General features: G+C 43.3%; 2 protein-coding genes and 2 long non-coding RNA genes across 4 annotated transcripts; 3 read left to right on the plus strand and 1 right to left on the minus strand.

The window, feature by feature from the left end:
- The first annotated feature begins 17,425 nt into the window (after positions 1-17,425).
- Positions 17,426-18,286, plus strand: LOC111947513. Its single transcript, XR_002873378.1, has 2 exons — positions 17,426-17,868; positions 17,945-18,286. It is a non-coding gene; the product is annotated as an uncharacterized LOC111947513 (long non-coding RNA).
- A 3,876-nt stretch (positions 18,287-22,162) lies between these two features.
- LOC105353631 lies at positions 22,163-23,379 on the plus strand. Its single transcript, XM_023955403.1, has 3 exons — positions 22,163-22,277; positions 22,399-22,815; positions 22,892-23,379. Exons 1-3 carry the CDS (start codon positions 22,163-22,165, stop codon positions 23,299-23,301), a joined length of 942 nt encoding a protein of 313 aa, XP_023811171.1. The 3' UTR covers positions 23,302-23,379.
- A 6,237-nt stretch (positions 23,380-29,616) lies between these two features.
- Positions 29,617-90,304, plus strand: smpd3 (sphingomyelin phosphodiesterase 3). Its single transcript, XM_011472858.3, has 10 exons — positions 29,617-30,058; positions 60,749-61,397; positions 64,709-64,954; positions 65,028-65,967; positions 73,633-73,708; positions 74,832-74,993; positions 79,142-79,231; positions 86,265-86,328; positions 86,467-86,635; positions 88,413-90,304. The coding sequence occupies exons 2-10, from the start codon at positions 61,096-61,098 to the stop codon at positions 88,512-88,514; spliced, it is 2,151 nt and encodes a 716-aa protein (XP_011471160.1). The 5' UTR covers positions 29,617-30,058; positions 60,749-61,095; the 3' UTR covers positions 88,515-90,304.
- Positions 51,203-58,000, minus strand: LOC110014683. The gene is made up of 3 exons (XR_002289673.2): positions 57,818-58,000; positions 51,466-51,577; positions 51,203-51,377 (listed from the first exon to the last, which is right to left on the minus strand). It is a non-coding gene; the product is annotated as an uncharacterized LOC110014683 (long non-coding RNA).
- Positions 90,305-108,766: the final 18,462 nt, after the last annotated feature.

The raw sequence follows: 108,766 nt of genomic DNA on the forward strand, positions 1-108,766 counted from the left end.
GTTCTTCTTAAATTATCCCCGCTTTTATTTTCAGAAATAAAAGGAGACAGAACAGCATCAGGGTGACATCAGCTGGGTTGCCTTCAGCTCTGAGAGGGCCGTGGGGGGTGGGGTGGGGATGGGGGCATTGGAGGCCGACTTCCTCTTTGAAATGGTTTAAATTAAGAGCAGAACTCAACACTCTGTGGTTTCCAAGACAGTTTCAGGTCAGTTTGAGGCACAAAGAAGAACTGCATCCTGACTTTCCTGTGAGAAGGATTACAGAAAGACATACAGTCCTGTAGCAGGAATGCTGGTTTCCGCTCATCACCTCTTCCTTTATGTGGTTTGCACTTAGCAAAGAACCAAAGACTGAAATAGACTAAAGCAAAAGTTTTTACCTTCTTTTAAATTGGAGATTTAAAGCTCAAATGGTTCTGTTCAAGTTCACATTTCTTTCAAAGGGTTCTGGCCATGATCCTGACAGCCTTCTCAAATGCTTCTATAAAGGATTTCCCAACAGTGTTCTGGGTTTAATCTGTCAGATTGAGAGTTTATAAAGATGCAGAGAGAAAATCTGGTCAAACCTTTTTTTCCAAGGAATTTCTGGTACTTTTGAAATGAACAGGTTTCGGGAGTCTCTTCTGTTTCTGACAGGCTGTTTAAGTAATGCAAAAAGAACAATCAGTTTTTGTTTCAAATACTGTAAAATAACAGAAAATTAAAGACTTTCATGAATCTAAAACTGAGGGAAACTGATGGCCTCAGTTTATTTCAAACACAGACATGGATCTTTATATTGTTTTTGGACTTTTGGTGCAAATTAATTGGACTTCAGCAGATAAGTACAGGTGAGTCAACTTACCTTTCTTGAAGGTACTTTTCTTACCTCAACTTATTTTTGCAACACTGCAATGACAATAAATGGCTTTAAAGTTGACGTCTCTCTCCTCCTGTCCTTTCAATGCTCCTGTAACCTTTTCTTTCGCCCCAGCTCTTTGTGGACTTTTGAGGAAAGTTTCGTCTTGATCTCACAGCTTTGCTTCATTTGGAGGATCATCAAAAATCTTATTTGTTTCCAGGAAATTTTTTACAATCAGAAACCCTCTTCGACCAAAAAATAAGACAAAATAGGTAACCTTAAGGGCAAATTTACATTTGAAATCTGCAACGAAACTTTGTGTTTGTTATTAGTGGGGTGGGGGCTGATAGTGGTCCCCAGAAATAGAGTCTGAGAATCCTGCATCCAAAGGGAGTCACTTTAAATTTCTTATTTTTATTCATTCATATTCACTTGTTTAAAAGATCAGGAAAAACAGATTTAAGAAGCCAGTACTGGAGAATGAAATACTGAGCTGTAGTTAGCGGAAAAAGAAGCACCCCCCCCCACCCGGATCCCCCGTCCAGATGTGACTGGGGTGTGTGTTGGCCGCAGCACTAACCAGCATCCGTGCTCCTGTTTCAGTATGCAGATTGTAGAGGATCAAAGGCTTTCAGTACTAACAAGGAAACGGGGCCCACCAGGACACAGCTTCAACTTCTGCTGTTCTTTATTTTAATGACAAAAAATGACACCTGAATTTAAAACGAACAACTGATATATTCTAAATAGAACCACTGAGGAGGCTCCAGCTTCCTTTCACGTCAAAATAGCTCTGACAGAAATTTGCAGGTTGCAAGAACGTCCTAAAAACACCTGGGAGGTAATTAGAAATAATTGTTGAAATGATCAGAAAGTTTTAAGAAAATAACTAGAAAATCTCTATGAATAATAAAGAAGCAACTGTGGCCACTCGACTGATGCAACAGTGAGCCTACAGAGCATAACTCACAAGATGTCACTAATGGAACCCTACAAAGCCAGAAATGATCAATAAAAACAAAAATATCACTTCTGCTTAGGTGCTTTACCGAATGTAATGTGAATGTTTTGAACAAAGCTGAAAATAGAAATACGCCCATCATCAGGGGCTGTAAGAAGGGGTGGGATCATACAAGATTTGTATGTATTTTCATTTGTGTTTGAAATAAAGAAATTTAAATGAAAAAAAAACATCAGAGCAAAGTTCCATGAAAAATAACACTAAAAATGTCACAACGATGAAGGAATTTCCATTCATGACTAACACATTGAGCACCTATCCAGAACTTTGCAGCTTTTTTCACTAAAACACTCAAAGTATTGTTGGTTGAACCCGTTGACAGTATATGAAAACTGGACTGAGTAACCCCTCCCCCTTGGCGTTCCAAATAGGAAGTACCTCTTGGTTCTAGAAGCCAGAATCCCATAGACATCTATAGAGAAATAAACAGCTGCTACTCAGTCATTTTATTGGTCACAGTAACCATTCTTGATCTTTTTTGACATGCTCTTGCTAATCTTATTTTTTTATGATATTTTTCTGTATTACAAGCTATTTAAGTTGTAAACTGACCAATCAGATGCCTCAATAAAACTAGCCTCACATCCAAATTTGATTGACAAATTTCACATAGTCTTTTTTTTGAGTGGTAGGGGTGTGGACTTTGGAAGGCGTGGTGCAGCGGTAGGGCCTTGCACACCCATGAGTCGAAGTGTCCTTGGGCAAGACACTGAACCCCACCTTGCCTCTGGTGGTAGGCAGGCTCCTGTGTTTGGCAGCGGAGCCGCCACCAGTGTGTGAATGGGTCTGTGACTGTAAAGCGCTTTGGGCCTTGTAGGTAGAAAAGTGCGTTATAAGTATATGCCATTTACCATTACTAACAAGCTCACTCCTTTGACTAAGACCTACAGGCAGTGGTTGAAATCCACTATATACGCATGTTAGTGTTTTGTCACATAGTCATTAGTCTCTTATTTAAATCTGAGGTACTGATCTTTTACCTCACACATGTTCTGTCCACAACATTCAGTGCTAACTGTCACTACCGGATATGTGTGCGAAACTCTATCAGTTTCACATGCGTGAACCAGGCATCACTTCCTTTCTTCGTCGATCTGTCAATTGCCCGGACATCACAATTCCAATCTTTCCTCTCGACGCACAAAAGCATGAAAATCCTTGAATATCACTAAATTAATCCAAATATGCACACAAAACCAATTTGTAATGCTGCACAAACATTTTACAGTAGAGCTAATATGTTTAATTGGCAGATGTTAAGCAACAGTTAAATGAAACAAAAGCGGAAGAAAACGTTTGCACATGTGCAATACAAAATTTGCAAGAGAAACATTTTTTGAACATCGTCGTCAGTTTTCAGTACCATGCAACAAACATTAATGAATCATAACTACTGTTATGTTTTAGCGGCAGTGACGTATGGTTCACACATGTGGGATGAGCGGCGAAACTGCTAGAGTTCCGCATTCCGATTGGGTCGTGACACTAACATTTTGTTTCTGCTCTTCTTCAGTGACATTTTCACTCATATGTGACCCTCCTCTTATTCCTAATTGGTGTTGCCCTCTAGTGGAGTTACTCAAACTACAAATGTGGATATGTTGATGCTACACCAGACTGTGAGTGTCATGCTTGTCTTTCTCTCACACTTTTGATCCTCCAGTGACTGTCTTCTCCTCTTCTGCAGTCAAGCTTGTTCTCCCTTTGTTTCCTCCAGTTCCTACTCTACTAGGGACTTCAAGCTGATCTTCTCAGTTTCTTCCTCCCTCCATCACCACCTGAAGGAACATTAACGCTGCTGTCAGAGTCACAGGGTGGTCCTTAGGCTAACCAACAGTCTGAGGGCTTAACTCCTTAATGTAACAGTGATCCAGTTTGTAGTCTCTTTTTTTATTTGATTTGAAATGGTTTATTTCAAGCAATCAAGGAATAATGCACAAAACAATACAATAAGCATTCATACATTCATTCAAAGATGTATCAAACTTAGGATAATTAGATATTAAATCAAAGATTGCTTGAAAGGGAGTGGAAGGAAGCGCACTTATCTAATCCCACCCCTGTTCTACCGTAACCATTTTGTTACATGATTTATCATTATCTGGTTCATAACTGTTCATCTGATATCAAAGCCTTGTCCGTTCGTTAACCCGAAACCGGAAGTCCCCACTCAAGTCTTATTGTTGAAAATACTACACATCGATTCAACTTAAGGATAACTTTTCTCAGAACAGCTTTCTTAAAATCTCTAGCCATTGTGGTGTTTTTCTAGAGCTTTCATGACATCTACAGGGATGTAAACTGCATGCTAAATGAACAAAAATTGCTTCTGAGTCTGATTTCAGGGTCTCCTCTCTGCACTAACTCCTCTCATGTCAAAGCTCTAAACTTACACTTTATTACAATCTGACTTTTCTTTTGATTGGCATGAGTGAGCTCTTTAAAAAGGAAAGATTGTTTTACAAGACTAGAATTTTTAACTAAAGGTTAAAAGTTTTCTATGTGGATAAATAAACAAGAGGATGTAGATAAAGCCTCCTAGGCGTCAGTGGATGAAGGGAATCACCTGCTTAGAGAGGAGGAAGCAGGAAGTGGGCTAAACTGGCATTAATGGTTTAAAGTGAGGCATTAAGGACCACTTAATATCTACACCAACCCTCATGTCGATCCATCCATAGGACAATGACCGGCTGAAAGCTCCTCACATCTTCATGCCATCTTTTCTCATAAATATGTAATATCACCATCAGGGTCCATCTAAAACACACTCATTATCACTAGCTGCTGCTTGCGCATAAGCAGAACCGATAAAAATTGGTTGACCTGCCGGTCCATCTTCCCAATCGTCTGCATCCAAAAACTGGACTGAGTGAGTGTGACACCACCCACAGAAAATGACTTACTTCGAGCTCCAATGAAAGGAATTCAGTCACCATTTTTCTCTGATATGGACACCACCATGTTGGATCCAGATTTCGTCAGTAAGCAGTAATTGCTCCAAATCGGTCTAGTTCATCGTTTCTATTGCAGCCGTTCTTACCAATAAGGAGTAAGCTTGTTGTAAGGCCTCACCCCCTACCACTTGATAGGGAGAAACTGTCACTCAAATGCTTTCAACGCTGGACATGTGGGGCACGGACATGACCTTCTTTTATTGAGGCATCTTGGTGGTCAATTATAACTTGAAGAACTTGCACTAAAAAATGTAAAAATTAAGATTATGAAGACAGCAAGATGGCATGTTAAAAAAGGTATCAGAGGAAGAATGGTTATTCTGACCAATAGCATGACTAAGTATCTGTTAGTATCTAATAATATCTGTTTATTTCTCTATGGAAGTCTATGGGATTTTGGCTTCTTGGAACCAGCGGATACTTCCTGTTTGATACGCCGGGGGGGTCTATTCCTCATTTACAGTCAATAATCTTCACTTAACATGTCTTCACTCTAAGGCTCACTTGTTCAGCTGATGGTCATCTGTTTCCTCTTGATGATTGACCTAAGCATCACTCCAATTTCAGCAGTTAACATTCAACTCAGAACACAAAACTTCTGAGGTTAACAAAAGAGGGTTGTGGCTCCTTTAAGAGAAAACAATCAGCTTCTGCCTCACGAATTGCAGAAATTTTAGCTGAACAGCATGAATGAAACATGCAGTTCTATTATTGACCACTGGAGACTTCAAATTAAGTTTTTCTTACATCATCAATTTTTGCATTTGGCGGATTTGCCAAGAAGACACAAAAGTTTCCTTCTTTCTTTTTTTCATCCTTTGTCATTTCCTTTTTTAATTATTTCATCTTTTGCTATTTCCTTCCTCTTGTCATTCCCTCACATTTTATCCATTCAATCATTTCCTTATGCCTTAGTCACAACTGAATACAGGCTGCCTGTGCATAACAAATAAGCAAATCTGTATGGGGCACGAAGGTGGCAACTACAGTATCAAGGTCCTAGACCGCTCAGTGAACCTGTAGAAAGAAATATTTTGTTCACGTTTCTTTCTACAAGGAAGGTGTGGGCAAAGTGATCACTTACTGTATGTAAGGTTAAGTAAGGGGTGAGGTGCAACACAGGCAAGTTGTACAGATGTATATTTTTTTACCTCCCGCTAAAACCCTGTGGACTATGCAAGTAGCCTGTTAGGGCTGTTTAAGTGATAAGTACTCTTTCAACGCAGTCTAACTGTTAGAAATGAGGAGATCAGAGTGTCATTTATGTGGTAATACGGACACTTACGTATCAAGTGCACATGCATACAGTATTTGTGTCGTATGGAGGCCATGCTATAGCATCACCTGTATGTCATAAGTACGTGCAACTTACCAATACTTCACAATACACTTACGACCAACATGTTCCATTTTCATGATGTCCCTTAAGGTGGCCCATGAGTCTCAAGGGAACCGCAAGAAACACCTTAAGATGTGGCCCTCTCTCTAGAACCCTCTTGGGACAAGAGAAGAACCCCTTAGGTCATTCAATATATGAGTGCATGTGTTTAAGACTTTAAGTTATGTGTCTGTTCTATCAAACCCTTTCTATGTTCTTTCCTCTTTGGTGTTCTTCCTTTTGTTTATTTTCAGTCCACCCCTACTTTTTAACGTTAACTATCTTCTTCAGTCCCTCCTTCCTTTTTCTTTCCTTCTAATATTCATTTCTTTCTGACATTTTCTATCCTTTGTTATTTCTTTCTGTTGTTGACATTTTCTTTTTTTATGACTTACTTTCTGTCATTTTCTACCTGTACTGTTGCATTCTTTCTATTGCTTTCCTCTTTCTATTTTTCAGGAAGGAGAATAATAAAGATTTGTCTGCGATACAAAAAATGTGTATAAGATAAGTCTATAGTCTTTGGCAAGTAGTCTCTTAGCAGATGATGTCCTGCATGCTGTTGGGATAAGGGATAGAGTATAGAGAGATAAATGTCAGAGAGCTTAAAAGCATTCTCCATCACCTGGACCCAGCCATGCAAGTTATCGTGGAGGATTCCTGGTTAGGGCGTAATATGCCCAGAATTCACTAAAAAAGGCGACCATGGGGCCTGCCCTTTCAGTGTGTGCTGGGGGTTCAACAGCCATTGTTTCCCTGGTCAGGAGAGCCCACAGGGTTTCAAGTGAACGAGTGGTTCCACCGCTGTCAAGGGACATGGGAGGTGGCTCATGTTCAGCTACGGCAAGTGCAGGCCCATCGGCGTAGATGAGAGGGTCCCAATCTGGTTCCCGGTCCTTCGACTGCGACTCCACTGCGAGAAACTCAGTCCACGGTATTTGAGTCCATTCCGGAAAATCAAACAGACCACCCCTGTGTCCTAACGCCTTCAGATTCCTCCTGAGCACAGTGTCTAGTCCACCTTCCACGTCTCACTGCTGAAGCCCGCCAGTTGACCTCCGGATGGGGGGTTGTGATCTGAGCCCTCTGACGTTGGCATGACCCCCTTGATGGTGGATGGCGAAGTTGCCTAACTTGTCAGGGAGATCATAAATTCCCGGCGCCGGGGGTTGGCTTCAATGTCTGTTGGATCGGGAGGGGTACGGCCCAGAGGAATGCTCCTGGGTTGCTGCTGATAACATCCTTGACCCCTCTCTAAACAGCAACTTCCACCGATGCCACCCGGACAGACCAGTACCCCGAACACTGGGTCGACCTTGGTGTCAGAGGGGCCCTCGCTTCTGGAGCCGCTCGCAGGAAGGGGGTTCTATCAGAAGTCAGAGCTCTGTCACCAGAGTACTGAATGTACCCCAGCACACAATTCCCACCTGACTTTTATTTGCAATCACTCACATTACACTTGAGCACTGTACTGAGCCTCACTTAGTGCAAAGTATTGTTTCTGCCACTCTGCCTGCATTACTTAGCGTTATATCTGGACCTGATCTTCTGATTTCCCGACCCTGATTTGTCTCTATTGTGTTTGCCTGCCGCCTGCCCCGAAACTTGCCTGGATCCCGACTATTCTAGTTTCCTCTCTGATGCTCTCATGCTCGTAATTGACCCCTGCCTGCCTGACCCCTATTTCGCTTTGTGGACTTTAAGCAGTGCTAATAAAACCTGCTCCAATTGGAACCAGCCGTCTGTCTGTTCTTGTGACACACGTCTGGCAATTCCTTCTTTTTTTTTTATACTTCCTGTTTTTTAGTTTGTCCTTCCTCTGCTTTTTCCATTTTTATATTTTTCCCATAAAACATAATTCCCTTCTCTCATTGTTTTACTTTTGTCTTGCTTGTTTCCTTCACCCTTGATTTCATTTTTACCTTTACCTTTTTTAACTCTCCATTTTCTCGTCTTGTCATTTTCTTTTTCTTTTTTGCCATGTTCTTTCTTTTTTTTTGCTATATTGTTTCCTTCTTTTTTTGCTCATTTCCTTCTCATAATTTTCTTCCTCCTGTCTATTTTTCCTCCATCCTCTTAATTTTATTCTGTCCTTTCCTACTGAAAGCTACAGAAACTGTTAGAACCGGACAAGCATGGTCATAGCAGATTTTTTCCAAATGAAGTCAGCTAAAAAAGGTTGAGGAAAGGTTAATTGAGAATGAAAGTACAAATTCTGCATTTGTTTGCAGTCTAGTGTGTTTGTGGACAGGCTCAGACCAGAGCCCCATCCAACTATAGCTCTCAATCACACACTTTTCTCATTTTTCACACTTTCTGTGGACCCAGCAGGCAAGCGAGGAGGAGCGTCGTTCCTGTGGCTCCATGAAAGACTTAAATTAACTAACATGATATTTGTTTTTCCTCCGCAGAGACTCATGTCGAGAAAAATATCCAGTCTTGGCAGAAGACAGAACGCCGCGTTTGGTCCTTCATTATCTGATTACACCCTATCTTCATTTTTCCATGTTTATTTTTATAAAGAGAGGATCTCTTTTAGCATAATGACTCTTTAGATGAGAAGGGTGGGCAGAACCCCCATGGCATAATGATAGGCTCACAGACAGAGGGGTGGAGGGGGGCGTTAGCTCTGTCCTCTCTTTAATTTAAGAGACTAATTACACTCCTCTAGTTCTGCCTGAACCTCCTCTGTCCCTCCCCACCACAACCTGCAATGCTCTTTGAGGCAGAGTCCCCACACCCCTCCACAAGTTTAGCTATTCTGGGATTGTACAGGCAACTCTCAGTCATACCTGATTTTTTTTAAAGTAATAGACTGAAGGTACATTTGTAACTTAAAAGGAAAAAAAACAATTTAACAAGACTGAACTCTAAAAAACAAAAACCCAGAATGTGACAGTGAGCAGAGAGCTAAACAGCTGAGTCCTTGAAGAACTGTGGTGATGAAACAATCAGAAAACAGAACAAAGTTTGATCTGAACAGTCAGGAGGAACTCATCGAAAACAGGAGGAAAGGATCATAATGTTGGAAAGCTCAACATTCCCATGGGAAGAGTCGAGGAGTTTTTAAAATCTAGAAATAAAATATAAAAAAATTTCACATGAACCTATGTTGTTTAGGGTAAAAAAACACACAAAAAAAGCAAAAATCCTGTCTAGACAGCTAAAAAAACATGGTAAACAAGATATCTGGACTTCAAGCTAAATTTGCATCCCCCTCTGCAACACCCGTTCAAGCAACCAAGTTCAATGAAAAGTCTACGTAAATGCACATATATGCACGGTTCGGGCTTTCATGTTGAAAACTCTCACGCATTGCTATGCAAGTTTCAACGCAAGTTTCCACAACCAGTTATGGTAACACGAAGACGTTAATGGATCTATTTGTCTGCAAGTGGAAGCATCAGAATGGAGCAGAGCAGTGAGACTGTGGCCCGCCCATTGTAGCTTTTACGTAAAAACTACATTTTCCAAAAGGGACTTTTCCCTGCTCCTGATTCACAACTATTTGAACAAAGAAATACTAGGAAAAAGTTTTAATCTGAATTTCTTTATACATGTCCTCCATTATGAGAAAAATACTACAAGAATATGAACAGTCAACGGGTTCAACACAAAAAACTATGTTTATTGGAGTGGGTTTCCTTAAACGACGTCAGATCGGGCAGTCCCTTTTTCTATGGTTCAGTTCACTGTAACCAGAACAGCATGTCTTTATGTTGACATGATAGACTGACAGTAGAAATTACATGAGCTCACACAGAGATATAAAGAACACCTACTTTTGCATGATTACCTGTAAGATTATGAAATCTGATTATGTGGGTGGGGTGGGTAAGTGGGGGGGGGGGGGACTTTAATGTGTTGCTGATAGGAGAAAAGTGCTAAATGATTCATGAGTTTAAATCGTAGACTGTATAATGGTACTGGACTGAGTAACTCCTCCCTCATGGTGTTCCAAACAGGAAGTACCTGCTGGTTCCAAGAAGCCAAAATCCCATAGACTTCTACAGAGAAATAAACATTTCGTCATTTCCGAGTGAGCGTAATCCAGTGCCTGATCATTGCTTGACTGTTTGCTCTTGTTTGGCATTAGCCTGATTACTATTGTATAACTTAAGTGTTATCTGGTTTAATATTGACATTCACATTCAGCATCTTTTAGTATACTAGCGAATACACTACTTTGTTAACCACTTGCTGTCCACTTTATTCTAAGTTTGCTAAGTAAACCGCTTCTCTGTAGCTAAACACCACTAGCCTTAGCTTAGCTTAGCACGGCTTCTACCTCCTCTGCCTTTACCCCCCTTTCCTGGCCCATGTGTCATATGTTTAGTAGGATTTTGCCTTCTTTAGTAAGGATTCGTGGTAGGTGTGTTAAGTGTAGTCTTGTCTTAGACTTGGAGGCCAGGCTAGAGCAGTTAGAAACGTGGTTCAGCGGGCTACCAGGGCTAACCCAGTTAGCACTCCAGTGCCTTCCCGGCAGCTGGGGAAAACACAGGGAGGGTTTGTACTGGTGGGGATGAAGCATAGTGCTAAACGCAATAACTTATACCACCCAAGCGCCGAGGACCAGAGTTGGTGACATCGATAGAAGCCTTAGGATGTTAGCCCAAAGTATGTCCAGGTTCCGTCGAGTCGTGATTCATGCAGGCGGTAACGACCCCAACGAAGGAAATCAGAGGTTCTCAAATTAAACGTAGCTTCGGTGTGTAAACTGGCTAAGTCAATGTCAGACACTGTTCCCCTGCCGAACTTAGTCAGTGATGAAATGTACAGCCGCTTTTCATCATTTAACCGCTGGCTTGCTAGATGATGCCCAGAAAACGGCGTTAGTTTTTTGAACAATTGGAGTGTGTTTTGGGGTAAGTCCGGTCTCATGCGGAGAGATGGCATCCATCCTACTCTGGATGGTGCCGCTCTTCTTTCTAGAAACATTCCTGCTAACCTTAGTCGGTCAACCCGACAACCCAGAGACGAGACCCAGCCGCAGAGCAGCAGTGTAAAACGCTCCTCTGAGCCTCCCTTAGGGTTAGTGCTGGTGCAAAACCCATGCAGGGAAAGTCAAGCAGGTCCTAGCTTTAGCCTATGTTCTGAAAAACAAGTGAAAGGAGCGCGTCGTAGAAACCTTAAAGTGACAGACAGCAGTACTCACAATAACAACAAGCAGAACTAACCATTAAATGTGGTTTATTAAACATTAGATCCATTTCCTCTAAGTCCCTCTTAGTCAATGAGTTAATTAATGATAAACTTAGTCTACTAGCCTTAACAGAAACTTGGCTCCAACAGGATGTTAGACTGAATAACAATCAGAAATCCAGGATTTCAGGGAAAGGAGGTGGTTTGGCAGTAATATCACAGTCTAGCTCACTTCTCAGCACAAAAGTCAAGCATGTTTGTAACTCGTTTGAAAGCATCATATTGTCTATTGTCCAAACATCAAGTTATAATAATAGAGGATTGTAATATTCATGTTCTGTGTCTGAGTTTAAACACACAGTTCAGCCAGTACTTAGTGATATTCTGAGAAAATACTCTGAGTCCAGCTCCCATAGCATCAGTCCTAGTATAAATGACCAGTTTGTTAATGATGCCTTACAAGCCCTCAGGAGTACACTTGATGTTGTTGCCCCCCTGAAACCTAAGTTCGTCAGACAAAACCGAGTAGCACCGTGGTTTAACGCTGAAACACGTTCTCTTAAACAGGTAACCCGTTAGCTGGAAAGAGAATGGCGCCGCTCCGGTTCAGAGCAGTCTCTGAATACCTGGAAACATAGCCTATTAAATTATAAAAAAGCTCTGCGTAGAGCTAGAACCCAGTACTATTCAACCTTAATATCAGAGAATGGAAATAATCCAAGATTTCTTTTTAGGACGAGTGCCAGATTAATTTGCAGTCAGTAGAACCACATGTTCCTGTTTCTCTCAGCTCTGATGATTTTCTTACATTTTTCGATAGTAAAATCTCAAATATTAGACACAAGTTTAATCAAGTTACTCCTACTATCAGCCCAGAGCAGGCTAAAGCGGTAGAAGTGGAGGCATCCATAGAAACCTCTGTAACATTAGACTGCTTCACTATTGTGGATCAAGCGGAAATAACATCAATTATTACGTCCTCCAAATCCTCAACTTGTCTGTTAGACCCAATTCCCACTAGACTTTTTAAAGAAACCTTTTCCCTAATTAATGATTCCATATTAATGATAATAAATATCTCTCTGGCAATGGGTTACGTGCCATAGTCTTGTAACCCTTGTGCTATCCTTGGCACTTTAACGTTGGGAGTTGGGTCATCTAGACCCACTACACAGTGCTCTGAACCTTTTTTCTTCAATGATTTGTGATCTTCACTGGTGTCCATTGATTACATGAAATCTTTCCACCTTTATCCACCTTTGTCATGGCAGGAATAACACGTCAAAGTAAGGGTGGGGTCATCTAAGATAGCACAAGGGTTGAATATGCGGTTGTTAAACCTCTTCTGAAAAACCCCAGTTTAGATCTTAGCGACTTGGCCAACTATAGACCAATATCAAACCTCCCCTTTATTTCAAAAATCCGACAAAGAGTTGTAGTGAGCCAGCTTTACCGCCACCTACAGGACAATAGTCACTTTGAAGACTTTCAGTCGGGGTTTAGACCTCACCACAGTACGGAAACTGCACTAGTTAGAGTCTCTAATGACTTGTTATTGGCCTCAGAAAAGGGACTACTTTCTATTCTGGTCCTGTTAGACCTCAGTGCAGCCTTTGACACTATCGACCACAGTATTTTACTCCAAAGATTAAAGCATGACATAGGGGTCAGAGGATCTGCCCTTTGAATCCTATTTATTGGTTTTTTAATGTAAATGGACATTCCTCTCAGTGCACTCAAGTTAGCTCCGGAGACCCACAGGGCTAAGTTTTAGGAACCATCCTGTTTATGATTTACATGCTACACTTAGGAAACATAATCAGGAAACACAACATTAATTTTCACTGTTATGCAGATGATACACAGTTGTATTTATCCATTTAATCTGACCAGAATGACCATATAGAGAAACTGAATGCCTGCAGCAGAGACATCAAGACCTGGATGACAATTAATTACCTCTTCCTTAACCCAGAAAAAACTGAGCTCATGATACTACGTCCCAAAAACCTCAGAGAGGCTCTCTCTGCTCAGATAGTCTCCCTGGATGGTGTAAGTATAGCCTCCAAATCCAGAGTTAGAAACCTTGGGGTTTTATTTGACCAGGATTTATCATTTAAGGCTCACATCTCTCAGGCGTGTAAAACTGCATTTTTTCACCTAACTCTTTGTTAGCACTGTGTCCTAAAAGTTCCTTAGGAAGTCTTCAGCTTGTACAGAATGTAGCAGCTAGATTGTTAGCAGGAACTAGCAGAAGAGATCACATCACTCCTGTGTTAGTTTCACTTCACTGGCTCCTAGTAGAAGTTCAAAATCCTCCTGTTAACCTATAAGGCCTTTCATGGTATGGCCCCATCCTATATCAAAGACCTCATACTGTCATGATCCTTGATACAGGATTCCTTGTATTGGTTTTTGCTTTCAGTTTTGTTGTTTGTCATGTTTGAGTTCTGTTTCCTGTTTTATTTTGAAAGGTTCCCTGCATGTCATGTTTTTGAGTTTTACTTCCCTGGTTCCAATCTCTCCTGATCATTGTCACCTGTGTCTCGTCTGTCCTGTCTGTATTTAAGTTTTGTCTCTGCCTTCCTCTTGTGCTGGTCCATTACCGTCTCTTCCCTGACCGTCTTCTGCCATGTTTTCATGTTTTGCCCACAGTGAGTTTTGTTTAGGTTTCCCTGCTCTGCAGCGCCTTTTGTTTGAGAATAAACCCCTTGCCCTGGAACCGTGTGCCTCCCATCTCTGCATTTTTAGGTCCTTCATGCTCACCAGCCGTCCCTACCTGACATATAGTTCCTTACCACCCAAACAGAACAATTTGCTCGCAAAATGCAGGACTGCTTGTGGTTCCTAGAATTAGTAAACGTACAGTTGGAGGTAGAGCGTTTAGCCACCAAGCCCCTGTTTTATGGAATAAACTCCCAGCTCATGGAAGAGAGGCCGACTCAGTTTCTACATTCAAAGTTAGGCTTAAATTATTCCTTTTTGAACAGGCTTACTGGCAGACCAGCTAGAAATCAGAAAATATTTAACTTATTGTCAATATGTTTAATTTAAACTTAACAATAACAATTAGTTGTCATTACGCTGTTACAAGTTTAAAACTGGGGAGACTACGCTGCACTGGGGTTCTGTCCTCTTTTCTCATCTACTTCTACCCTCCTTCTCTTCTCCATTCTTGATCATTATTCATCATTTAGTTCTCCATGCCTCTGTTTGGTGCAGTGCGATTCATGTATTGTCCCTCTTTCCCTCTCCACTCTGGGGTAGGGGGAGTGCTTCCAGATTCCAGTTGGCTCATCTCTGCTCCTGTACCTTGTCTCTGGCTCGCCTCTACTACTGCTTCTACACCTGGCTGTGGATCCTGTCTCTGGCTCGTCTGGCGCCCCCAGCCAGCCCCCAACTCCATCTGGATGAAGCTCATCTACTGGGATATTTAAACATGTAGTTGTAGTGTTAGATAAGTTAATTCTTCTCCATGAGTTCTGGTAAATCGCCTGTCGGTCCTGGGGGAGGATCCCTCCTTCATGTGGACACCCCTGAGGTTTCTTCGTTTTTTCCAAATTCCGTTTTATTTGGAGTTTTTCCTTACCGCGAAGGGGGGTCTAGGGGCAGAGATGTCCAGTTTGGTTTAGTCTCTTTAGTTAGTTCTATTTAGTATTTTCCTACTGAATTCTATGTATTCATGATCCTTTTGATTTAAAGTTTACTTTACAATTAACGATAAGAAGCCCATTGAGACGACTGTTGTTGTGAATTTGAGCTTTACATATGATATTGAATTGAAACAACTGTTACTCAGTAATTCTATTGATCAGAAAAACCAGTCTTGATCTGATAACTTTTTTAACATCTTCTTGATAATGCAGATTTTTTTAAAGATATTATTTCTGTAGGGCAAGTTATTCAAGTTTTATAAAACCCTCTTTATAAGTGAAAGGGGTTTGGACTTCCAACAAGCTCAGTTCTGATTGGTGAGAGTAGTTGCCAAAGAAACAATGACTCAGACCCACTTATATCAATAATTGTTTACTCACATCATCTGACTCCAACATGGGGCCGTCCATCTTAACCCTTGTGCTGTCTTAGATGACCCCCCCCCCCCCTCCATTGACGTGTTCTCCCTACCATGACAAAGGTGGATAAAGGTGGAAAGATTTCATGTAATCTATGGACACCAGTGAAGATCACAAATCATTGAAGAAAAAAGGTTCAGAGCACTGTCTAGTGGGTCTAGATGACCCAACTCCCAACGTTAAAGGGCCTAGGATAGCTCAAGGGTTAAGAAAATAATGGTGACTGAATTAACATTATTTTGGTGGAATGGAAGTAATGCGATTTCTCCAGGTGACCTCACACTCATTCAGTTCTGTTCTCTTATACATCCAATGGTTTAGACGGAATATTTGTGTCAAAAGTCAAAGGTTTTAGCTCAGACTGTAGATCTGTGTGTTTTAAAAAAAAACATTTCTGCATGTGAATGTGCTGTCATGAGGACTTGAAAAATTATTTCTAAAAGCCAAACTTATTTTTGCCGGAGTTCAAAATGCTTTTGCAGCTTTTTGTTTTTTCAATATGGGCACACATTTTTACAGCCACAAATCTGTTTTTTCAAGAATTAATTTACAAATGAAAAAGGACAAGTTATTCTGCATTTGCAACTGGTTTTCACTGATGCACACATTTTGTATCCAGGTGCGCACATCATTTTAAAGCCACAAAATACTTATGAAGGAAAATAACTGCAAAGTTTTCATTTCTGGAAGTTCATGTTTTGCAGAGGTAACATTCCCAATGAAGGGTGATGGGAAGTGCAGGGTGGGGCCGTTCCTGCATGACTAATGACAAGTCTTCAAAGGTTGGAGCTAAAAATACGTTCTTTGACTCGCGTGTGCCAGAAAATCTGGACAAAATTCAGCTTGTATATGTTAAATGACAGGGTGGGCAGCAGAGTGGGCGGTGCTTGTGCGTGCAGTGGTTAGCTCACACAGTCAGAAACACCGACCCCACCCTGCAGTTTGCTTTACATCTGTAATGTTTGAGTTTTCAAGGCTGCAACGTGCTGTTGCTGATGTTGAACAAGCTGCTACTGAATGCTGCTGCTGAAACCTGCTGCTGCTGATGATGATTTTGCTGCTGCTGTAAATGCTGAAAGCAGTTGCTGCTGCTGATGCTGTTGTTGCTGCTTAAAGCTGTTGATGCTGCTGAAAGCTGTTGTTGCTTCTGTTACTGCTGGAAGAGATTGCTGTTACTGCTTAAAGCTGCTGATACTACTGAAAGCTGTGGCTGGTTAATCTGCTGGTGCTGCTTAAAGCTGCTGCTGCTGCTGAAAGCTGCGGATGCTAAAAGCTGTGGCTGCTGAAAGCTGTTGCTGCTGGTGAAAGCTGTGGCTGCTAAAAGCTGTTGCTCCTGCTGAAAGCTGCGGATGCTAAAAGCTGTTGCTCCTGCTGAAAGCTGTTGCTTCAAAAAGCTGTTGTTGCTGCTGAAATCTGCAGATGCCAAAAGCTGCTGGTGCTGCTGAATGTTGTGGCTGCTGCTGAAAACTGCGACTGCTGGAAGCTGTGGCTGCTAAAAGCCTGTGCTTCTGCTGAAAGTGGTTGTTTCTGCTGTGTGATGCTGCTAAAAGCTGTTGCTGAAAGTGGTTGCTCCTGCTGTTGCTGCTGAAAGATGCTGATGCTAAAAGCTGCTGCTGCTTCAGCTGCATGGCCTTCATCAGTTGGTGTAACCAGCAGCAATTTTAGTCCATGTTTCATCAGGAGTAGACAAGCTTCGCTACAAATATAATCCCTGCCCCCACCCCTCAATGACAGGACAGATGGTTTTGTCTCTCTGCTGTAAAAATCATTTCCATGTGGCTGTCAGACTCTTTTTGCTGCTTTCTTTGCCAAGTTTGTCTAATTAAAAAAATGTTTTTATTTCTGTTCCAAAACATGTTTCCTTTTTTTTTTCCAAAGCTGAAGCTACTTTGATAAAAGGAAATTTAATGAAAAAAAATGGGTTTTGTGTTAAAAGATATTTTCAACAAGCACACACTTCAGCAGAGACAGGAACAGAGATAACACACAAATGCAGAAAAAAATAATAATGTGCAGATACAATGATGGAACCATGTCAAGTTCTGCAGGGAGGCTTGTCATGCTGAGAGGATAATAGTGTAGGACACGCAGACCAAACCCTTAAGGCCTCTTGGATACAGAAAACTAGCATAAAAATGATGATTGTGAACCAAAATGGCCTTGAATGAATTGCCTTGAAAGAACTACAGCAAATTTGTTAGTGGAATTGGCATAGTGCAAGAAAAACAAACACAATTTCTGACAATATGTGCAACAAAGAAAATACAAAGATATCTTAAAGGTTATTCAACCAAAGTCTGTTTTTTTACGGAAAGAATTGTCATGGTGCCTGCCAGTCTCCTCCCCCTTCCAGCCCTGCTCTGCTCCTGACTCCAGCTGTGACCAATCAACTCATCAACTCACCTGCTTCTTAAGGAGACCCAACTCCAAGAGTCTTCGCCAGTTCGTTAACCCTGATGGTGCCTAGTCATTCAGTGCTCCACGTCTGGCTCCCTTGTCTAGAACCACACTAACCTCGTTTGTCTTGTGCCTCAGGTTTTGTCATGCCACGATTGTCACCTGGAACCTACACCACCTTGAGCTGCAGCTACCTCCCAGACGCCGACGCTCTTCGGCCACAGCACGCATTGGTTCCGGCTACACTGGTCCTCCAGCCTCGCCACTCACAAGAACTCCAGCAACACCCCTCCTCAAGACCTTCAGTCACACCACTCTCAAGATCTCCAGTAGCGCTGCAGCTGCACCTATGTCAGCAAGAGCTACAGCTCGCTCAGGCTTCTCCACCACGCTCAAAGCCACGCCTTCTAGTCTCGACCTAGCCACGCTCCTCCAAGCCTTCGCCATATTCAGTGACATTAAATTACATTTATCCACTTACCTGTCTCCTCGTACTGGGTTCCAGCATCTGGGTCCGTCTCGTGTTCTGACCATGACACAACGAACTGGCCATCATCCGGACCCAGCTGACCCGGAAGGACTCCGCCTGGCAGTCAAACAACAGGGCGTCATGTTGGGGCATCAAGCCAAGACACAGATGGCCTCCGCGCACCAAGACTTATTTTGCCGGCTGGAAAGTGTGACACAAACCTTGCTAGAACTAACTGGGCAACAATCCGTCTCTGCTGTTCCAGCGTCACTTCCACCTTCCAGCGATCCGCCTGTCTCTAGTTCCGCCTCACTTCCGGAAAACTTCCGTCTCCAGCCAGAGCAGTTCCATGGCGACGTCGAAGTTTGCAGGGGTTTCCTACTGCAGTGTCAACTCCTGTTTCTACAAGCGCCTCGTTTCTACCACTCGGATCACAGCAAGATAACTTTATTAGTCAACTCACTCAGAGGTAAAGCGCTACAGTGGGCCCAAGCTTTTCTCGCCGCCAATCCCGTCACTCATCTGTCCTTCGAAAGCTTCATTGGTGAGTTCCGACTCGTATTTGATCAGCCGAAAAAACAGGAAGAAGCCACCAGACGATTACTGAGGCTCAACCAACGTAATCGATCTGTCAGCGATCACGTGATTGACTTTCGTATTCTAGCGGTAGAAGCAGGCTGGTCTGATCCGGCACTTCGTGGTATCTTCTATCAATCATTAAATGACGCCATCAAGGATCATTTATGCACTCAGCCCGAAGCTCAGTCTTTTGAAGATCTTGTGGCTGCTGCGCTACGCTCTGATACCCGCCTCAGAGAACGTCAACACGAACGTAACTCACAACCCCGCAAGCCGCCATTAGCTAAACCACATGCACCCCCGGGTGATCCAGTTGGTTTTTCCCCGGCCATGTCACGTAGCAGCTCCGAGGAACCCATACAGATTGGGCACTCAAAACTGTCAGCTGAAGAACGTCAGAAGCGTAGAGACGAAGGTCTTTGTTTCTACTGCGGTGATCCGAATCATAAGGTTTCTCAATGCAGGCTCCGTTTAAACTCCAGGAGCCCCCGCTAGACGACAGGCCGCGGGCGGGTCAGACTGCTTTTCCCACGTCCAAGAACTTTTTCTATGTTCCTGTCAAGCTATGTTTCAAGTCCGCTGTCACTGAAATCCATGCTTTAGTTGATTCTGGGGCCGAACAAAGTCTTATTGATTCTGATTTAGTGAAATCACTGTCGCTGCCCATGGAACCTTTAGAAAACCCAGTTAAAACCACAGGGTTGGGGGGTCAGCACCTCGCTGTTATCACTCACCGCACTAGACCTATTCAGTTCGTTTCCTCTGGCAAACACCACGAGTTTATACAATTCTATGTCACGCATGCGCCTCAAAACCCAGTGGTTTTAGGTTATTCTTGGCTTAAGCTGCACAACCCACGTTTGGACTGAGCCTCTCACCGAGTGGTTACCTGGAGTGCCTTTTGTCTAGCTAATTGCCTTCGTTCAGCTATGCCTACTGTACCTTCCGACGTCAACGTAACTACTGAACTTATTGATCTTTCGTCAGTACCCCCGTGCTATCATGAGTTTAAAACCGTTTTCAGTAAACTCAAGGCTAATTCTTTACCTCCGCACAGACCTTATGACTGTGCCATTGAACTCCTGCCTGGGGCTACTCTACCCAAAGGACATTTATTTAACCTGTCTGGTCCTGAAAAGGCAGCCATGGAGTCGTATATCCATGAAGCTCTATCCTCCGGTCACATTCGACCCTCCTCGTCCCCGGTGGGTGCTGGGTTCTTTTTCGTCTCTAAGAAGGACAAAACGCTACGACCCTGCATCGATTACCGGGAACTTAATCAAATTACAGTTAAGGACAAATACTCTCTTCCACTTATCAGCTCCGTGTTCGATTCAGTGCAGGGGGCCCACATATTTACCAAACTCGACCTACGTAATGCCTATCATTTAGTCCGCATTAAAGAAGGCGACGAGTGGAAGACCGCATTCAATACGCCTCTGGGTCATTATGAATACCTCGTCATGCCTTTCGGTCTTACAACGCCCCTGCAGTATTCCAGAGACTTGTTAATGATATCCTCCGGGACTTCATTAATCGTTTTGTTTTCGTCTATCTCGATGACATCTTGATATTCTCACCTGATCCTGTGCTGCATGAAAACCATGTCAGTTTGGTTCTCTCCAGACTGCTCGAGAACCAACTTTTTGTTAAAGCGGAGAAATGCCAGTTCCATGCTTCCTCTGTCCAGTTCCTCGGCTATATTCTTGAGGCTGGCAGCATCCGTCCTGATCCCGCTAAAATAGAAGCCGTCACTCAGTGGGAACCACCGGAGTCACGTAAAAAGCTGCAGCAGTTTCTGGGGTTCGCTAATTTTTATCGGCGGTTCATACGCAACTACAGCAGTATTGCTTCACCCCTCACTCAGTTAACTTCCATCTCCAAACCTTTTATTTGGAACCCAAAGGCACAGGCTGCTTTTGACAAACTCAAGTCATTGTTTATTTTGGCTCCTATTCTCATCCAACCTGACCCGAATAGACAGTTTGTGGTCGAAGTTGACGCCTCTGATACTGGGGTTGGCGCTGTTCTCTCCCAACGTGAAGCATCCTCTGGCAAACTCAAACCGTGTGCTTTCTTTTCTAAGAAGCTTTCACCTGCAGAGCGAAATTATGACGTGGGTAACCGAGAGTTGCTTGCCATCAAGTTGGCTTTGGAGGAGTGGCGGCACTGGCTGGAGGGGGCAAAACAACCATTCATAGTTTGGACTGACCATAAAAATCTGGAATATTTAAGATCCGCAAAAAGACTGAATTCTCGCCAAGCCAGGTGGTTATTTTTTGATCGCTTCGACTTCACCATTACTTACAGGCCAGGCAGTAGAAATGTCAAACCTGACGCCCTTTCCAGGAAATTCAGCACTGACGGACCAAATGATACTGCTTCCATCATCCCTGCCACTTGCATCGTGGGAAGTCTGACCTGGGATATTGAGAACCGGGTCATTAATGCCCAAGGTGAGGAACCCGACCATGATCCCTGTCCTAACGGCATCCTTTACGTTCCCACCTCTCTCCGGTCAGACGTGCTAGTTTGGGGCCACAATTCCCGTATAGCCTGTCATGGAGGCATCTACCGCACCCTCAACCTCATCAGGAAGAGGTTCTTCTGGCCGAATATGGAGAAGGATGTGCGTGAGTACGTGGCCGCCTGCGCTACTTGCGCACGGTCCAAATCTTCCAACTCTCCACCTTCAGGACTGTTGCGGCCCCTGCCTACGCCGCACAGACCATGGTCTCACATCAGCATTGATTTTGTTACGGGGTTACCCCCTTCCCAAGGTCATTCAGTTATACTCACTGTTGTTGACCGTTTCTCCAAGGCTGCTCAGTTCATTCCACTTCCCCAACTACCTACCGCCACCAGTACTGCTGATATCTTAGTCCAACATGTCTTTCGACTTCATGGGATCCCTAGCGATATCGTTTCCAACAGGGGTCCACAGTTTGTTTCCCAAGTTTGGAAGGCCTTCTGTTCCGCTCTGGGTGCCACCACCAGTCTATCCTCCGGGTACCATCCCCAAACCAACGGGCAAGCGGAACGGGCCAATCAGGAGCTGGAAGCATCCCTTCGCTGTCTGGCTGCCCAAAACCCAACTGATTGGGCGAAGTTTCTTGTATGGATTGAATACGCCCATAATTCCCATATCTACTCTGCCACAGGGGTCTCACCGTTTGAAGCCTCGCTCGGATATTCTCCTCCATTGTTTCCTTCTCAGGAACTGGATCTGGCGGTTCCGTCGATCCAACACCATTTACAGCGTTGCCAGCGGGTGTGGAATCAGACCAGAGAAGCCCTGCTCCGAACCAATGAACGCAACTGCAGATCAGCCAATCGTCGCAGGGTGGTGGGACCCGCTTATCAGGTCGGTCAAAAGGTGTGGCTGTCTGCCAAGAACATCCCTTTGCAGTCCACTTCCAGGAAGTTGGCTCCCCGCTTTATTGGCCCCTACATTATTGACAAAATCATCAACCCTGCCTGCGTTTGCCTCAAGTTGCCGGCAGCCCTTAAGGTACACCCGTCATTCCACGTCTCACAAATTAAGAACCTTTGATAGTCCCTTGTGCCCGCCTTCTGTCTCCCCTCCGCCCGCCCGTATCATTGACGGCGCTCCGGCTTTCACGGTCTCCAAGATTTTGGACGTTCGCCGCCGTGGCCGTGGCTTCCAGTATTTGGTGGACTGGGAAGGGTACGGGCCTGAGGAACGCTCGTGGGTCTCCCGTTCTCTCATCCTCGACCCTTCCCTCATCACTGCCTTCTTCCGTGCCCACCCGGATCGGCGTCCGGGACCGCCTGGAGGCGGTCGTTGACGGGGGGGTACTGTCATGGTGCCTGCCAGTCTCCTCCCCCTTCCAGCCCTGCTCTGCTCCTGACTCCAGCTGTGACCAATCAACTCATCAACTCACCTGCTTCTTAAGGAGACCCAACTCCAAGAGTCTTCGCCAGTTCGTTAACCCTGATGGTGCCTAGTCATCCAGTGCTCCACGTCTGGCTCCCTTGTCTAGAACCACGCTAACCTCGTTTGTCTTGTGCCTCAGGTTTTGTCATGCCACGATTGTCACCTGGAACCTACACCACCTTGAGCTGCAGCTACCTCCCAGACGCCGACGCTCTTCGGCCACAGCACGCACTGGTTCCGGCTACACTGGTCCTCCAGCCTCGCCACTCACAAGAACTCCAGCAACACCCCTCCAAGACCTTCAGTCACACCACTCTCAAGATCTCCAGTAGCGCTGCAGCTGCACCTCTGTCAGCAAAAGCTACAGCTCGCTCAGGCTTCTCCACCACGCTCAAAGCCACGCCTTCTAGTCTCGACCTAGCCACGCTCCTCCAAGCCTTCGCCATATTCAGTGACATTAAATTACATTTATCCACTTACCTGTCTCCTCGTACTGGGTTCCAGCATCTGGGTCCGTCTCGTGTTCTGACCATGACAAGAATCCTGTAAAAACAGAGATTTTGCTGAAAGTGTATTCAAATCTTCGTGGAACCTGAGCTGGGATCTTGCATGCAGATTACAAACACAATACGACACTCATGCACTTCTTCACAGTCATTAGGAAACTTGCCTGTGTTTGGTATGAACTGCTTCAGTTTCAGTTCATTCTACAAGTCTTTAAACTCAGCTCAAAGTCATGAGGAGTTCTGCGCCACGTTGGGAAATAAAATATGACCTATGCGTATTAGTGCAAAATTCTCACTTTAGACATCTTCAGATTCAGCACAAATTGAATAAATATTAAGTCATTTAGCATAAATCAATTGTAAAATAATTTTTTTATTGTACTTTTGAATTTCAGAATCCGTTTGAATATAGGTGCATACTTACATGTTCAATGTTAAATTCCCTCTCCAATCATCTTTTGATGTATTTTAAGAGTTCCCAGTGGTCATTTCATTATTATGCCATTTTTAAACCTGACCTCTGACCTCATCAGAAATCCACCTTGAGTTGCAGGCGGGACTGTTGGTGCAAAGCAACCCCGCCCACCTTCCCTGCCCTGTTGCTGAGAGCTCACTACACACACTCTCCCGCCAGCTTAGAGCTCCCCACAACCCCAACCTAATATTACTGGTGCAACAAAAATGATGAGCGATATCAGAGCTATTCAGCCGTTCAGTTTAGATCCAAACTCCAGCTCAGACGAGGAAAACGAAGACGTTCATGGATCTATTGGTCTATGAGTGGATGCATAAGAATGGAGCAGAGCATGGAGCTTGTGGCCCGCCCAGAGTATATGTCCTTTTAAACTGTATTTTTTTGCCCTCTGCTGAGTCACAACAATTTGAATATTGAAATACTTAGAAATGCAATTTTAAGCTTAATTTTTCGTGATATATTGTATGTCCTCCATCATCAGAAAAATTCCCACAAGAATATGTTAAAAACATCATTTTCATCAGAGTGGGTCTTAGTGTGTATGTTCAATTAAACAAAGGTGGAAATAATTAGGAATTCCTGCATGTTAGCATGCTTTTCTCCTTAAGAAAACAAGTAATTATTTTAAAAGTAAATGTGTTTATGAATGTGATCAATGGTTTGTTGGGAGGACATTCAGTTTCCTGAGGGAAGGATGATGTTGCCTGATTAAGAGAATTGACAGAATTCCTGAATGTGGGGCCGTTCAGATTAATAAATGGTGTTTTTGTATTCTCCCGGGGGTTAGGGTGGACACCCATGTACGGCGGGGGCCCCCCTGACAGGGGCCAGGGACGGTAAACAAAAGGACATGGCTCCAGTTGCTGTAAGCAACGATGGAAAAGTTTTGGGGTAGCCCGATGGCCTGATGAAGGGAACCCCATCCACCCCCCTGAGAACACAGGCTCCCCCGCTCAGATGTTATAAACTCCCCCACCCCCCAGAAAGTGAGTCGCTAGATCTGGAGTACAGGAACCCCGCCATACACCCCAGCCGCTAGCCCTTCCGACCCAGGTTGGGGCGGGAGACAGGGTCCGCCTGATGTGGGTTCATATGCTAAGGGGGGGCAGTTAAAATTGGTGGAGTGGGGCATAATGGACCCCTACGCCCTCCAACAGTGGCATTCAATCACCCAAACACTCCTGTCAAAGGGCCCTGCTTGTGTAAAATGTGCGTGATGGTGATTCTTCTGTAGTGTATGTGCTAAAAAGAGGTGCGTTTAGAATTGGTTAATAGTTTCAGTTTTTCATTTGTTATAAATATAAGCTGAACTTTCCAGATCCTACTTCCTCTGATGACCACACAGAGGAAGTAGCATCTATATTTATGTATGGATGCTATGTATATTTCATTTCAGTCACTCAGTGACTGAAATGAAATAAACGCAGACTCCATGGAGCATCACCTGCATTGACAGGGCAAATTACATTCATGATTATTAGTCTCAAAGGACAGAAGCCATTTCTGCGGTCAATGGTATTGTTCATCTGGAGGACCTCAAGAAGAGCTCTTTATCATTCATTCATGTTGAGGGGCTGGGTGATGCACGTGATGTGCGTGCGCCACAGCCTCTTCAGAGGAGGTTTACACTTGGAAAGCCATTAAAGCACCTCTGAGCTCTCCACAGGAAGCTAAGGTTTGACTCACAGCCAGACTGATCCTTCAGACCATCAGGAGCGTCCACTTGTGCAGTAAATGCTCTTTGATCAATCATCCTTGTCACTCGCAGGTGAGCAGGATTGATGCAACTGCGACTCATAATTCATGGGAATAAAAGTCATCGGTCATCCCTTTGCAGTTTTCTACTATGGCCAGAAAAAATCTGCTTCTTTTGTAGACTCTTCATCTCTTTGTTGTTGATCTCTGTGATAAAAATTGGATTCAAAATCAAGCCCCCCCACCCCCCACCACTCGCTATCACTGAAGCTTACCTTATTTATGTGAAAGCATTTGTTTCTCATTATTCAAAATAAAAGTCAATACCGGAACTTCTTGAATATGAAATGACAAATTTCACTGACAGACCAAAGGGTGGTGAGGATGGTAAAGAAGGTCTCTGCAGAGCTGACAGCACCGGAGCACCGCAGGGGTGCTGCCTCAGTCCAAATCTCTTCTCACTTTACACTTACGACTGCACCTCCCCAGACTCAGACACCATCATCATTAAGTATGCAGACGACACAACCGTCCTTGGTCTCATCAGAGGAGGGGACGAGTCTGCATACAGAGACCAGATCACCATCTACGGCGAGGACAACCACCGTGTTCTCAACATGGAAAAACCAAAGACATAATCGTGGACTACAGAAGGAAAGCACCGCCACATCAGCCGCTGATCATCAACAGGACTGTGGTGGAGCGGACCAACTGTCACCGGTTCCTGGGTCTGCAGATCACTAACAGCCTCAGCTGGGAAAGAAACACCGTTGCCACAGTGAAGAAAGCCCAGCAGAGGCTGTACTTCATCAGACTGCTGAAGAAGGCTGGTCTCAAGTGCAGGACCCTCACCCAAGCCTACAGGGGTCTTGTGGAAAGCATCCTCACCAGAGGAATAACAGCCTGGTTTGGAAACATAACGGCAATAAACCTTGAGACTTGGAACTGCTTTTCAATTTTTACAATGAAGCAGCGCTCGTAAAATACACGCAGTAGTGACACAAGAAGAAGAAGAATGAGCACTGACGTCATTGCCCCTCCCCCTCCCCCGAACTGCTGAATGGAAATGGATCATGCCAGTTTTTACACTTGGAAAAAATGAAAAAGCATTTTGGAGGATTAATTTTTTATACTTTGTGTTTTGAATTATGCAACACAAATGCTTCCATATATTTATGATGGACTGATAACTAAGATGAGATGCAAAACACTCAAAATGAACCCCATAGGGTGAAAGATGGAAAGGAACAGGAGAAGTGATCCAAAGAAACTCCTTTGAGTTTCCTGCTGGACCTCAGTTCCTCCAGGAGAAGCTGATCAGCTGGCCTCAGGCTTCAGGCTGGACTTAGAGAAGCTCAAGAGGTACGGCTGTTCAAGGTTGAGTTAAGGCTTAAAAAAAATAAAAGAATCTTTAAAGAACTCCAGAATGCACAAGTAGAAGTGCAGTGGGGGTAAGAAGGACTGGTGTGATGTGGCCTTTCTGTTGCTCCAACCAGAACACCACCAACTGGAGACGTCAGGGGGACGCCTGTCTGACTCTGAATTCAGTTAGAATAATTTAGCAGAGACGTGATGATGGAGTCAATCACTATCTCGGAAAAAAAAGGCTTCTTTCTGAATGGGTAGATGGACGGACAGACGGATGGATGGATGGATGGATGGATGGATGGATGAAAGAACTTGTTTTCTAATACAATCCCTTTCTTTTTCTGGCCATCACACAATCAGAATAGATGCAGATGTAGTTGTTGTAGATGTTACAGTCCTAAGACTTCCCTGTATCACCCTGGCATCTTTTTCTATCTGGATTGATTTGTCTGTACTTCATTTAAGTAAAAAAATCACGTGAGTAAATTTTGTTGATCTATCTATGCCACCTCTTGCCTGAGCAAAGTAACACTGGTCAAAAGGCAAGAAAGACTGTTTGTATATACATCTGTAATGTGGCTTCACACTTGATTATCTTGAAGAAATCCAAGGAATCGGGAAAACTTCAGCTGCACTGTTCAGCAACAGGTATTTTTCTATGAGTCACACTGGTTGAGGTTTTAGATAAAGATTTTCTGGATCCATTTTAGGTCAGTCATTCAGATTGTTCAGAATGAACCAAAATTGAAAGTGAATCAAATAGGCAACCACAAATAAGTCAATTTAATCGTTTTGAAAGCGCTTATATCATGCTTTTCTTAAGCCTTTTATAATAAACAATATGCATGTATTTGACAATATATTACCTTTGTCACCATTGGCGGATCATGCATGACACACCTGGGCCTTCAGTCGTGCTTCACCTGAATCACTCAACCCCTCATTAACCATTTTACGATGCAGAAACGAGCTTTGCATTGCAGATTGAAAATTGCTGTAGCCACAATAAATGCCTCTAAATAAACTGAATAAACAAAACAGTAAACAAATTTAGTTATTCAACTGCAGCCAGCAAAAAACATAGAAAATAACCAGATACATTTGGAATATTATTTATTATGATATTTATCATTACACTCATCAAAAAATCTGATTATTTGAAGACAAAATCCATCCTCCTCTCTTTCCTCAAAAACAATTCGATCACCCTGTCATGTAGATTATCGTCTTCAGTTCCATCCAGAGGTCCTTTTCTACCATCAAGGTCAGTGCTGAGAGTCCAGTCTGTCCAGATGTGTTTCTGCGTAGGTTTGAATTTGCTTTAGAGACGAAAATTTCCGCTCAACAGACGCAGTGGACACGGGGACGGTCAGCTCCAAACACACAAATCTGTAAACATCTTTATGATCTCACTGATTTTTCTGATGAAGGAAGTCAAGGAGATCAGTGGGAGATTTTCCTGCTAAATCCTCCATCAGCTCTGTTTTTAACCGACACAGATCAAAAAGTTCTCCGTGGCTCTGTGTCAAACTGGACAAGGTTGCAAGTGGGAAATGTTTTCTGTATTCCTGAAATTTCTGTCCAATCAGAAGGTCTGAATACTGTGAAGTTGCCTAAGCCTTCTAGAAGGCCCTGCAGACATCAACTCAAAATCTGATTTGTTGAAGTAAATGGATGTCCGACACTGATTTTGCATTACAGGGCCTGCAGAATGGATGGTGAAGGGCTCATTAGCTCTGATCCTGCCTGTCAACAAAGGACAGCTGAAATGTGATTGGTTAATCCAATATGAAATTACATGTCTGTCTGGAATCAGCAGAACCATCATAAACACAATAAAAGGGAACGGCTGGACCATTTGGAATGATTTAATGAGTATTCATGGACAAAATATAATTAACACATGATTCAGATCTTTTTTGGCCCTGACGACCCACACATAAGAACAAATGTTTCATCCCACTCTTTTCTCTCCTCCTTTTCTTTTCCAACAAAAAAAACTGTTATAAATTTAATTAGGATGAATAAAGTTTAGGCTAAATTACAAAAGAGGTTTATTCAAATATACATCTGGTGTGTCAGAAGATTCATAACCCATGTTGTAAAAGTAAAATATGTCCAACACAAGAGGCATTCAGCTCTCATCTGTCTGCTCAGCTGTTGGACAGGATAAGTATAAAGAAAAAAAGAACAATTGTTTTATTAAACGTTATTTTTTCCCGCCTTTCTCTCCTTGTGGGTGTTGCCCATTTTGTGACGTCAACTCTGCAGTGTGCCTGCATTTCTTCAACGAAAACAAACAACATCAAAACTTAAACAGAGGTGGATGTGCATATTGTGCAAAGCGTTTAGCCGATCACCGCTATGTCAGTGGAGAAAGTGGGTGTGTTAGATTGGGGGCGGTGCTGGCAGCACAAACTGTTCCTGGAAGGGGCTGTTCTCATTGGTCTTTGACACAATGTGAGAACCCACTCATGGATTGGGAGGGGCTGGTGCTCAGAAAGCAGGCTTCTAAGGGAATATTCAGAAATGCTTGAACGGATCAAAATACCGATTTGGGGTTGATTTTGGTGAGGAATTAATATTACAAAACACTTAAAAGCTCAAAAGTTAATTTTGCATGGTTTAGGCTCTGTAACAGGAATCATTAAACCTCTACTATTTTGCACAACTATGTATGTTTGAACTCTTGACAGTTTCTGAAATTAGTTTTTTTTTATCAAAGAGGGAATCTTGTAGCAGCAAGAGAAACTTCTGCAGAGCTGCTGATGTCCTGGGTTTGTGGGTGGGGCTGTTTTAGTTAAACCTTTCAGAAAGCGTGAAGTTTCTGTCAGCATACCAGTTGGAATCAGAGTAAGGGCGGGACATATGGGCGGGGACTATGTTTAGTGGGCCGGGGGACAGTCCACAGCCCCCCGGGAGACGGAAGCCGCCCTCAGTAATCAGACATTGGTGTAGGGATTTTTTTTTTTTTTTTTTTTTTTGTCGTCCTGAATGGTTCCACCTCATAACACCCCCCTCCCCTTCCAGGGGTGGTCGTCAGTGAGGGTAGGCGTGGCGCCGTTTCCATGCAGTGACGTCAGTGGGAGCTGTTCAAAGTGCTATGGTGCTGAAGAGCGCTCTGCGCGCCGCTCAGTCTCTCTCAGCCGTTCGCTAGCTCGGTCGCTCCACTCCGGTGGGGCTGGATTTCACCGCGCTAAACCCTTTAAAGGCTGGGCTTGGGGGACAAGAGAACCCCCCCATGAAGACGGACTCCCGGCAGGTCAGTGGCTGTTTTCTGTGTCTGTGACGGAAAGTGCGAGCTGCTGTCATCGGCCGCGCCTGGGGCAGGAAAGAGGGTGAAGGGGGGTGGAATTTGACTCATATTTGCATGATTCAATCGTTACTCGTTCATTCTGGGCTAGCGCGCGCGAGCCTTCACGCGCTCCTGTTTTCGCTGTGGCCGCTCGCAGCCCGGTCTGCCCCGTGCACGCGCGGCGGAACTGGGAGCGCTGGTCTGCTGCTGATACAGCGCTAAAGCTGGAGGGGGGTAAAGAAAAATCCGTAGACCCTGCTGGGGAGTGAACATTGAGGTGTGGCTCAGTTTCCCTGCTTGTTAATCTGCTTCAGTCTTTCAGCAACAAACAGTGAGAAATCAGTGATTTCTGCTCTCGACCCCCCACCCCCCACCCCCCTGAGCAGTGATGGGATTCCATTTGACTTCAGTCTCTGCTCTGATGATTCAAGCTCAGAAAAGTTTCTCCTGCAGCTTCCTTTCAGTGTCATCAGCTTCTTGTGGAGCCCTGAGGATCTCAGCTGCAGATTTCATGTTTGCTGCTGACTTCCTGTCAGCTGTGGAGCATGCAAAGGAGGACTGACATGCAGACCTTCTGCATATCCAGATGTTTGCATCTCTGTGGTTGAGGGCGATGCTGACCCTCCCCAGCCTGAAGTCCACGTCTTCTCTGTGACACTTCCTCGTTTGTTAGTTCTGTTTTCAAAAGCATCTCCTGGCAACAGTGTGAGTCATGCTGAGTTGATGTTGGGGTATTTGAAGTCTTTGCGGCTGTTGGAGGCTTTACATCTCAGGAAGAACCTGAAGGTGAAGTGTGAGCTTTTGATTGGCTGCTGTAGCTTTGAATGCGAATAGAAGGACATTTCTCTGCTTAGCTGCCGTCTTTCTGTCCATCCCTTCAGGACAGTCCAGCAGATTGGACCCTGTCAGAGCTGGCAGACGGGTCCCCACTGCAGTGAAACCTGATAGTGAGGAATCCAATTTCAGCGACAGACAACTTGATTCTGACCATCTTTACTGGAGAAGCTACAGAGAGCAGTGTTTGAATCATCTCATCTGTCAGGATGTCATGAATCTGAAGACTTAGTAAAGTTTGGTTCTGGTGTTTCACTCAGATTAAAAGTAAATCCACCAGAGGTCAACCTGATCCAGTTCAGAAGATAATAGTCTATAGGGAGTGTTCACCTGATTTACTGAAGGATCTGCATGTGTGCATGAGATTTACGAACTGGATTGTTAAACAGAGAAAAGAGTATGTGTAACATATTCATCAGCTTTGATTGTGATGAGTAAAGAATCGTGGACGTTTTGGCAAATGAACTGTTGTCATTTAGGAATTGTAATATGACTTCTGAAATGAAGCAGGAGATACTGTTTTGAGATTATTATTTGCACAATTGAAGTGAAGGTCAGTGGTGTAGTGGTTAGCACTCTTGCCTCACAAGACTTTGGTTTAAATCCCAGCTTTCTGTGTGAAGTTTGCATGTTCTCCGTAAACATGTGTGGGTTTCCTCCAGGTTCCTCCCACAGTCCAAAGAGGTAAATTAGTAACTCTAACATTTCCTCTTTGTGTGCATGTGTGTAAGTGGTTGTGTGTCCCTGCAGCACAGTGGAGACCTATTCAGGATGTACTCCGCCTTTGTCCAACAATTGCTTGCCTCCGAAAGGGATTCGGTGGGTTCAGCAGAAGATGGATGAATGGATGGATGGTTGGATGGATGGATGGATGGATGGATGGATGATGGACGGATGGATGGATGGATGGATGGTGGATGGTGGATGATGGATGGATGGATGGATGGATGGATGGATGGATGGATGGATGGATGGATGGATGGATGGATGGATGGATGGATGGTTGGATAGATAGATGGAGGGAGGGAAAAGGGAGGGAGGGAGGGAGGGATGGATGGATGGATGGATAAATGGTTTGATGGATGGATGGTTGGATGGATGGATGGATGGATGGTTGATGGACGGATGGATGGATGGTTAGATGGTTGGATGGATGGATGGATGGTGGATGATGGATGGATGGATGGATGGATGGATGGATGGATAGATGGATGGAGGGAGGGAGGGACGGAGGGAGGGAGGGATGGATGGATGGATAGATGGTTGGATTGATGGATGGATGGATGGATGGGTGGACGGACGAATGATGGACGGATGGATGGATGGATGGATGGATGGATGGATGGATGGATGGATGGATGGATGGATGGATGGATGGATGGATGGTTGGACGGATGGATGGTTGGATGGATGGATCGATGGATGGTTGGACGGATGGATGGTTGGATGGATGGATTGATGGATGCATGGATGGTTGGACGGATGGAGGGAGGGATTGAGGGAGGGATTGATGGATGGATGGATGGATGGAAGGATAGATGGTTGGATGGATGGAGGGATGGATGGATGGATGGATGAATGGATTGATGGATGGATGGATGATAGATGGATGGATGGATGGATGGATGGATGGATGGATGATGGATGTATGGTTGGATGGTTGGATGGTTGGATGGATGGATGGATGGACGGACGGATGAATGATGGACGGATTGATGGATGGATGGATGGATGGATGGATGGATTGATGGATGGAGGGAGGGAGGGAAGGAGGGAGGGAGGGATGGATGGATGGATGGTTGGATGGATGAATTGATGGATGGATGGATGGATGGATGATGGATGGATGGATGGATGATGGATGGATGGTTGGATGGATGGATGGATGGAGGGAGGGAGGGAGGGACGGATGGACGGACGGACGAATGATGGACGGATGGATGGATGGATCGATGGATGGTTGGACGGATGGATTGATGGATACATGGATGGTTGGACGGATGGATGGATGGATGGATGGATGCATGGATGCATGGATGGATGGATGGATGATGGATGGATGGATGGATGGATGGATGGATGGATGGATGGATGGATGGATGGATGGAGGGATGGATGGACGGACGGACGAATGATGGACGGATGGATGGATGGATCGATGGATGGTTGGACGGATGGATGGTTGGATGGATGGATTGATGGATAGATGGTTGGATGGATGGAGGGAGGGATGGATGGATGGATGGATGGTTGGTTGGTTGGATGGATGGATGGATGGATAGATGGTTGGATGGATGAATAGATGGATGGATGGATGGATGGATGGATGGATGGATGGATGGATGGATGGATGGATGATGGATGGATGGATGGATGGATGAATGGATGGATGGATGGATGATGGACGGAGGGAGGGAGGGAGGGAGGGAGGGACGGATGGACGGACGGATGAATGATGGACGGATTGATGGATGGATGGATGGTTGGGCGGATGGATGGATTGATGGATGGATGGATTGATGGATGGATGATGGATGGATGATGGATGGATGGATGGATGGATGTACGGATGGATGGATGGATGGATGGTTGGATGGATGGATGGAGGGAGGGAGGGACGGATGGACGGACGGATGAATGATGGACGGATTGATGGATGGATGGATGGATGGATGGATGGATGGATGGATGGATGGATGGATGGATGGATGGATGGATGGATGGATGGATGATGGATTGATGGATGGATGGATGGATGGATGGAGTGAAGGTGCTAACAGACACAGCTTTCCACACAAATGTCCACAGTCATTATTTCAATGAGAAGATGCTGATGAAACTAAAGGTGACAAATGGGACACATCCTTTCAGCTCATGTCAACATTATGTACTGTTAAAAGCAAAGATAACTGAGACAGTTTTGCATATTCAGTGTGTGAGTTTTGGTGGAGGATCTAATGTGGTCGTTGTAGAAGTCTTTTTAACGTCAAATGCAAAATCCTTTTAGGTGTTGTTTTTGTTGACGCCATAATCTACAGCTGGACAAGTTCCAGATCCCTGGTCAGCTGAAGCAGAGAACCTGCAGAGCACAGAGGAGGTGAACTTAGGGATGAATATTTTTATAAATATTTTTAAAACCTTCCTATCAAGTTAAAATGTCCTCTCACATGGTTATTCAGACACAAGTGGTTGATGGGATTGTGTTTTAGGAAGACTGTGACCACACTCCCACTCACCCAGCCCACACTGGTGTTGTCAAACTCCAACAACACAAATGAAAAAGACAAAATGAAATACCCTTATCAAAAAACCCAACCATAAGTGGAACCAGTAAAGAACAGAAGAAAAGTCTACTGTCACCATGCACTTGGCCCCCTGAATGTCATAGAGTCATCCAGAATGAAGTCCCACTCTTCCACAGATCTTTTGATCTATTTTCAAAGCATTCCCAGTGATGTTTTACTGATGCTGTTTTCAGCACACACAAAAATTTAAACAAACCTTTTTTAGGACATAGTTTCTGCAAAGTGGCGGGAGTTCATCAGAAATTCACCTTTGAGTTGTGGGCAGGACTGTTGGCATGCCGAAACAACCCCCCACCCCTCCCAATTGCATGAGAGCTCAGAGCAGGGGGTCCAGCATATTTTCTACGTCATAAACAAGATCTTTCTCAAACAGCGTTCTTTTGTCTGCTCCTGATTCACAACAATTTGAATAAAGAAATACTCAGAAATGCAGTTTTAAGCTGAATTTCCTTTACATATGTCCTCCATCATCAGAAAAATGCCGCAAAAACAGGAGAACACCAAAAACACAATTTTCACCAGAGTGGATCTTTAATCTCTGACCAACTAATGAAAATTAGTCCTGATATGGTGAATAAAGCTGACATGAATTAGCTCACCTTTTTGCCTTGGATGTTTCTCTCTCTTGTCCCCATCTCTTATGCAATCCCCCCTCCCCCATCAGGCAGTCCTCACCACTGTCTACCCCACATCTTTGATCCCAGGGTTGTCTGAGCATCCTGTGTTAAAGAATGTGTTTCTAGAAAGACCATCTTCAAGTGCTTCAGATGTTTCATTTGTCCCAGCAGCATCCTGGTCCTTACATTTTTTAATTGTCTCCACTACATTGGTTTAATCTGCAGAATCCATAGTGCATGTTAAACCCTTAGTCAAATACTGGAGCTTGCATCCACTATCCTCCATGCAATCAGGCGTAGTGAATCACCCACATGTCCAAATTAACAAGTTTTCGCATTTTATTTGTTTGCACACACAGTTGTAGGCTCTTATTCAGGATCTTGGTCAATCAAACCCGTGCTGTGTAAGTGTGAGGTCTGTGTGTATGTCTCGATGAAGCATCTGAACAAGTCATGATGCTGGAAACGTTGAACCCAGCATGTCTTTTACGAGCTTCTCATGCATGCTTACAAAACAAACTATCTGTCATGGCAGAAGGTCTGTGTCAGATCCGCCCCAAGACTCCTGCTGGCTCTTTGAACCCCCCCATGGGCTCAGATAGGAACGCTCCAGTACTTGTGCATGAGTAGACATCCGAGCTGCAGCTGTTAGGAAGCAGAGAACGGAATACCTCCTGGCACGGCCTCCTCCTTTCTGTGCTCACACAGTTTGGCTGGTCTCACACCAGTTTATCTGTGGGTAACCATCAAGTTAAAAATAGAAAGATCATGTGTTTCTATGAAGAATCTCTGTCATTAAAACAGTCTTCATGGCGTAGCTCAATCTGATGGTCCAGTTAAAACTCAGAGTCTGTTACAGTTGCACCACTAAAGTACTGACTGGATAGAAGATCTGGACTGAGTGAACCCTCCCCCCTAGAATTAAACAGGAAGTAACTGCTGGTTCCAAGAAGCCAGAATCCCATAGACTTCTATAGAGAAATAAACAACATCATTCCATTTATCACAATAACCATTCTTGATCTGATACCTTTTTTAACATAATCTTGATGACCGTCCTGTTTTCCTTATATTTTTTTCTTTATTACATGTTATTCAAGTCCTAAACTGACCAATCAGATGCCTCAATAAAAGCATGTGGTCTCACATCTAATGTATAATTGACAAATTCTCCCAAGTACCCTTGGCAGTATGTGGTGGGAGTGTGGTTTTCCATTAATCTCACTGCTGATTAATGAAAGACAGCGGTTGCCATGGAAACGATTGTGCAGACTAACTCGGATCAATCCCTGCTTACTGATGATGTCTGGCTCCAACATGATGGCGTCTGTATGTGTGAAAAAATGGGGACTGAATTGACTTCATTTGGTTGGAGCTGGAAGTGAGCCGTTTTCTATCAATGACATCACACTCCGTTCATGTCACATATAAAGTCAATAAGCTGGAACGAGAAAAAGTCTAGAGTATTCTTACAATATTCTTACATTTAGGAGTTTTTCTTTACCACAAATGAGGGTCTAAGGGCAGGGATGCCCAGTTTAGTTTTGTCTGTTTAGTTAGTTCTATTTAGTATTTTCCTATTGAATTCTATGTATTTATGATCCTTTTGATTTTATGTTTACTTTACAATTATCTGTGCGAAGCCCATTGAGACAACTGTTGTTGTGATTTTGGGCTATACAAATAAAATTGCATTGAATTGAATTGAATTGAACTAAATTGCGCAAATTACAAATCAGAGAAGCAAATCCTCTGTTCAAACTGCCATTCAGGTTCAGTCTGTACAATAAAAGTATAATGTGTTTGTTTTAATCACTGCATTCATGTCATTGGCTGAATGCAGTGAGGCTAAATAACTTTTGTAAAACAAGAACAGCTGATAAAATGACCAAATGCAGCTCTGTAGCTCACAGGTAATCATCAGCAACATGTTTTCCTGTCACTCCTGCTGTTACTGTATTTTAAAGACAAATACAATAACCTTTTTGCCTCTCCTTTGTTTTAGATTCTGTGTTTATTGTGTTACTGTTATGTAACTGATTAGATTTTTCTACAGTGTGGTGGAATTTGGAAAGATTCAGTGTGAAATGACTGAAGACTTCTACCTTGTCAAAGATGGCTTGTTTTCTCATCACTAACACGTTTGAACATTTCTACCTTTTTGGAATCCATTTTGAACCACATGTGACATCACAAACTCAGATTTTACATAGAGAAGTCTGTTATTTACTCTGAGTGTGTAGTGGAGGACCCATGAGAGCATTGTTTCCGATGTTCTCTTGGAATTTTCTTTGTCGCTTTAGTCTGAATAGAAAATATTTACACTAAAGCTGCTCATAGAAAATACATTTAGACAGCAAATTTGATATTTTAATCAGAAAAACATTTTCAAAGTCTGGAGTTTTCAGCAGTATATTGTGGTTTTCTTTCATTATCTTGATAAAAACCGTCTTTGATTTTTGATTATAAGGGAAAAAAACAGAATTATGGTTAGAATGATTATCTGCTTCTGCAGTTTATGCCTCTTTAATTGTGCTATCTTAGATGACCCCACCCTTACATTGACGTGTTCTCCCTTACATGACAAAGGTGGATAAAGGTGGAAAGATTTCATGTAATCCATGGACACCAGTGAAGATCACAAATCATTGAAGAAAAAAGGTTCAGAGCCCTGTCTAGTGGGTCTAGATGACCCAACTCCCAATGTTAAAGTGCCTAGGATAGCACAAGGGTTAACGCAGAGGAAGTCTGAAGAGGAAATCCTATGATTCTATCAGCTCAGCATGCATTCAAACTATAAATGGAGTGGATAGATTAAACATGATTTACATTTTTCTACTTTTGTAAAATTGTTCTTATTGACCAAATAATTTTGCCTGTAAAACAATTACGTTTTTAACAGTCTAATTGTTTAATTAACCAGCACAGATAATGATTAATGATTAAATTAATGATTTAATGATTAAATATCAGAATTTAAATGTATTAGTGAATATGACACACGTCACATTTATTCATTCTGCTTCACAAGCTGTCAACCGTAGAAGGGTGGGTTCTCTATCAGGCATCACAGGGACGACTTCAGCGTGGAGAAAGCCTTTCAGGATTAGTTCATTCCAAGGACTGTTATCCTGATCCTGTTAAGTCTGCTTCTGCTCAGGAGATTCTGTATCAAAGAGCTGTGCAGAGACTCAGAAGGTCAACATCAACAACCAGTCTGAAGATGCATGGAAAAACCAGACTATTTTGTAGTCTGTGGTAGATGTTCCAGGAAGTTCTCAAGGCCAGGCTGTGATGAAAAGTTCCTAAGAGACATATCTCTGACCCTGAAAGCCCCTGAAAGGGCTGACAGATGGATGGATGGAAGGAAGAATTAATGGATGGATAAGTTACCTTCCAAATTGTTCAATAGAAAATTCTTGCCCTTCCTCCTTGTTGTGTCTCTTTTTTGAGTTTCTGATTTGTTTTGTTTTTTTAAAGATGAGAGTAAAATGTAACTCAGTGTGAGCCCCCACACCTCCCGCATGCAGGTCCTCCCTGACCAGTCCCACCACTGATGAGTGATGACGTGGAATTGACCAGGACCAGGTCTCTGTTAAAAACCACAGCAGTGTTTCCTGCATTAGGCAGTTAGTTCCACCCCCTTATCCTGCTGGAGGGAGATCTTACATTGGGGTTGTGGGTGCTTGGCAGTGCAAGCTTTAAAGTTTGCTTCCTAACCTCCCATGTCCCGGCTCAGAATCTCCTCTTTTGTATATGCTCCCCACACACCCTCCAGCTCTTGCAGACAGAGATTATTCCACAGTTGTCTTCTGGTCTATTGAAAAATTGTGTTGGTCAGCTGCTGCCATGAAAAAGTACAGTTTTTCCGCACTATAGGATGCACCAGATTATAAGTCACATTGTCAATGAGTGGTGTATTTTCAAACTTATTTTATGGGCAAACCAAAGTATCAGGCACATTAGGCGAGTCAAAAAAGTCAGAGACAAGCCCCTCAATTAGACTTTATTATGTTAGGCACGTTATCATATTTACTCCCAACTTTGTTAGTAACATGTAAAAAAAAAAACACAGGTTGTGTCCGATTTCCCACCCTAACTACTAAAAAACTATATAGTGCAGCACTATGTAGTGTCGTGAGTTTTAAAAGCAATCCGGACACCGGGCTCACGACTTTTTTTTCTTTTTAATGGTGGATGTGATGTCAGCGATTTCAGGAAGTTAAAATCTAATTAAAATGAGCATCTTGCGATGATTATTTATGAATCCACTGTCCTCTGAAGATAAAAATGTTGATGGTTTATCAAAAATTACATTTAAATAAATTCTTTAGGTAAAAAAGGTTCAGACGCCATGCATTGTGGTCTATAGTAGCCGATCCAGTGAGCATCGATGCACACTAGTTTCCCGGAGACTTCTTAGAAATTTCCAAGGCACTCGATTTTGGAATTGTAGAATCGGACAGCACTACAAAATGGTGATCGCACATTAGTGAATATGACACACGTCACATTCGTCATATAGCGGTTAGGGTGGAAATTACCCAAAGTCTGACTCCACTACACATAGCTGCATTAGCGTATTCACAAGAACACCCAATTTTGTTAGCAACAAGTAAAAAACAGACTGACACCGCTAAAGCAAACGTTATTGTCACTATGCTGACTCCCAACCTTTATAGTTATACATTAAAAAAAATCCGATACTGCTACATGTTAGCCATGTTAGCATGTTACCCACAACCTTGCTTGCAACACGCGAAAAAACCAACATTACTGTGATGACGCTAACTCCCAAACTTGTTAGTAACACTGATAAAAAATACACAATTCGAAACTGCTACACATTAGCCGCATTAGCATATTCGCAACTACACCCAACTTTGTTTGTGCGCCATGAAACAACAAACTGATACAGCTGACGTAAACATTAAAATGACTTTGCTAACTCTTAACCATTTTAGTAATGTAAAAAAAAACACTGACATCGCAGTACATTAGCCACATTATCATAACTCTTGATTGCAAGATGTAAAAAAAACTGACATTTTGACAGAGCGGCGTGTACCTCTCAACATGGCTTCACATCAGTAAACACCATATTAAACCATAAATAAAGCAGAATTATAAAGCACACTGTGTTTTTGTGTTTTTTTAATGAAGGCTTTTAAAGTGCAGAAAATATAGTATCGTCCCTCAATTGAATCAATGGTTTGTAGTCCTGATTGGCTGTGCAGAACTCAGCAAACAGTAGGGAGGGTAGTTCACAGTAGCACTACATTACCATCACCAGGTTAACAAACAGAACTCAATGAACATGAGAGTTCTCTGTCCTGGTGCAGGAGACACAAATGTTTTTATTGACAAATGAATTGGTGCTGAAATGTTGGCCATGTTTTGTTTTCATGTCAGCTCAGCTGAAAGAGGAGCTCAGCACTCAGAACAAAAATAAACATCAGCTCTGCCTGATGATATTTTGAGGTTATTGCATGATTTTATGCAACATGTTCCTTTAAATTCACTGGAATTGTGTTTTCACTTCAGGGGAGGTTTTGCCCACTCTTCACCCAGTTTGAAAGAATGCCACTTATTCTGTCAAAAAGAAGTGTTTTCTCTCTTGAATCTGTTTCCAGGTTGATGTGAGCTGGATTGATTCTTTTTATCTGGATAATTCCAGTTCCCTCTTCTGGTCTGCTGGCAGAGATTAGCAGGACATTTGAGTACATTTTAGTAATCCTACAGTTTTGGCTACACAGTTGTTGGAGCCGCTGCCAACTGAATTATTTGTTCTCTTGTTAGAAATGTTAAATAAAAGCGTCAGGCTTCAGGAAGACCATTGAGGAGAGAAACCAACCCACAGAAAAACATTTGATTAGCTTGTAAAGTACATTTATGGGGCTGATTAGAGACCTTCTTTGCTCCTATGACTCATTCATTCATGACACTAGTTCAATACCATCCCGTCTCTTACCCTCCATCATGTGTTCCTGCCATCTTCCCTTCCTCTCCGTGCCTCCATCTGTTTCTGTTCCCTCCATCCGTGCTGGCAGGAGTTTGTACACCCATTGGGGGTGGGGGTGGGGGGTACACAGCGTTCATTAGTTGGATGTTAGCAGGCTCTGCTGTCATGTAATGGTAGTTTAAAGGCAGAAACTGGGACTGCGACTCAATGGAAACTAAGTGCAGTTCCAGAAGGTTCAGCTTTATGTAGCCCATCAGCTGCAGCACACGTCTTAGAACGTTAGTGAATCACCAATTTGGCAAAACCTTTTTTTTCTCGTCGCCTCACAGTCTCATGTTTTCTTCTCCAAACATTCAGAGGGATTCCACCTGGGAAGATAAACGCTGATCCCTAATTTCGATACACAGTTCAGCTCAGGCACCAATCAAAGGATCCCTTTAAGCAAATTCACTCTTTGCATGTGTGCCGTCACCAGAAGACACACGCCGGCCCGGGGAAACAGAATTTTGAATGAAAAAGAATCAGAATTCATCATTAATGATCTCAGGTCCTCCCAAAAGACACACTAGATAACCTACCATCTCTGTAAAACTGTGTTTTTTTTAATAGAAATGTTAATGTTGGATAAATCCTGTAGTTTGATGTTTCTCTTAAATGGAAAATCTTTTTTTTCCATTAAATATTTTCACAAATAATTGTCTTGAAATAAGAATGTGGCGTTTTTAGAGTTTCACAATTTCAACGCTTTAGATTACACGAAAAACACTTTCACGAAATCTGACTGTAAAGAAACCGCTATGGCTGTTTTTTAAGGAAATACATAAAGCGAATTAATCTTTTCTATGTCTCCTCAGTTTTACAGCAGATGCCCCTAAAAACCTTTTGTTTGTTTTTCATTAATACTTCATCGTTAATCATTTACTTTGCTTTCTGTAAACAACATCATATTTCGATTGTATATTTCCTATTGTCTTTCGAGAACAACTCCAGTGAAAATGAATTGAAAATGTGCCAGGCGGGCCACAAGCTCCCTGCTCCGCTCCATTCTGATACATCCACAAAAAGATCCATGAACGTCTTTGTTTTCCTCATCTGGGCTGGCACTTGGCTCAAAACTGTATGGCCGGATAGCTCCAATAATTGCCTGCAATTTTTGTTGTGGCGGATTGTTAGGTTGGGGGTGTGAGCGGGTAAAGAGATGGGTGATGGGAAATGGGAGTGGGTTTGCTCTGGGCCAGTAGACCTGCACACAATCAGAGGCAAAATTGTAAAGAAATCCTGGGAACACGACTGGTAACTGGAAATAAATGAAAGAGATGATCAAAGTAGGACTAAAAGAATCACTTTCTTCTAGGAATGTTTATAATATTTAAATATAATAAATACAATAAATATAATAAATACGATCGTAGGTTTTTTCCCATTTTGCCCGCCCATGTGTCAAAGTGTTGTAGCACAAGTGTTTGGCAGCAGAGTCTATCTTTGGATACAGCTCAGCATTCTTTCTCCTCCAAACACAAAAAGTAGAGTTCTTTCCAAAAAGTTCTATTTTGGTTTCATCTGACCATAGGACATTCTCCCAATCGTCTTCTGGATCATCCAAATGCTCTCTAGCAGAGTTTAGACGGTTCTGCACATGTACTGGCTTTAGCAGGGGGACACGTCTGGCACTGCAGGGTTTGAGTCCCTGGTGGCGTAGTGTGTTACTGATGGTACCTTTGTTACTTTGGTCCCAGCTCTCTGCAGGTCATTCACTAGGTCCCCCGTGTGCTTCTGGGATTTTTGCTCAATGTTCTTGTGATCATTGTGACCCCATGGGGTGAGATCTTGCAGGGAGCCCCAGATGGAGGGAGTTTATCAGCGGTCTTATATGTCTTCCATTTCCTAAAAATTGCTCTCACAGTTGATTTCTTCACACAAAGCTGCTTACCTGTTGCAGATTCAGTCTTCCAGTCTGGTGCAGGTCTACAATCTGGTTTCTGGTGTCCTTAGACAGCTCTTTGGTCTCCATAGTGGAGTTTGGAGTGTGACTGTTTGAGGTTGTGGACAGGTGTCTTTTATATAGACAACCAGTATAAACAGGAGCCATTAATACAGGTAATGAGTGGATCCTCTTACAGAAGAAGTTACAGGTCTGTCAGAGCCAGAAATCTTGCTTGTTTGACAAAATACTTATTTTCCATCATGATTTACAAATACATTTCAGGACATGTTCAGAGGAGGGATAGTGGATATATTGGTAGAAGGATGTTGGAGATGGAGCTGCCTGGCAAGAGGACGGCCAAAGAGGAGATATATGGATGTCTTAACAGAGGACATGAAGTTGGCTAATGTTAGGGTAGAAGATGTTCATGATAGAGTGAGGTGGAAAAGGATGATTCGCTGTGGCGACCCCTGATGGGAAAAGCCGAAAGAGAAAGAAGATTTACAAATACATTCTTTAAAAACCAGACAATAGGATTTTCTGGATGGTTTTTTTTTTTTTTTTTTTCATTTTTGTCTCTCATAGTTGAGGTCTACCTATGATGGAAATTACAGACCTCTGTCATCTTTTTAAGTGGGAGAACCTTCACAATTGGTGGCTGACTAAATACTTTTTCACCCCCACTGGACTCTGTGCATTAATGAGGCAGATGGAAGCTGGAAGATTTCCACCCCTCAACATCTGGACTTAAACTAGCACAGACCTTTAAAGTCAGATATGGAGGTGGAAGTGGGATATTTTGAAGAGCATCTTGACATGGAAATTTTCATCAGCATCCTCCTCCTTGAACAGGGACGTCACAGATAATGAACACTAGATGATGAATGTTTCGATTGGGTCTTTTAGATGCAGGATTTGAAAACAGGTCGTTCTTGTTTGCTATCATCCAATAAGATTGGCTGCACATTGTTTGCTCTGGATTAGGGTGTTGTTATTAGGGGGGGCTCTCAGGGACATCTGTGCCGCCTGCAGCTGCTGCTGTTGGCAGGTCGGGGTGAGCAGACGGCAAACACGGGGAGATTATATTTTCAGTTGCTGTCCTCTGCTGGGATGGGAGCAGTGAGCGGGATTTGGGTTTGCTTCAGTTTATCTTTTGGATTTATTTTTGGAACCTTAGAGTGTGTGTGTGTGGGTGTGTGAGGGGGGGGGGGGGGTGACAGTCATTGACGCTGTGACATGATGAAGGCTCAGACTGTCACATCATTCATAATCTCAGTTCTGCTGATGACACCACAGCATATTTTCTGCAACAACAGGATAAGGACTTTCTTTTGGGTTTATCAAGCTAAATTTAGGTTTCTAGATTTTCTAAACTCATCCAACCTTTTTTCCCCATCACCTCAGTAGTGTAATGTTCTGTGTGAGATGGTCTCCTTCATCGTCATCGTGCAGCATCATTGTCGCAGACGTTGAAGACATCCTAAAAGAACTCCTCTGATGGGTGGTCTGAAGTTGTGTGGGTAGTTGAAAGGCTTGTGTGGGTGTGGCTAAGCTGCGTGGTGTGTGTGAATGGAGTACGACATATAAAATGTCAGGTCACATGGTTAACAATGTCAGGACAAAAGTCTCTGTGACTTTGGCGTTCTTCTCTTCTTGTAGTTTTAGAAGCATTTTAAAACCTGTTTTTAACTTTGAAGGTGAGCTCCAGCTTTGTTCTTCACATTCCGATCAAACGTTTTGAAGGTTAGCCTCACTCAGGAGGTTGTAGCCTCAGACGAGAGCAGATTGAAAGAAAGATTGAAAACTTTTTTGTCAAGAATGTTCAGACCTGACCTGGATCTGTACCAGAATTATGAAGACCTGGTTCCACTGAAAACATTTTCTATTCCGCTGTGGGGACTCATTTTCATATTGGTTCAATTAGAAACCAACATAATCAGTAGGAGCAGGCCCCTGAAAGCACCTCAGGCCGGTCCAGAGGCAGCTTATTCCTCTGATTGGTGGCTACTGCAAGATCCCAAATGTAGGTTGAACAGCGTAACGCATCGACCCCATGAGGCTGTCAGTGGTGCTGAACACACTGCAGGAACAATGTGCTGCTTCTCAGTTTGACAGTTGTCAAGTAAATCTAGTTGTATCATTTAATCTTTAATAAAACTAAGGGGACTATTATTTCACACAAACAGACAGAAGTGTCAGCTTGATAACAGAAGTCCATAAATGTTCTGTGGATTCTAATATTTCAGAACATTTCTGTGTTTGACGGCACAAACAGAGGAAGTCAGTATAAAGACAGAGCAGCCCAATGAAGTTTGAGTCTGGAAAATGTAGACTATGATGTAATAAGTGCCGTGTTTGACTTGATTTATGGCAGTTAAACAATTTATAATTGTTTGTTGTAATGTGAATTTCAGTGCAGAGAGCAAAAAAAGATAGAAGAGAGAAGTAAGAGTAAAAAGACTAAAGCCTTTGTCACAACTGCCCTCAGGGGTGGATACGCTCATGCTACAGGTGATAGGTTGTAGAGAACACTTATTAACAATTCAAGTGCAAGTAAGGGTGAAGAAGGAGAGACGCAAGCAATTCAGACACCATGCTAACTACATTTTCATTTTCAATCACAAAACATGACATCACACATTAGCCAAAGTAAAACATTTTATAAAGATTATTTATGAATCCACTGTGTTCTGATGATAAAAACGTATCATTTATTTAAAAAATAGTTTTAATATATCATTTTTGAAATGAAAAATTATTCAAAAGCAATATATTGTAAATGGTAAATGGCGTATACTTATAAAGCGCTTTTCTACCCTCTTTTGAAGGCCCAAGGCACTTTACGGTCACAGACCCATTCACCCGTGCCCACACACACAGTCACACACACATTCACACACACAGTCACACACTGGTGGTCGCTCCGCTGCCAAACACTGGCGCCTGCCTACCACCAGAGGCAAGGTGGGGTTCTGTGTCTTGCACAAGGACACTTCAACTCATGGGCGTGCAAGGCGGGTATCGAACCTGCAATCTTACGATCATGGGTCGACCGCCGTGGTGCAGCGGTGGTCTGTATTCTCCAGTCTAGTGAGCATTGATGCACACAGGTTTTTTTGCAGAGACTTCTGGGAAATTTCTAGGGCACTGAATTTGGAATGCAGATCTGGATAGCTCTTCAAAATGATGAATGCCCTACAGTGTGCACTAATAGTAGTAGTAATAGAGTAGTGAGTGAATTTGGACACAAACAAAGGCTTTAAAGAAGAAGAAAAATGTTTGGAATTTGATGAAACCAAATCCAACTTTTTGCTGATTATTTATGGAGACACTTAACTGCTGGGGATGTGATCCTAAAGCGTCCTGATGTCCAAGACTGTCTTCAATAGATTATCTGCTCAGATACAGTACAGTACAGTATTTATTGTAAAGACAGAAGGAAGAAAATGACTGGCAATAATGCATTTGTGTGTGGTTCTAATACAATTTGAGTTGAAAGACTGCAAAAGCTCAGAGTATCTAACACATTTCTTTCTGTGATAAATTCACTGCTTGAGTGTCCACTCTCTCTTTTAGCAGCAGCAAATGGAGTTTAAGGACAGACAGTGACCCTGTAAAATTTTGCTTTTAGATGGACGGGGTAAAAAATGTGGCTGACATCCAATTTTTGTGCTGGTACATCTGGGAAAAACAGTTAAGCTCGCTGGTGCAACCAGTGCAAAAAGTTAGTCTAGAACCCTACACTCATAGGACCAGCAGGACTAGCTGTTTCAGCTGTTTCAGCATATTAACAGAAACACCTTTTAACCTCTTTGACCCCTTTATTAAGGACTATATTCCTGTGCCAGACCAGGTGAGAGTTTGCACTGTTTGCTAATTCTGGGCTCATGAGATCAGAGCTGATATTTAGGTGTGTGTGGGGGGGTGGGGGGGTTATTCTAAGGTTTTTTTGTCTGTGAAGCAAAGCCAAAGACTGAAATCTTTTAAAATCTGCAGCTTAATTGCTTCAAGAACTGCTATCTTTGGTGATTTCAACCTCTCCTGTTCAATGAGAGATGCTTTGAGTAAACTTTAGAAATGACTCAAATTAAAAGAAAGAAAAAGAGAAAAAAATGAAAGTGTGAATGCTTAATATGTCTCATGTATGTCAAACTCAAACTTCAAACTTTAATAATTTATGTAGCGCCTTTCATTTTGGTTAAAAACACAAAGCACGCGAAGCCACTCAGGGTCCGCGAGGGCTCATACTTTAGAATAACATCATTTAAATAAGAAGGCCAAATATGTCAAATATTTATGTGAAATTACCTGAATTGGCTCCAGGTTATAGACTTTCAGATAAAAGTTGCAGAAGATGGAAAACAATGGTCTAACATAACAAGTTTGTAGGAAACGGATCTAAAGTTCCTGGTGGGAGACAAACACTTGATCAGCAACACAAGACTTGACTTGATTGAAGGCTGAAAATAACAGAATAGTATGTTGGCACTGGAATGGAGAACCACAGATGAATTCTTTTGGGAGGAGGCAGATGAAGAGAATGAGCTTGATAGCAGTGAGAGGAATGGAGACACAGAAAGGACAAAATAACTGTAGACGGGATGAGAACAAGGTCAGTGACCTGTTCAACTGATCTGAGACTGAATGGAGCCCAAATTGAGAATTTTATCCTAACAAATGTTCTGGACAAGCATGATATAGAAGAGGGGTGCTCACACTTTTTTGATGAAACATCCAAGATGCATGAAGGCCCCAACTTACAGTGTGTTCAGTGAATGTCTCAGGCAATGGAGAGCAGAGGATACAGTGCTGGAGGACAGATCCTCAAGGGAGGCCAAACCCCTGCATTGGATGTACCACCGGACCATAACTGAAGTGGCTGATATCAAGAAGTCCTACCAATGGCTAAGAGGGCTGGCCTACAGGACAGCACTGAAGCACTCATCCTGGCAGCTCAGGAACAAGCCCTGAGCACCAAAGCCACAGAGAATAAGAGCTACCACACCAGATAAGACCCACGGTGTAGATCTACCACACCAGACAAGACCCAAGGTGTAGATCTACCACACCAGACAAGACCCAAGGTGTAGATCTACCACACCAGACAAGACCCAAGATGTAGATCTTCCACACCAGACAAGATCCAAGGTGTAGATCTACCACACCAGACAAGACCCAAGGTGTAGATCTACCACACCAGACAAGACCCAAGGTGTAGATCTTCCACACCAGACAAGACCCAAGGTGTAGATCTACCACAACAGACAAGACCCAAGGTGTAGATCTACCACACCAGACAAGACCCAAGGTGTAGATCTACCACACCAGACAAGACCCAAGATGTAGATCTTCCACACCAGACAAGATCCAAGGTGTAGATCTACCACACCAGACAAGACCCAAGGTGTAGATCTACCACACCAGACAAGACCCAAGGTGTAGATCTTCCACACCAGACAAGACCCAAGGTGTAGATCTACCACACCAGACAAGACCCAAGGTGTAGATCTACCACACCAGACAAGACCCAAGGTGTAGATCTACCACACCAGACAAGACCCAAGGTGTAGATCTACCACACCAGACAAGACCCAAGGTGTAGATCTACCACACCAGACAAAACCCACGGTGTAGATCTACCACACCAGACAAGACCCAAGGTGTAGATCTACCACACCAGACAAGACCCAAGGTGTAGATCTACCACACCAGACAAGACCCACGGTGTAGATCTACCATACCAGACAAGACCCACGGTGTAGATCTACCATACCAGACAAGACCCAAGGTGTAGATCTACAACACCAGACAAGACCCAAGGTGTAGATCTTCCACACCAGACAAGACCCAAGGTGTAGATCTTCCACACCAGACAAGACCCAAGGTGTAGATCTACCACACCAGACAAGACCCTAATTGTAGATCTACCACACCAGACAAGACCCAAGGTGTAGATCTACCACACCAGACAAGACCCAAGGTGTAGATCTACCACACCAGACAAAACCCACGGTGTAGATCTACCACACCAGACAAGACCCACGGTGTAGATCTACCACACCAGACAAGACCCAAGGTGTAGATCTACCACACCAGACAAGACCCAAGGTGTAGATCTACCACACCAGACAAGACCCAAGGTGTAGATCTACCACACCAGACAAGACCCACGGTGTAGATCTACCACACCAGACAAGACCCAAGGTGTAGATCTACCATACCAGACAAGACCCAAGGTGTAGATCTACCACACCAGACAAGACCCAAGGTGTAGATCTACCACACCAGACAAGACCCAAGGTGTAGATCTACCACACCAGACAAGACCCAAGGTGTAGATCTACCACACCAGACAAGACCCAAGGTGTAGATCTACCACACCAGACAAGACCCAAGGTGTAGATCTACCACACCAGACAAGACCCAAGGTGTAGATCTTCCACACCAGACAAGACCCAAGGTGTAGATCTACCACACCAGACAAGACCCAAGGTGTAGATCTACCACACCAGACAAGACCCAAGGTGTAGATCTACCACACCAGACAAGACCCAAGGTGTAGATCTACCACACCAGACAAGACCCAAGGTGTAGATCTACCACACCAGACAAGACCCACGGTGTAGATCTACCATACCAGACAAGACCCAAGGTGTAGATCTACCACACCAGACAAGACCCAAGGTGTAGATCTACCACACCAGACAAGACCCACGGTGTAGATCTACCACACCAGACAAGACCCAAGGTGTAGATCTACCACACCAGACAAGACCCAAGGTGTAGATCTACCACACCAGACAAGACCCAAGGTGTAGATCTACCACACCAGACAAGACCCAAGGTGTAGATCTACCATACCAGATAAGACCCAAGGTGTAGGCTGTGCAAAGAGGCGCCTGAAACAATCCATCACATAACTGTAGGGTGGAAGATGTTGGCACGGAAAGCACACATGGAGCGCCACAATCAAGTGGCTGGAATAATATACAGGAACATGTGTGCAGAATATGAACTGGAAACTCCAAAGTAAAAATGGGAAACACCTCCGAAGGTGGCAGAGAATGAGAGGGCAAAGATCCTGTGGGACTTCCAGATCCAGACTGATCTGACAGAGAACAGGGGAACTGCTCTTTGAGCAGTAATGATTTTTTGGATGCTGGGATGTAAAGAATGAAGCGGCTGTGATGTGGTTCACGCACAGACGGGGACCGGAAGGCCTCCGCCGGCGCGGCTCCTCACTCTGACAGATCTCCACCATTACGCTCCCTCCACGCCCTGCATGCTGCTTCAGACCCACAAACATCAGGAAAAAAGAAAGTCTCTCTCAGACAAACACTCACCTGTGTTTGCCGCGGCCTGAACTTTGGGCTGTTTCCATGGCAACATGTATTAAACCCAGCGACAGCCAGCGAGGCTCTCTTTACACCTGCTCACTCTCTCCTTTGGATCTCTGCTTTATTAGTTTCAGACAAGTGACCCCCCCCCCCCCCCCCCTCAGCCAGCAGCATCTCTGTCAGAAATATGGATACAGGATCCTCTGTGTAACGAGCAGAGTAGGATAAGCTTCTGTTTTGTTGTGTTTTTCTTTCTTTTTTTTTGGGGGGGGGGTGCTTGAAATGAACTGTTTGCAGCATCTCTGTGTTAAATATTCATGGAAAGGTTTCCTAAGTCCTCACCAGAGAGGAAGCCTCCTCCGTTGTTCTTCTTCACCCCCCAACAACGTCTAAATGTTTGTTCTCGACTGAGGCTCCTCCCACACAGAACAGGCGGCGACCTCCTCCGAGCCGACCTTCTCCATCTCTGTTTGTATATTTCGGCTTCATGGCTGAGTGGAAGGATGAGAGGACCTAAATAATGCAGAAACATTTTCATGCTCAGTTTGCAGAAGTGCAGTTTCTTCAGATGGAAACCAGCAATGGGATCATGAAAGTTACCGTGACTCCAAATCTTCAAATATGATGTCTTCTGCTTCCTAACACAGACAGGGACCCCCCTGATTTGTTTAATGGGACTCAAATCCTCCCAGAATTCCCTGCTGTCTCTTTGCTGTTCCTAATGGATCCCCCTCCTTAGACCTGCCATATTCACCTGAGCTTTTCTTCATTTACTGTGGCTGTTTTCTACCTGCGCTTTTCAAAATGCAGTGAATAAATATGTCTGGTACGCAGCAGAATTTATTCTTTTATCTGATTTTTGTAGTTTTCTTAGTGAAAGTATTACTTGAAAGGAAAGTCAGAATGATGTGAAATGTGAAGATGTCCTGTTGTAACCCGGAGGCCTGTTTTCTTCATTCACACATGTTGGTTTTTCCCTGTCAAGTTCCTGGATGCAGAGAGCAGATATGAGGATCGTCATGAGCTGCTGGTCATTCCAAACATTCAAACCAATGATCATTTTGATCATAGATCAGAGCGTCTTGTCTGTGACGATATTCATGCACATCATGCACACAGCAGATCAAAGCTGCTCAGTTGGAGGACAGGAGCCACGAATCACCTTTATTTCATCTTTTGAACTTGAAAGAACAATTCCGGAAAAAAAGGGGCGGGGCTGAATTCGTTACTCGTTTTATCCTGAACCCTTTGGCGCATCACTTGGCTGGGTTGTCTTGATAATTCACTTTCCCTTTTTCTTAATGTTGCTGGAAACAAGCAAACAATCAGGCTAGAAGTCATTCAGTTAGAGATGATGACCAACTGCATGTCTGAACAGCAGGAAAACACACTCACCTGTAGTGCATCGCCAGAGTGTCATCGCCAGAGCGTCATCGCCAGAGCGACATCGGGTGAGTCAAGCTTGATCCAGAACAGACTAAAGTTCACCAGCTGACAGGAGAAGCTTCTGAAAACATGACATGTTCCTCCATCAATCCAAACATCTGGACTATGAACAAGCACACTTTTGTCAAATTGAAGTAAAATGTTCTTTCTGATGATCTCTTTCTGAGATCTTTCTTCAGTTTCTGTGATTTTTTTTTGCCCCGTTCTTGCTGAAAACAGCTTTTCAGGCATTGCCATTAGGATTTTGCACGTTTTCTCCCTGGGAACCCCGTCAGGTCTACAGGCGGGCCGCTGAGCGGATTGTTTTGTCACAGCCCAGCCTTTGTCATATGTGCAGAATGGGGTTTTTCATTGTCTCTTTGAACAATAGATGAGCGTCCTTGAAAAGGTGCTGATTTGAATCTACCTTTCTGAACAAAAACTGCCTGTCAGATCACAGAACCAGCCTGCAGCACACAGAGAACATCTTCCAGTTCTTCCTGAGTGGATGGGAAATATGAGTTTTTCTGATTAAATGAGATCATCGTCCCAGCAGCGTCTGGGCTGCAGGAACTCCTCGTTTTTCACCAAAACATTTCACATGCACATACCAGCTGTTGATCACAGCAGGATTTGTTCAGTAAACATGAGAATCACTAATATCATTCAGTCACTTTACCAACAGCTTATTCTTTCTGTTAAACCAGCGTTTTTCAACCTTTTCTGAGCCACGGCACACTTTAGCCTTAAAAAAAATCCTGCGGCACACCAGCATCCAAAAAAAAGGAGAAACTCATAGTCTGCATTGATATACAGCCCCTCCACAATCTCATATGCATTTTTGAGATAATTGTGTCAGAAAAAGCTGGAAACTGCAGCTGTTTTTTTCTAAAAAAAAAATGCAATAAAAGTTAAGTTAGAAGATTTAAAAACAGTATGATGTATGTTCGTTGGTTTCAAGACGTTTAACAACAGATCTCATTATGCGCTGTCACTCTCACAACCCAATGCATCATGGGAGATGTAGTGCATAAAACGGCCGAAGATCGCTTTTCGGAGCTTCATTGTTTTGTTCACTTGTTCCACGGTCTGATACCGGATTCTGTGGAAAGCTACAGCGCTAAAGACGAGCTTTAGCTGCTATTTTTGTTGGAACTGAGCGACTTTACGAGCTAAATCGGGACAAGGAAGTGAAGACTTTAAGCACTTCTGATTGGTCAGAATGATGACATGTGATTAAGCCTTCAAGAATGATTGGTGGAGACAGTTAAAGGGACGGGACTTTTCCAAAATACAGCCGAAGGTGCAGCTGAATCGCGTCATTCTTATTAAAATGTCTTTAATAAATAAAATAAACGCAAAGAAAAAGTATTTTACGATCTTTTATATTCCTAACTCCTCAGTGTTTTATCAGGGCCTGTTTGGATGAACACAGAGCTGAATCCTGGAGATGGGAAATGTTTTTGATCAGTTAATGAGGGCAATTTCCCACGGCACACTTGACCATCTCCCACGGCACACTAGTGTGCCGCGGCACACTGGTTGAAAAACACTGTGTTAAACGCCTTCAGTTCTTTGTTGTTACAACTTTCAAATCTCCTTTAGATCAGTGGTCTCCAACCTTTTTCAGGCCAAACCGGTTTGATATCGGACAAAGGTTTCACGGACCGGCCTGAACGAGGCTGAAGTGGGCATCCGAGTTATTTATTTCTATTTTAAGATTTGAGTTTCCCTTAACTTTGGGGATAAAGTTTTTCTTCATCCTCTAAAATATCTGCTGCAGTCTTAAGCTTTATTTGTAGACTAAAGTTCATGAAGGAACCATTGAGGTTGAACTCTGACCAATCAGGGACTTGGATTTGGTAAGGAATGAATGAATTTAATTCACGAATGTGCCAAACGTTTGAAAATAGATCGTGAGGGAAAAATGAATACTTGCGGTTTCACTTGCTGAAATTATGACATCAAGTGTTTTACATTTCAGAACAGAGCTGTGAAAGAAAAAGCCCGGAGCAAAATTCACCAAATTTACACCGACATTTCCCACCAAGCCTCTTCCAACTGGTGGACATCATCTGCTAGTAAACAGTAGAAAAAGAAGAAGCAGCCCCTCCCTGCTTGTCCAATGTGAACAGCAAAGGCTGAAAGTGCGTTCAAGAACGTTTGGCAAGTTCTTGTTAATACAATTTCATACAGTCTTTGCTCCTCCTGACTTTATTGTGACTATGAAAGACCTACCATGCTCCCATTTCAGAAAACAAATAGGGAAGGCCGTTTCAGTGCTGGTCCAGTCTGCAGCATCGATCTACAACAAACAGGCTGACCTGGATTCAGCAGAACAAACAAAGCAGCAGCACCACCGTCCACACTCACACCCCTGTGCACCCCCCTGCTCTTCCATGCACGCTCACATCCTCAATCCAAACTGAACGAAGGACACCAGGAGGCCCAAAGCGCCAAACCAAAAGCAATGACAATGAGAAGTCACTATGTGCGTGTGTGGGTTTGTTTGAGGGGTATGTGGGGGGGTCGTCTGAAGGTGAATTCGTTTGAACTAGACTTCAGTCTGATGGATTCACCATCAGGTCTTGAACCAGCTGGTGATTGGTGCCACTACATCAAGTATTTTCATTATTCAGATTCCTTCATTCTTTCTTTCTCATCGGAGCTTTAGCTCCAACGTTGACATTGTTTGGACTACCATAGCTCTTTAACCATCTATGTGGTTAACGCATGTTCAGCCAATTCTGAAGCTGGGAAACGTTACGGTGTGTTAAAAAGCATATGTTTAGGTGTTGCCGGTGACATGTCCGGTGTTGAAGAGTTAACCTTTGTTCATAGAACAGGTAATCTATGCAGGCCAAAATCCCATTGTGTACAAACAGAAAGCAGAAACAAAGCTACTTTTCCACAGTCTGAACATTATTGTGAGTTTTAATCTCCTCTATATATACATCAGCCTTTATTTTGTCTGGACACCACTGGAAACACAAATTCATATGATCAGTTAGAGTTTCTCAGATCTGCGTTGCAGAACTTCTGCCTTCATTGATCTGGCTGCCGGTCCGAAGACAAAGCTAGTCCCAGGGGAAATTTCGATGAACCGCGGTGCGTCCGACGGAGGACCGCATAAGGCGGAAATGCTGCTACGTCATCCTGAGAAGCTGTGTACAATCATCAGGAGTTCACAACCATCACAAAGCCCTCTCCTCTGCCGCTAACACAAAGCTGCACTGCTGCTAGCATGTGTCTGTTAGCAGCCGCACATACGGAGATAGAAATGACGTCATCGCCCCGCCTCCCCTCTGGAAATGCTAAGTGGAATTGAATTATGCGACAATGTTCACAGGGTGGATGTTGAAATGAAAATCCAATCCCCTCTTTGCATTTTCGTTTTTAATTAAGACATAAGCAGTTTTTAAGTACAAGTCATTTGATGCAGTTACATTTTGAAAATGAAAAAGCATTTCTGTTAATCCATTTTAATTGTCAAATTAGACATTTCTAAATGAATTTTGCTACACATTTACCAGAGAACTTTTTGAAAATGAAATGTCAAATACCATTTTCTTTATCATTTTAATTAAGTGACAGAATAAGCAGTGTTGAAGAAGAAAATGAAAAAGCATTTTGAAGGATTGATTTTTCATTTTAATTTTGCGTAAACAAATGCAGCTTCATTCTGAAAATAAAAAAGCATTTCTGGTTTTGACTTTTATTTTTAATTATGCTACAGGATCACTTCCACACAATACTTTATAATATAACCCTGGTTTCAATGACAGAGGTCAAAAGGTTTCCTGCAGGTCTTCAGCAGGTTTGCACTGTAGCAGCTGTTTTGGTCCATTCTTCCATGCAGATCTTCACAAGAGCTGTGATGTTTTGGGGTTGTTGCTGGAAAACACAGACTTTCAACTCCCTCCACTGATTCTTTTTTGGATTGAGGTCCAGAAACTGGCTAGAACTCTCCAGAACCTGGAAATGTTTTTTACGTAGACACTCCTTGGTTGCCCAGACGATGTATTTGAGATCATTGTTATTCTGGAAGATCCAGAAAGGTTTCATCTTCAATGTTCTCACTGATGGAAGGAGGTTTTTGACCAACATTTTACTGTACGTGGATCCTTTCATCGTTTCCTTAACACAGATCAATCAAGAAAAGCAGCTCCAAACCATGATGGTTCCGCCCCCATGCTTCACAATAGGTATGATGTTCTTTAACATTCTTCTTCCTCCAAATACGGCGAGTGGTATTCACACCAAAGAGTTACATTTTGGTCTCATTTAACCACATGACCGTCTCCCAATCCTTCTCAAGATCATCCAGATATACTCTGGAGACGGCTCTGGACATGTACTGGCTCAAGCAGGGATACCTTTGGAGCTCTGCAGGATTTGAATCCATGATGACATAGTGTGTTTCCATAGTAACCTTTGTGACTGTGGTCCTAGCTCACTTCAGTTCATTGAGCCGTCCCTCTGTGTCAAGTGGTAACAAAAGCAAATGACCCGACAAGCATAGACTGAAATCCAGACACTTAAAGACTAGAGATGATTACTTTAAAACTGATGTAAGGAATTAGCAAATTAAACAAAAGAAAACAGAAAATCACAATAACCAAGAAAACAACTGAAAAGAACTTAAAGCAAAGAGCACAATCCTTACAGAAGTCCTTCATGGATCTGCAGATGGAGGGAGATCATCAGTGGTCATGATTGTAGATTGGTTCATTCCAGTCTTGTTCAGGTCTACAATCTTGTCCTGGGTACCGAGCCCCGGTATTGAACGAGCGCCGGGGCCCCAGGGCAACATTCTTCAAGACTGCAGTAGCGTTAAGATCTGACCTCAATGGTTCTGCTATCGGTCCCGGAGAAGTGGCATTTTATGTGTCCCACAAAATCTAAACTAAAGCTGTGACGGTGTGGGATTTTTGATCACCGGGCTGATGAAGCAGCAGGGGTCGCGGAAAAATGTTTAAAGTAAAATTTAAAAAATATATATATTTTGTTGCATAATGAGGAAATAAAACACTTTATGTTATTCCTTTGTTGTTTATTTATTTATTTTTCGTCCTCAAAAAGTATCGATAAGAGTATTGTTAAAAAACAGGATCGATAAGCAGTATCAGTAAGAGTAGTAGTACCGTTAAAACCTTAACGATACCCATCCCTACTGGTGTCCTCTGACAGCTCTTTGGTTTTGGTGGATAGGTTGCATTCTGACTGTTAAATACTGTGAACAGGTGTCTTTATACAGATAAGCCGTTCAAACAGGAGACATTAGCACAGGTAACAAGTGGAGCATATAAGAGCTTTTTAAAGAAGAAACGTGTCTGTGAGGAACAGAGTTCTGGATTGTAGATAGACATAATAACAATATTAGCCGTTTTAACATTTCCTCTCTTTTTCATTTGTTTAACTGTGTGAGTCTGTTGTTGGTGATAAAACCAATGTGAATCTGTGACACAAAATATTGCTTGAACTATTTACTCCAGCGTTTTTCCTTCCTGGCTGTTACTACAGGAGCACCACCTGCTGCATTCTTACTTAACACTCAAATCTGACTCATCCAGCTTTGACACATTGACTGTGCAGCATAAAGAAAACACAGCAGAGCTGAAATGGCCCCATCGTTCCAACCAGTCACAGCAGTTCTCAGATGCTGCGGATGACACACCGATGTGGGCTCTAAATCAATGCAGGTTAATTGCACTAATAGCCATCTTTTGGTTGTTACATCAGAGTTCAGAGGTAAGGCTGTTCTGCTCTGCAGCTTATGAGACTGTGTCCAGAAAACAGAGAGGAGCTAGACTGAGACATAAAGGAAAGAAAAAAGGTCACGGGTTGAAGCTAAAATGCCTCCCCGGCACAGGAGCACTGCTGTGATGTTCTCTTCCATGCACTTCAAATGATGGTTCTCTAACAGCATTGTTTGGGGGTGTTTTGATTCAGCAGCATTTCACAGCTCTTTGTATGGATGCATATTTGTTTACATTTGCACAGGTCATTTCAGAGCTTTCAGCCCTGGCAGTTCTCCTGCTGTGACTCAGCCTTAACCAGATCATGTTTGGTTGTGAGAGCAACCCGAAGCAGCAGATCCTGATGGAATTAAGTCCTGATTATACTGTGCCTGGTATTGGTGGCATTGTATGCTCCACAGCCATATTACATAACCACAATTATATTGATCAAGAAGTCTGAATAAAAACACGGAGGAGGAAATTTCCTCATAGCTTAAGATATTTGCACAGGTTTCAAATTTAGCTACACAGAAGCTTGAAAATCTTGGCTTTCCAAGGTAAGAAAAAGCCATAAATCTCACCTTCATGTTCACTCTGCTGCTAGTCCAAAAAAGATGTCTAATTTCAGCTGTTGAATTTTGGACACTGTTGGATCCAGAGATCATCCGTAAGCAGTGATTGATTCGAGTCTGTCTGAGGTCAATGTTTCTATAGCAACCACTCTCGCCAATCAGGATCGAGTTTTGGAAAGTCCACACCCCTACCGCTTGAAACCAGGCTGCACAAAATCTGTCAAATCCATCAATTGTTTGATGTGAGACCACATGCTTTTACCGAGGCATCTGATTGGTCAGCTTATAACTTGAATGCCTTGCAATAAAGAAAGAATATTGTGGAAAAAAATGAGAATTAGCAAGAACATGTTAGAAAAGTGATCAGACTAAGAGTGGCTATTCTGACCAATAAAATGAATGGATAACAGCTTTCTCTATAGAAGTCTATGGGATTTTGCCTTCTTGGTTGGAACTGTTCCTGTTTGGAACACCAGGGGGGAGGGGTCACTTAGCCCATTTCTCTTCACCACATTGTATTGACATGCTCCAAAGACAATGATCCTAACATACACATTTGTGTTTAAGGCCTCTGCTTTAAAAGACTCTAAAATGGATTGTGGAATAACTTGTACATTCTTGTGTAAAGAGATTGGAGTTCAATCTCTGGAAGGGCTGTAGGGGTGAATAGGTCAGGTATGCATTTAGGGGCCTGACCACGAAGGGCATAAGCTTAATCTTTGAAGTATTTTGTAAGTTTGATAAATATGAAGAAGTGAAGAAGTTATGTGGTTCCTCTGAAAGTGCTTCAGAGCTGACTTACAAAATGGTATACATGAAGAAGTAAAACCATAAACCATCCCCTTACTGAGCAAGGTTTGCCTTCATTGAAAAACAACGTCTGCAGTGGTGCTCGGAGGGAGCCGGAAGCTGCAGGGACATGCACATGTGCAGAGAACTGGATTCCCTGCAGCAGAGGCAGAACCGCTGAGTTCCTGCTTTGTGACGGCATGCAGCCCAGCCTGTAAACCCTTTGTGACGTTTCGGCTTTTCGTTTCACGTATGACATGTTGAGTGCAGAATGTTGCTGTGGAATGCTGAGCCCCCCCTCCAGGGCTGATAAATAATTGGTCAGTTTGCACGCTCCAGGAGACGCGTCTGCATGCTCGCCTGGCAGCGACCAGGCCTCTGGGGAGGCTGCTTTGTTGTAGAGGGAAACATGAAGCCTCAAGGGGGGGGGCATGAGGGTCACTACGGCCCCCGCCAGGACGTAAAAAACTCGGTCTTGTGTCAAGGAAGCGCCTATCTGTGGCTGACTTAAAGTCCTCTTGCAGAAATAAATCTGAAAGGGACAGCGGTACACTCGGTAAGTGGATGTGACTGAGTCGCCATGACAACGGAGCTCCCGGGAGCTGGCTCTGCAACGTCACAGGCGTGTTTGTGTCTGTGTGTGTCACTGCTGGTCCAGCAGAAGCACAGACCAACAAACCAGTTAAAGGCCTTTGGTGGGGGGGGGGGGTAAAAAAAAGATGGGGAGAGTGTGATCATCCAGAAAAGCTGCTCCACATCCCAACTCACTGCAGGCACACTTCACATTTGAGGCTCTGTGTGTGTGTGCGTGCGTACGTGTGTGTGAGGAAGAGGGGCTTTTTATGATGTGATGGGGTGTTTTTGGAGAGGGGTTGTTGTGTTGGGAGACTTATCCAACTATTGATCACATGTGCGTGCTTTGTGCACTCTGACACAGGACTTATAAACCCCCCCGCTCTGAGTGTGTTTGTGGGAAGTGGCCCCCACTTCTTTGGTCAAAGTCAGATCCAAGTCAGAGCCCCTTTACTGTCCTTTTTTCCTCTTGCCATGTTTGTTCTGTATCAAGCATGTATATTGCCCCCCCACACACACGCACAAAAACACAGAGACACGCTTCCCTTTTAGGACATACATGTCTTAGTTCTGTTGTTGCTTTTTTGCCACATTTTGATCTCAAGCATCAGAACTGTTAAGTTTTCTTTTCATGTTTTGATTTGAGCCATAGAAAGGTGGAGTTAATCCATCATTTGAAGCTTCAGTCCCGCCTTCTACATGTCTGCATCACCTCAGAACTGAAGTCGTCTTTGTTTTGTTATTTTAACTTCCTAGATCTTGTTTGTTACTTTGTGTAGAATTTCCAGCACACAAACTCACATCATGAACACTCAGGATTAAAATACAACTGAAGAGACTCACATTGACAGGAGACTCCCTGTTTATCACTGCATAATAGTGGTGGAGGTGGTGGTTTCTTGATGCTTGACATACATACCAACATCCTCTTAAGGTTGTTAAGGGCATCAGCTTCAGGTTTTCACCACTAAGGCCCCAAACATCACTGCTCTCTACATCCATGATTCATGCTTTTAGCTTGTCACAGCTTTTCTGTCAATGAGAGATGAAAGTGGTCCTATGTTTGTAACAGAGGCTCAGAGACGTGGACAATCGATCAGCTGATGGCGTCGTTTTTTGTTTGGGGCCGAAAGCCTGCAGCTCCAGAGTGTCTGCACGTCTTTTCACCAAAGTATGACCAGGCCAACAGCCTCCAAAAGCATACTTAAACCTTTATGTAGCAGAGGAACAGGCTGTTATCTCTGGGTAAACTGCAGACAGTTGAGGAGAAGAGGTCACAGCATTAAACTGGACATCAGGCTGGGGGTGGGTGGAGGTGGGGGGTAGGCGTCCTGCTTTCGGCTCAAATAAGAAAAACATTTTTCTCTTTTTTTTCTTCAAAGACAATGATCCTAAGATTCCTGATTTTGTTCTCATCCGAGCAGGAGAAATGGGGATTAAGGCGTCTGATGTTGAAAGTGAAGGCATCTGGAAGATGGAAGATGCCTTCACTGACAGTCTGAGTTTTGTGCATTAACTGTGCTAGTCAGTTTCTAACCTTTTTATTTCCTGTATTCCCCCTCTTTTTTCATTCTCCAGATGCTGAGGAAATGCTGATGCTCGGTGGAAACCCCCCCAGAGGTGGTTGAGGTCTCTGCAATCAGAAGAATGGCTCTCATCACAGAGACTCAGGACTTCCAGATGGGGAACCTCAGCCCCCGGAAGAGAGTGTAGTTTGTAAGAAAGGGCAGAGACTGAGAAAAGCCCCAGGGTGCTGATAATCACCCAAACCATGTAGTGCTTCTTTCTCAGAGGAGGGGGGAGAGTCCGTGTTCCAGTCTGTCAAGCAGGTCTGTGCTTGCCGTTTTGGAGGGTGTATGAGGGTTTGGGGGTGTAGGGTGAGCTGAAAGACCACTGCAGAAAGAGAGGAGAGTTAAGAGGTAGACATGGTCCTTTACAGCACCCCCTACTCCAGCACCTGCCTCCACTTCCTGGACGGTCTGTCCTGGAGCCTGGTGTTTCCCTGCTACTGGCTACTGGACCGCCTGCTGGCGTCCTGTGTGCCCACCTCCCTGGAGAAACGGCAGCGCTCCCAGGACCCCTGCTCCTTCCTCACCCTTTGTGTCTTGATCTCTGTGCCCCTTTACCTGCTGCTGTTCTTCGCCTCCCTGCCCTTCGCCCTGCTGGGCTTCATCATCTGGGCCCCCCTGCAGGCGGTCCGCCAACCATACCTGTACACCTACCGCAGGTGAGTTCTCCCCCAGTCATCTTTAGCTGCTACTCCTGTCAGTTACTTACATTCACACCCAAACACCACTTCTGAGCCGCGGGAAGCTTTGCCGGTGGGGCAGTCTTGGTTTTTGAAGGTCTCTGGCCATCCTCAAGAAACTCAGGGGTATCTAAGAAAACAAGCAGGACCTAGAGCCTGGATTTGGTTCCCCTGGTTACCATAGAAACTTCACAAAGATGTTAGTCCCGTGGTGGAAACTTTTATATTGATCACATGAAATTATAGCGTCTTTCTGATGGATACTGCAATATGTCACATCAAATCAAATCAAATCAACCTTTATTTATATAGCACTTTTGCAACACATGTCACTCAAATTGCTTTGCATAAAATACAATCAAATTTAAAAACAAAATGCCAACACCCCCACCCCCACACACCCCCACACACACACACACCATGATAAAAAAGAGTGATAAAATGATGGAATGTAGACACCTAGCTGTGTCCTGAAATGGAGAAACAATATTTTGGGGACATGTCCACATCAGTGACCCCCCACCAAAATTCACGGAGTACACTACCACAGGACCCCCCAGATCCGATCGAAAGAGTCAGACCCGGGAGATCCCACTGCAGTGACCCCGTTCACTGAGAAGGTCAGGCACTGATGTGGAGGATCCCTCTGAGGAAAACACTGGAAAACTAACAAAATGTTTCACTGTCAAGGTCCATAAAAACTGAATGAGGCCTCAACGGATGTTTTAGTTCTAACTTTTGGAATAACCAAAAGGCCGGTATCAGAGGACCTCAGGGTCCGCGAGGGCTCAAACTTTAAAATCATATCAGATAAATATGACGGCCCGAGACCATAAAAACATTTATAAACCAATACAAGAACTTCAAAATCGATTCTGAAGCGCACAGGGAGCCAATACAGCGATTTTAAAATCAGTGCAATGTGTTCCCGCCCCCTCTTGGATAAGAGGTGAAACGTCTTCTAACTTTAAAAAGTCCAGATGACAGCCCCTAAACCTACTACTATGTTGGATTAAAAAAGTTTTTTCAATCATTTTACTTAAAATGGTAAGTTGGATACTGGATGATAATTGTTATTGTTGTTTGGATCTAAATTACTCTTCTTCAGAAGAGGCCTCACTACTGCCGTTTTAAAGGCAGCAGGGAAAACACCTGTCTGAAGAGAGTAATTTAGCATATTCAAAAGCTAAAACTCAAAGAAGTAGTAAAAATGTTTTTAACAGTGATGTGGGGATTGGGCAGGTGGTTGGCTTTAACTGGGAGAAAACTTGACCGAGTGCCGCAGGATCAACCAGGACAAAACTTTCCAGTGTTTCCTCTGATAAATGCAATGCTATAGTTTTTATTCAAAACATCACCTTTTTGAGTTAAGAGACTAGATCTAATAGCATCGATTTTACTCCTGAAGTGGTCAGCCAAACTCTCACATACAGCATCTGAGGCTGCTATGGAGGAAATTTGAGAGTCTCTTTTTGTTAAACTGTCTATTGTTTTAAAGAGAACTCTAGGATCATTTCTGTTTTGTAAAATTAAGTTTGAGAAGTGGTGGGTTCTGGCTTTTTTATTGCATGACTGTACATCATTTGCTGTTCTTTAATAATTTCGCGATGTACAGTTAATATCGTTTTTCTCCACTTCCTCTCCGCTCTCCTGCATTCACGTTTCAAGGCTCTGATTGATTCGTTCCTCCAGGATGCTGTAGCTTTAGTTTTCAACATTTTAGTTTCAGGTGGAGCTACAGCATCAATGGCTGACTGTAGTTTGTTGTTTAAATGTTCGACCATAAAATCAAATGATGCAGGTAAAATCTGAGCGGGGGTTGATATATAATATTAATAAAATTTGCAGCCACATCAGCAGTTATGCATCATTTCCTCACAGTTCTCACTGGAGCTTCCTGTAGAGTAAAAATGGTGATATTAAAAAATATGCAATAGTGATCTGACACAGCCATGTCAACAACAGAGGACACACTGCAGGACAGACCATAGGTCATCACCAAGTCTAGAGTGCGTCCCCTGCTGTGGGTAGGCTGTGTGACATGCTGTGTAAAATCCATACAGTGCAAAAGTTTGAGAAACTCCTTTGCATTAGTATCACTATCTTAATCAAAATGTAGGTTAAAATCACCAGTTATTAAAACACTGGATTTGGAGTGTATTATTGATAAAAATTCAGAAAATTCTTGAATAAAACAGGAGGGAGGCTTTGGTGGTCTGTAAACAGTAACACATGAAATAGACGGGCCGATAAAAGAAAATGCATGATGCTGAAATGAGGAGTAGCTATGTAACGTGATTGTTTTGGTTGCAGATGAGCCACAAGCAATCGAAGTAGTGCCACCGCCTTTTTTATCTCCCCTGGTAGAGAATAAAAAGTTAAAATTTAGTGGGGAAGCTTCAGTAAGAACAACAGGAGCGTCAGTACCCAGCCAGGTCTCTGTTAAAAGAAGGCAATCTAAAGTGTTGTCTAAAATGAGCTCATTCACAATAAAAGATTTGTTTAAAAAAGAGTGAATGTTTAAAACAGCAAAGTTCAAAACCGTGTGTGCGTGCAGATGGATTGATTCATCTTTTTTGTCCGGTAATGTGTGAATGTGATGGAGATATCGGACTGTGGGGCTGGTGGATCTGAGCTGGGGGTGTTTGTGAGATCTGCTTGTTGTTTGAACTGGGATGTGTTGTGTAATAACTGTGGCTTTAACTGAGGGTGGATGCCGGTGGTCCAGTCAGTCAGTGAGCAGTTTAGCAGAGCGCAGTGTGAATTCAATGTTCATGGACAGAAGTTGAGATCCTGTTTGGTCTCTGAGATCTCTAAGTCTTTTGTGATATGCATATTGCACAGCTTGATATAACAATAAATTTGCAATTTATTGTTAAGGCCTAGCTTCAAGTTATTCAAGTCTATCAGCTTTTACACGTTCTGTCCTTAAAGTCCCACTCTGATCATCTTTTGATCTATAGTCCATGTGTTCCCAGTGGTCTTTTAATGATGTTTATGCTGTTTTTAGCCAAAATTAAAAGAAAAAAGGGTTTTTTTATTTTTACAAAGATGGCTTTTTTACTCCTCTCTCAAACCAACAATGCTCCCTGAAGAGATCTGTAAAAAGTTCCTTTTCTCTGAATAGAATCGCCCAACTTCAGCCTTTATTGAAAGACTATCCTACAGCCAGCTCTTCTGAAAAAGATCTGTGTGCTTCCACCTGCACGTTTATGGGAAACAATGCAACAACTGAGCCTGTCACATGCTTATCTCAAAACTGACTTAATGTGGCAACTCCTCTTTTCCAGACCAGACAAGTCTGAGCAATGCCAGGCTGGACCAGGGGGGGCAGGGACTGGAGAATGGAGACCCCAGGGCAGAAGCTTCTGTTTCTGCAGTGCCAATGTGTGCCTCCTACCTGACTCCCTGGCTAGATTCAACAACCTGTCAAACACCCACAAGAGAGCCCTGGAGATGGGGAAGAGGATCCGTAACGGTGCCAGTCGACCCCAGATCAAAATCTACATCGATTCACCAACCAACACTTCCATCAGGTCAGCAGAGCTCAGAGCTGCTGTGTGCTTTCAGAGGCCTGGTTTTAAACTCTTCTATGTTCTCCTCCCTCAGTGCCGCATCCTTCAGCAGTCTTGCCACAGGTTTTCGGCGTACCTCGTCCCTGGACCAGCGTCCAGACCAAACACATACCACCAATGGCCCAGCTGAAACTGAAGTAGAAACCATGACAGAGTGTCCGATACACCCCCCAGGAGTCACAGAATGTCCTGTTCATCCGTCCTCAGGAGTTCAGGGTTCTGGTGAATGCCCTGTTCACCAAGATGACACCACAGCAGACTGCCTCCTCCACTCAACTAACAACAGCTCAGACTGTCCCATTCACACCTCAGGTGAGGCTGCAGACTGCCCCATGCACTCTCCCGGGGGTCAGAGTGTTCCTGCGCAACCGGACTGCCACATGCGTGAGGAAGGGAGGCAGCACAGAGCCTCCATAGACTGCCCTCTTCACACATCAGGGGTTCAGATCAGCATCAGTGCTCCAGAGCCAGACCCCCAGGAGGAGGACACAGTGGAGACCAGGAATCACCGCGAAGTGGGCGGGGACACAGGCAGCATGACTGCCTCTAGGGAGTCCCTGGCTCGTTATCACGCTTGTGATGGGGGCATTGGGATATCCTCCAATAATACACTCTCTCATGTCCCGCGAACGTCAATCTTCAAGCGCCCAGGACGAAAACGTCGCCATGGAGATGAGACATTCGATCACGAGATCTCTGCATTCTTTCCCGCCAACCTGGATTTCATGGCACTCCAGGAAGTCTTTGATCATGGAGCAACATCCAAATTGCGTCGGCAGTTGCACAGATACTTCCCCTATGTGCTAAGTGATGTGGGGAGGTATGGCTGGAAGGGCTGTTGCTCCAGGTTCAAGTTCTTGAACAGTGGCCTTTTGCTGGCCAGTCGCTACCCCATCCTTGATGCCCGATTTGAGTGCTACCCCAATGGAAGGGGAGAAGATGCCCTGGCCGCCAAAGGGGCGCTGTTTGCTAAGGTCAGAGCTCATACTTTACTTTTTGATTTTATCATCAAGTACATTTTCTAAACTTGAAATACTTATAACACCTTAAACTGGTTTTACTTGAGCACATATCCCTGCGCTGCCATGACATCTGACTACAGGTTGGTGTTTAGGAAGAGATGTTTGCGTGAAAGCACACATCTCTTTTATGTATGTGTGTGCACATTCTATATACTGTTTTCCAAATGAAGTCCCTTTTCTGTTTTGTTAAGGGAACAACCAGTAAGTCACGTGAAATCAACAGGCTTTTTTCTTTTACACACCTACTGTGTGTGAGAACTGGAGCGAGTGAGTGTAATGGCATCCATGGAAAATGGCCTACTGCAGCTCCAACCAAATTAAGTCAATTTAGTTGCCATTTTTATGATACAGACATCACCACATTGAAGACAGATGATGTCCACTTGCAAGCAGGCTACACAAAATCTGTCGATCGACCTGAGGATGCGAGGCAACATACTTTTACTCAGGCATCTGATTGGTCACTTCATAAGTTGCGCTACGAAAGAAATATCACCAACGAAAATGAAGATTATCAAGAACATGTTTAAAAAGGTGTTCAATCAAGAATGGTCCTTCTGACCAGTATAATGACTGAGTAACAGCTGTTTATTTCCTTATAGAAGTCTATGGGATTCTGGCTACTTGGAGCCAGCAGGTACTTCCTGTTTGAAATGCGATCGTAAGGGGGGGGGGTTGTCACTCAGTCTACTCAGTCTAGTTCTCTTATTCAGTCAGTGGTTCAGTTCAAGGTTCTTTTTGAGTCATTAAACTTGGGCCAGTTGTGCAAAGATAAGGCACATTAGCAGCTACATCCACGGTGACGTGTGTTTCAAAGGATGTTTGATTGACTGTTCTGCATGTCAATCAAGTGTTGTGCTTTACGGCAAGGATGATTATTGGCTGACAGTTTTTTTTATACATGTTTTTATTTTGTTGTTTTTTGATGTTCTGCAGTCTTCCTACGCTTCTTTTAATTGTGAAGGTTCATGCTAGCCAGGGGAGCCTGGGTTCACCATTTTGTAGTGTCATCCGAATCTACAATTCCAAAATCCAGTGCCCTAGAAATTTCTCCGAAGTCCATCGAAAAACCAGTGTGCATCGATGCTCACTAGAATAGCGAATATAAACCATAATGCATTGTGTCTAGACATTTTTTGAAAGAAAAAGTGTATTTTTTCAATAAACCATCAACGTTTACATCTTCAGAAGGTAGTGAATAAATAGTCTTTTTAAAATGTTCGTATCGATTAGATTTTTACTTCGGGAAATTGGTGATGCCATTTTCACTGTTTTTTTGTGAGCATGCTGTCCAGGGCACTACTGTACGTAGATAGTTTTTGGTAATTAGGGAGTAGGGAAGGAATTGGAAAACTACCGATATAAAACAGGCAGTGACAAATATGGCATGGAATTAAACTTTTGAAGAACAGTTCTGAAACCTCACCGATATTGCGATGGTCTCCTGGTGGGTGGGGGGGGGGGTCCTTAGACAATAGCAGGTCACCAACATGAGTCTGATTTGCAGAGTGATGCACGAGGACCAGAGATGTAATAATAATTAAAAATTCCTCCCCTGAGAGAGCCGCTGTGCTTTTGTAATTAAAGCTTTTCTGCCCCACTGTCCCCCCTCCCACAATGATTTCAAACTGCTTAGTGCACAGCTGGGAAGGCACGTGTGTGAATGCCCAGCTTGAATGCATTACTACAGATTAGGCACGGAGCAGAGATGTGTTCAAATCCTCACAGGATGATAATGGAAATCAATGGGAGAACTCCCCAAATCTACTCATGACCTCCAGCCAGCAGGATCTCCAGTTTATCGCTGATGTTTCTGCCCCCCCCACCCCCCACCCCCACCCCGCAGCCAGAAAACTGCTCCTGATCAGCTCATTCTATTCTCTGTGAAGAGAATATCAAGGCTTTACTGCAGCCTTGTTCTTGGTCACTCACAGTACATTTAACATTGTGAAAATCACAGCAACCAAGACAGGGAAGCTAACTTTTTATTTGTGCTGTGCCTCAGTGCTCCATAATGTCTACTCCTTTGCTGTGATTCTCATCTAAAATGATGTTTCCTTCATTGTGACTGCACTGGAACACCAGGGGAAACAGATTCTTCAGGATGATATGCCTCTTTTGTCCTACAAAGAGCCTCAGCATCTTTTGGCACAATGAACCCACCAGAAACATGGGCAAGAACACAAATGCACACACAAAAGTGCAAAAAAACCAATGGATTTGCATGAATGTGCACACACATTTAGAGTCAGGATTTCTATAACGAAGGACTAAAACTTTCCCCAAACTTTGGGACGGATCTTCTATATCAACAGAATTAAGGAAAGCTTTGATTCCCTAAAGAAATGCCTGGAGCCACTGTGCCAACCACTGCAGGGTGGTGCAGTGGTTGGCACTCTTGACTCAAGCTACGTTCAAACCGCCTTGGCAACTCGCGTACAAGCGAGTTGCCAAGGCGGTTTTTGAGCACACTGTTTTTGGGCTCTACGCTCAAAGTGCGCAACCATTGAACATGTGTTAAAAGCTACAGCAGGTCAAACTTTGACCAAAGAGGGATGAAGGTTGTGATGAAGAAACTGAGTCCCTTTTAATTCAAGGAAGTGTCAACTGTTTAAAAAATTATCATGGAGGAGAAAATAATCATTGTAATAATAATTTTGTGTCCAGCTGGAATTATGTGACACCAGGTCTTTCATATATCGGAATAGAGCTGTGGAAAAAAAAACGGGAGGCAAGTTTCAGGATATTTGCAGCGCTTCAGCATTTCACACCAAGCCTCGTCCAACTGTCAGTGGTGGACAGCTGCTAGTAAACAGTAGAAACACAAGAAGCCCCTCCCCTCTTGTCAAGAACGCACTTTTAGCTCGTTCTCAGACTTGCCATATGCCCAGTATGAACATGACATCACACTGAGGAGGCTGAGGTTTGAATCCCGGATGGGTTCTTTCTGTGTGCAGTTTGCATGCTCTCCTCGTGAATGTGGTTATTTAGCTTGTTTTAGGAGAAAAAAACAAACAGGTTTATCTTTTTAAATGTGTATTTTTACCTTTTAATCATGTTTTTATAAATGTTACATTTACCAACAAAAGTTTTAGTTACCGAACTAAATATTTAACTTAAAGTTAAATACTTTTTCATAATTATGTGTTTAGTTTACAAGCTAAAGGTTTAGTTTGCAAACTAAATATTCTATTTTATAACATTAAAAATTAAAAATTTGCTTCTTTTTTATCAAAGAAACGTTGAAAACCACACAGAAGGTTACAAAAGTAATCATGTCTCAAATGCGTAAAAAAAAATGTTTTATTTTTAATTGTTTAAAAGTATATTCATTTTATTTACCTCACCTGTGACTACACATCATTGCTCTAGAAACATGCACAGACAGGCTGGCGACCTGGTTAGGTTGTACCCCGTCTTCTCAGCAGAAGCTGGACAGGCTCCAGCAACCCACTGACCCCAAAAGGGATTCTGCAGGTTCTGAGCATGGGTGTCTGGGTGTCTGGGATCAGTTTGTTTCCTTTGGTTCCTGTTTTTTTTTCCCCATCAGCAGAAATGTATTCTGTCATGTGACAGAGCTACTCCACCCAGACGGTTTGGCACTTTATACTATAATCAACATCTGCCACTCCTCTGAGAGCCTCTGCCCACTAACGGTGCTCTGCTTCCATACAGAGCCTGCACAGGCTATCAATTTGAGCTGGCAAAGGGAGCTAAACATAAAAAGTTTTTTCTGTTATGGTGAAAACATGTAAGATATTTGTGATAAATGTAATCATTGATGTATTTAGGTACAATGACCACATGATGACCTATAGATGACGTCCACATCATTTCATTATTTAGTCTTTTTACTTGTTTTCACAATCTTCTTCAAACTGTATATGACACTGTAGTGAGGTTTTTTTAAAAGGACACACGTTCCTCCTTTAGAAATGACTGTTAAGGCCTGTTCACACCGGGACGAATTTCGCCGGCGATTTTCGCCGACGTTTAACGCCTCGTGACTAAACAAAGGGCACCAACGAGAGTGTGCACACCGACGCGAAAAAACGCCAGGCGTTAAAGCGTCAAAAAAAAAAACGCCTCGGGTTCGTTTTTTTTTTTCGACGCATCGCGTCGAAATCTACTCGACCAATGAGAACGGCGCTTTTGCTCACGTGTCTGGAGCTTCTGAAGTTACAGTAAAACACAACTTGGGGGCGCTCAAACACAAAACTGCCTTGCTGAGCACACATACCAGCGAAGAAGATAGACGCCAAGTAGCGTCTACACAGCCGCGAAGCAATAATGACGGACATTCTAAAACATCCCCGAACCAAGCACCAGTTGGAGCTACTGGTGCTTGAAATATTCATGTTTTCTTTGTATTATTCGGACAAGCGCGTGAATACTTGCTCTCTTCTTCTGAGTGAAAAGCGACTTTAAGAAGCGTAAAGTTGCGCAGCGCCACCTTGTGTACAGGAGTATTTCTGTTTTACATTAAGCGCCATCTAATGTCAGGGAATGAAATTGCATGTTCACTCCACTCATCGTCAGCGAAAATCGCCTGGGTGTGAACACAAAAAACGTGGCGAAAAACGCTGGCGAATAACGCCTGGCGAATATTCGTCCCGGTGTGTACGGGCCTTTAGAGTGTCTGAGTATTTACTCTCTGGTCTTTAGTCTCAATCTCCTTAAAACTGATTTTGTCAAAGGTTGGTGGCGTAGGACCCAAAAACGCAGGAGACCATGCAGGCTTAGTGGCAGAAACTTTGAAAAGTGTCGCTTTCCCATATTGTCGAAAAACACGGAAATCGCCAATTCTCAGCGTTCGCCACAAAATGGCCACCATAATGATTTCATAACTTCCTTGGGATATCCCAGACATGAGTGTTTTGGTTTTGTTACAGATTCTTTACTTTTTGCTTCCAAATGCTTTTTCGACCCATTTGTTTTTTTTACGTTATCGCTTGCTGTGATGTCATCGTAATGGGTGGGGTGTTCTATACTATTCCAAACTTTCATTTTCGCCGGTTCTTAGGTGTGTGCAAATTTTGGTGACTTTTCACGCATTTGGCGGGGGTCCAATTTTCGCTCAAAGCCGCAGAAATCTTCCCAACAGCGAAAACAATATGGTCCTTGCAGTCCATATTGTGGGACCACTGTGACTGATGCTGCTGCGGGCCATAACACGCAAAAATCCATGAAGCAACACAAAGGTGATAGAACAGAGCAGATGGCCTGACCTGGATGAACTGAAAACCAGACACGTAACCCTTGTGCAATCCTAGGCACTTTTACATTGGGAGTTGGGTCTAGATGACCCAACTCCCAATGGTAACCCGCTATCCTAGGCACTTTAACCCTTGTGCTGTCTTAGATGACCTCACCCTTGCATTGACGTGTTCTCCCTACCTGTCATGTGTGAGGGGGGCTCGAGAGCCGGTAGGACCCAGACGCAGAGACGGGAGGCAAAACGGTTCCAGTACTAGAGGGTTTAATGTCCAACAAACAAAAGGCGCTGCAGAGCAGGATGACAAAAACAAAACAAAAACTCACTGTGGCGTGGCGAGGGACATGAAACGAGGATGCTATGACATGAAGACGTGAACACCATGACGAAAGTTAATGGACCAGCACAGGAGGAAGGCAGAGACGAGACTTAAATACAGACAGGGCAGACAAGACACAGGTGAAAACGATCAGGGCAGATGGGGACCAAAGGAAGTAAAAGTCAAGAAACCAGACAAGACAGGAAACCTTTCAAAATAAAACAGGAAACAGAACCAAACAAGACAGAACAAGAACTAAAGCGAAAAACAAGACACAACAAACTCAAACCATGACACTACCATGACAAAGGTGGATAAAGGTGGAAAGATTTCATGTAATCCATGGACACCAGTGAAGATCACAAATCATTGAAGAAAAAAGGTTCAGAGCACTGTCTAGTGGGTCCAGATGACCCAACTCCCAATGGTAAAGTGCCTAGGATAGCACAAGGGTTACCATTGGGAGTTGGGTCATCTAGACCCACTAGACAGTGCTCTGAACCTTTTTTCTTCAATGATTTGTGATCTTCACTGGTGTCCATGGATTACCTTTGTCATGGTAGGGAGAACACGTCAATGTAAGGGAGGGGTCATCTAAGATAGCACAAGGGTTAAATAGGCTGAGGGCAATGGACTACAATGACGACAGCTGTGGATCATGATAATCGTGGGACCAGTGTGACTGACAGGGCAACTCAGAACATGACCAAAAGCCACATAACCCCTGCAGCTTTCAAAATATGAATATCTGACAAAACAAAGGTCACTGGACCCTAACCCTTAAGAAACTAAGGGATGTGTCTGCATGCTGCATGTCCCTCACTACATGGTTCCTCACTACCTGGAGTCTGTTTTAAAAGCAGATGAAGTCACTTTTATTTTACTTAATTCAGTTTTATTGCTTTGTTTTCTGTTTTTTATCTTTATTTTTATGTTGTTTTGATTTCATTGCTTTAACAATGTTTGTCTGTGGCTCCATCTTTCCAACATTTTAGACGATGCATTGGATTTTTATCTGTGAAAGGGGCGACATAAAAAACGGCTCAATAACTAGTAAAGAACCAGGAAAAAGTCTTTTGCAGAAATAACTACCAACTGTAAAAACATCTCACATGTCCTGTTTGCTACGGAGAACAAGACCTTCCAGCTCCATTTCTTTAAAACTCCTCTTCACATTTAAGAGCGATGGGCTGTAGGCACGTTACTCCCGTGTTGGATGTAAGACCACTCTGTCATTTCTGGTTTGAAGAATCGACAGCGTTTACATGAAAATGAGTCTTTAAAGTTTATTAGATGTCTTCTGGAGGCACCTGAAGTCACTGGAAATGAAATCTGGAATCAAAAGGACATCAGGTGGACTGAACTTATGTTATCACAATGTTCCAATCAGCCGCAGTAACATTAACAAACGGGCCATGTTGATTATTTGGGGTTATCTTTATTATTGTCTTAATTTATGGGGGTAATAAATTACAAACTAATAATAATAAAAATTGTGTTTCTTCTCATTCATGTTTAGTAATATCAAAGGGAAATTGTACACATTTCATTGAAATTCAGACCAAATAGAAAAGGTAGAAGTATTGTGAGGATTGTGTTTGGGTTTATCCGTCCTGAAAGAGAGTCTTTTTCTCTGCTCTGAGACTTTGTTTGTTTCCTGAACACAGATTGCAGCTGAGGGCCTCTTGCGATGGACATGTTTTGCTTTTATACTCAGGGTTGTTCGTTACTCTTCCAGTGCGTTACTGTAAACTCCTTTGTAACAGACGTGAACTTTATTGAGTTTTAGTCACTCGGACAGGACGAGGGGGGGACGGGGGTGTGGATGATAATATAAGGTCATGGTTTGGGTTTGAAGACCTTTAACATTTTTCAGAAATTCATGTAGTAGGAAATTAAGTTTTTAAAACGTCCCTCGTGGATGCCGATTCTTCCACCACGCTGCTGTGAAGACGTTTCTTAGTTCCTCCTAGGATCAGCTGACCTCTTCACCTGGGCGGAGCTGATGCTCCCACCTTCATTCTAACTCTCTCTGGCTTCCTTCAGGCTGGCTTGACCTGTTGCTCGTCTCTGCCCTCTGTAGGTCCACGTGGGCACTTCTCATCAGGAGCAGAGGGTTGTGGGATTCATCACGTGCACACATCTCCACGCAATAGAAGGTAGGGCTTTCCGCTCTGTGATCTGCTGGAAGAGGCCGTGCTGTTGCCATGGCGACCGACTCAAGCTGCATGAGGCGTCATAGCTCTATTTAAAGCTCTGCTGGATGCCACCCTCATTTTTGCTTAACTACCTCACCCCCTCCTTTGCTGCTATTTTGGGCTTTCCCCCCTCCACCTCCCCCCACACTCACAGACCCTAAATATAGCGGTAGGCCTATTTCCAAACGTAAGTCAGATTCAGAAGGGAGGGGACCCACATTGAAAGGGGGCGTGGGGGTGAGGGGGCATGGGGGGGGGGGGGGGGGTCAGGCAACCTGGGCTTAAAAAGGGCTGAAGTGCAGAAAGTTTGTTTGTGTAAAGTTTTCCTGTCTGGCTGCGAGAGGCTGCAGCTGAAAATAGCCTGCAGGCTGAGAGGCTGCTGAGAGTTGGGTCATTTCTCTGCTCCAGCAGGAGAAACAGCCAGCTACTTCTGCTTTTCACTCCTTCCAACAACATAAAGCAGACACTCCTTCTGCAATATTCCTCTTCAGCCCTGCAAATGTGGAACCCGAAGCTCTTTCAGCGTTTTGTTTCAGGGTTGTTGTATCCCTTAAAATTGTCTCACATTTCTGTGATGTTGTGGAAACAAAACGGAGAACAGTTTGAGCCGGTTTTGATGCGTTCTCACGTTTGTGATGGTTTAGGCAGGCCGTCTGTTCTCCTGGTTTTCTGAACATGTTCCAATTTGGCGTGAGGCCGATCGCAGGAAACAAGCAAACTTAAGTCCTCCACAGATGACGGAAGCCTTCTGGAAACTCCTTGGCGGCTCCTGGTTTTCCTCACAGTGCTCCAGCTCACTGCTTTGTGAGTACACAGTAGTAACTGTGTACTCACATATTACCCCCCCCCCCCAAAAAAAGGACTTTTGATCCACTTCCTTCAAAGCAAAAAGAAACACTACTTAAGCTGGGTAAGAGTTCTACCCACAACCTGCGACATCTTCACACTTCTGCTTCTCACCTTCACCATTAATCTGACCCCACTCACTGCGCTCGCTCGCCCCCTCCCTCCCCTGTGTAACTCAGTTTTGTCTGCAGCGTGGACGTCTCTGTGTTCAGTAACCTCCACATGTTTTTGCATGCAGGCGATGCTGCGGTCCGCTGCGAGCAGCTGGACCTCCTGCTGCAGTGGGGGGCCGAGTTTCGCCAGTCCTCCTGTCAATCACCTGAGGGGGAGAAGGTTCTGGAAGACCTGGTGGCCTTTGATGTCATCTTGGGAGACCTGAACTTTGACAACTGCTCTTCAGGTGTGAAGCTATCAAACACCCGAGTCGCTCCTCTTCACTCCCAGTGATGACATCACTTCATGAGGGTTTGCAGCTTCTCAGCAGGGATTTCACCTTTGCACAAGTCTCAGTGTTTTCATCTACACTGTCTGCAGAAATGGAAGAGTTGAGGTTTCTTCTTTTGACTAAAAACAGCTGAAACAAATATAGGCTGATCTAACAACAGTGCGGGAGTTAACAGTTTTCTGGGGAAGAATAAATTAATAGGTTTTGAGTGTTAAAGTTTAAAAGTAAGGCACATTAAGAATGTAAAAACACCCAGAAATATTGACAGGTTTTCTCAACCCTCATTCCTGACAAAGATCAGGAAAAACTGTCTCCAGTTTCATCTACACCTAAATGAACCCCTCCAATGTTGGCACAGAGTCTGCTCTCTCAAAATTCTGGAATGACTTTTTAGTGGGCCTTTGACAAACATGGACCTGTTGTTGTCCTGCTAGTAGCACAGATCGTCACACAGCACTCTAACAGCAAATGCAACATTTTGGTGGACTTGGTAGTAGATTTGTGTCCCTATCTAAAGCACAGTGTAGCCTGGAATGGCTGCTCCTCTAATCCGGTTCTCTAAACTGGATGTTTAATTTTTATTTCCAAATTGGTTTCACAATAAAGGAGATAGTATGTCTTTGAGCGAGTTAACGTTGTTTTATTATAAGTATAGACAATTTGAAGGAAACTGGGCCCCTGCAGAAGCAAACGTCAGCCAGATTTGGGAGAAATCGTCTCCTCGTTGGAGGAAGAAAGGGTTGGAGACTGCAGGCATATCGTTGGTTACATCAAACAGCAGTTCAGGGGGGTTTGGTGGTTTCCCAAGAGACATTCAGAATAGTGATAAAGATTCTTGAACCCCAAGAAGTGGATTTGCAGCGGACGGCGTTTACGCCGTCGCCAGTATGGTTGCAGAGGTCCGAAAAGATTATGACACACGGATACCTATGATCAACTAAAGCCTTAAGGCATCACCATAAATGGCTACATTGATGGAGGCTTTGACCACAAACTTTATCTTTGAAAAGCATGGCTATTTCCTGGTAAAACTAGGACTTTTTCCGTTTCATAATAAGACTTTATTCTTGTAAAATTCCAACTTTTTTCTCATATACTTGTCTATTTTCTTTCATGGTGACCCTAACACTCTGTCAGGTTGGGGCTGAAGTGAAACATTCAGGATTTAACATTTTCTGAACTGAAAGTGGAAGTACCATTGGAACCTTCTTTGTCTGTGGTTTTCATGCAGTTTGGCTCTGAAGTGTCCTCCTGAATTTTAGATTTTCAGCCTTCATCCATTACAATTATCAAACGTCCCCACAGCTTAGACGAGCAAAGTGATGATCCGCTCAGAGAAATGAAAAATGCAGAAGTGTATCAGATGACGTGCTCTGGCATCGTGAACCTAGGAATGGTCTGCTTCAAATGTGCTACCGGGATCATGTGACACCGGGACACAATCATAAATGATTTGTTTGATCACAGAAAGAGGTAAAGTGTGTCACATAACATGTTTGGCGTTTTACACTTGAAAAGGACTGCGCAGCATTAGAGGGTGTTCACGTGACATCACAGACTGCTGACGCAGAGCTGAATGAAACTCCAATAGAAACTTTGTTTGTTTTTTTCCTGCTAGGCTACTGGATATTATGGTCCATATAATAGAACAATGAAGGAAAAATAGACTTTATCTGGCTTTATCTTTCACGCAAGTTACGTCTTGAAATATGGTTAAATCCCTATCATTTTGAGACAGATTGAGCTGTTTACCATTGGAAAATCCAACTTCACTAACCTCCCAGGTATGTGGTTGTGTAAGCAAAATCATGAGATGATTCGTTGATGTCAGGAGGAGGTTTGCTCATTTTTACCAATTACTGGAGTAACAACAACTGCTGCAAGCCACTGCTCCACATATCAAAGACTGCTGTGTATGTGCATCTGACTACCAACACCAAGCAGGCTATGAGGGTTCTGTAGGATGCTGCGGGAAGCTCACACCAAAGACAACTGTCATTATTGCCAGGGGCTTAACCAAGCCAGCATGAAGAAGTCACTTCTGCCACTCCACTATCAGCATGTGGACTTTGCAACCCGAACACGTAGGTCAGAGTCTACTCAAACATCATGGTTCCCCTTTATGGCACCCATCTTGGCTCCTGGACCATCTTTTCGATGTGCTTCATGGTGCTAATCCCTGCATACAAGCCCAAGTCACAAAAGAACAATTATGAAGCCACCTCCAGGGAGGAAGTGGACCCATTGGTGGAGCGGTGCAGAGAGAACTTCCTGATCCTGAATGGGGACTAAACTAAAGAGATCCTTATCAAACTCAAGAAGAAACGGCCCAGTCAGCCGCCTGTCATCGAAAACACTGTGGAAGTGGTCAGCAGCTGCAGGTTTTTAGCGGAGCATGACGCAGGCAACCTGACGGACCCGAGCATCCGAACCCCCTCCAATGGATAGAAAGAGTCCACCTGTCAGTGCCCATCCTCACCGCATTCTACATGAGCATCATAGAAAGCCTTCTGACCAGGAGCATCTCTCATTCACATAAAAGCTGTGGCCCCTTTGAAATTAGAAGGTGAAAAAAAATAAAAAAGCGTTGGATTTATTTTTTTGTTCAGTGTGCTTCACTATACACTTACCACACGCACGACAATGTTATGCTCCATTTTCATGAGGAGGTTGGCGGCTGCACGAGCCTCAAGAAAACCGCATGACACACCTGCTCTCCTCTGAAGATGAAACCGCTGCTCTGTCCATTGCTCTACGACCCTCTACGGGCCTGGACATCCCAAAAACCCACAGTTCCCGCATGAGGGTTAACCATACAGGTGCATGTGGCCAAGGCAGGGGTTGGGCAAACTATTCAATCTGGCCCACCACACTAGATCCAATGATTTTGATCGTCCTAATTATTGTTTTCAGTGCCCTGTATTTCAGGTGTCTCCCCAAAGATGGTGCACTACAGAAGCATTGAGCTTTGTTTAGGTGTTTCTGACATTCATTTGTGTTTTCCTACACATTTTTCCAAACATTCAAACACCACATAAATGCAGCTTTTCTTTAAGTTTGTGTTTATATAGGTCCCAGTTTTAAATAAACTCCAAAATGTTCTGTTTTAAAAAATATGTACTAATTTTAAATCTATATTAAAGCATGTTTTCATCCAGACTCCATGTTATTTTTTCTCTTATGAGGTAGATTACAAAAACACGGCATGCATCTGCTCCTGGTCCGGCCCATCTGTTAAATATTAAAAACCTTTGCCTATCCCTGGACTAAAGCTTAAGGCTGCTTCGGTATCTATTCCATTTTTTATTTACTGTTTTGCCTCTATCCACTTTAACCCCTTTTTGTTTTGACAATAAAGCCACATTCAGCTTAGGCAACATTTCCAAACATAAAAATAGAATCATATTCTGTATATGTGTGTATAACATCATGCACTTTGTTCTCATGGATGATACGAAACAAGTTCTTCAAAGGAACATTTTCATCTGTGTGATAAATGATGTTGGGAATATTTGCAACAGCTCGTGTCATTTGGGGTATTTTTCCATAATCACTGAACTGTGAGAGAGATTTCATGTTGAATCTTGTGTTTCTCTAAAAAACTGCGAATTTGTAGTATTTTTAATGGAGGGATATCTATAAAATATAAGGTTATATTCCAGTCTGTTATAAAAAATGTTAAAAAATCAAAATTCACACCCAACATAAATTAGCCCTAAAATGTCAAAAATTGTCAGGAGATTTTTAGATTAAAACCTAATTGAAACTGATGATTTTTATTTTTTTACACTACAGAGGCTATTTACTACTTTTATAGATTTGGGCTCATTCCTTAATTAATTATGGTTTGTTTTTGTTTGTTTTTTACAAAAATATATACATTTTAAAGCAAGCCTTATATTTTCCTCTGTTCCAGGAATCATACCTTTCTCATTGATTTTACATTTCTTATCTCACTTATTTACCAACACTATTCATCAAGCCCTTATAGCTGCAAGATACGTTCGTTCTATTTTTGTCTTAAACAGGGTTAAGGTTGAGACTAAAAGAATTGTCATCCTGTTTTAGTCCGACTGTAACGCAGCATTTCTGTACTTTTGCAGAGGACAAGCTGGAGCAGCAGCACGCTCTCTTCACGCAGTACAAGGACCCATGCCGCCTCGGGCCAGGAGAGGACAAACCCTGGGCTCTGGGTGAGAATGCACACATCTGCATTGCTGCTGCATAGACAGCAGATTATAATCTGAATAAATCAGGAAACAGCAGCCAGCCACTCGTGCACGCGCATCAGGCACGAGGACAGGAGGCTGTTGGTCTGGATATGAAGCTGTATTTAGGCCAGCGCTGTTTGGGCACGGCGTGGGCAGGACTTTAGGGCTTTTCACAGAAGGTTTATTTATTTGGATGGAGGCGGTTACACAACCGAATCTGCATCTACTGTGTGTCCACTGTTCAACGGGAGAGAGAACAAGAATACAGAAAAAGGATTATCCGATTTCAGACGACTTTTCCGTCAGGGTTCAGCTTTAATATCAAAGGGGAAGCGGCTGAAGCTGTTCCTGCACAGTTCCCCTGTCTGGTACATCTTCCATGAGTCCTGTCATCATGGTTTCACCTGCTTACTTCCTGGAGAATTCCTCTACCTCTACTATGGTTCCTCCGTCATGATCTCCCTGCTGTGTGATTACGTCTTCATGGTTCTTTCCTCATGGATCCATCTTAATCCAATGCATGTAGACAGAAAACATGGGTTTGCAGGTGTTCAGGTATTCTGGTAACTTTGGGGATGAAGGTGACCTCCTCTTTTTTGTCCTGGAGTCAAGACAGCACATCAATCGAAGTGGAGTGGGTGTTAGAAGTCTGTGATCATTCCTCCTGCTGACCTGAGTGTTTGTTGGTCACAGACATGTGAAGGCGTTCCAAGAGCATGATCAGGTTTTCTCTGGGATGGGGATAACTGTGGAAGGCTTCCACTGTGCTTCTGCTCAGGGAAAACTCCCAGAGCTGCTGTACTGCACAGAGGATCAGGACACGCCCAGGAAAGAGGTCCAGTCCGGGTGACTTGCTGGATTTGGTCATCCTCAGAGCTGCATATGGACCTGGTTTACATCTAGATGTGATCTCCTTTAGCTGGGGGGTGTTTCCAGATTCATATCTGGTATGAAAGAGTTGAGGTCATCACAGCGGGATGTGGGACCGCTTCCCTTCACCTGAGTGATTCTGTTGGTGGTGGAAGCTGTTTTCACAAAGCCCACATTCTTCAGTCTCTACCAAGTTGAGTGAAGGTTCCTCTCTGTGAACTTCTGCTCAGATTTGTAGATTTTTTGGCCAGCTTTGCCTCTCCAGATAGGATGATGCATGATCTAACTGTTTGGCAGAAGTGAGTCCATCCAGGGACCGTGATCGAGTCATAGTGAAGACTACAAAAAATGGGACCTAAAATCGCCATGCTTCACACTCAGCATTAAAGAGTTGGAGTTGCAGTCAAAGCGCCAATTTTTTTCCAGGACTGTGAACCACTGCTCCCCCCAGTGGAAGGCTAAAATGCAGAGAACAAATTTCAAACACCAGATGTGTGACAACCAGTGGCCAAAAGACCCCTGTAGGGTTTGGATGCTGTCCACAGCTTAATGTTTCTGATGGTTTTCTTGGCCCTCTTACTGACTGCCGTTTATGTTGGAACCAGTAGGATGGTGCTGTGGTCAGCGGAGCAAAGAGGTGAAACAGACCCGAATGCCTGTGAGCTAGGATGAGAAATGGCTGCAGAAATTCCCAGATAAGGGAGGAAAAACGACCGGAGGTTTGGTGTCTGTATGCACAGTTTCTTCTGCAACGGAGCACCAATATGGGTTTACACAGAGCCAGTGTCAAACTCAAGGCCCGGGGGCCAAATGTGGCCCTCCATGTCATTTTCTGTGGCCCGCGAGGGGCATAAAAGTTTTTAATTTCTTAAAATAAAAAATAAAAATTGGTGTGTATTTATTCATATCTAGGGGGGATTGGACTTGAAATATCGGATTGGGCAACTATACTTTAGGACTTAAACACTGTCCATATAAATTAACCTGACAGAATCAAATTTAAAAGGATTTATGTCAGAGTAACAAGCAAACATATGTTTTCTATGCAACTGTAATTGTCACTTTAAAAAGTTATAATAAATAAATAAATGAGTTATTTAACATTAAAGAGTAGTTAATGTGGTGGCAAAGGCCAAACAGAAAGCTTACGATGAGCTTTATGACAGGTTAGACACAAAGGAAGGAGAGAAAGACTTGTACAGGCTAGCCAGACAGAGAGACAGAGATGGGAAGGACGTGCAACAGATAAGGGTGATTAAGGACAGAGATGGAAAGGTGCTAACAACCCAAGAGAGTGTACAGAAAAGATGGAAGGAGTATTTTGAGGAGCTGATGAACGAGGAAAATGACAGGGAAAGAAGGGAGGAAGATGTGGTTGTTGTGGAGCAGGAAGTAGCAGAGATTGGAAAGGATGAGGTTAGGAAGGCTCTGAAAAGGATGAAGAGCGGAAAGGCTGTTGGTCCTGATGACGTACCTGTGGAGGTATGGAAGTGCCTAGGAGAGACAGCAGTGGAATTTCTAACAAGGTTGTTCAATAGGATTTTAGAGAGTGAGAAGATGCCTGAGGAATGGAGGAGAAGCGTTCTGGTCCCGATCTTTAAGAACAAGGGTGACACGCAGAACTGCAGCAACTATAGAGGAATAAAGTTGATGAGCCACACAATGAAGCTGTGGGAAAGAGTAGTGGAAGCCAGGCTTAGGAAGAAGGTGGAGATTTGTGAGCAGCAGTATGGTTTCATGCCCCGTAAGAGCACCACTGATGCCATTTTTGCTTTGAGAATGTTGATGGAAAAGTACAGAGAAGGTCAGAAGGAGCTGCATTGTGTGTTCGTAGATTTAGAGAAGGCGTATGACAGGGTGCCGAGGGAGGAGCTGTGGTACTGTATGAGGTCGTCTGGAGTGGCAGAGAAGTATGTCAGAGTAGTTCAGGACATGTATGAGAGAAGTATGACGGTGGTGAGATGTGCTGTAGGTCAGACAGAGGAGTTCAAGGTGGAGGTGGGACTACACCAAGGATCAGCTTTGAGTCCTTTTTTGTTTGCTATGCTGATGGACAGGCTGACAGACGAGGTAAGACAGGAATCTCCCTGGACAATGATGTTTGCGGATGACATTGTAATTTGCAGTGAGAGTAGAGAGCAGGTGGAGGAACAGCTAGAGAGGTGGAGGTTTGCTCTGGAAAGAAGAGGTATGAAGGTCAGTCGTAGTAAGACAGAATACATGTGTCTGAACGAGAGGGATCAAGGTAGAAGCGTTAGGTTACAGGGGGCTGAGGTGAAGAAGGTGCAGGAGTTTAAGTACTTGGGGTCAACAGTTCAGTGTGATGGGGATTGTGGAAAAGAGGTGAAGAGGCGAGTGCAGGCAGGTTGGAGCGGTTGGAGGAAAGTGTCAGGAGTGTTGTGTGACAGAAGAGTGCCAGCAAGACTCAAAGGAAAGGTGTACAAGACAGTGGTGAGACCAGCTCTGCTCTATGGGTTAGAGACGGTAGCAGTGAGACAGAGACAAGAGGCTGAGATGGAGGTAGCGGAGATGAAGATGTTGAGGTTCTCCTTAGGAGTGACCAGGTTAGACAGGATAAGGAACGAGTACATCAGAGGGACGGCTCATGTTGCCTGTGTTAGCGACAAAGTCAGAGAAGCCAGACTGAGATGGTTTGGACATGTTCAGAGGAGGGATAGTGGATATATTGGTAGAAGGATGTTGGAGATGGAGCTGCCTGGCAGGAGGGCAAGAGGACGGCCAAAGAGGAGATACATGGATGTCTTAACAGAGGACATGAAGTTGGCTAACGTTAGGGTAGAAGATGTTCATGATAGAGTGAGGTGGAAAAGGATGATTCGCTGTGGCGACCCCTGATGGGAAAAGCCGAAAGAGAAAGAAGAAGAAGATAACATTAAAGAGTAGTTACATTTATCTTTCATTACATTTAGTTACATGTATACGTTATATCTGGCCCTTTGAGGACAGCCACTATGCTGATGTGGCCCACAGTGAAAATGAGTTTGACCCCCTTGACATAGAGGCATGTTGATTGTTGGTTCACTCACTGACATCTATGTGCAGCATATCACCAGTGCTCTATAAATCACAGACTGCATGCAGTCCTGTGTTCATGCACTGCCTTACAGCTCATCTGTTCTGCTGTGGAGAGAGCCCACAATGGTTAGAATGATGGACTAAAGCCCGTTTCAGTCTGGCTTTCACTCGTCTTCTTTCCCCTCCTGGTCACTTTTTCTCCTTGTGGGTTGAATCATGTTGACTCAATAGTCTTGATGCCAGATTTCCTAGAAGCTTGTCCGTGTTTATCCCGGCTGGAGTCCGAGCTGCAGTAGACGGTCTCCAGAGTGGAAGAGGCAAAGGCAGACACAAGCTTAGAGAAAAACAGCACCTGCATGCATGTTATGGTGGGTATAAAGACATGAGTGACAAAACATCTGGGTGAAGGAAATTAAAAATGTCATCAGAGTGGAATACAGTTTGGAGAGTTTGACTTTGTAATGTTATCCAAACTTTAAGCAAGAGAACAAGAACCTGTACAAACATACAAAGTCTGAGGTGCCGTGTTTTCTACACTATAAGGCACACTTAAAAGACTTCAAACTAACGACAGTATATTGCAGAGTACCTTCAACAGGGATTCATTCTGGTTGTGTTTACTCATTTCGAAGGGATTTGGAGAGAAACACAGCGCGCTATCAAAATGTCAGCCCGATTTTTTACAAGTCGCAAACAAGGTTGGGTGCTATTGTGAATATGGTAATGTGGCTAAAATGTAGCGCTGTGATTTTTTTACATCATACCAACAGCCGTGGTGCAGCAGAAGGGCGGTCAACCTCTAATTGGAGGATTGCAGGTTTGATCCCAGCCTTGCCCGTCAATATGTTAAAGTGTCTTTGGGCAAGGCACTGAACCCTACCTTGCTTCTGGTGGAAGGTTGGCCCCAGAGTTTGGGAGCAGAGCCTCCACCACTGTGTGAATGTTTGAATGGGTTTGTGTCCTTTAAAGCGCTTTGGGCCTTCCAGAGAGGTAGAAAGCGCCATACAAGTATACGCCATTTACCAAGGTTTGGAGTTAATGTAGTTGCAGTAACGTTTTTTAGCGATATCAGTCTGTTTTTTGTTATAGGTTTTGTTATATTTTGGTCATAGGAGTTACAGGTATTGGGAATTCAATAACACTGCTAATGTTTCTAACCTGGCTAACACGTAGCATGTTTCAAACAAGTTCTAGAGACTGACAGACTTAGCTCGGGCTGTTTTGTTTCGCTTAATGCTCCTTATAGTTCAGTGTGTCTTACGCATGACATAAGTTATAAATAGACCACTCATCGACAGTGCGCCTTATAATCTGGTGCGTCCTACCTATAAAGCAGAAAATACTGTTCTCTATACAGACCCTTATCCTTAGTAAGCACGGATGGATATCTATTGCTGTTATTTCTACTCATGCATGAACATTCCATTGCTGTGATAGAAACATCAAATATGACATCAAAAATATTTCAAACTCGATAAAAAGGAAAAAACAAACAAATACGTCCCTCTTTTTAAACTGATGAGTCAGTGACAAAGATCCTCAGCAGAGCTGCAGCCGCCACATATTTACAACACATTCTCTCATGATTGAGCTGCACGGCTTCCTGCTCCTCTCAGAGCACCAGAGCTGGAGGCTGGTTGCCATGGTGACATAGGTAAAGCATGCTCACAAATTCATTGCTGTTCTGTGTCTGAGGCTACAGCACAGACGGTTTGTTTTCACAGGCCTATGATGAAGAAAGGAAGGACGTCACCATAATTAAAAATGACTTCAAACAAACGTGAATTTCTTCCCCCAGCCAAGTGCAGTTGCCCCAACTACCCCAACCTGCCAGAACAAAAGGAACAAACACTGGAAAGAACAGCAGTTTGTTCGCTCAGGTTTTCCCTTTTTGTCCCTCTCAACTGCTTATAGATTATTTATGCTCTTTGTGTTCACCTGTGTTGGGTATTATTTAGGGTTATGTTGGACTCCACCACACATCAGCCTTTCTTCAAGTCAACTCCTCTTTTTTTCTACCACATTTCTTACTTCTGAACTGTTTGTGTCTCTGTTCTATTTGCTTTGTTCGAGTACAGTAGCAGACCTTTCTTTTAGATTTCACTGTGGATTTGTTTGCTTCCAGATATCTCTCTCCCCATTGACAGTACATGAGAACTGGGGCGAGTGAGTGTGATGTCACCATAGAAAATGGCGTGCTTCCGGTTCCAACTAAAGTCTATTCAGTCGCAATTTTTTCGCCATAGGAGCCAGACGTCGTAAGTACGCAGGGAGGTTGGAGTTGGTCTGAGTTTCTATGGCAACCACTCTCACCAATCAGAAGTGAGCTTGTAAGAAGTCCACTCCACATAGCCTACTTTTATTGAGGCATCCAATTGGTTGGTTTATAACTGGAATAACTGTCACTACAGAAAAAATATCATGAAAGAAATTAAGATTAACAAGAACATGTTAAAATTTCTGACTAATTCTGTAGAAGTCTATGGGATTTTGGCTTCTTTGAACCAGTAGGTAATTCCTGTTTGGTACGCCAGGGGTCAGGGAGTCCAGTTCTCATTTACAGTAAATGGTCTCAGGGGAAAATCACCACAGCCACACTTCCTAAGAGAAATGTTTATCATCAGTCCTTCCCACCATCCCATCTTGAACTATGAACTTTTTCTGCTTCCCGCTCTCCTCCTTAAGGATACGTAGATGAAGGACCTCCCTAAGGTCATTCTCTGCTTAATCAGACTTTTATTTATCAGTATCAGTTTTACCTTCCAGTACCATTTACCAGCATTGTCCATTTAAGCTTTATGTCTTCAAGAAATGGAGTTAGGAGATTCTCCCCAGAGTTAAAACTCTCGTACTCACCAGAGATCTACCTTGTTCTCTTCAGCAGCTGTTGCCCCCTTGGGTCTCCATCACATTCAACTAAATCGTTAGACTCTGTCCCTCTTGACAGTCGGACTTTTCTGGGTTGTCCTTCATAGGTAGAATGCATGTTCATCTGACTGAGTGAAGGTATAATGAACATGGCAGTGGTTTGGATGAGCAGAAAAATCCTGAACTTCTTGACAAAAATGGAAATATCTTCACTACAACTAATGTGACCTTCCCCCCATAGGTACTCTGCTGGACCCCAGCGGCCTTTATGACGAAGACGTCACCTCAGCTGAAAGTTTACAAAAGTGAGTTTTATTCCTTTCTGCTTCATCCTAAATGAACAGTTTAACTTGGACAGAGGTTTTTCCTCTCATGTCTGGAACCTTGAGTGAAACGTTTGTTCTCTTCTCGTCTGCATCCCAACTCCCTCTGCTGTGTCTCAGAGTGATGGAGAACGAAGACGGCAGGAAGGAGTATCTGGTGTTTCCTCCCAGTAAGAACCAGTGTCCTGGCAGCAGTCAGAAGGGCAGGAAGATACCGCTGAAGGGAAACGGGCGCAGGATCGACTACATCCTGTACAGCGACGAGGGCCTTCAGCCAGACTGGAAGCTGGTATGTTTCTCTGAGGATCTGAAGACGTGTCTGAACAAGTCTACACATGCAAACAGCTGTATAGAACTGAGTCGGACCTGTGCTTCTGTGAGCGGTGGTGACACCTAATCTGTCTTCTTCAAAATAAAATGTAGCTCTATAGCCTCATCTTGTGGCTGAATGAGAACACTGCAGCCTCAGACTGTCATGGAGCTTTAGGTGTTTAAAAAAAAAAGAAAACGTAATAATAATGCAGCTCAGGTGAGCAGCAACTACAGTGACAGAAATATGATAAAAGCAAGAAATCAGAAAAGAAAATGAGAAAATTAAAAAATTAAAAGTTTACATCTGCAGTCTAAAATTTTAATAATTGTTACTACACAGGGCTGCAAAGTGGCGTAGTGGTTGGAGTTGTCTGGGTTCTTTCTGTGTGGAGTTTGCATGGTCTCCGTGTGCATGTGTGGGTTTTCTCCGGCTCCTCCAGTTTTCTTCTACTGTCCAAAAACATGATTCAGAGGTTAATTGGTGAATCTAAGGGTAATTTCAGAGTGGAAAAATCCTTTGTTCCTGATCGAGTTCGGTTAACCCTTGTGCTATCCTAGGCACTTTAACATTGGGAGTGCGGTCATCTAGACCCACTAGACAGTGCCCTGAACCTTTTTTCTTCAATGATTTGTGATCTTCACTGGTGTCCATGGATTACATGAAATCTTTCCACCTTTACCCACCTTTGTCATGGTAGGGAGAACACGTCAATGTAAGGGTGGGGTCATCTAAGATAGCACAAGGGTTAATTTGTTCTGGATCGAGTCCCAAAACTTGCGTTTGGTCGTCACTGTAGCACCTGCCACGTAATGAGACACAAACAAGAAATTGTGTGTCTGTAAAACTGTTTTGTAATTGTAATAAAAACTGTGAGTTTGTTTTTATAACTGTTGAAAAGATTGTCCATCTGTAAAAATCCTTTGTCCATGTGAAACCTCAGACACACATATGAGCAAACCCATTGATGTACAATTTAAAAAAAAAGGTTAGGGTACAATTTTATTGCTTCTCAATACATCTACCAATCAGCAGCCTTAAGCTGTCACCTAATGGATGCTTGGACTGGCCAATCAGATGCAAGATTATCAATGCTAGGAAATAAAAGAAAAGGTAGAAGATATCATCAGATTTTTCTGAAACTAATAATAATCAACACTTGTTTTTTTAGTTGCAATGTCCTAATGGACTACATCTTCATAATTCAGGTATCTTTCATTGTGTCTCCTTTGAGTTAAATCAAGGCCCAAGCAGCTGATAGAGAGAGATAGACTATAGCAGAGATAGACTCCTGATTGGTTGATTCATTGAAAAGCCAAAGAATTTACCTGTAGCTTGGGTTTTGTCATAGATCAATGCGCATCCTCGTTTGTGCGTGTGACGTTTCACACATTTTTACCGACGCTTGAGTTTTTTTTATAGATATGAAACAGTTTTACAGACGCACACATATCTTATTACAGGTACAAAACTTTACGATGGATGAATCATTTTTTTCAACAAGTGCAAAATATTTTTTACAGACACAAATCTCTTTATACAAGTACGAAACTTCTTACAGACGAACAAAACTTTTGCCACCAATCTGACGTCATACAGGTGGACCTGCATGTTAGTGTATGTGTGTGGGTACATAAAAGTGTGTCTGTGTCTTTGTGTGAGTGTATTTGGATGCCTGTGCTTGGGTGGTTGTGTGTTTGTCTTTGTGTTCTAGGACAGAGGGCACAGATTTGATTCCTGGTCTTTTCTTCTGCAGGACATCGAGGAGTTCAGCTTTGTCACCCAGCTGGCCGGCCTCACCGACCATCTGTCTGTGGCCACGCGGCTGGCCGTTTCTACGGGGGAGGAGGAGCCTTAGACTGAACCCTTCCTCCTGAACACTGCCATGGTGGACACACGGAGTGAGGGGCAGACAGAGCTGGTAGATCAGAGCAGGGAAGGAGAAAGAGACATCCTGCCACACAAACACCAAATCCAGCAGCAGAAGAAGCCCGGGGCTGCCCTGCCCCTCACTTCGGCCCCCCCCATCCAGAGGCTTCTTTTAGTGTGTTATGTAGCCAATGCTCTTCTTATATGATCTGTTTTAGTTGTAGTGTTTTCATGATTTTTTAAGGATCCTTTTCAGGGACAGGTTGTTGTCTTCACACCGACCATCTTTGTCTCCTGCTCCATTCAGGAAGGCTGTTGGTCGCACCCCTAACCCCCCCCCCCCCACACACACACACCCACACACACACACACACACACACTCAGTCCCAGGAACCTCAAAAAGTGTCTTTCTTTCTACAAAAAAAACCTTTCTTAGAGGAGGAAAAGAAAACTGTTTCTATTCAAGCCACGCCTCTTTTTATCGAGATCTAAAGGTCAGTTTGAAGCTGAATGTTTGTTATTCACAGCTGCACGATCTGTCAGCCATTACTGATTTTCAAAAGTAGAGAAGATGCATGATGGGAAATGGTGTAGGTTTGAAGCACTAAAACTGGCGAGGTTATTAGCATGAGCGCCCCCTACCTTCATGAACAACAGCATGCACAGAGACACTGCAGCACAAAATGATCATTCAACAGCTGTGAGGGAGCCAGCCTGGGGGGCATGAAGCTCAGGTTCTGGTTTAGGGACATGTGGAGGTGCCAAAGTGGGACAGAATCCGAGGAGCAGCACTTTAGCACCAGGGAATTAAGGAGAGAACTCCCACAAACACAGCAAATGAGTCCCACCGTGGCTTTAGGGTTCAAATACACAAAAAGTCAAATAACTGCCCTCTTTGAGGGCAGATCAGAGAGACAAGCCACTTCAGTTTTACCTTCAGAGAAGATAACCAGCCAAACAAACACTGGACGCCTGGATCTGGAAGACATCTGGACATGCTGCATTCGCCTTGTTTCTGTGGATAAAATCCACAGCAAGAGAAGGGACCGTTAGGCTCTTAGACTCTGTACTTCTGCGAAGACCAAGTTCCAGATGGATGTTTAGCCCGAAACTAAATGATGGGATGACTGAAGGGAATGTCTGACTGAAGCTGCAGAAGGAGTTTTCTCATCCAGGCTGATCTGATGAACCATCCAAGCATTTCTTTACTTTTCTTTAATTTTCTAGTATTTTCTTCCAAAAACACGTATGTCTTGCTTTGAATCAAGTTATAAGTCTCATGGGGCATGGTTTCAGGATTCCTGACTTCTGTGAACGCATCATAAAAAAACACATAGAATGAACAGACACAAGTGTTTTACTTTTATCTTTTTTTCATCATCAGCTGGTTATTTAATATTTTTAGAAATTAGATTTTCATGTTTTTGGTTCATAAAGCCTTCAAAGAACTAAAACGGGTCTGTTTGACCCATCAAGCTTCACAGCTTTAGGGTCAGGGATGAAAAAAGAGAACATCTTTGAGGGATTTTCTTCAATCTTGAGGGGTGCATCCCCTTGCTAGCATTACTTTCCAGAAGTTAGACAGGGACTCTAAGCTGAGGGGAAAGTTCTGGGAAACTCTTGGAGGTCCGTGTTCCAGTGAGACTCAACCATGGTGGAGAAACCACTCCACTTGAAACAAACACTAACAATGATGGATACATGCCAAGAACAAGTTCACCTGTGTCTCTGTCACTCATGTATTATATATTCTGCTTATGAATACGTTTTATATCTTTGCTTCACTGTGTCTTTTTTTTTTTACGATTCAAACATGTCTGAAAGTTTCCTTCAGGGTACGATGTCTGCAGGCTTGTCTTCTTCAGGAACTACATTTGGATGTTTCTCTGTTACATCAGTCCACCACGGGGGGGTCCTTTTATGGCTGGGTGTTTTTCGTGCAGCAGGCGTGAGCATGACCACTGTTTTTCTGAAACCAGAGTGGTCGAAAATGAGAACGTCCATTTTCAAGAGAAAACGCTCATCACAGAATCTTACTGAAATGGCACAAAAAACCCTGGCCTTTAACTGGAATGAAAAGGGGTCAAGGAGGAGTTTCTTGGCAATCACACCCCTTCCATTTAAAACGGACCTGGGAGAATCAGTCAATCAATCGATTTGAAGGTTTAATGAGAGGCCACCTACTATTGAGGCATCTGATTGGTCAGTTTTCTAATGCATTACCAAAAGAATTCCATGAGAAAAATGAGAATTATCAAGAAAATGTTAAAAAGATATCAGAACAAGAATGGTTATTCTGACCAATAGAATGACTGAGTAACAGCTGTTTATTTCTCTATAGAAGGCTATGGGATTTAGGCTTCTTGGAACCAGCAGGTACTTCCTGTTTGGAACGCCAGGGGAGAGGAGTCACCCAGTCCAGTTCTCATGTACAGTCAATGATTGCATCCAAATGTGGGGCCATGGTGCCAGATAAGAGAACGGTTTACATGGGAAAAGATGCCAAACAAAGTTTACAGAACATGGAAGACAGAAATGAAACCATCAGTGTTCTGGTTTGTGTATGGAGAGTCTTGACCCGACATAGCTCTTCTGTGCTCCAACCTCTTTTTTTGGGGGGGTTATGTTACCGTCATGTATAGGTCAGAGCTCCACTAACTGTACTACATGGCATAAAGCTCACTGATTGGCTTCTGCCTGGTGGTTTGTCTTTGGATTGGACTGTTCTTGCTGGCTGTAAAAAAAAATAGGATATATGAGATGGGTTACAAACCTTTATGAGTTTCTCACACACAGGAATGTTTTTCTCTTTTAGTTCCTTTCTTCTTGGGACTGTGACTTCCCTTTTTATAAGCTTTTGCCAAAGTCTTTTTTTAAAAATCTGAGAGTTCAGGTCACTGAAGAGCAGAAACCTGCAGACAGTCCATCCTGGTGTGCTTATGTGGAACAAATGTGATCGCTTCCACAATCTGCATGGTTTCACCACAGAAAAGTTCACTGATGGCACTCACATAGAAACAAAAGTCTGTTGATAAGCTGGGCCTTTTCACATTTGTCTCAAACCCTGAACAATTTTACAAACTTCTTACAAATAAAAGCCAAAACAGAAAACCTGACTGTTGTTTCAGGTAGACTTAACTTCTTTTTAAACAAATGACCAACCTGAGCGTTAGCATGAACATTAGCTGAAAAATGACCGCAAACACAAACATGAGCACCAACAGGAACATGAGCATTAAGATGAATTTGAGGACGGGCATTAACAAAACCTTAACCCTTTAATACCGGAGATGCCACCAGAGTGCCAAAGCAAATAACACGCTCTTCGCACTGCTATACAACACGTTACAAAGTAGTGTGAAGCTGCTTTTCTCCACCTCAGAATCAGTTGGTTTACGTTAATTGGATAAATAGTTGAAGAGTTACGGAGGTTCAAAGAACATCAAGACAAGGCTCTGGTGTTAAAGGATTAAACGTGAGTGTGAACATGGATATAGACGTGAACATAAATATAAACGTGTACTTGAACATGAGAATGAACGTAAACTTTAGCGTGAACATGAACATTAGCACGTAAGCATTAGCGTGAGGGTGAATGTGAACTTGAAAACTTGAAAACATCTGCTTGAACACAAATGTAAACATGAATTTGAGCATGAACATGAGGATTAGAATAAGTGTGAGCATTAGCGTGAACGTAAACATTAGCGCGAGTGTGAACATTATCGTGAGCATGAACATTGGCGTGAACGTGAACACTAGCATGAAGATTAGCGTGAGAGTGAACATTAGCGTAAACTTGAAAAAAAAAACATCTGCTTGAACACAAGTGTGAACATGAATTTGAACATGAACATTAGCGTGAACATTAGCATGAGCGTGAGCATTAGCATAAACATGAACACCAATCTGAATATGAACTTGAAAATGATTGTGAAGATGTGCTTGAACACAACCGTGAACATGAATTTGAAGATGAACTTTAGCGTGAGAGGAAAATTACCGTTTGCGTAAAAATTAGCGTGAGCATGAACATTTGCGTGAACGTGAATACTAGCATGAAGATTAGCGTGAGAGTGAAGATTAGCGTGAGAGTGAACATCAGCGTAAATGTAAACTTGAAAAAAAACATCTGCTTGAACACAAATTTGAGCATGAACATGAATTTGAGCATAAACGGGAACTTTAGCTGGATAATGAGCATAAAGTGTGATTGTGGACTTGAAAAAGAACGTGAGCATAAGCATGATTGTGAACATGTTCATGAGTACATCTATAAGCATGAACATGAGTATGAACAGGAGCATGCATTTAAACCTGCCAGAACATAAACAAGCTTGATTCTGAGCATTAAAACATGAACCTAAACATAAACACGACCATGAAAATTAGCCTAAACCTGAGAACATTGTGAACAAAAATGTGAACCTGAAAGCAGGCACCACGATGATTATGAACAGGAGCAAGGTTTCGCTAAAAATGAGCACAACCATAAACATAATTGCAAGCTTGATTGTGTCTGCAGTGATCTCCTACAAATGTCTACTTCAAGATAAACACCGATATCCAAGCACAGAAGTGTGAAAATCAGAGGAATGGAAGACAAAACATGAGAAAGTTTTACAAACACTATTTCTTAATGAGAAAGTATTTTTCTGCCTTAAAATACAAAAAACACAAAAGTATGTGAACTTCAGAAGGTTTTGCTGTAACATTCTTATAGCATATCCTTTGTCTCTTTGAAGGTCAGAACGAATTAATCTAAAAAAAAAATCCACATTTATTTGATGACTCATTATGAGACTGTAAGAACCTAAACTGAAGACAGACAACTTTGTATTTGTCAAATAAAAAAATGTGAACATTCAACTTGTGGCAATATTATTTTTTTAATTGTTTTTTTTGTTTTATGTGTGCAGGAGGTCCTTTGGAATAAATAAAGAATGTTTTCCATTAAAGAAGAAATGCAATCTCAGGAGATCCCATCACTTTCAGGGTGCATGATAAAGATGTGGGTTAAGTCTATTTTAAAAGCAATCAAAGCTCTGTCTTTTATGATGTACTTATGCAGGCGTGTCAGACTCCAGATCTCATGGGACGGCATCCTGCTGGTTTTTCAGAAATCTTGCCTTATCTTATCAATGACAGATTCAGTTGGATAATGTGTAGGACCTTAGCCACGGAGGACTGGAATTTGACACCTTTGACTCATGGCTCATGGCTAAGATCAAAAACCCTCCTTAAAGCATGGAAACCATTTTAAAATAGTGGGTTTCCCATTCAGCAGAATAAGAGAAAACAGCAAAAGCCATTTCAGAAAATTCTGAGGAAAAAGAAGGTGGTTAGAATGAGTAAAAGCAGCCACTGCCACACCTGGGGGAGAAGCGCCACCAGGCCCAAGGCTTCACCAACAGCTAACTGCTTCACCAGCAGAAACCAGGCTCAGACTTTAACTGCAGAAACAGAAACAAAAAATGCCACCCAAAGGGTCAAAGGCAGAAGCAAGCAAGTCCATGGCTCAGGTAAAAAAGTTGCTACACCTACAAAAAGAACTATTCACTGCATTGCTACATCAACACCAAGATAGCTTCAAAGGTTTTGTCAAAGTGATAATGGACTCAACAAATGCCAAATTAGACATGTTAACAAGAGAAGTGCAGGAAAGAAAAACAAGTGTAAAGTACACTCATGCTAAAGATGTGGATTAAATTAAAAAAAAAAACTGTGAAACAAGCCGAACAATGTAATACACTTCAGTCGGTTGTTTATAAAATGTCTGCTAGCTGTCACTGCAAGATGGAGTACCTGGAGGATCAATCCAGAATAAATAATCTTGTGGTCGATGACAGAAGAAAAAGTAAAGGAAATTTTCAAGAGGCAAAAAATGCACTTCCAGCAGAAAATAGAAATTGAAAGAGTACAAGGATGAAGAAAACCTGGAGGAGGAATTCCAAGATCTATGGTAATGAGGTTTCTCAGATATAAAGACAGAGACTCAGTCTTCCAACATACTAAGTCCCTTAAGCCTTGTGCTATCTTTGGTGACCCCACCCTTACATTGAGGTGTTCTCCCTACCATGACAAAGGTGGATAAAGGTGGAAAGATTTCATGTAATCCATGGACACCAGTGAAGATCACAAATCATTGAAGAAAAAAGGTTCAGAGCACTGTCTAGTGGGTCTAGATGACCCAACTCCCAATGGTAAAGTGCCTAGGATAGGGTTGAATGAAGGTTACACAGACCCAGTCAGAACAAAAAGGAAAGAACTGATGCCAGAATTAAAAGCTGCAAGGCAGAGAGGGAGATATTGCTTACCTACGTACGGAGGCCCTGAAGTGCAAATCACATTAACAAATCACTTGACACAAAGACATTTTTAAAATCACAACAACATTAAAAAAAATGTTAAAAAGCAGCATTACATTTTAGAAAACAAAGCAAAACCTCAGAAACCAAAACGCAAAAAACAAACATGAAAAAATGTTTTGGAAAACAAAATTAACTTCCAGCAAACAAAATAAAAATGTATAAAACTGAAAACATTTCAGATAACAAAGCAGGATGTTAAAAAATGAAAACATTTTAGAAAATAATATTAAATGTTAAAAAACATTTCAAAAAACAAAATGAAATGTTGAAAAAACGAAACACAATGAGATACCAGAAAAAGGTAGATACTATTAATCCTTAATTTTTTCATCTTAAAATCAAAAATGAAAAAACAAAAAACAATAGTTTTATTTGATCATCAACTTATAATCTACTATAGAAAAACAAATAGTTTTTTTCTGTTTTCCCTACTTTAAAAGTACATAAATTACTATGTTGATCCGAAAGCGAGCCCACACTTCCATGAACCGGGATGAGGGGGTCTTCCTGCTCTCCCATACCTGGAGCAACATCCTCCAGCAGCAAAGGAACATCAAGGGGCGAAGTCTCCTGTAGAAACTTTGACAGGCGACTCCGCGACATTTACTTCTCCTTTATTCTTGATCATTATTTATCCTTTAGTTCTCCATGCCTCTGTTTGGTGCAAAGTACTGTCATGTACTGTCCCTCGTTCCCACTCCCTTCTGTGGGAGTGGGAGTGATTCCAGATTCCAGTTGGCTCGCCTGTACTCCTGTACTTGGTCGTGGACCTTGACTCTGGCTCGTCTTGAGCCCCCAGCTCCATCTTGATGAAGCCCATCTGCTGGACTATTTAAACAGTAGTTGTAGGGTATATACGTTAATTCTTCTCTAAGAGTTCTGGCACATCGCATGTCTGTCCTGCGAGAGGATCCCCCCTTCATGTGGACACCCCTGAGTTTTCTCCTTTTTTTCCGGAATCCTTTTTTTCTCTTTTGTCCCTTACCTAGATGGAGGGTCTAAGGGCAGGGATGCCTAGTTTAACCAAGTCGGTTTATTTTATCAGATCCAAACATACTGTGAGGGTTCTGCTGGGAATGTCTGGCAGAGTCCTCTGTCAGGGAGTTCTTCAACTCACACATCTGAGGCTGGGGGCATTAAGTCCAAGTGGTCAATGTTTTCCACCACTATTGTCTTTGCTGCTGTATGGAGCTGTGGTCGCAAGGTGCCGAGGCAGCTGACAGGTACAGGCAGTCTAAGTGAGCTGCGGCCCACCCTGTTGCAGAGACAAAACCTTGGTCCTGGGAAGAGTTCAGTGAGACCAAGCTGAAGTCGCCAGTGTAATTAAACAGCTCTTCTGTAGCAAGGTGCTGGGGAAGAAGAAGTCCATCTCAAGAGCCTCAAGTTCTGGATGTTGTGGGACTGTCTTGGCTGACATGCCTATTCAGCATTGTTGGGGATAGGATCCCTAGACTGGTAGAATGGTCCTGTCATTCTCCTTTTGGAGAAAGGAAAGCAGAGGGTGTGTCCCAGAAGAGAGAGTTCAGCTGGTAGTCTAACCTCTGATTCAGTAACAATAGTTTACATTTGCTCAAATGTGCTTCTGTGTGTGCGCAAAGCTGCTGCCGCGAAACACGAGTGCGCTACAACTGCGCTCCGACTTTTGACAAATTACTTGCAAGACATTTGTTTCAAAACTGATCTGTGTCCGAAAATGGAACAAAGGGTGGAGGGGGGGTAAGAGGAGGGGGGAGACAACCAATCAGAGTGCAGGACTCAGAGGACTTGTAAAGTTAAAAGGTCTTCACAGATTCTGACTTCCGCCTCAATAACTCTTCTGATAAACGTTCAAATGTGACAGCAAGTGTCTCAATCTTTTTGTATTAACACAGAGAACTACAATTGCATTTTAAAAGAAAAAAAAAAATTTTTATGCCTTTTAATGAGAAATGTTCTCTTTAAGCTGTGAATGGAGACACAGCAGCAACACGGCTTCCTAGAGACAAACTCCATGAAAACACTATTTTGTAAAAAATAAATAATCTCTCAAAAATTAATAAATGTCTACATTGATATGAGCTGGCAATGAAGACTTGTCAGCATACTCAAGCTACAATAAACCTTTTGTGATAAAGTCCATCTGTGCTCGTGATTCGCGGGAGAAGCACATTTGAGCAGTTGTGATCACAGATTGGAGGTTGTAACGCTAAATGAACACATGCAAATGGGAATTTGTCAGTTGTAATTCTGTTTCTCAGACTTTACAGCAGAAGATTTTTACACACAGATGCAGATTTTTGCTGTGCAAGTTCTCACATTTTATTTTACAAGTTCTCACATCAGATTTACAAGCTCGTCCATTTTGACACATTTTTTCTTTCATATGAACGCCACATACTGTATAATTCTCTTGTATTACCATACTTGACCTATTGCTTAGACACTTGGGGATGTACATGCATTTTCCAAAAAAGAGCAGTAAGAATGACTCAGGAAGTAATTTATCGACATCACACTGATCAGTTATTTCTAAAATCAAAGATTCTAAAATGTTTTGAGCTGATAGAACACAGAATACTACAACTGATTTACATAGCAAGACATAATTTACTACCAGTACATTCACAATCGTTGTTTGCTGAAAGACTGGGAGGTTACAGTTTGAAGAAAGAAAATAATTTTGAGTACTGAAGGCACACACAACTAAAAATGGTAAATGGCGTATAATTATTTAGCGCTTTTCTTCCCTCTTCCAAAGGCCCAAAGCGCTTTACAGTCACAGTCACCCATGCACACACACATTCACACATATATGGATTTACGGAATGGAACAGTCTAAATGATTTGCTACGATTGAGAAACAGTTTAAACCACTTTAAGCAAAAAACACAAGATAATAGTTTTCAGTAAATATAGTTATGAAGGAGAATGATAAATCTAATTGAGTTGTACAGGTTGTTGTTTGTGTAGATGCTAGTTTATATGAATGAGTTACTGTGTTGTGTGTATTGTTTATTATTGGTCAGGATGACAGGGGTTGGGTGATGAAGGTCCCAGTGGAAAGAATTGACAGGGAAAGCATACAAATGGTAAATCTGGTATGTCTGTAAACATGTACGTGTTTGTGTGTAGATCTTTGTGTGTGTATGATTATGTGGGCAGATGTTGATGACAATGAAATGTATGTACCAGTAATGCTGATGTTGATTATACTGTATAAACTTAAGCTATACTGTTAGGGGAAGAATTAAAAAGGTTTTAACTTCTTCCTACTCCATTTTGAACTATATATTGATGTCATTTATTTTAATTTATAGTCTATATAAAATTTGCCTTTGTTGTTTTCTTTTGTTGTTTGTATTGTTTTCTGTGTATTGTTCATAATAAATTCACAAAAAAATGAATAAAAATAAAAAAATAAATAAAAATCAAAGCTTCTTCTGTTTGCGCCCGGTAGGAACAGGCCAGTCCAGAACAGCCTCTACCTTGTCCCATCCATCTGTAGGTGTAACTACATGGCAGAGGAACGTAGTGTGTGTGGTGCGGAATTCACACTTCTCTGCCTTGAAATACAGTTGGTTTTCTAGAAGGCGCTGGAGTGCGGCTCTGATGAGCTGCACGTGAGTCTCGAGATCTGGAGAGAAGATTAAAATATCATCCAGATACACAAACACAAATTTATTGATCATGTCTTTGAGCACGTCATTAATCAAACACTGAAAAACAGCAGGCTCATTGGTGAGTCCAAAAGGCATGACCAGATATTCAAAATGACTACAAGCTATGTTAAAGGCGGTCGTCCACTCATCCCCCTCCCTTATGCAGACCAGATGATATGCACTTCGGAGGTCCAATTTGTTGAAGATCTGGGCCCCTTTTAGCAGATCAAAGGGATTCTGTAAGAAAAGTAAAGGATAAGTGTTCTGAGCAATGATGTTATTTAACTCCCTGTATTCTATGCAAGGCTGCAAACCCCCGTCTCGATTCCCTACAAAGAAGAATCCTGCCCCAGCAGGAGATGAAGAGAGACGGATTATCTCTAGAGAGACTCTTAAGAGACTCTCCTGAATGTACTCCTCCATTGCCTCCTGCTCAGGACGAGACAGAGGATATGGGAGGTTGCGTCCCCGGTAGAAGGTCTGTGGCGCAGTCATAAGGACGATGGGGGGGGGGGGGGGGGGGGGGGGTGTAGAGACTTGGCCCGAATTTTACTAAACACTGCACCAAGGTCATGATAAGCAGGAGGAACGGCGCTGAGATCCAGAGGTTCAGGAGGAGGTCTCTTCACTGATGTACGAACAGAGGCAGCAGTTAAAAGCTTTAGCAGACACAAAGAACTCCAGGACAACACACGTCCTGAAGTCCAGTCAATATAAGGTGTGTGGCGACATAACCAGGGAAAACCTATATTAATTGAGGTTTCAGTGAGTCCACTACATAAAACCTCATGAGTTCAGAGTGGTTTCCAGACACAGTCACCTCAATGTTCACAGTACGTGCTGTAACCGTATGAATAACGGCATTGGTTGAGAAGGGCGGGAGACAGAGCTTCAACAGGAATCTTAACTCTGCTTACTACCTCCTGTGAGATCAGGTCTCCATCTGAACCAGAGTCAATCAGAGTTTCAAGCTCCTCCTGACCTCCTTTATGTGCCACCGAGATCCTGGTAGGTGGTCGTGAGGGTGGAAAAAATGAAGAAACGCGGCTCACCAGTTCACTCCTGGCTGGTGAACCCTGCCGTTTCTCCGGGCAGTTGAGGATAAAGTGACCATGCTGACCACAGTACAAACACAGTCCTGCTCCCATACGGCGCCACCACTCTACAGGAGTTAGACGTCCCGAACCCCGCTGCATAGTCTTCAGGGAGGGAGTGGAATTCACTATAGAAGTCCAGTTGCTGGAACGGGGTGGTTGATCGATGCGCACCGCCAGATTGACCAGCTCCTCCAGATCCTCCGGAATCTCCCTCGCCGCCAGCTCGTCTTTGCGCACGCTGGAGATGCCCCGAAGAAAGACGTCCACCAGCTCTTCCTCCGACCAGCGGGTGTTGGCAGCCAGAATGTGGAAATCCACAGCGTAATTCGAGACGCTGCAAAGTCCTTGCTGGAGACGGAGAAGCTCCGACGCGGCAGCTCGATGGGGTGTGGTTGGATCAAACACCGTGAGAAGTTGGGTGGAAAACGCCCCGGAAGGAGCAGGACAGTTCAGCTCCGCGGGCCCACTGTGCCAACCCCCATCGCTTAGCTTGGCCCATCAAGAAGCTCAGAGCAAAAGCCCCTTGCTCTGTTTGGAGGGGAAATCTCTCAGATAAAAGTCAAAATGGAGGCGGCATGAGGTGAGAAAAACCTAGCAGTCCCTCCAAACGGTTCAGGATAACCCGGTTGGGTTTGTCTGAGAGGAGACAGAGGCGCCTGCTCCAGTCTAGAGAGACGATCATGGAGCTGCTGTACACCAGACATGCAGCTGCGCATCTCCTGAGTCAGACCCGACAGCTCAGCTCCTAGAAAACCTCCTTTAGCGGATGAACCAGTTAAGTCTCTGGAATGCAAGCTTCCCGCTGGGTTTCACATGGACGCAGTGTAATTGTAATGTTACGGCTCGTAACCAGAAAGAACCCAGGAGCAGGAAAAACTCGGATCCAAGGGTTTTGGAAAGCCAAAGGATTTAATAAATCAAAAATCCATCATACATGTGAGACACAACAAGGGGTATCGTCAGGACAAAACAGGACACTGCGACAACAAAAACCACAAAGAAATAAACCTAAATACCTAACCACACTAATGAGAAACTGAAAACAGCTGAGAGACCAGGTGAGTGCACAGGAGGGGGCAACCCAGCCGTAACCATGACAATCAAAAGATGATCAGAGAGGAACTTTAACAGTTTATGTTTAAGTTAAATATAAACATGAAGACAAAATATGCTGAATTTGGTTTTCAATTCAAAACGTATCACCAGTGCAAAATATTATCTTATATCGGCCATGGGTGTAATACTATCGGCCATAGGTGTCCAAAAAGTGATTGGAACTAACAATCATATAGAAAGGTCAGCTTCTGTGTTTTCAGTGGGATTTACATGAGTGTAAATTGTTGTTATGGGAGTGGGTCAAACAGCAGAGAATGCATAGAGATGTTTCTGCTTTCCTTCCACACCGTTTAACTGTAGATTTTTTTTTAAACGTGAAAATGATGCTAATAAACATGAATAGCAGTGAGTGTGAGTGGAAGTGTGAGTGGAACAAACAGAGTGATGTCAAATCCTCCGCTATATTGTTCTAGAGTGTTCACGTTTGTGGAAACTGGAGCTGCACTTCCCGTTTTCTCCTGCCGTCATGAAACCACGTCATCATGGTCTGACTGACTTCATAGCTAAATTTTCTCTTGTAGTTACTGAGAACAAATCTTTTTTTGTTTGCTCTGAAGGTCAAATTCTGCAGAAGTGAAAGAGGTTTGGGTCCTTCTGCTTTTGAAGAAAGGGGAAAGTCTCTAAAAACAAGCATCATCAGTCAAGTCAGGAGAAAGCCCACCCACCCTTCCTGAAGCTTTTGGCAAATTAACCTTTATAAAAAACACTTTATTAGTTTACAGATCATTTAAGTTAGTGATGGCTACCGTTGTCTACAGTGATGCTTCTTAAAACAAACACTCAAAATTCAAAACTCCTGTATGAATTTAGCTGACTTTTGATGCAGATCTTCCATCTATCCATTTTGTAAAACTGTATCTCTTTCAGGGTCATGGGGATGCTGGAGGCTGTCCCAGCCTCTATGGGCAACAGGTCACACACACCCACACACACACACACCCACACACCCACACACACACACAAACATACAGTAATATTGCCAGTTAGACCATGTCTTGTTAGAATCAATGCAGAGATTTTAATCAATGTTTTTATCACATGTAGACTCAACTATTGCAAAACTCTTTGGTCAACAACTTCTAGCTTGTCCAGAATTCAGCTTGATTGGTTGGTTGGTTGGTCGGTTGGTCGGTTGGTCGGTTGGTCGGTTGGTCGGTGGGTCAATCGATCGATCGATCGATTGATCAATTGATTGATTGATTTTACAGCCTTTTAAAACTCATAAAGGAAAACTGGCTGAAGTACTAAACATTAAAACGTGTAAAACTCAACATTAAATTCCAGAAAGACGACAACGACAGAACCAACAATAAATTAAAGGTTAAATCCTAATGATGTTCTCTCCCAGCAGGCTTAAATTTCACATTTTAACATGAGTTTTTGAGGTTAACTGTGACGGGGCAGCTGATCTTTATCAGCAGCTCATTCAAGACTTTAGGACCAAAGACGAAGATGGCGTGGTCACCCCTCAGTGTGTCTTTGATCTCAAAGACTGATCAGGAATGTGATGGGGTACGTGCAGGTCCAATTGTAAAACCCTTTAAAAAACACTTTAAATGGATTTTATGAAAAACAGAGCCAGTGCAGGAAGACCGGACTAGTGTGATGTGCTCTCTTTTGTGGGGGCAGCTTTTTGCACCATCTGGACCACAACACACTAGTGAACTTGTAAAGCGTAAATGAGTCTTTAGTATACCATAACAGCAGAGTTCTGACCTGCAGAAACCTTGACCTCAACTTTCACCGTCGCTGATATCAGCTGAAGAAGGATATGGACCTGAATCTAATGTCTGCAGACATAACATCGAAGAGAACTATAAACTCTGTTTAAACCCAGAAGTACGGCTGTTATCAGTAAAAGAAGAAATGCCAACCTTGGACAATCGACAGTTATGGACCCTTTTTACTTTTCCCCTACAGCATTACTTTATTATAAAAAAAAAAAAAAGTAAAACAAATGATTAATCACTTATTGAAAATTGTTAATTTGATTGACTTTTAATGATATTACTTCACTTTCTCCAAAAATTGATAAATTGATTCAAAAATCTTTCCTAATGTAGCATAATTTTGCATATGGTTTTAACTTTTGATACTTGATGAATTTTTGCTATGAAAATTCCTGAAACAGTGTTGTCTATTTTACTGATATAGTCCATCCATCCATCTTCCTCCGCTTATCCGGGACCGGGTCGCGGGGGCAGCAGACTGAGCAGAGATGCCCAGACTTCCCTCACCCCAGCCACTTCCTCCAGCTCCTCTGGGGGGCCCCCGAGACGTTCCCAGGCCAGCCGAGAGACGTAGTCTCTCCAGCGTGTCCTGGGTCTTCCCCGGGGCCTCCGCCCAGTGGGACATGCCCGGAACACCTCTCCAGGGAGGCGTCCAGGAGGCATCCGAACTAGATGCCCGAGCCACCTCAACTGGCTCCTTTCGATGTGGAGGACAAGCGGTTCTACTCCGAGCTCTCCGCGGGTGACCGAGCTTCTCCCCCTATCTCTAAGGGAGCGCCCAGCCACCCTACGGAGGAAGCTCATTTCAGCCGCTTGTATTCGGGACCTCGTTCTTTCGGTCATGACCCATAGCTCATGACCATAGGTGAGTACTGGAACGTAGATCGACCGGTAAATTGAGAGCTTTGCTTTTCGGCTCAGCTCTCTCTTCACCACGACGGACCGATAGAGCGACCGCATAACTACGGACGCTGCTCCGATCCGCCTGTCAATCTCACGCTCCGATTTTCCCTCACTCGTGAACAAGACCCCAAGATATTTAAACTCCTCCATCTGGGGCAAGGACACTCCACCGACCGAGAGATGGCAAACTACCTTTCTCCGGTCAAGGACCATGGCCTCAGATTTAGCGGTGCTGACCCTCATCCCAGCCGCTTCACACTCGGCCGCAAACCGCCCCAATGCACGCTGGAGGTCCCGGTTCGATGAAGCCAACAGGACAACATCATCTGCAAAAAGCAGAGAGGAAATCCTGTGGTCCCCAAACCAGATCCCTTCCGGCCCCTGGCTGCGCCTAGAAATTCTGTCCATAAAAACTATGAACAGAACCGGTGATAGAGGGCAGCCCTGCCGGAGTCCAACGTGGACCGGGAACAGGTCTGACTTACTGCCGGCTATGCGGACCAAGCTCCTACTCCGGTCATACAGAGACCGGACAGCCCTCAGTAAGGCTCCCCGGACCCCATACTCCCAGAGCACCCCCCACAGGATGCCACGGGGGACGCGGTCGAACGCCTTCTCCAAATCCACAAAACACATATGGACTGGATGGGCGAACTCCCACAAACCCTCCAGCACCCTAGATAGGGTGTAGAGCTGGTCCACTGTTCCACGACCAGGACGGAAACCGCACTGTTGTTCCTGAATCCGAGGTTCGACTATCGGACGGACTCTCCTCTCCAGTACCCTGGCATAGACTTTCCCAGGGAGGCTGAGGAGTGTAATTCCCCTATGGTTGGAACACACCCTCCGGTCCCCCTTCTTAAAGAGGGGAACCACCACCCCTGTCTGCCAGTCCAGTGGTACGGTTCCCGACCGCCACGCGATGCTGCAGAGACGTGTCAGCCAAGACACTCCCACAGCATCCAGAGACTTGAGGTGCTCAGGGCGGACTTCATCCACCCCCGGGGCCTTGCCACCGAGGAGCTCGTTGACTACCTCAGTGACTTCAGCCCGGGTAATGGACAGCCCCACCCCAAAATCCTCACTCTCCACTTCTTCAAAAGAAGGCGTGTCAGTGGGATTGAGGAGATCCTCGAAGTACTCCTTCCACCGCCCGACAATGTCCCCAGTCGAAGTCAACAGCTCCCCACCTGCACTGAAAACGGTGCCTGTGGAGAACTGCTTTCCCCTCCTGAGTCGTCGGATGGTTTGCCAGAATTTCTTCGAGGCCAACCGATAGTCCTTCTCCATGGCCTCACCGAACTCCTCCCAGGACCGAGTTTTCGCCTCCGCAACAGTCCGGGCCGCAGCTCGCTTAGACTGCCGGTACCTGTCAGCTGCCTCTGGAGTCCCGCAGGCCAGCCAGGCCTGGTAGGACTCCTTCTTCAGCTTGACGGCATCCCTTACTTCCGGTGTCCACCACCGGGTTCTGGGGTTACCGCCGCGACAGGCACCAGAGACCTTGCGACCACAGCTCCGAGCAGCAGCAGAGACAATGGAGGTGGAAAACATGGTCCACTCGGACTCAATGTCCCCAACCTCCCCCGGTACCTGTTTGAAGTTCTCCCGGATGTGGGAGTTAAAGACTTCCCTGACGGAGGGCTCAGCCAGACGTTCCCAGCAGACCCTCACAGTACGTTTGGGTCTTCCAAGTCTTTCCGGCCTCCTTCCCCGCCAGCGAATCCAACTCACCACCAGGTAGTGATCGGTGGACAGCTCCGCCCCTCTCTTCACCCGAGTGTCCAAGACACAGGGCCGAAGGTCACCTGAAACAACTACAAAGTCGATCATTGACCTCCTGCCTAGGGCGTCCTGATGCCAGGTGTACTGATGGACACCCTTGTGCTCGAACATGGTGTTCGTTATGGACAAACTATGACGAGCACAGAAGTCCAATAACAAAAACTGATATAGTATTATGTTTTATTCATATGAATGGCTTTTATAAGTAACATAATCTGCATATATTTCAGATGACTGATCTGCATTTGCCATGTTGATTTCTAAAATAGTTATTTTTGACGTAATACTTAAGTAATTCATCTTTGTCATGTGCTTCATCGATATCTTGTGATTTTTAATTCTGTCTGGTAAAAACTGGGAACCGGATATTGATAAATCATGTAATAAAATGGTTTTAGTATAACGGGGTGGGATTATATAAGTTCGCTTCCTTCCACTCCCTTTCAAGCAATGTATAACTGATGATTATATTGCTGTTGTGTATTATTTGTACTTAATTGCTTGAAATAAACCATTTCAAATCAAAATCAAAATCAAAACATGGCCAGAAATAACTCAAATGATACAACAGTTTCAGTAGAAAGACATTGGATTTTACTTTTTCAGAATCAGAAATACTTTATTGATCCCACACGTGGGAAATTTGTTCGTTACCATAACAACTGACAGGAAAAAAAGAGTAAGAATAATATAAATAAAAATAAAAAAATCTCCACTCCATCTTGAAAAACATCTAAAAATGTTCCTGAAAAAGTAGTTGCCAACCGACTTTCCTTTTTTCTAACCTACAACTGTTTATAAGATGACCCTTCAGGCCTGGCAGGAGTTCTTGTAACATTACTGACGCCACTCTGGCTAAAACAATCAGTGATGTCTTCCTGGCTGCAGACACATCTATCCGCTCCATCTCCAGATATCACATAACGTCCACAGAATGTTTTGGGTTTTTAAAAAAAAAAAACGTTTTACTCCACTGAAGTACTTTCTTATTTAAATTAATCAATTCAACTAAACAGACAGTCAGATTATTTGGTTCATTAAGATGAAACCAAAAGAACTTGCTGCCTCGTGTAAACCAAATTCTTCATTTGAATTCACTTTTCTCACCTTCTCTCACTCCTCCAACTGCCAGGGGAGATAAATCAACCATGCAGAAAAAAGTCTGATAGAGAAACGGATATGAGTCAGAAAACCCTAGAGAGTGCCACAAACATGTTTTTTTTCTCTGATAACATGAATCTGAATCAGAAACCTTTTGACTTTGCTCTTCAGTCCAGTGAACATGAACTGTTCAGCTGTGGAGCTTTTTTCCCCCCAACCACAGGTGGTTTTAGTCAGAAGTAAAGTCCAGTCATCGGGAGCTTCCTCTGGCTCACGAGGGTTCCTCTTCCTCACAGTGCAGCATTCTTCTGCAGCTCGTGGGGATTCAGTTTGTCCACAATAATTCATTATCTTAATAGGAAGTCCCAATGACAGAGCGGCTGATCTGGAAGGTTTGGACTTTTACAGCCAAGTGACGATTTGGATGGAACTACCGCAATGGTTTTAGGCTTTGTTTATGATTAGGACTCTGTGTGCATGACGCCACAATCACAGCCACAACAAGGTTTCACATGATGTGCAATTATACACACAATGGATGGTTACAGAGAATTTTGCAGCACAGGGGAAAACAGACAGCAAACCACCGCAACCCGTCACTGACCCATTCCTAAATGGTTCTATTGTGTCGAGTGCCACAAAAACCACAAAACACACTACAGACTCGAAGTCTTAAGTTTTTACACAGAATAATTACATCTCAGTGCACTCAAAAATTAGATTTTGTTTTAATAATAAATGTTAACTCTTTTTTCTATAGAATTGTTGCTGAAAATGTTTCATTGTTTAGTGTTGTTACTACCACTTGTGTTTCAATTCTACATTATCTTCAGAAGCAATTTTGTTTTGTTTTTTACTAAAAGACTCCTGTGTTCTGTGACATCTGTTAAAGTTAAAATTCTAACTTAGAAGTTTAAAGGAGGAATTAAACATTTAACTAATGTAATCTTTTGTGCGTCGTCATCTCTTGGGTCCAGTTTTGCCGTTGCATAATTCTTAAGTTAAGTCTCCAGTCCAGCTGCTCAGGCCTGGATACCGCCTTTCCCGGTGAACGGGGAAAATTTAATGCCGACGTGTTAATGCAGAAATATTAAAATTATTGTTGACGTGTTAACAATGACTGTCAGGAAGTGGAAGTGTAGGACCCAATATGCAGTTAACCAGGTGTGGTGGCTTTGATATTTATTAAAATAAACTAGAACATGACAAGACAAAGGGACCAATTAAACCGGTGACGAAGAAGATGACCTGACAATAAAGAGCTGAAAACCAGACACGTGAATAAACTGAGGGCTAAAAACTAACCTGATGACGGCTGCAAATCATAACAAACATGAAACTGGGGTGACTGACAAAAAGGGACAGTTCAAATATCATATCTGAAAAAACTAAACCATCCTCATGCTGACATGTTGATGTTGACAAGGTAATGTTTACATGTTAACTTTGACATGATAAGTTAACATGTTAATACTGATATATCAATGTTGAAGTTTTAATATTAAACTCCCATTATCTGTCACACACACACCTAGGTGTTTAAAATTTGTTCTCCACATTTGACCCATCTCCTGAGGGACACAGCTGCACTCGGGAACCATTTGGTGATTTAACCCCCCAATCCAACCCCTTAATGCTGAGTGTCAAGCAGGGAGGCACTGGGTCTTTGGTATGACTCAGCCTGGTTTTGAGCTCTTGAACTTCCAATCACAGGGTGGACACTCTTCCACAAGGCCACAGAGCTGGCATGACCAGATGCCAACATGAGATTTTGCATTACCATGTCAAAATTTCATGTTAATTTGACATGGTAATGCTGACACTTTCTTCTCTCTCTTTCAAACATGGAAGCAGGTTTTATTAATTAGAGGAATTGATTACTGTAATTACCTTCTGTGATCTTGTAAAAATAACCTCAAGAACCTTAAAACTGCTGGAGAACTCTCAAGGACAGGTACTAACCAAGTCTAGGAAGTGGTCTTATTTTACACAGATTTTAGGATCACTGCAAAGTTTTCCATTTCCTGTAGGGTTGAATTTAAAGTTCCACTCCACCCATTGTCTTTTTCTTTTGTTAAATCATTCCCAGTAGTCTTTTTTAATAAAAATTATGCAGTTTTTAGCCAAAATAAAAAACCTGTGTCCGTTTCTAGGTCATAGTTTCTGCAGAGCAGCTGGAGCTCATCTGTAATTCACCTCTGAGTTATAGGTGGGACTGCTAGCATGGAGCTAACTCTCCGCTGATTTAATAACAATGACAGACTGGATTTATCTGCGCTTTTCCATCCATCCACTCCTCATTCATACTTGGTGATGGTAACTACTAATGTAGCCTCAGCTGCCCTGGGGCAGACTGACACAGTAGCTTGACACAGGCTGCCAGTTGGCGCCTACGGCCCCTCTGACCATCACCGGGACATTAATGCGCATCCACACACCAGTGGGGCAACACTGGAGGCAGGGAGGGTGAAGTGTCTTGCCCAAGGACACACCGACAGTTGAC

Source organism: Oryzias latipes, chromosome 6, assembly GCF_002234675.1.
Source record: "Oryzias latipes chromosome 6, ASM223467v1".
In the NCBI taxonomy this organism is placed as follows: domain Eukaryota; kingdom Metazoa; phylum Chordata; class Actinopteri; order Beloniformes; family Adrianichthyidae; genus Oryzias; species Oryzias latipes.

What these genes read in the sequence shown, in the direction of transcription:
- LOC105353631 (XM_023955403.1), top strand. Translation starts at nt 22,163, where the DNA reads ATGAACGCAACTGCAGATCAGCCAATCGTCGCAGGGTGGTGGGACCCG. An exon ending in TTGCAGTCCACTTCCAGGAA is followed by an intron (nt 22,278 to 22,398) that starts GTTGGCTCCCCG and finishes TCACAAATTAAG; the next exon opens with AACCTTTGATAGTCCCTTGT. An exon ending in CCAGTTCGTTAACCCTGATG is followed by an intron (nt 22,816 to 22,891) that starts GTGCCTAGTCAT and finishes CTTGTGCCTCAG; the next exon opens with GTTTTGTCATGCCACGATTG.
- smpd3 (XM_011472858.3), top strand. Translation starts at nt 61,096, where the DNA reads ATGGTCCTTTACAGCACCCCCTACTCCAGCACCTGCCTCCACTTCCTG. An exon ending in CTTTGACAACTGCTCTTCAG is followed by an intron (nt 74,994 to 79,141) that starts GTGTGAAGCTAT and finishes GTACTTTTGCAG; the next exon opens with AGGACAAGCTGGAGCAGCAG. An exon ending in TTCAGCCAGACTGGAAGCTG is followed by an intron (nt 86,636 to 88,412) that starts GTATGTTTCTCT and finishes TTTCTTCTGCAG; the next exon opens with GACATCGAGGAGTTCAGCTT.